General features: G+C 40.7%; 3 protein-coding genes and 1 non-coding gene across 15 annotated transcripts; 2 read left to right on the forward strand and 2 right to left on the reverse strand.

The window, feature by feature from the left end:
• Positions 1–253: 253 nt before the first annotated feature.
• Positions 254–7,565, reverse strand: RBP4 (retinol binding protein 4). Of its 3 annotated transcripts, none has more exons than XM_037047387.1 (6): positions 7,461–7,565; positions 7,194–7,322; positions 6,947–7,083; positions 6,706–6,812; positions 1,991–2,203; positions 254–557 (listed from the first exon to the last, which is right to left on the reverse strand). In XM_037047387.1, the coding sequence occupies exons 2-6, from the start codon at positions 7,302–7,304 to the stop codon at positions 520–522; spliced, it is 606 nt and encodes a 201-aa protein (XP_036903282.1). In that variant the 5' UTR covers positions 7,305–7,322; positions 7,461–7,565; the 3' UTR covers positions 254–519. The 3 variants fall into 3 exon arrangements, with proteins under 3 accessions (XP_036903282.1, XP_036903281.1, XP_036903283.1); XM_037047386.1 differs by having other exon boundaries at positions 7,455–7,560; XM_037047388.1 differs by having other exon boundaries at positions 7,440–7,510.
• On the forward strand, positions 7,017–55,340 carry PDE6C (phosphodiesterase 6C). Of its 8 annotated transcripts, none has more exons than XM_037047380.1 (22): positions 7,017–7,104; positions 22,100–22,252; positions 22,360–22,449; positions 23,390–23,530; positions 25,536–25,610; positions 26,578–26,642; positions 26,745–26,811; positions 28,291–28,338; positions 29,626–29,775; positions 30,274–30,417; positions 31,552–31,620; positions 33,486–33,632; positions 33,860–33,967; positions 34,768–34,877; positions 36,700–36,787; positions 45,587–45,687; positions 49,688–49,795; positions 49,881–49,944; positions 51,177–51,251; positions 51,367–51,450; positions 51,789–51,945; positions 54,156–55,336. In XM_037047380.1, the coding sequence occupies exons 2-22, from the start codon at positions 22,121–22,123 to the stop codon at positions 54,215–54,217; spliced, it is 2,085 nt and encodes a 694-aa protein (XP_036903275.1). In that variant the 5' UTR covers positions 7,017–7,104; positions 22,100–22,120; the 3' UTR covers positions 54,218–55,336. The 8 variants fall into 8 exon arrangements, with proteins under 8 accessions (XP_036903275.1, XP_036903273.1, XP_036903272.1 ...); XM_037047377.1 differs by lacking the exon at positions 7,017–7,104 and adding an exon at positions 13,871–15,725 and having other exon boundaries at positions 54,162–55,340; XM_037047376.1 differs by lacking the exon at positions 7,017–7,104 and adding an exon at positions 13,872–15,725 and having other exon boundaries at positions 54,156–55,339.
• Positions 55,341–64,179: 8,839 nt separating this feature from the next.
• Positions 64,180–98,037, reverse strand: LOC118987996 (protein FRA10AC1). 3 transcript variants are annotated; one of them, XM_037047389.1, is made up of 15 exons: positions 97,934–98,037; positions 97,583–97,652; positions 95,834–95,910; positions 94,478–94,573; positions 94,301–94,346; positions 91,376–91,452; positions 89,983–90,066; positions 89,369–89,453; positions 83,560–83,605; positions 81,191–81,304; positions 79,882–79,924; positions 77,866–77,984; positions 73,572–73,610; positions 66,550–66,628; positions 64,180–64,347 (listed from the first exon to the last, which is right to left on the reverse strand). In XM_037047389.1, the coding sequence occupies exons 3-15, from the start codon at positions 95,908–95,910 to the stop codon at positions 64,305–64,307; spliced, it is 948 nt and encodes a 315-aa protein (XP_036903284.1). In that variant the 5' UTR covers positions 97,583–97,652; positions 97,934–98,037; the 3' UTR covers positions 64,180–64,304. The 3 variants fall into 3 exon arrangements, with proteins under 3 accessions (XP_036903284.1, XP_036903287.1, XP_036903288.1); XM_037047392.1 differs by lacking the exon at positions 97,583–97,652 and having other exon boundaries at positions 97,934–98,017; XM_037047393.1 differs by lacking the exons at positions 73,572–73,610; positions 97,934–98,037 and having other exon boundaries at positions 97,583–97,926.
• LOC118988035 (U6 spliceosomal RNA) lies at positions 75,961–76,067 on the forward strand. Its single transcript, XR_005066698.1, has one exon. It is a non-coding gene; the product is annotated as a U6 spliceosomal RNA (small nuclear RNA).
• Positions 98,038–113,771: the final 15,734 nt, after the last annotated feature.

Consider the following 113,771-nt stretch of genomic DNA (forward strand, 5'->3'; position numbering starts at 1 on the left):
GCCATGGTGCCTCCTCCAGGCTGGCAGTCGAGCCTTCCTGGGTTAATGGGAACATCCTTTTTCAGGAAATTGGGAGATGCCAGAGTCATTGAAGGAGATTAGGCCAAAGGTCATAAAGAACCAGGGAGGGAAGAACACCTCCCGGGATATAAAAGTGCATCCTACCCACCAGTCTGCAGGACTTCTCTCTCTCTCTCTCTTACACACACATGCACAGGCACATGCACACACGCACAAATGAAAACCCAAATCATAGGAAACAGGAGATTATATTTTAATGAATCCAAGTCTGGAATCCTAAGCCTCAAATGATTCCTTAGAAAACACCGGTAAAAATGTACATCCAGCTGAGTGCAAATGGATTCACTTATTCCCACATATATTTTCGGGTGTACTGAAGGTTTTATGTTTCCTGAGGGAAAGGGGAGGAGAGACGGCCAAACTAAACTAAGATAAATAGAGTTGAAGGCTGAGTGAGAACGGGAAGTTTCCAAATGAAACTTGACATCCTCGATGTTGCTACAAAAGGTTTGCTTCTGATTTGCCGTCACAGTAACCTGAAACAGAAAACAAAGGCATTGATGGGCCCAGAGTTCGATGTACATTATGAATGCCACAGCGGCCTCAGGGCTCAGCTTATCCAAGCGCTTCTTGTGCGGTTACACAGCCGGATGGATGGGGCAGTAATTCATAAACATCCTCAAGGCTGTTTCTGTGACCCTCTGACTTTCTCTGGGGGCAGTGGGGACTGCTGTATGAAATAGTGTTCTTTCTATTTGTCTTAAATTTTCCTCACTGCATTTCAAAGGGTTGGGGGTGCATTGGCCTAGTTCAGAAAGTGGGCCCAACCTCAGCCGCTCTTTAAGTTGTTTTATAGAATGTTCACCGAGTCCTGTGCCGCGCATCGCCAGACAGCGCCACTGGGCGCTTCAGCGCCACACGCAAACACAACAGCAACAACAGCCTCAGTTTGCTTCCAACTCGGCCACTCACTACGGATCTGGGGCAACTTTTTTGATGTTTCCCAGCCTCTGTTTTCTCATCGGGTAGATGAGAATGTGGATAGTAAGAGAATCTATTTCATAAGGGGTCTCCGTGGATTAAACGAGATGTAGGCAAAGGGTTTGGCTTGGAGCCTGGCTGTGGTGAAATCCTTTCCTTGCCCGTCATTTAGGCCACTTCAGGGTGAAACATCAAAACCATACTGATTTGTGTTTCTGGTCTGGGCTCTACCTGCTTGGCGTAGCTTTGCTCAGCTGGTTAGAGGACCGGCAGGAAAGCTCGGTGTTGTTCTCTCTGCCTACATTTTCACGTGGCCGTGTTCGGGTTTTGAAGCCCAGTTTCCCATGGGAGTGACTGTCGATTCAAGTAGACAGCACAGTTTTTCTCCAGAATGCTCCTGGCTTTTAAATCAAGATCAGATGCGGGTAGTATCTTTATAAAGACCCAATGATCATTCCAGGGACTCTCAAAATGTGCGAGGCAGATCAGCCAGTCAATTTGGTTTGATTTCTACAGAAGGAGCATTTGCTGAAATCATTGCTCTTATGGACGTGACTTTGTTAAAAACCACGTCTCTAAGTTTTTACTCGTCACTGGGGCCGCTGAACCCCCAACAATGTTAATTCAGTCAAAATGGTTTGCAGGGGCAGTGTAGCCAGGGGCAAGATCATGTGACTACAGACTAGGCTACATTGGCAGGAAAAAAGGAAGACTGTCCCCTGCAGTTTTATTTACTTAAAAGTGCCAGGGTTTTGGAAAAAGGCCTTTGCCCACTCCTTCTGCATCAGCCCCATAATAAGGCTACGGAAAAAATCTGCTCAAGAAGAATCCAGACTTGGGCTCGGAGAGGCTCCCAAAGCTCCCTGTTTTCTCACGCACGCAGGTGAAGCACATCTTTCTGACAGGTGGACCCAAACTCACTGCCCACCAACCCCTCTGGGAGAGCAGGCTGCCAGCCCGGCTCCCGCCCACCAGCCTACCCACCTACCATTGTGCGCAATCTGCCTGTACTGCCGGGCCAGGCACAGCTCCTCCTGCCTCCGCCTCACGATTCTCTGCACTTCCGGAGGCAGGCCGTGGGGGCTTCGGGAAAACACGAAGGAGTAGCTATCAGCGCAGGTGCCGTCGAGGTTCAGGAGGCGGCAGGAGAACTGCACAGCATAGGTGTCGTAGTCCGTGTCGATGATCCAGTGGTCGTCGTCTGCAAACCAGAAAGCCAGAGCCAAGCCCCTCCCTCAGCCAGCTCAGCCAGCAGGGAAACACCGCCCCTGAGAAGCCAGCGACTTCCTGAACCTGGTTTCCCTTTGTTAGGAGTGGGAGGCCACAGAGGATTTGGGCAGCTTTTACAAAACTGGGAAAATGAGGAAGGATTTTGTTTTCCTTCACAGAAAAATGTTCCGAGTTGGGGGAACCTCATTCACTTCACTATCTCTCACCCTGATGATAAATGGGATAGCATCTTTTTAAAGAACGATTGAGAATGTGAGCCCGAACAGGCCTTTCTGTTGTGTCTTCTCCATCTCTCCTCCAGGAAGACCTACGCCTTTGTGGCTGATGTCTGACGGCCACCGACTTATGTTGTCCCCAACGGTCAAGGAGTCTCTTGAGATGCTCTACACCAGCTAGTGTCCAGCCATCTCAGTGGCCGCGCTGCCCTCCCGCCTCCGTCCACTGGAGGACACCACTCTGAGAGGCTGGTTCACGGCTTTCCCGGCTCCACCCTAATTCCTGTTTAGTAACCTTGTCCACTTCTTCCAGCTAGCAAAAAAACAGTAGTTTGTGCTTTGGGGGCACTAGATGCCTACCATCTGTAACCAGAAATTCCTTTTTAGGGCTTGTACTCATCAGGCCTCCCCAACAGAGGCAGAGTTGAGCCTATGAAAAATTTACATTATGTTTATTCCTAAGGCTGGGATGTAAGCCATGAAGAATAAGCGTAAACGAAGGTGGGGAAAATGATGACTCGGGCAGGACAAGAAATAAGAACGTAGGTGAAGACTCTGCCATGGAGAAACTGCGGTGCTCAGGTTTATCCAAATTCCTTGTATTTGGTAAAAAGTGCCACGTCTCTGCCTAATGTAACATTCTTGTGGACAAATAAGCATGAACAGGGCTTTCTGAGCACTTTATCATGTCAGCCATTGTGTAGACACTTCCCATGTCTTCCCGGTTACTCCTCACAGGGCCCCCAAAGCGCATTCTGTTGTTTTACAGACGAGGAGCGTGAAGCACAGAGAAACCGAACAACTCACCCAGGACGCCAAAGAGCAGGGTAGAACTGAGATGTAATCTGGCTTTGCAGCCCACTTGCATAAACTCTACACCATGTGTTCTCCAGGCAATAAGTACATTGGAGGCACAGGGAACAAGACACAGAAAGGCTTTGCACCCCCATCTCACGCCCAAGCCCGTAAGCAAGTGATGGTTCCGCCCTATGTCGTGCTCCACACTGGAGGAACACAGAGGTACTGGATCCCCTAGCATCCGAGGGAGATCGCGAACACTCGCCCTCAGTCAGCTCTGGCCGGGCCTGTGGGCTCTGAGAATCTCTAGAGTGCGCCCCTAACGGGGGTTCAGGACAAACCCAGGCCTTGCAGGAGGGCTGCCCAGGAGGGAGTGGCAGAGGGCCCTCTTCAGTTCACTCCAGGCCCCCCAGGAGGAATGAGCCACTGTGGCGCCTCTCAGGACCCATGGAGAGTATGAGAGGTCAGGTGAGGATGCCCAGACACCCCCTGGGCACTCACTGGCTACTCAGTGGTGGCCATGCGGTTATTCAGCAGGAGGGCCAGGCAAAGAAGCCAAGGGACCCCCTGCTGGGCCCCACCCCAACCACCAGTTCCCCTCACAGGCTCCTGGGCAGTCTTCCTTCTCTGGGAATGAAGTCATTTCTTCACTGGTTATGGGACTCACTGTGTCTGTCAGTCACAGGCGACCCAGCAGCCTACCCCTCAGACACGAAAGCAATCTGCTTTGAAATGTAACCCTGATTCATGATCCAGGCGGCTGTTAGCTCAGCAAGTCTACAACTTAGTTTTTCCCCTCAGAGTTGTTGCCAAATATGAATTCTAACATAGTAACTAAGTAACTTTCAAAGCCCAGTTTCAGGCAAATTGACTACTATTCTTCACTTTTTAAGAAGGCCCAAAATGGGCCCTGGCTGGAGTGGCTCAGTGGATTGAGCACCAGCCTGAGAACCAAAGGGTCCCTGATTCAGTTCCCTGTGCAGGCACATGCCTGGGTTGGGGGTGTGTGAGAGGCAACCAACCGATTGATGTTTCTCTCCCTCCCTTGCCCTCTCTCAAAAACTAAATAAAAAAGTCTTTTTTAAAAAAAGGTCTAAGTTGGTCTGGTGTTATCTCCAGGCTCTTTTTGGCTAAATAATGCAGAGATGAAGACTTAAATTGAAACAGCCTTTTATATTATAACAATCTTTACCCTATTCTCCCTCCTAAGATAAGAGATAAGCGGTCCAAGCCCTGCTGGAAAGAATGAGCTCAGGCTTCAAACCTCCTCACAGTCAGTGGCCTGGCGGCGGGGGGTGGGGGTGGGGGGTAGAGCGGGGTGGGGGGGCCCCTCTGGAGAGTCAGGCACCTCAAACATTTCTGAGTGGCAGCTATCTGCACACAGCAGAACTAGGGAGAATGGAGGCAGTAGCCATATGGCTGCTACTGTCCCTAGAAGTGAGGTTACGCGGCCACTGTGCCTACAATGTACCCACACAGACTGTTACAGGAGTTTTGATTACCAGTCCAAAAAACAAACCAAAACAAAACAAAAAACACCCCCACCAGAACCCCCCTCAGTTAGAAAGAGCCAACCCTGGCTCACCGTGTGGGTCTGGAATGTGCCCCTCCAGCTCCCCCCAGCTGTGTCCTCCAGTCACCTAAAGTGATGAGAAGCCCCCTGCAGTTCTCAGGTCTAACCACCCAGGTGAGCCAGCCAGATGGCGGTGTGATGCTAGTTCTGCTAATCAGCTGAAAAACCCAGCAGGCCCTGTCAGAGTGGAGCTGAAGCCTCGGAACCAGGTGATTGGCTGTGTGCCCCTAGGCTAGTCACTTCTCTGATGTGGGCCTTTTCTAATTTCTTTTTTAAAAATATTTTATTTATTTATTTTTAGAGAGAGGGGAAGGGAAGGAGAAAGAGTGGGAAAGAAACATCAGTGTGTGGTTGCCTCTCATGTGTCCTCCACTGGGGATCTGGCCTGCAACCCAGGCATGTGCCCTGACTGGGAATCAAACTAGTGACCCTTTGCTTCACAGGCCCCTGCTCAATACCAGCCAGGGCTTTTCTGATTTCTTCATTTGTGAAACGAGGGACTCTACCTGATGCTCTTTGCAGTTCCTATCATCCCAGACCCAGACTATGAAGATATTATTTCATGACGGGGGAGAGAACTAAGCAGTAATAATATCATACACTCAGAGAGAACTCACGTCTCAGGAACTAAGTGCTTGCGGCATGTTAACTCATTGCCTCCTCCTAACACAACTCCCTGAGGTAGGTGCTATGGTCACCTCCTTTTACAGGTGAGGAAACTGAGGCACAGAGATGAGGAGCATGTCTAAGGCCCCACGGGTAGTGGGATCAAGTTAGGATTTGAACTCCAGCAGTCAAACTTCAGTGCTGCATGCGTAACTACTGCACCACACAGCTTCTCTGAAACGTAACCTAAGCAGGAATTCATCCTCACACCTTCCATAGCAAAGTTATCTCAATATCACAGCAGTCACTTCCAATGCTTTGATACTTTCTTGTTCTCCAGATGAAAGCCTAGATGGAAACTCAATCTACAAGAGGTAAAAGCAGAACTAATCTGGTTTGGAGGAGGAGGAGGCAAAAGGTGAAAGACAAGAGGCAAAGCCCTGCCTGCTCCTGGGGCCTTCTCTACCCTCCCCAATCTGCGTACCAACCGATTCCTAGTCCTTCAAGGAATGCATCTTAATTTGCCACAGAGCATTATGTGTTTATGCTTTCTAAAAATTAGTAATCTTGTACCCCCAGTATAGCTTTTTGTAATCCATTATCAGAAAAGTATGCATTTCATGCTAATTGATTCACTTGAGGAAATTTTGAGCAGACAGGTGTGTCCTCATTGTTGGGCTAAGTGTCAGGATGCTCTTCTGAGAGTCTTTAATACTCTGCCCTTTGCCATCTGAGTTTCAGTGCGTAGGAGGAAGGGAAGAGGTCGCTGCCCCCAAGGGCACTCTGCCTGGCTCAGAATCTTGGCATTGGCAGGCAGGGCACCAGGTGGCAGTGGGCCAGCCCTATGCATCATGCTCCCCGCATCCTTGGATGAGGGTCCCCCAGCCTCTGGTGGGGTCCGAAGTAGTCAAGCTGTGTCAGGGATTCAGCCCAGAGAGATAGAGGGAATGCAAAGCCCGATGGTGTGGTGATGTGGGCTGGAGCCTGGAGAAGGTGGTATATCCTGCTGCAGGGCAGTGGCAGGACAGGAAAATGGCAGGAAGAGGTCACCTGATAAAACCAAAGATCCTTTGGGCTTGGGCCAGGTTTTTTTGAGCTGGTGGGTCGGGGAGGTGAGAAGGGGGTTAACTACACCCAATCTCATGCCCCTGACCTGAGACAGTGCTGAGGGTTCCTGCCTCTTACAGACCGTTTTCTTCCGCGGGCAGCACCAGAGAAGAAACCCATATGGCCACTTTATGGGTTTTACCCCAAGACAGTTCCACTGAGCTGATTACTCACTTCCTCTCTGGAGAAAGGACGCTACACCCCAGTACTTCATCTTGAACTTGGCAGGGTCCTCGGTGTCTGTGAAGGTGCCCACCATGTCGGCGCACACTTCCCAATTGCTGCAAAAGCCAAGGGGAACCTGAGCCGGGCCGGGCTGAAGGCTTCCTCCCTCCATCCCTCCCGGGTCAGGGGTTGGCTCTCAGCCCGGGGAACCCTGGAGCGCAAAGAGCTCTGCCGCCCAGAGGACACTGACTTCAAAAGAGTGACTCGGCCCTTGGCCGTGGCGCTCATCTGGCCGTTCTCGTCCACGGAGAACTCGGCGATGATGTTGTCCTGCAGAAAGAGGCCCTCAGGGTCCTTCTTGGCCAGGGCGTACCAGGTCCCGGAGAACTGCGAAAGAGATGAGAGCAGGTTTGGCGTCTGCAGAGCACGGCGGGCCGCGGGGCTGGGGCACTCCGGGAGTTGGGGGGCGGTGACCGGGACGCAGCGACGATACCTACTCGAACTTTGTCGAAGTTCTCCTTTACTCGGAAGCTGCTCACCCGGCAGTCGCGCTCCGCCCGAGCGATGCCCAGCGTAGCCAGCAGCACGAGCGCCCACACCCACTCCATCTCGCCCAGGAATCCGCCCTGTGGAGAACGCGCACGGTGAGCGCCCGGCAGCGGAGCCACCCAGCCCGCTACGGCCCGGCCGCGCCACCCGGACCGCGCGAGTCCCCCGCCGGTCCTCCCCCGGGTGCAGCTCACCACCCGGAGACGCACGCAGACCTGACCAGAGCGACCGGGCGCGCAGGGAGACTGGGAGGCGAGCGCGCCGCGGGTGCCACTCGGCCGCTTTATAGCTCTGGGGGGAGGGGGTCGCGCTGTTGCAACCGTGCCGAGTGAAAGGCACGGGGGGAGGCGCGGGGGGCCGGCGGGCCAGCACTTGCATAACTCGCCCTGACTCACCGCCGCCCGCTCTCGGGGAGGGTCCCTTTGGCCAGAGACTCACTCCCAGTGCCGCCCGGAGTTTGCTGGATCCGCCGCGCAGGGTGGCCTCGACGGGGCCCAAACTCTCCAGCGGCCATAAGCCGCGGGAACAAGCCCTGGCCTAGTTACCCAGCACTTGTGCCAGCGGCCGTAGCTGCGGCCTGGGGTGGCCTCGCGGCCCAGTTGCTCTGGCGAGGGGCCCAGGTCGGCCTGGCGGGAAAACTGTGGCCTCCCAGAGCGAGAGGACCTACGGGGATGCTGCCTGGTGCGTCAGTGCCCCGCCTGGCCGTGCCAAACTGGCCCCTCTGCCCTCGGAGGGCCAGTTGCGAAGGGGTTTGGGAATATTTCGTCCAAGTAGTTTTTCATGTTATAAAGGATGTATTTTACTCCCTTTCGGGAGAGTTGCGGTGCCCTCTGGGTCAATATTTGTCCTTTAGTTTCAACATCTTTAGAAGCATTAAAACCCTCCCTGTTAAATATTCTCCAGAAACGCAACACTGGTCAGGACAGGAAATATTTTAGCGACCTCGGTGGTCGCCTACCTGCCGGTGCTTCGCTCGAACCATTTTGAAACTCACCTACCACTTGTTTGTGATACAGCTTTATTTCAAAACCACAGTAGAATTTTGTTTTGTTTTCAAAACAGCTAAGCGAGTTGGCTGAGGAGAGGACAAGACGGAGGTAAACAAAACTCTAGACAAATGTCACTGGTCAATTAAGTCACATGCTGTGACTAGTGTGATTTTGCCTGTGTGATGGCGCATTCACCGACCTTGTTTTTCTCTTTCCACTCAGAGGGAAAGAGTTCTTCTAATCTGATCAAAGCAGCCGGATGGTGGGACTTTGGACTGAATGAGAATTCATGATATGACAAAGAAATACCTTGTTGTAACGTTCCTTCCATACAATGTCAGTTGTGTATCCATGATGAATTTCAATTGTGTCTCCATGGCCCAGATTGGAAAGAACTGAGATGATTTTGGATTATTTTGTTGACACCAACCAAGAGAGGGTAAGGAAGAGGTTGGCTGCCAAACACAGAAATACGGAGTTGGTGGTCCTCCTGTCAGCCCTTACTAAGTTAAAGCATTGGGGTTGCTATTGTTTTTAAGATTTTAATTAATTTATTTTTAGGGAGAAGGGAAAGGAGAGAGAAGGAAAGAAAGAGAAACATTAGCGTGAGAGAGAAATATTTATTGATTGCCTCTCCTACGCTTGCTCCCTGATCAAGACGGAACCCACAACCAAACCTGCAACCCAAGCATGTGCCCTGACTAGGAATCAGACCAGTGACCTTTCACTTTGTAGGCGAACATCCAACCAACGGAGCCATAGCAGTCGGGGCCTTTTGGGGTTACTTTTGATCCTCTGAAAAGACATCTGAGCTCTCCCTCACCTTCCTGTTGAAGGAGACCGAAGTTTTCCCACCCTGAAGCTGCCTGGTGTACTGACTTTCAGATGGTTATTAAGAAACAGAAGTCTCAGAAAATTATCCTTGGCTCTCCCCCTTTTAAGCTGGAGACACTGAGGCAGAAAAACCTGCCTCAGGAAGGGAATCTTAGGATATCGCCTTAGCCTAATTGGAATTAGGTGTGGTAAATAGGAGGCCTTCAGGCAGGGCCCCCCCATACCCCGCTGTCTCTGAGTCGCCTAGGGGGAGTCTCCTGCCGTGTGTGTTCGCTTGTCCTCCACTGCCTACGAAGCACCCTTCTTCACTGTTGAAATCTCAGACCCCTTCCCACCCCCACCTCCTTTTCCCCTTTGTCTGAAATGTCACATACACCCAATGTTGCCTCTCTGTCCTTGGAGTTTTCATGCTTATTTGAATTCCTTGAGTGCATGTCTTAAAGTTATGATTTTCTCTTGTTAATCTCTCTCTGTTAATTTGAGTATTAGCTCAAGGAGAACTAAGAAGGTGGGAGGGAAAGTATTACTATATTTTTAGCTCCCACTCTGTAACTCTTTGGACACCTACCTACCTGTTCTGCTTCCTTTCCACCTTCCCCTCCACTCTGGCTCTCATCTGAGTCCCCAGTGTCTCGGGAGGGTCAGTGATGATGCATTTAACTCCCTACTGCCCCAGAGCTAGGAAAGCCCTGTTTCTGGCCAAATTTTAACTAGAAGGTCTTCTGGTTGGGCCAGCTTTATCACAGGATGCAAAATCCCACCAGCTCAGATAAGGTCTGCTCCAGAGTCAGTCCTGCAGGGACCGTGTGTGTGGTCATACCTGTGGTGGTATCTGTGCATCATAGGTGGGGAAGGGCTTTAGGGCATCTCAATCTCCCGTCCAATGGTTGGATCCCCTCTGACTTTCTGGAGTAGAGAGATCTTCCAGGTTCTCCTCCAATACCTGTGAATTGTTGGGAGTGAGATAGTCCTGCTCTCTATCACAGGAGAGCTCCCAGCTGATCCCGGCTGCCTTTGGAGAGCTATTATGCTAGAAAAGTTCCCCTATACGCCCAGCCCTTTCAACCGTTTCTCCCAGATCATATTCTGGTGGACCTTGCACACACCATCTATTGAATAAATGTAGGGGATTTCAGTGCATTTTTATAGAGGTTGTTTTTACCGCGACATTTTTTCATTCATTTGTTAGATGCTTGTTCCTCCTCCCACTCTATCTCTGTCTTTTAATGATAAATCGTGAGCCTTGGTGTCCCAAATACCAGCAAAGAAAAACAGTTTGCTTTGGCCTTCTCCCTCAAAGCTCTTCATGGTTACGCATATGTGAATACAGGTCAGCTGATGTTTTTAACTTTAGTGCTTCGAAATTTATCTACATAAAATTAAATTTCAAATATGCATGTATAGATAAAATATTGATGGGAAAAGCTTCACAGTGATCACCCCTGTGTGATAGGATTAGGGTGATGTAAAGGGGTGAGGTGTCTTCGTTTTGTTTTTATTTTTTGGATTGGGACCTTTCTTGTAGTTTCCAAACTTTCCTACAATGAAAGTGTTTAATTAGAATATAAAACAAATATTCTCTTTGCAGTTTTTTTCTAGATGTAAAATTATGTTTTCAATGATGTCTTACGAATTGCATACAATATATATATAAAATGTCACTTTCTTGCCGTACTTCATGGAGAGACAGATCATGTTTCATTCATCTTGGTGTCCACCCCCACCAGCTTCTCCATGGGATTTATTAAGAGACCTATGCATAGCAGCTGCTCAATCAATAGATATTGATTTAATTTGTTGTGTTGAAATTAGTCATTTTAGGTAAGCTTTGTAAAATATTTATTTTAAAAAGCCTGGTAAGAGACCATTCTTTCTAAAACATAATTTCTCGGGATCTAGCCATTGTACCAGAGCTGGCTAACCATTCTTCTACCAAAATAATTTGTCCTCTTCTTCCATGATGTAGAATTTGGGGGGAGAGGCTGATCTGTCAAAGGGCACCTCCCCACTTCCTGCATCTCTTTAAGACCACAGGCCTAAGTTTCGGTTAATGGAAAGTGGACTAAGGTGCCGTGTGGCACTCTCAGAGGGGGCTCGTGAAAACTCGTGCCTGTCCCATTGTCCCGGCTCTTTCTCTCTCTCTCTTTGTCTGCCCACTGGCACAGCCTCCATCAGCCTGGGACCCCCACCAGTTTTTAACTTGATGCACCTGAGAAATAAACTTTCACTGGGATAAGCTGCTGAGATTTGTGGATTACCTGCAGTAACAGAAATTACTGTTACCTTAACTAAAGCGTCAACAAACAAGCCACTAACTCCTAGGAAATATTGAAAAATGTTTTGCCACAACTGAAAGAAGATCTGATGCAAGAAATCTATGTCCTTACCATTATAAAAATTAAGCATTTCCAATCAGCTCCCTTTTGTATGAACTGACATTTACACCCACATCTTGACAGAGAGGTCAAGAAAACTGGAACAAGAATAAAAAATGGGTAGCATCCAGAATAAATGGTGGGAAAATGAAAAGATTACTCAGCCAACATGTTCAGGTGCAAAACATCCAAGTAATTTTTTCAATAGGGTTGGGTGTTTTTTTTTCCAGCAGTTACAAAGTCATTGCTGAATTTAATTGATGTAGTTGAAAATAACACGGGTCCTACCATGGATCATCTCTGAGATACCTGGTCATACCCATCCATTAGGGACAGGCAGATACTCTCTCAAGAGCAAACGGGCAAGGTAAGAGGGCCCTTTGCACTTAGCTGCCAGGATGTGTCTGACATCCACGCCTTTAGGGGATGCCTTTTGGTGGTAGATAGCAGGAAGAATGAAAAGTTTTGCTAAGGCAAAGCTGAAGAATGGGTGTAATATGATGATCTGAAATGTATCCAATTCAGGATATTGTTGGTCTTGTGTGAGTGCTTCAACCTGGTGCAAGGTTTGGGCTATTTTATAAGCATTACTTCCAAAAGGAATAGTTAACTGCAGTGGAAAATTCTTAGTAGTATTGGAATTAATTAAACATTATGTGTGTTCATTAATATAGCATACTCCTGAAGAATGTAAACTTATTAAACAGAAAGTTTAAGGAAGTTCCAGCCATTCTTTAGTATATCTGTAGGTTTTTAAAAAGTGTTCCTGGAATTTTTATTTAACTCTTGTATTAGTGTTTGACATTTTATATGATATCTGTCTAGATTTTAAACTCCTTAAAGGAAAGGTCTTTGCATATTCCCCTGTAAGCAGCTAGTATGATGTGTTGTACCCCTCAGGGGTGCACTTTTCCATTTAATCCTATGTAAACTGATGGGTTTGGGGTAGGTCACTATCACTTACTAGCTGTGTGACCTTGAGCAAGCTATTTCATTTCTCTGTGCTCCAATTTCTTACCGGTAAAATACAGGCATTAATGGCACAATAATAGCACAATACCTCATGAGGTTACTGTAGGAATTAAACAGCAGAATACACGTAAGGGCCCTAGAAAAGTGCCTGGCACAGATTATGTATTTCGATGTTAGCCACTCTTATGAGAACTTTTTCATGGTCCTAACCTTGTGGCTTATATTTCTAAAAATAAAAATACCCAGTAAATGAAATGGAGTTTTCATATCAACTTAGTTATTATCTTAGATACACTTTATAAAAACAAATGATTGTTAATGTCTATCACATCTAGGATATTGATCTTTCCCCTCATTTCCCCTACAAGTTAATGCTCTATTAAAAAAAATCTATGTTTAAATCAAGTAGAAATGCTGACATAAAAGTTAAATAGTGATGTTTAACAAAATAAACAATTATTTGGCAGTGTCAAAAATTCATTCTAAGTGGTCTGGTACTTTTATATATTTTTAAATATATTCATTATATAAATATATAATAATACTTATTTATAGATAACAATCATATATAATTGTATTTATATAATACACATAGTAAATATATATAATAACCATAATTATAAACTACATATGATTTAATTACATATAATTAAATTTATTTTATTTTATTTTTTTAAGATTTTATTTATTTATCTTTAGAGGGGAAAGGAAGGAGAGGAGAGAAGTATCAATGTATGGTTGCCTCTTGTGCATCCCCTGCTGGGAACTGGCCTGCAACCCAGGCATGTGCCCTGACTGGGAATCGAACCGCGATCGTGTGGTTCGCAGGCCCGCACTCAATCCACTGAGCTATGCCAGCCAGGGCTAAATTTATTTATTTACATATATATATATATATATTCAATCTTGTCTTTTCAGTGCTAGGGACCGCCCAGTCAATAAGAGACACAGAGGTCTTGTCATCACGGGCTAGAGACTGCCAGGACCACCCTGAGGACAAGGAGCAGTGGCGGAGATGGATGGGATTCAGTCAGAGACGGGAGGGAAGGTACCTGTGTGTGTGCTAAAAGGCAGCTTTCCAATATTTTTCTTTAAAACACTCTTTGTCTTCATAAAATGTTCTTCAGGGCTCAAAGTAGTCACTATCGAGCCCAATTTCTTGCTTCTCTTTCTAGCTAATTGATTGCCCACCCCATCAACTGTTGCCTGGAATGGTGCCTCACATTTGTCCCTTTCTTTTCCGTTCCCAAGCAACCGTACCCATAACCTATGAAAATGGCCTTTAAAACTTTGCTGGGAACTGGCCTGCGACCCAGACATGTGCCCTGACTGGGAATCAAGCCGCTGTCCTTTGGTTCACAGGCCTGCGCTTCATCCACTGAGCTACACCAGCCAGGGCCTTGAAAATGGCCTTAAAAACTTTGTTTGTGAATGAATTTCTTTACTACAGTGGGTCTCTTTTATTTTCTTTTTAATAAGACTATTATCACCATAAAGGTAAAGCTTTAAGTTTAGAGAAGTACGTGAAACCCATAGGCCTGCAGTTTTGAAGTGAACTTAAATGTGGGTATAACAATAACTTTCGGAGTCACTATAACACTCTGTTATGTGTGTTTCCACTCAAAAGAGTTTGTTACATAGTTCGGAGCTTTATAGAAATGTTTAAAAGATCTTGACTAAGGTTGAAATCAGCATTTAAATATTTAAGGAAATTGGTTCCTGAAACGTGTAGTTTGACTTATGAGTTGCATAATAGTGTTTAAATATTTGGGAAAATGTGCTTAATCAATGTAAAAGCTTAATAAATTGAACATTAAACAAAACTAAGTAGTGGTAAGTGTGCTTTCCAGGCCAGAAGTCCCGGAGACATTACAGATCCTAGCAACAGACAAGACAGGTTTTACCCGGTAGATTTAACGGTTGTACTTTGGAACAAAAATGCATGAGATTTGGCTTTTACTATTGAAAACAAAATCCCAACTAGTATGCTTAGCAGGAAAACCCAGTCAGTGGCTGCATGGGTTGCTTCTGGTGGCCATGTCTCTTGGTAAGGGTTATTATTGACGTGGTGGCTTGATTAGGCCTGGGTCACACGCAGGCAAATGTTTCACTTCTCTAGTTGTAAGTCCAAGGGCTGTTCCTTTAAAACACTTCCGAGGTCCAGCTTTCTACAGTGAGGAGGATTGAGAAGTGAGGGGTTTAGAGAAAAAGTAGACCATGCAACCCGGATGATCAAAGGACTTTTAAGAAAAGGAAAAATTAATATTCCATTTTATGTTGTGTTGCTATTAAACCCTTCCATCTCCCCTGGTGTTCATTAAAGCTGCTATATAAACAGACATATCCAAAGTGTGAGTATTTTCACCTCATATCACTGTCTTGAAAGAATAATTCAAGTTGCCCACTGATGGTAACGTAATACAATTCATGGATATGTCGGTGATTCTTTCCAGCTGCAGAATGGGCATTGCTATTTCTGGAACGGTCACTGCGACTTGCCACTTGCCTGGCTCATCGAAGATGCTCCGAAGATTCTCTGAGGATTTATAAGCTAGTAATGCTTAGGGGTTTTGTGTCCTGAAGAGCTCTGTAATCCTATGCTTCCCGAATCCCACTCTAAGCCAGGACCGTCTGTCACACCCCGAGAGTACAGGCAGTTTGAAAGCTCTGGTAAGCAATCATTCTGCTTGACCTTTGGGGTCCCACTGAGGTGCCGCTTAGGATCTCCTCAGTAACCTCAACCAGGATGTAGTTTCTTCTTGGCCCTCAGCCCCAGGGGGTGCCCGGAGGGTCTTTCTTTCCGAACTACAACAGCAAAGCAAGCCAAGTCATGGGTGAGATTAGCCAAGAGGCGGTGGAGAGATACCTAGAGGACCACCCTCGGTTTGCCAAGGAGTTCTTCGACAGGAAGCTGCAGACGGCAGCGCTGGGTGAAGCCTCCGAGCACAGCGGGGTGCAGGGCCCGGCCAATGGGTCGGTCCTGGGGCTGTCGCCAGAGGATGAGGCGGCACTGTGCGTGGAGCTGCTCCAGGCCATGCGGGAGGAGGCGGGCAGCGCAGAAGCGGCGGCGCACAGGGCCCTGCAGAGGCTGGCGCAGCTGCTGCGGGCTGACCGCTGCAGCCTGTTCCTCGGCCGCTCCCGCAACGGCACGCCCGAGGTGGCCTCCAGGCTGTTCGACGTCACTCCGACCTCCAAGTTTGAGGACAACCTGGTGGTCCCTGACGGAGAAGTTGTGTTTCCCTTGGACATCGGGATAGTAGGTTGGGTTGCTCACACAAAGAAAGCCGTTAATGTCCCAGATGTGAAGAAGGTAGGTGGAATCATGACAGTGGGGCGGAGAGGAGCACCTGGCAGCGTCCTGGAGGGACAGTGGGAGGCAGACCTGGGGTCCAGGGGCCATCCTGTGGCATTGGTTTGGCTCTAACCTGGGGAGTGAGGGCAGCGGGGAAGAGGAGCACCTAGGTCCAGGGCTGACAGATTTAGACAAGAAAAAATATAAGATGCCTAGTTCCATTTGAATTCAACTTGCGTGGGCCAGGCACAGCCCACACCTCCTCCCTCACACCTTGCCCGTGCTCTGAGCAGCACCGCAAAGCAGGCCTCCCGCTAGTGAGACGCGGAACTGCACCCCCCCACCCCACCCCCGGCCTCTCACCCACAGCACTCTCTTCTTTGGGGTGGATTGGCTCACAAGTGAATTCTTTCACCTATAGGCTAAATGTGCAAAAAGAAAAGCAATACCATTGAGAGTTCAGATTTAGATGATTACACATGTGACTTTGGGTGACGACGGAGTGCCATTGGCCGTCCCAGCCCCCTGTGACACAGATCCACCGAGAATGAATTCCAGTCTGGCGAGTGGGGCTGCTGGGCCCTCCTGAGGCCGATAGTGCACAGAGGGTTATCTTCTTTTAAAACAGAACATTTGACTCCTCCTCACCACCACAGCGCGTGTTCATTTTAGGAAAGTGACAAAAGGCACATAAAAAGGAGGAAATACAAATCACCCCCAGTCCCTCCCCTCAGCAATAATTATAGGCAACAGCCTGGAGTTTCTCCTGCCAGGCCTTTTTCTACACGTGTCCCATTATTTTGCTTTGCTATTAATATTAAGAAAAGGGGGAAGCTGGATTATGCTGTCACAGAGTTGATGGAAAACCACTCCCGACGTGCTTTCTGTGCGGAGACTTATTGCTGGCGTGGGAGGGGCCAGCTGGAAGGGGAGGATAATCCTCTCCGGGGCCTCCTGGAGCTGCTTAGGGGAGGCGGGCCTCTGGGGTCCAGAAGGCGCAGAGTTGTCAAACATTAGCAACACTCGGCAAACAGCCACCGGCAGCTCTCAGGTGCAAGGGTTGCCGCTGGGCACAGGGAGTCCTCGGTCCTTTTCCAACCCCCTCTGGGGAATTGAGCTGGTTTCCGGAGGTGTGAGGTCCACCAGTGGTGCAGCTTTGGGTGACTAAGCCCAGGTGTGCCCTAGGGCGCAGTTCTCTGGTCACCAGTTAGGAGGCTGTCCCCACATCCCCTGCTGTTTTCTCATGGAAATACGCTTTTAGCCAGTCTCCAACTGAGGCCATCTCCAAAATTACTAAGGCATCAAACTTAAGAAAGTGACATGCAAGATTTTTTTTCTGAAAGTTTTTTTTTTTTACAGAGATGGGTAAAATGACTTCTACTGTAATATTTTATTGATGAACCCAGTTCTCTGTGTTGAGGAGAAAATGACAGAACGGAGCTGGTTAAAAGATCGGGTGGCCTTGGTCTGTTGCTGTCCATGGTGAGCGCCCTCCGTGGACAGGGCGGTAAATGGAGGGGGGTGGGCGTCTTTCCTCTCTGGCCTCCCTTTTCCTGAGGACTCCTGGCGGTTCTGGTGGGACAGAAACATTTTTGCTGAAGACTGACACCCTCCTGAGCTCAGAGGGGAAACACGGGTTTCATTTATTCTCCATGTCTGCTGCTTCTAAGCATGTTTCCCCCCAAGAGGGGTGCTTTTCAACTTTGGACGCACATTAAAATCAAAATGGGAATGCTTTAAAAAACACCGATATCTGAGATTCTCAAAAGACCAGTTGCATAGGCCCAGGGGTTGGGGTGCAGGCACTAGCGTGTTTGGAAAGCTCCCAGGCGGTTCTAATACGCAGCCAGTGTTGGACATCATTCATCTCTCGGGCGAGCAGACGTAAGAGGAGGAAGCGAACTTCAGATCAGCTGTGGGACACTAGATGGAAACGGCCCCTGGAGCTGTCAGTCCAACTCTTTGCTCGGGCAGACAGGAAGCTGGGGGCACGGGAGCCGCATCTCTCCCCCCACCCGTGGTCTGGCAGGTGAGCACGAAGGGCTGATGAGGATGGAGGCCTCCCTCTGCCCAGTGTTCCTTCCACCCTCGTTAAACCCCGAGTCTCTGCTGTATTTCTCCTTTTGTATGTTCTCTTTAATAGTTTTTTAAAAATTCTATTTTTCAGTTACAGTTGACGTTTAGTGTTATTTTGTATTAGTGTCAGGTGTACAGCACAGCGATTAGACAACCGTGTACTTTACAGAGCGATCGCCTCGATATTCCCGGTACCCACCTGGCACCACACACAACTACAGCATTATCTACTGCTTTCCCTAGGCCGCACTTCACTCCCTGTGACTATGTCATGACTACCAATCTACACTTCTTAACCCCTTTATTTTTTGCACCCAGTTCCCCACCCTCATTCCCTCGGCAACCACCAGTCTGTTCTCTGCAGGTTCACATTTCAGTTACTGTGGCAAAATCTGCAAAGAGAAAGCTGCTGAAAACCTATGTTTTAAACAAAGTTTCTATTAATTCTTCACCTTTTCCACTGCACTTGGCAATTTTTAAAGATTTTTTTCATTCTTAATCTCACCTGATGCTGGCAAAGACCCTGTGCAGAAGGCGCTTTTGCACCTTGTCTATGCTAGAATCTTCTCCCGGTCACTTAGCCAGGACGTGGTGGGTCTGGGACCACAGCTCAGGCCTTCGGAGGCCTTCCTCTTTCACCGCCCCGCTGACCACACACGACTTCTCTCTGGTGGCTGTGTGGGCACAGGTGAGGGGAGGACTTCTCACCCCCAGACCAAGGCAGCACTGGATACTCCGGACCTTGGGGGTCCACTCAAGTCGTAACAAGGAAGCCACATGGTGCAGGGTGGCAGCTTCGGGATCAGACACACTGGGTGGACATTCAGGTCCGAGACAAGGTAGCTGTGCGGTGGATTGAGTTTCTGCACCTGAGGAGTACGGGTACCCAAATGTACAGATGAGCTGGATGGGGAGTGCCTGGTTCATAAAGATGATGACATCATCTTTATGCCAAAGAGGGTTGGGAGGGCTGGGTGTGGGTGGACAAAACTCGGCCAATGGTTATTGCTTGTTTTTAAAACAAGGTAAAGGCAGAAAAACTTTGAATAACAGGAAACGGAGAGATAGTCTTTTCAAGTTAATCATTTCTTTTTCTACTGGGAAAGCTGTGGATTAACTATGGATGGGCGGTTCTCGCTCTGACTGTGATTTAAAAAAGAAGCCTCGGAGAAGTCTTAAGTTTCCAATGATTAACAGGACACTTACAGCTCCCTTTTCTCCCTCCTCTCTCATCCTGCTCTCCCTCTTTCTGACTCCTGCTCCCAAAGGATGATGGGATTTAATCAGAACTTAACAATGCTGTGACTGGGTGAGGGACCCAGGCCGCCCGCTATTCTAAACAGTGTTCTCTCTGGTTGCTCTTATCAGCTCCTTTGAAGAAGGACCATCAAAGGGAGTTCGTGCGTTTGAGAAATACAGAGTTTACTCAGACAAACTTCAGTAAGGATCATTTGAGCTAGTGAAAATAAAAAAGCAGAAAGCCACATTCCGCCCCTGCCCCTGCCGCCCCCGTGATTTGATGGATGAGTCTATCCAGGGTTTTCAGATGGGATAATAAGCAGGCATTCTATTTTCAAACTCAAACCAGCCAAATGAATGTGAGCATGCTTTCTTGCGTGCAGAACCTAGAATGAACTAGCATCCAGTATTGAAGCAGCGGAGTGAAGTGTTAGCCGGGAGATGCTGACTCCATCCCATGGGGTGTATGTCTGGCATTTTGCTTATCCCTTCAGTGCCCAGGATGGCTGCGTGAGTGGGGGTGATCGTGATCTGTAGTGAGTGACAGGTTAGGAGGAAAACCGGGTGTGAGCAGGCCTGGGCAAGCTGTGGGTCAAGAGAAAGAACCTAATTCTGAGGATGTCCTGGCCTGAGAGGGCAGATGCTACGGGAGGCAGAGAGAAGTAACAGATGAAGTAGTCAGGAAAGAAATGTGCCTCTGGGGGCGTGGGGCAGAGTGTGGGCCCCCAGAAGGAAGCGTGCTCGCAGGCAAGGAGGCTGACATCAGCTAGGAGTGTCTAATGCCTCAGCGATTAGAAGTGGTTAGGGAAACTAGAACTAGATGCAAAATAGTAATTGTAAAAGAGAACCATTTTTCATCAAGGGAGGCCCACTAAAAATTTCAGGTTTCTCCTCCTCGTATTCTTTGAACACCCACTTTACGTCAAGACAATTTTCTAAGTGCTCAACTGATACCCCTGTCTTCACAGAGGGGATTCTAGACAGTAGGTCATGTCATTATTACCATTTGCAGAACCTTCTTTACCGTTATGCGGTGTTGCCTCCTAAATATATAGCGGTTTTGTGCAGTTCCATGTTGGGAAAGGTAAGGAAAGCACACAGGGGCGGGCGGGTGGTGGAGGCCTGCATCCGCCTCCCTGGACATCTCACGTGTCCTTTGTGAAGGGTCCCACTTCCAGGGATTCTCCACGGGGGTGATTCACCCACTGAAAGTGCAGATTCCTCGGAAGACAGACCCCACTTCCGGAGATTAGGATTACGGGTCTGCTGTGAGCTCTGCAAGCCTGTGTTTATCTGCAGGGGATTTGGAGGCAAAGCCAGAGACAACTGCTCTGAGCCCAGCTGCGGGTTTGGTTGACCAAGCGGCCCGTGTTCCCTGGTGGGAATTCTGGCCCATAAGTTATGCACCAGTGACTCTCACTGTTTTCCGTTGGGAAACTGAACAGAGTCCAGCTTCCGAGGCCCGTGCTGCTCTTAGAAGCACCATGAACATGAGGAAGTGAAAATAATACACCGCGGGAAAGCAATGCCATATTAATTTTGGCCATTCAGTCTCAGAATTAGGCTGAAAGTTCAGCTCTAATTGAAGAAGGCTCAGGTTCAAAGAGGAGATAGTAAGGCCCCCAGAAGGCGGAGCCTATACCCATGAGGAAGCATCCCTCTAAATTACTGCTAGCAAGGTAACAGCCGTCCTTGACCTTCTTCCGAAGCCCTTCGGTTTGCACACCCCTCCAAACTCATCCCTCTGCTCTTCCTGTGGTTAGTATTCGAATCATCTCTTGCACCTGCCACACGAAGTTTGTATCAGGAAAGGTCCACTTCCTCTCTCCTAAAGAGAGAAAACAACTATGAATGAAAGACACTAGCTTGGTAGAACCGTAACAACTGGTTAGAATCTGGTGCTGGTAAGAAGGTCATCCTCTCACATGTGACCAGGGGAAGTAAGAATTCCAACCTTTCATAAAAGTAATCTGTGTAAGTAAAAACTGCACGTACCTGGGGACCCAGCAAAAAGAATTTCTACTTTGGGAAGCCCATCACATCAGCGTAAGAGCAAGAATGAGCAGGGCTGCGTTGTTTGCAGAGGAGAATGCTACAAACAGACTGACCAGTAGAGGACAGTGAGTGGGCCAGGGAGCGCCCACACTGCGGCGGGATGTACGAGACTCTGGGAGGTAAATTCACACCCACAGGCATTGGTCTGGAGGGATGTCCCTACAATGTTGTTACATGATGAAAGTAGTGTACACCATCAGAGAGGAAAATTTTATAAAAACAGAAAAGAAAAGCCTTTGTCCAAGCACAGAGCAAGATGTAGAAGTAGACATACCAAGCAGTTAACACTGATTTCCTCAGGCAACATTGGTAGTTTGGGGGATTACTCACTTTTTCTTTGTTATAATATACTGGTTTTCTAATGTCAACTGCAGATTTTACTTTTGTAATTAGAAATAAGAGTTCCTTGTCTTGGCTGGGTGGCTCCTCAGTTGGTTGGAGCATCATCCTGTACACCAGGAGTTGACAGGTTCCATGCCCCGTCAGGGCACATGCATGGTTGCAGGTTTGATACCCTGTCAGGGTGTGTACAGGAAGCAACCAATCAATGTTTCTCTTTCTCTCTTTCTCTTTCTCTCCCCAGCCCTCCCTCTCTTTCTCTCTCTCCCAACTTCTTTTCTCTCTAAAATCAATAAATGTATTGTCAGATGAAAATTTAAAAAAAATGAGAACTCTTTGAAATATGCCCATAACCCCAGCTATGCTCTCCTGCCCAGCACACACTTTCTGTTCACTGTAACCCTCAGTTTTTTCCTGCCTTTCTCTTAGCACCTTCTTTCCTCCTGGCCCGATCTCAGCCTAACCTAGATAGACCGCAGCTCAGCTGGGAAACACTCACTCTGAAAGGGGCAGTTTCGTTGTGCGCAATCATGGGATGGGGCGGCGGTGGGATGGGGGTATGTTTTCTCAGGACCGCTGCACGGGGGTAGAATTGGGACGAGATGGAAGGACCCGCTGCCATTCCTAGATCTGCGTGCTGTGGTTCTGTGCTGCTTTGGCCAACACGTGAATGTGTTTTTCAGAACAGCCACTTTTCTGACTTCATGGACAAACACACCGGGTATGTCACTAGGAACCTGCTGGCAACCCCAGTCATGATGGGCAAGGAGGTTCTGGCTGTGGTTATGGCAGTTAACAAAGTAAATGCACCTGAGTTTTCCAAACAGGATGAAGAGGTAATGCTAACCCTAGGCGTCCAGTCGGAGGCTTGGGAAATTTATTTGTTATACAATATACCCCCCAAAAGGTGTCACATCTATTTGTTTTTCTCTGTCATCTGCAGGTGTTTTCCCAGTACCTCGCCTTTGTTTCTGTCATCCTAAAGCTTCATCATACCAACTACCTGTACAGCGTTGAATCCCGAAGAAGCCAGGTAAAGGGAAAGTGACATTAATCATTCTGCTCTCACCTGTCCTGACAAAGGGACCCATCGGCAGCAAGACCAGACCCCTCCTTGCCCTCATGGGGGTTTCAGACACATGGAGCAGATCTCCAAACTTCAGTCCCAGCTATCTCTTCACAGTCTGCCCCGACTTTCCATCCCTACCCGCCTGCCTTCCCAGGTGTATGTGCATCTGGTGTGCCTTGCTTCAGTCTCCATCCCAGGCAGTCATGGTTTCTTCATCTATGAGATGACAATGATAATTATAGTACCCACCCCACGTGGGTTTTGTGATGATTAAGTAGTCATTAGGTAAATTAGTTTACATAAAGCTGTTAGCAGTTCCTGGTACATGAAGGTATTACTCTGAGGAGCAACTCATTCCTCTGGAGTCTGTTTCCTCCCCGAGCCAGAGGTATAAAGAACAACATGGGTGGCCAGGATGCCTCAGTCTGAACCAGTCCCTGAGCCTCAGTGTCCTCATTAGTACAATGGTGGGAGGGGGGTTGGATGGAAGGCTTTCAAGGCCCCTTCCCGTTCTAAGTGTCCAGGTAGGGTTACCTCTGACTAGCTCAGGGTGCGGGGAAGGAGGCATGCTGCTTTCTCCCAGTGAGGGTCAGCAGGAGCTCGGGTGCCCAGGGACTGTCTCTGCTGCCAGTTTTAGGTCACTTGCCCTTTGAAGCCAAAACATTTGGACAAAGGAACCAATTGTAGCTTATCCTCTTTCATAAGCCCACAGCCTTGCAAAGGTCTCTTCATCATCCCACGCAGGGAATCAATCGGTCGTTGGTTGGACGTGGACATGTTCAGAAATGGAATTGCATTGCCCAGTGGCACAGCTTCATTTTATCTGACGCACCCCCTGGTGAAGGCTCTATCTTTTCATAGCGTATTTTGTCCCGACAGTTTTCCTTTTAAAACCTACTTTCAGATCCTTATGTGGTCCGCCAACAAAGTGTTCGAAGAGCTCACGGATGTTGAGCGACAGTTCCACAAAGTGCTCTACACAGTCCGGACGTACCTGCACTGTGAGCGCTACTCCATTGGACTGCTGGACGCGACCAAGGAGAAGGTCCTTGTTGTTCCAGACGCTTTTCTGGCTTAAAGTCTCCCGTAGAACACATCTCTCATGAAATGTGATCGATTAAGAAATGGATACACCATGTAAATATTAGTTGTGATAGATCACAAGAACCAATGTCAAGAAAACATGGTACAGAGGTAAAAAGTATGCATTTTGGAGCAAAAAAAAAAAAAAGATCTAGGCAAGAATCTTGGCTTTTCCATTTTCTAGTTTTCTGTGTCTTCAATGAGTGTTTTTAAAATATTAATTAATAGATTTTATTTTTTAAGAGAAATTTTAGGTTCACAAAAGTTCAGCAAGTTCCCATATGTATTCTCTTCCCTTCCCGGCACCCCCCAGTTTTCCCTATTATCTATTTCTCCTAGTATAACATCTTGCATTAATGTGCTGCATTTGTTAGAATTGATGAATCAATACTGATGCAGTATTATTAACTGAAGTTCACACTTCGGGTCCAGCTTCCCTCTTCGTGTTGTACAGTCTTTGGGTTTCGACAGATGCAGTATCATGTATCTGCCATCACGGTGTCACCCAGAATAGGTCACCAAAAATCCTGTGCTGCCAGAATAGGTCACCAAAAATCCTGTGCTCCATCTAGTCTCCCTCCCTCTCCCTGTGCTAAGTCTCTGGCAACCACTGATTTTTTTTTCACTGCCTTTATAGTTACTTTTTTCATGATGCCATAGTTAGAATCATATAGCTTTTCCAGATTGGGTTACTTAACTTAGCAATATGCATTTAAGTTTCCCCCACATCTTTCCATGGCTTGATAGCTCACTTTTTTTTTTTAATGCTGAGTAGTATTTCATTGTCTGGATACACCAGAGTTTATTCATTCATCTACTGGAGGGCATCTTGGTTGCTTCCAAATGTTGGCTATTATAAATAAGGTGTAGTTTTTATGTGGACATGACTTGTCCATGCCTGTGGGTAAGTACCAGGGAGGGCTACTGCTGGGTCATATGCTAAGACTACATTCAGCTTTTAAGAAACTACTAGACTGTCTTCTAAGGTGGCGGTGCCATTTTGCATTTCCACTGGCAATCGATGAGGGTTTCTGTTGGTCCACATCTTTGCTGGCAGTTGGTGATGTCAGTATTTTGGATTTTAGCCATTCCAATGGCCGTGTAGTGGTATCTCATTGTTTTAATTTACAAATCCCTGATGACAAGTGATGGGAAGCTTCTTCTCCTATGCTTACTTGCCAACTGTATGCCTTCCCTGGTGAGACATCTGTTCAGATTTTTTTTGCCCACTTTTTAGCTATAGGTTATTCTTCTTATTCTTCAATTTTAAGAACTCTTTGCATATTCTGAATACAACTCATGGACAATATTGCTTTACAACATCTTGCAAATGTCACTTTCATCACCTTCCATCTGAGGACGCCTTTCCCCAGAAGTCCCCTGGCAGACTTCTCTGTCTTCATTCCCCACGACTGGGCCACATGCCCGCCCTCACAGAAGTCCGAGGCACCTACACAGACCACGTGTGGGCTGTGGTGGGCCCATGACCCCCGAGCAGATTACCACCTGATACCCAAATGAAATCAGGTTCCGTTAGCAAGGAAGAGGGGAGAATGGAACGTTAAGAAAGGCAACCAACACCACTGGCTATTTTTGTGACCTTGGCCCAGCCTCTTAACCTATCCAGACTTAATTTAATTATCAGTAAAGGAGCTGCTCTCTATTGAGTACTAATAACTGCATGTCAGAGTAGGCACTCTGTGTGCATTATTCATTTAGTCCTCACAATGACCCTAGGGTATAAATTCTATTATTATCCCCATTTTACCGATGAGAAAGGTTAAGTGACTTGTTCATAGTCACGGCTTCCTATAAGCAGCATTTCTGGGGATGACAGATCGTTTTCAGTTCTAAAATTCCAGAATCATAAAGTAACATAAAATATGCAAACCATGAAATTCATATAAGACGTGGTCAGTCATAGGACAGTTTCTTTAAAAATAATGTTTAAATGGAATTGCCTCCAGGAATTCTACGATGAATGGCCAATCAAGCTTGGAGAAGTCGAGCCTTACAAAGGTCCAAAGACACCGGACGGCAGAGTGAGTGCAAACCTCTTCCTCGGTGACATCGGTGCCTGGTGCCAGGTGCTAAAGCAGAGGCAGCCACGTGCAGACGAGAGAGCATGGGCCCGAGAACACCCGGGATCTGGTTGCAGCTTTCTGTGGGACCTTGGGGTAGGAGAGAGTACTGCACAGGGAGTCTGAAGCTCCGGGCCCAGCTCTGCCCCAAGCCGGCTGCACGGCCCATGCCTTGATTTGTTGTTTAACTTCTCAGTTTCTTTTTCTGTCAAGCCACAGCTTGGGGCCAGTTGTTGTCAACAGGGAGGGACACATCAGAGCCACTTGCAGAGCTTTTGAAACGTTCTGTGCCCAGATCCTTCCTCTGACACGCTGGACTGGACTTCTAGGGAAGGGTTGGGTTAGGTTGACTTCCCCAGTGACTGGGCGCTTCACAGGGCAGGACTGTGCTCACCACTGTATGCCCAGCACACAGGAAAGGGAAGGAAACAGGCTAGAACCTGTCCAGGTCTCAGGCTCTTTATCTGTCCAAAGAAGAGAGAGGATAGCTCTCAACACATCCACAGAACCCTGTTTCTCAGGCCTCCATTCAGATAAGCCAGTGCTGGAGCGGGGTAGGTGCTCACTGTTCAGGTGGGAAGGGAAAACATTGACCAAGGTTGAGGAATTACATAATTGGTTCCCCTAAAGTCATCAGTCAGATACCTCGGGAAAGTTGAGGAATTAGTTAAGGGAAAAGCAAGTTCCCTCTAAAAGTTGTTTGGGTGAATTCAACTTTTGCAATTTAATTCAACAGACTTGTTCATGTAGATAAATGACTGGTAATATTTCTAGTTTTATTACAGGCTTATATAATCAGAACATGAGCAGTTTGCAATTTATGTTCTGCAGAGAAATGGTTGGGAAATAAGGTCTTATTAGTATAAGGTTATCAATGACAAGTGTTTGGGGGGAAATAAGATTATTGTCATAATTGCTTTCCTCCTAGGAAATCATCTTTTATAAAATTATTGATTACATTTTACATGGAAAAGAAGATATCAAAGTGATTCTGTGAGTATTGTCATAGAGCAGCTCAGGAGTTGCCATCTTATTTTTGTACAAAGTGCATTTCTCTGTATCGGAATGATTTCCTTTCTCCTAATCTTCCTCAAGGACACCTCCCGCGGACCACTGGACTCTCGTTAGCGGGTTGCCAACATATGTTGCTGAAAATGGATTTGTAAGTTATTGAACAAATCTTGAATAATATTGGATGAAACTCATTAGATAAGAGATGTACACAAAAAGGATTTAAGTTTCAATAACCAAATAAAGCAGTAGAACACAAAATAGAAATAGGTATAAAAGAGAAAGGGGAAAAAAAACAAGGGTAGGGATGTAAATTAGAGCCAGGACTGAAGATAATAACAACCTGTTCCCCAATGCCCTCCACACTAATAAAATGAGGCTGCACATTCGCTCTTAGTTTTTCAGCGTCCAGTAAGAAAAGGGAAAACCGATCCATTCATAGTGTTCCTAAGACAGAATCAAATTGTTTAGAATGAAACACAATATATCATGATACAAAGACTAGAAAGACACGTTTTCCTCACTGTCTCCATGAAGTGAGTACCATGCAGTGCAATGAATAACAGCCTCACCTATGTAACACACCTAGTGGCCCCCCGCTTTTAATTCTGCAGCCCCACAGGTTTCAGAGTCCTTTGGGAGTTCATGAGCACAGTTCATGCTGGGTTTAATTTGATCTCAAGTATAGCCCCCTTGAAGCATGGAAGATTACTGGAAAAGAGAAAAAATACATAAAGAGAGAACTTTGCCACTGATTGCAATGCAGAATATAGTGCACTGATAAAGGAAGTGATGATTTTTGCCCTGGTCTGCCAGGTGGGGTCAGGTGGACAGTAGGGCAGGTCTGGCTGAGAGGTCAGACGTAGGAACAAGAGATCTCTGGGAGGTCCCATAGGTCTCAAGGCCAGAGGACAGGGTCACGATAGCTTTCCCATTTTCTTCCCTTCTCATGGCTGACTTTTCTCCCGAGTTGGGCTTCTTGATCTGTGTCATTTTTTTGGGCATCAAAATTCTTCCCTGCAAAAGTGTTTGATGCTTTCAACATTTCTTTATGTTGGCATTTTTATTTCTTCCTCCTTCAGATCCAAGTTTCTGATATATATTCATAGCATTTATTTGCATATTTTTTCTTTAGTGTTGCCCTTGTGTTTTTGGCAGTGTTCATTCATTTAGTTGCTTTGAATTTGGAAGAAGAATCCTTAGAAGCTGGGAAAGTAGGAAGGAGCAGAGATAGTGCTAAATGTCATCCAGTGACTTAATTAATTAGCGGAAGACAAGCTGAGTTCAATGCATTGTTAGCAAATTTGGCCTACCCAAGGTCCAATGCAAATACCGTATTTTGACTTGGTTGGTTAATGCACACCCATGTTTTTTGTGCACATTATACATGGGATTATTATACCCATGGTATATAATTATTATACCTATGTATAATGTGCATCCTTATTTTTCCCACAAAAATAATTGCATTATACACAGCAAAATATGGTAATTCACTTGTGAGCCATTACGACCTATGGAAGAAATAGTCACTCACACCTCATGGGTTTTTTCTTGTTCTTTCTTCATTGTGGGCTTAATGGCTTCATCACATGACATTTCAGAGCCTTTGTCTCCTGTCGCTTTACAGATATGTAACATGCTGAATGCCCCTGCAGATGAATACTTCACATTTCAGGTAACCTTGCCCTCTGCCAGGCCTCGCCTCTCAGTGCTGGGGCGGAGGGGAGCAGCACTGTCCCCACCCCCTCCATCCCCATAGTCTGTGTAAGAGACAAAAAAAATTCTGAAGCATTTGGAAAATACCTAAATGCTAAACTGTATGGTCCAGGCTATAAATGCTGTTGAGATTCTGAAAGAGATAAGTTCCATGTGGGTGAAAAAAGTTAGAGAAGGCTTTGTGGCAGAGGTGGGGCTTACCCTGGACCTCAGAGGATGACCAAATAAACCTATGGGAGGCTGAAGAGCGAACAATGTGGTGTGTTGAGTGCCCAGCTACCTTTGCTTAGCTGCATACTGTGCAGGTGGCACCTCATGGTTCTCAGACTTCATAGGGCATCAGAATCACCCGGCAGCTTATTCAAGATGCATGCCCAGAGATTATGGAACAAGCTAAAAAAAAATCTTGCTTGTGGTCCTTGGGTTACACTTTGAGAAACACTCCTAAGTATTAGTGTCTGCATCCCCACTAGACTGTTGTCATTTTGAGGTTAGGGCCTGGGATTTATCCATTTCTGTTCCCAGCAACTAGCCCAGGTCCTGATACATCACAGGGGCTTGACAGATGTTTACTAGGTAGATTGCGTCACAGAACAAAAGACTACCTTGATGGATCGGCCAGGAAAACAGACCCCACTAGGTGTTTCAACAGAAAGAATGTAATATACAGGATTAGTTAAACAGGTGTTGGAGGACAGAAAAGGTGAACAGGAAACACTGAGATAACACAGAGGTAAGTGCTTCTCTTTATCCTCAGGCTGGGGAGACAAAGAGAAGAGGGTAGGGCTGTTACCAATAGGCACTTGGTTCTAGTACACTTAATCACATGTACAATCCTAGATGTGTTCTGACACAACATGCGAAGTGTGTATCTAACACCCAAAGATTATTCTTTCTTTAAATTGAAAATAACCTCAGTGGGAAGTGGTGGCTACAAAGGGCTGAGGCGAAGGAGCCTCGTGGTGCTGGGTTAGTACCATGTCTTGATTCTAGTGGAGGTTGCACATTATCTGAATGGAGCCACACACATGCACATGCAAAGCTGGTGGAATCTGAGTAAGCTTCATGGACGGCCCCCAGGTCTAGTTCCTGGTTTTGATACTGTACTAGTGACACAAGATATTCCATTGAGAAAACTGGGTGAAGGGTACATGGGACCGTTCTGTACATTTCTTTTGCAACATCCTGTAAGTCTATATATATTTTCAAAATTAAAAAATAAGCCACATGCCTTGCTTGTTTGTAGAAAGGACCTGTAGATGAAACTGGCTGGGTCATCAGAAATGTCTTGTCCCTGCCTATTGTCAACAAGAAAGACGACATTGTGGGAGTAGCCACATTTTACAACAGGAAGGATGGGAAACCTTTTGATGAGTGTGATGAACACATTACTGAGGTAAGTGCAATGGAGGGAAATGAAATTCATGGAATAACAGAGAACACATAATTATTTGTTATTCTGGAATGATATTTTTGAAGGGCAATTAAGATATGAGTGACTCGTGGTTACAGCCAGTGTGTTACTGTGTCATTTCCCTCTTTCCTGACTTCTGTGAACTGCAACACTTTTTACTCAAGTATGAACTTTGGGCTTAATCAAAATTGTCTACAGTACTAGGAAACTGAGAAAGAAGGTTTCTCTTTTCCTTTCTCCCTCTTCTATTGTTGCTCTCACCCCCAGCTGTCTCTCTCTCTCTCTGATTTTCAGGTCATGCTTATTCTACTAGATTTTTATAATTTTTCTCCTCTAATAAAGTATTCAGGGCACATGGTGCTCTTTGGAAATCAAGGGCTTAGTCCACTTTATTGTCTGGGACAATTATTATTATTGTTGTTGCTTTCAAGTCAATTTTCCCTTAATTTTAGAGAATCGAATCACATTCATACATTTCAGACTCTCACACAGTTTCTTGGCTGGTCTCTTTTAAATACGGATACCTATGAGAAAATGAATAAGCTAGAAAATAGAAAGGACATTGCTCAGGAAATGCTCGTGCACCAGACTAAAGCCACTCTGGACGAAATCAAGTCTGTTCTGGTAAGTGGGGAATTTGGTCCTCTGGACATTAGGTGGCATTTAACCAGGGCTTCTGGAATTCACCACATTACCCAGAGGTCTGACTAATGAGAAGAGGTCTAGTCCTGAGCTAAGGAGGAGAGGCAAAGGAGGGGTTAGGGGAAGATTTGGGTGGCCCAGTGTATGTAGACCCTGACTGGACTTCCAGGCTGCTTGGTGGAATAGCACTTTGTTAAAAATAGCTTCTGGGTCTGTAGGTGCTTGAGTAGTAATATCTAGATTCAAGTGTGTTAGCAAGAAAAAAAAAAAACATATTTCCAGGAAAGGAACTCTATCAGTCAGCTATTGCCATGTAATGGTGCATGACAACCGTAACATCTCAGCAGGTTCCAACAATGAACATCTAATTCTCATTAATGCATTTGGGGGTTGACCATCCTTTGATAGATCTTGGTTGGGCTTGGCTTCAAGCTGTGAGTTTGGTTTGCTCTGTCTCTCTCTTTTTTCTTGATCAGCTGCTCCCTGATAGGTGTTCTTCTCATGAACACAACAGAGTGCAACAGAGCGAACCCACTGTGCAAGCACATTTCAAGTCTTTACTTACTGGCCAAACATGGCCAAGACCTACATCATGGATGGTGGGAGAGCAAGGAGATATTTGCTAACAGTGTTCTAATTGCCCAGCTTTTAGAGTGTATGCATAGGTATAGTTTTGCTGAGTGGGTTTTTCTGGGGGGTTGGTTTTGGTTTTGTTGAGTGATTTGAGAGTTAAGAGAATTTGACTGAGAATTTGAGATATTAAAGATAAGAAGTTCTGGGAAGAATAAAGAAAAATTAATTAACAAATTAATAAGATAAATTAAATTAACAAAAACAACACACAAACTACTTCTCTCTCTCTGTCTCTCTCTGTCTCTGTCTCTCCCCTAGTGTTACCTTTTGGGGGAATCGAGAAATCAATTAGATTAGATTATTTCTCAGAGAAAAGTCTTTATAATCAGGTGTATTAGATCTTCTTTGTACCCAGAATGCATCTTTGCCATGAAACTCATCACAGCATGTTTAAAACATATTTTAAGTGATTTTAAGAGCAGAGGAATCAGAAACAAATCTCCTTTACAGCAATTTCACACCTCAATTGCTTTTATCTTGTAGAAATTTCAAGAGAAGTTAAATATAGATGTAATTGAAGACTGTGAAGAAAAACAACTTATCACAATTTTGGTACGTGTTTTACTTCTATTCTTAACACTTTTGGAATAGGACACACTTTCCCATTTTTCAAATAAATATTGAGTTTCTTCTTCCTTGGCAACTTTCAAAATTAAAAAGAAAGCATGTTTCTTCAAAGAATCAACTTCTACTCTTTGCTTATCTTCCTCTTTGTCCCCTACAGTCCAATCAACACGGATACTTTAGAATCACGCTAAACTAGACTATGGCAATAGGCACAGATTCTAGAGATGTCATGGCCTGGTTTATTTGAATAACTGTATTACACCGTGGCCACCCCAGAAGACAGGATCCTTCTAGGCCTAATTATCATGGCCATCACTAGCTTCTTTTCTGGTTCCTGGAGGAATTCAGTTCCTTTTTGATGGTCATCAGGCCATCTCTATTATTTCTGGTTGAAATTAACTTATTTTCCAGTTCATTAATTCTGTATTTTGTTGTATCTACTGTTAAACTCACCCACACTCATTTCCACAGTTTATGGTTAGACTCACCCAATCATTTTTTCACTTCAGAGGTAAGTGTTTTCAGTTCTAGAATGTACATTTAATTTTTTTTAAATACTCCAACTCTATGTTAAAAAGTTTTCATCATTTTGCCCTGACCAGCATGGCTCAGCTGGTTGAGCACAGTTCTGCAGAGCAAAAGGTCGCTGGTTCGATTCCTAGTCAGGGCACATGCCTGGGTTGTGGGCTGGTCCCCAGTTGGGGCACGTGCCAAAGGCAACTGATTAATATTTCTTTCCCTCTCTTTCTCCCCCCTTCCCCTTCTCTAAAAATAAATAATTAAATATTTTAAAAAATAAAATGTTTCATTATTTTATCTGTTTTGCCTATTTTTCCCTCTATTTTCTTGAATTTATTTATCACAGTTATTTAAAAATTTCCACCTCAATACCTGAATCATTTTTAGGTTTGGTTCTACTGTCTAGTTTTGTTGTTGGGTTTCAGTCATTTGATTATTTTAAAGCATGCTTCCTATTTTTTTTAACTGGATACTGTGCATAAAAACTTGTAGGGACTCTGGGTAGTATTATCTTTCTGCAAAGAGGGTTAGATTTTCCTCTGACAAGTGAATAAAGTTGGTTTTAGGTTTTGTCAGGGATGGTTCATTTCAGTTTTGACCTAACTATGTGGGTAGAGCCCTTCTAGGATACCAACTAAAAGCTGAGGCCCCTACACCTTGAATTTTAACAACTTGAAAACAATTTGACTGAAATTGAAATAGTCTCAGATTGATTTCCTTCATTAGCTGCCTCCTCCTGTTGTCCTCTGCCTCTTCACAATCTGTGATGTAAATGTGCTGCTTTCTACACCAAGATGGTACTGAATACCCCACCGTGGGACAGGCACTGCAGGTGCTGGGACACCACAGCAAACGAGAGAGACATGATCCCACAGTCTCGCGGGAAAGCATCTCTGAGCATGTGAAGAAAATATGGTAGAACTGAATTAAACGATCATTTACGGTTTACTGAATATTTCCTGAAGAGAAAAAAAGAGAATTTGAGTACTGAAAATGGGTAAAGCTGCTGCGACCAAACATTTTATTTTACACCATAGAAAGAAAAGAGCTATTAGAGTAAAATTAGAATTGAATGCCACTACTTGAAAATTGGAAATTTTCTGGATATAACTGAGTCTCAGTTTTGCCATCTGTACACTGGGGTAACTGTGCAGGTTTGTCGTGAGGATAATTCATGCAAACTGCAGAACCCAGTGCTGGGCACATGAAGGCCCAGTGGATTGCAACAGTGTCTTTTTATTGCAATTTTTTTCACACCCAATGGTAGATGTGTGAGACTACAGGGGAAACAGAGGAATGCAATCTGACACAGTTTGTCTTTATTTGAACAGAAGGAGGACCTGCCAGACCCAAAGGCATTAGACCTGTATGAATTCTGCTTCAGTGACTTCCCCGTTACAGAGCATGAACTGATTAAGTGCGGACTACGACTGTTTTTTGAAATAAACGTGGTGGAGAAATTCAAAGTACCCGTAGAGGTTAGATGGACTATGTAAAATAATGGGTGATTCTGCAGCTGTTCTTCACCAATGTTTCCTGTGGTTTAAAAGATTAACTTCAGTTTGGATTTTAAATTATTATTAACTTTGTGAATACATCAGCTTAACCTCTGTAAACAAGACCAACCGATAAGATTGTCACAGACCTTCTAAACTTTAGCATTCTGTTCCAAAGTCTGAATGGTGTTATCTTCTTTTGGTGACAGGTTCTTACCAGATGGATGTACACCGTGAGAAAAGGGTACCGTCCCATCACTTACCACAACTGGCGGCACGGGTTCAATGTGGGGCAGACCATGTTCACTTTGCTGATGGTAGGTACAGAGCACTGTCAGTCAGTATAAACCTGCACAGAGAGAACTGGAGATGGCCTATCAGCTTAGATCAGTCATTCTGGAAAGTATGGACACAGTCCCATAAGCCCCGAACTCCCTTATAGATGATACCAGACTCTGTGGGGGCCCCTGGGCACTTGGCTGGATTATCACTTTTAAAGGAAATCTTGAGTTTACTAAGTGAGGACAATCAATTACCTCCTTAAAGGACATTTCAGTTATCTGATGGCTTGTCTTTAAAACAAATTTTCAATTAGAGTGGATATACAATATTATATTAGTTTCAGGTGTACAGCGTAGTGATAAGATATTTATATAACCTACAAAGTGTCACCCCGATAAATCTAGCACCCACTTGTCACCCTACACAGTTATTACAATATTATTGACTATGTTTCCTATGCTATAATTTACCTCCCCAAGACTGCTTTTGTACCTGGCAATTTGTACAACTTAATCCCTTTATTTTTCTCATCCATCCCCTCAACCCCTTCTCATCCTGCTGGGGTTTGTCATTGCCTAGAATGAGCTGTCGCTTGTTCATAGATTGAACAAGTTATCTCTTGTTCAAGTTATGAACAAGAAATAAAAGCAACTTGCTCTAAAAATACAGCAGGTTCCCTCCTTCATTTCAGGCAGGCCTCACAGCACATGCTTTAGAGGTATAGCAATCCAATTAAATATATTTTTATATTATTATATTGTTATTAAATATAACGACAATCCAATTACATATATATTATTATACTATTATTAAGTCTATATTATATATATGTTAGACAGGAAGGCTGAAGAAATACTATACAGATCTTGAAGCCTTTGCCATGCTTGCCGCTGCCTTCTGCCATGACATTGACCACAGAGGCACCAATAACCTGTATCAGATGAAGTAAGTGAACGCACGTGCAGTGTCAACATGTACTTGCGACGTTTGACGGTATTTAAGAGGAGGATAAATGAAAATCACCCTGTGACCAGGTTTAGTTCTCAATACCTTTAATCTCCTTTAACCTGGAATCATTTCTTAACCTTGTCGTCTCTCTCAGGATGTTGATGCTTGTGAAGAGCCTGGGCTAGTCGTTTTGCAGAATACGCCTCAGTCGGGCTTGTCTGATTGTTTCCAGGTTGCCAGACTCAGGGGGGAAGGTTCGAGTAGGAATTCTGTGTGGGTGTTGCGTACTCCTTAGTGCCTCGCATCGACAGACCTGTGATGTTAATTTGCCCCATTATGTATGAGGTGAAGTTAAACTATGTATGAATGTCTAGTTGATCTCTTTATGCAAAAGTACATTTTCTCCTGCATATGAATAAATAATCTTTGAGGTGTTACTTGGAGACTGGGTGGATATCCAGCTCCCGTTGCCTTTTTTGGCTGGTGTTTTTAGACCCAAAGGAATTAAAGATACACTTTTCCATGGAAATTCTGCTTTATTTATTTTTTTAAAAAATCTCCAGTGCGGACGCAGAATAGGCATTTGACTGTGAGTCAGAACTTGATCCCGAAGCAGAGTATTTTGTTTAGCCGACCTGTTAATGATTCCTCCCCTCTGTAAAGTTTCATTCTTTCTGAAATAAAATGAAACTTCTCTATGATGGCTTCCATTCTTAAAAATGTTTATTCCATTTTTCTAAGACAACAGCTCCACATTACTGAGGTAAACCTTTGGCCTTAGCCTCTCTTCATCTTTTCTTCACCTTTTTGTTTTTTGATGTCACTCCCTTTCCTCAAACAGAAAGAACTGAAGAAAGGGTACCGAAGACTGAGGTCCCCACTTACATAAATCTGTGGTCCAAACTTAACAAACAGAAAATTTATTTTATTGTTTTTTATTTTTAGAGAGAGGGAGGGAGGGAGAACGAGAGGGAAACATCGATCTGTTGAGTCTCACAGAAGTCCCAACGGGGGACTGGGCCTGCAACCCAGGCGTGTGCCTTGACCAGAACCAAACAGGCAACCTTTTGCTTTGCAGGATGAAGCTCAACCAACTGAGCTACGCCAGTCGGGCTCAAACAGGAAATTTCAGTTTGAATTTATCTCACTGTCTTTGAGGAGGAAAGAAATGCTACTTTATAGTGATTTTCATTTTGGTTCCTAGAAATTCTTTTTTTCCTCTCTCTTTAAATTTTTAAAAAAAATTTTTCACTTCTAGTTGACATACAGTATTATATTAGTTTCAGGCAGACAATACATGGATTAGACATTTATATAACTCACAAAGTGATCACCCTGATAAGTCTAGTACCCGTATAATACCATACACATAGTTATTACAGTATTACTGACCATATTCCCTATGCTTTATTTATACGAATAGTTTATTCTTTATGAACACTTTCTCTATAAATGATCTCTCGGCTTCAACAGCTTTGCTACATGTTCTGCAAGTCATATTCTACCACCATGAGCTCTGGGGAACAAAGATTTTTGATGCAGGGTATAACTCAAACTTCCAAGTTTAAACAATTCAACCATTTCATGCATTCTACAAGTTAGGGGGGTTTAAAAAGAAGTTGCTTTAAAGAGCATATTCTCATCTTCTAAATCTGAAAAATCTTTTTTTGATATGTAACTTCTGACCATTTCATGGATATTAGGGGAGAAAGAGAGAGAAGAAATGAAAAAAATCCTCAGATAGTAAAGATTCTATATTGTATGGACACATGCATAATCTTTAAACAGCTAAAATCGTGGCCTATTCTTCTCCTTCTAGATCCACATCTCCATTAGCAAAGCTTCACGGATCTTCTATTTTGGAGCGGCACCACCTGGAGTACAGTAAAACTCTACTGAAGGACGAGGTACGTGAGCCTCTCCCTAGGGCAGCTCATAAGCTCTGGGCCAAAATGCTAACCCACGGAAAATGCTTGGAAAGAGGATGGCCTTGAATTATGAAGGCTGACCGCATACACCTCATAAAAGTCAATTGATAGAAATTGCTATATTGCAACAGTTTTTGAACAACCTAGTTGGAAGTCACTGTGATAGGGGACAAAAGGGCCATGGAAAGTCACAGAATCTCTGTGGGTCTGTGGAAAAAGAAGGGAAACTGTATAGGGCATGTGAAAGGGGAGGTATAAATATAAAGAAGAAAAGCAGCACACCTGAAATCAATACAAAATTATACTGAATGTAAATTGCAATTGAAAAATAAAATTTAAAAAGAAAAAGGAAAAATCACTACATAGCCACCGAGTTTCTTTTTCATTCATGGGCACTTCCTGTAGGGCATGGTCTGTACCTTGCAGAAAGTCAAGCTTTGGTAGTGGAGGGAGGCATGAAATAAGCATGTGAGAGAGACGACTACCATCAGTGAGTCACTGAGGGTTACAGAGGGAGGCATCATATTCAGAAATGGGCAGAGCATAGGGGTGAAGAGGGATTGGATCAGGGATAGCTTTATGCAGAAAGTGGCTTTGACCTTGGTATTGAATTCGCTTTGATTTGCACATATGATGTACTACTAAGGGAGGTAGTTGATCTTCACTTTATCAATTTTATTTAAAAAGGAAGAAATATGTTCCCAACTGCCGACCAAAATGGAGGCATAAGTAGATACTTTGCCTCCTCACACAACCAAAAGAAGGACAACAATTTTTTAAAAATAATAACAGAACTGCCAGAAAAATCAAACTCTATGGAAGTCCGACAACCAAAGAGTTATAGAAGAAACATTCATCCAGACTAGGAGGAGGGGCAGAGAGGGGCAGCCACGGCAGAGAGGACTCATGGGAAGGCAAGAGCCGGAGGACCAGGTGGGTGAGGCAGTGCCTGGCGGTCCCACATTTGCATGTGGATAAACCGGGAGGAATACCTGGGGAGTGAGACAGACCATGCAACCCAGAGTTACAGCATTAGGGGGGGAAAAGCATCAAAACCTCTGGCTGTAAAAACCTGTGGGGACTGTGGCAGCAGGAGAAACTTTCAGGCTCACAATAGAGTGCCTTGGAAAGACCCACAGGGTCCTAGATTTACACAAAACCACCCACCTGGGAATCAGCACCAGAAGGGCTCAATTTGCTTGTGGGAAGCAGGGGAAGTGACTGAAAGTGGGATGAGAGCTGAGCAAGTGGCATTGTTCCCTCTCAGACCCCTCCCCTACATACAGTGCCACAACCCAGTGACATGAGTTGCTGTGCCCTGGCAAATACCTAAGGCTCCACCCCTTACAATGTAACAGCTGTGCCAAGACAAAGAAATATGGCCCAAATGAAAGAACATATCAAAACTCTAAAAATAGAACTACGCAAAGAAGAGATAGCCAACCTGTTAGATGCACAATTCAAAACAGTGGAAATCAGGATGCTCACAGAAATGGTTGAATAGGGTTGCGAAATAAAGGAAAAAGTGAAGGTTATGAAAAGTGAAATAAAGGAAAATATACAGGGAACCAATAGTGATGAGAAGGAAACTGGGACTCAAATCAATAGTTCGGAGCAGAAGGAAGAAATAAACATTCAACCAGAGCACAATGAAGAAACAAGAATTCAAAAAAAAAAATGAGGAGAAACTTAGGAACCCCTGGGACAACTTGAAACATTCCAACATCTAAATCATAGAGGTGCCAGAAGGAGAAAAGGAAGAGCAAGAAATTAAAAACTTCCAAAGTTTGAAAAAAAAATGAAGGAGAGCTTCCCCAGTCTGGCAAAGGAAATAATCTTCCAGGAAGTCCAGAAAGCTCAGAGAGTCCCAAAGAACTTGGACCTGAGGAAGCACACACTGTGGCACATCATAATCACATTACCTAACATTAAAGACAAGAAGAGAATCTTAAAAGCAGCAAGAGAAAAGAAGACAGTTACCTGCAAAGGAGTTCCCATAAGACTATCAACTGATTTCTCCAAAAGAAATCTTACAGGTAAGAAGGGGCTGGAAAGAAGTATTCGAAGTCATAAAAGGCAAGGAGCTACAAGCTACATTACTCTATGCAGCAAAGCTATCATTTAGAATGGAAGAGCAGATAAAGTGCTTCTCAGATAAGGTCAAGTTTAAGGAGTTCATTATCACCCATACCTTATTATATGAAATGTTAAAGGGACTTATTTAAGAAAAAGAAGATGATCAAAAATATGAACAGTAAAATGACAGCAAACTCACAACTATCAACAACCAAACCTAAAAACAAAAACAAAAACAAAAACAAACTAAGCAAACAACTAGAACGAGAACAGAATCACAGAAATGGAGATCACATGGAGGGTAATAGTGGTGGGGGGAGGGGGAGAATGGGGGAAAAGGTACAGGAAATAAGAAGCATAAATGGTAGGTACAAAATAGAGAGGGGGAAATTAATAATAGTATAGGAAATGTAGAAGCAAAGAACTTGTATGTACAGGCCGTGGACATGAACTAAGGGTGGGGAATGCTAGTAGGAGGGGGTGCAGGGTGGAGGGGAAGAAAGGGGAGAAAAAAATGGGACAACTGTACTAGCATAATCAATAAAATATACTTTAGAAAATTTTATTTAAGGGGTACATAGGCTTGTGGAAAAGTTATGGATATAATCTAGTTGTAGTTTTAAAAAATCACTTGAGAAATTTCCAAACCAAAAACAATTTACTAGACAGAGGGGAACACTATTTTGTCACGGCAGAGAACTTATTTAGAATTGCAGATGCTCATTACTCGTTTTTCTCAGTTTTTATCATCTTTTATTAAAGGCTCAGGGGAAGGAATACACAGGACTATGTCCCACGTTTTGAGATAACACTACAATTTTGTAGGTAATGAAAAGCCACGTGTGAAGATTTATGAGGCACAGTGACCATGCACAAAAATGGAAAAAAGAAAGAGTGGCGTGTGTTTTTAATAGCCTATGATTGATGCAGCGCCGAGACATGGGGACCTAGACAAGCTGCGTCACAACCATTGATTTAATGGGGCGGGGTGGGCAGGCTGCTGGAAACAGATCCTGGGCTTCTTGTCAAACTCACTCACTGGGCTCCTGAGGTGGGGTCCAGCAGATCTGCATTTTCAACAAAAACTTCAGTAATTCTGATGCATAGCCAGAACCTCTCCCTGCAGTAGGATTTAGACCGTAAAAATGATAGTATCTGTTTTATGAGAACTGAAAGCACAATTAAAAGTGATTCAGAGAGGGAAGAGTAAATTGTTAATTACTCAGTTCATTATGAATTTTTGTTTTACTGGTTAAGACAATCTTATATTTTTGAGTAAGAATTTTCTGTAATTCCGAATGATGATGTGCTAACACAGGCAGATTATGTCAAATATATTCTTATTTTTATTATTTAATTTTACACTTACTTACTAAAGGAAAATATGTTTAAAAACTACAGCCAAATATTTAAATGGTTAACATTGGAAGCCTCCTCCTGTCTCATATATTTTCTCCTTCTGGGACTGAGGAGTTTATAATACAAGTTGTGGTTTTCCGTCTTTTTTTTTTAATGTTATTTGCTCTGCAGTCTGAACTGCTTTCAATGGCTATATACAGGTTTATTATTCTAAAAAGGCATATTGCATCTCGGTATCTTTACCACCTTGGCGAGGACCTGTCTACAATGCTATTCAACTTACTAATTGCAGACTTTTCAGGCCTGTAAATAGAGTTGCTAGGCAATGCAGTCACAGAGCCTTTTATAAGCAGGCAAACTGAATGCTGAAAAAAATAAAATTTTTAGCCTATAATCATCTGTAGACAATACAACTCTTTTATTTACTTACTTTTATATATAAGTATTTATATTAAAAACCTTTATTTTTCTTTTTTTCCAATTTTTTTATTTAATTATTTTTCAAGTACAGTTTTCTGTCTATTACTCCCATCCCATCCCCCCCATGCTCCCCTCTCCCTCCCATTTCCACCCTTCTCAGTTGTTGTCCATGTGTCCTTTATATAGGTTCCTCTAAATCCCTCCTCTATTTCCCCTGAAATTCCCTCCCCTCTCCCCTCTGGTCACTGTCAGCCTGTTCTCTATTTTAGTGTCTTTGGTTATATTTTGCTTGCTTCATTGAAAAACCTTTAGTTTTCTAATAAGGAAAATTCTTAGGATTCATCTAGCATTACAGCATTTTGTAGACACGACTCATGACACTTTGTTTTGCATATTATGAGACTTCAACCTAAAATATCCTGACATCCCAGGAGAGTGGGATTCACAGCTTTGAGAATTAGAACCACCCATAGTCTAACCCAACAGAAACCCACCCTTTAACTTGAGTGAATAGCTGGAAAAACTTAGTCAAATTTGTAAGAATAAACATTTTAATATTACAGCGTACTGCAGAAATGACAAAATAAATTGCTGAGCACAAATAACAGAACCCTTTTGTTACTAAAAAAAACACTTCTTTACAAAGCGTATGATAATTCTATTTATGCTTTTTTATACCACCCCTGCCTTATACAAAGGAGGCACGAAGAAGACAGATCTTGCGCCCGGTCACCAGCGGGCCATGGACATGGCGGCCATCTTCTCCAGCTCGCATACTAGATGTGCCTGCACTTGCTGGGGCTCCTCACCTGGGAGCCCCGTCAGCACGAATGAGAGCCACTTCCACCTGATTTGGTGTACTATGCAGAATTCGCATTTTTATTGCCACTTTAATAGTAAGGGGAGAATAAAAATACACTCTTCAAGTTAGTGGGCCCTTGCTCTAAAGGGTCATAGGCTCTGCCTTTGCTTCCTTTAAAAAAAATTTGCATGTGTGCATATGTGTTTAATCCTCAATTTTTTTCAAAATGATTTAGTGGAGCTTCTAAAAATATTGGGTTGGCCAAAAAATTTGTTTTTTTTTTCTGTAAAGATACATTTTTTATTATCACCAATAACTTTATTGATTTGGATATTTTGAGTATATCAGCTGTCTCCCACTATTGGCTTCTAGTGGGTAGAAACATCTTCCAATGCATAAGACAGCCCCACAGCAAAGAATTATTTGGTCAAAATGTCAATAGTACCAAGAAACTGCAAACCACTTTTGACACATTTGATCAGTCACAGCACCTTCTCCATACACAGCACAAATATTTTGCGTTTCAGTTGCATTTTTACCTTTCTCAAAATAATAAAGCATAATACACTGAAAATGTTGCATATTTTTCTTTATCTCCAATATTAAAATGGCTGTTCAAAAATTCACCAATTTTTTTTTAAAGATTTTATTTATTTATTTATCTTTAGAGGGGAAGGAGAGAGGGAGAGAAACATCAATGTATGGTTGCCTTTTGTGCATCCCCTGCTGGTAGTTGGCCTGCAAGGAACCGGCCTGCAACCCAGGCATGTGCCCTGACTGGGAATCGAACCGCGATTGTCTGGTTCACAGGCCCACACTCAATCCACTGAGCTACACCAGCCAGGGCTAAAAATTCACCAATTTTGATAAGTTTCTTAAAAAATGCACACTGATATGGCAGCTGTCCCAATGCAGTCTAACAAAATTGTTTCAAATGAAGTTAGACAACTAAGCACTACTAGAGCCATCATACAGGAAAAAATGTAATGGACTTTTTGGCCGACCCAATACATTTAACATTAAAGAGAAGGAAAATGAGGGTTAATGGAAAAATAAGATGAAGTATGGTAAATGCCCAAAACATTCCCAATATGTGTATGGTGAGGTATAAACATTTATTAGACATTGGCTTCAAATTTGGACGAGATTTCCAGCAACTAATACAAAACAGAAGCACGACATTTTATTTGAATCTGTATCCATTGCTTAAAAAGAAACTACTGAGAAGCTTTTCTTTTAAGAAACTTAGCTGTGAAAGGAACCAAAGAAAAAACACGAAAGAATATAGAATTAAGAAAGAGTTTTTCAATTAGTATATGTGTACACGTTTTTAGATAAAAGTAAAAACAAATGAGAAAAAAGGAGTGAAATTTAGGTATATTGTGCTATTTAGAAGTCAGTGCTGAAACACTGAATGGACACCCCTTTTATCTAATTATACCAATTTTAAAAGTATGCCACTATTCATCTTTTTTAATCCAATATTGACTTGCTTGGTAAAGCAAAAGACCTTTTGATGATCTGTTAGCTTTAATGCAGCTGCTTTATTATTTCAGAGTGGAAGAAAAGTATGACAAATGGAGTACAGCAGGGTTGGTCATATTTATTTTTGTATTTCTCTTTATACATAGCTTTCTCTCTCACACACACATGTATTTAGCATATAGCAACAGGTATCTAAGTTTACAAATAGAAGCAACATACATTAAAATAATTGGGGCATAAGAACAAATTCTGATTCGGTCCATAGTTAGATGATGGGTTCTGAGCAGTCTGACACTTGGTAGAGAGCGGAAGTTCTAGCCTAAAGGATTATTGATTTAAACTCAGGGGCTTGTTTTGCTTTTCTCCCTTTCCTATTCTGTTTTTCCGTGGCTCTTCTAACTTTTTGTTTGTTTATTTTCATGTTATTTTTTTAATTGCATATATTTGAGGTGTACAACATGATGCTTTGATCATATACGTAGTGAAATAATTACTATAGTCCAGCTAATTAACATATCCATCTCCTCACATATGCGCCTTTGTGTGCATGTATGCTGAGAACTCCTGAGATGGACTCAGCAAATATTCAGGATGCAATGAGTATTAAAATGACTCACGCGCTTTTAATGTTAACTTGTCTAAAAGTTTAGGGCATTTCCGCACACACCCCCACTCTTCCCCCAGTACAGCAATGAAGGATGACTTTAAGTGTTATTGGATCTGCAAATATGTGCAAATAATGTGCAAATATGTCACATAACTTTTGGAGCATAAAAACGTATATCAGTGAACAAATAAAGACAGTGACTCACGGACATAAACAAGCCACTGGGTCACCACGAGTCCAAAGGCCACCGTAGTGCAGGTTGAGTGGGATTAAAGTTACAAAGGCCCCCTTTCCTCTTCCTCCTTCCCGGCCAATCCAGACAAATTGAGGATACCCTGGATCCAGAAGGTTTGGTTCAGAGAGTATGGGTTGATCTGCCCAGGGGGCTGCTGTGAAGTGATTTTGGTCCAGACAAGCTTTCTTTTGTTTATTTTACTTCTTGGAGTATCCAACAGATATTTTTTCATTATATCAATTCAAAAAGACTAACTGTCATTGCTGTTATGAACTCACTATTTTAACAAGAAATACCACAGCTTCCCTTTCTTCTACTTATATCTGTTGTGTAAAATACATTTCATTTTTTGTCCTGGAAGTTGTTATTTAAAAGGATGACTTGAGTGAAGGTTTATAAAACATATAATATAGAAAACTTGAGTTTTGCCCATTTCTTGCTTTCTAATGTTCCAGTCTCCTGGAAGGACGGAGAGCCAGAGTTGGTCTTGGGCTTGCAACTCTATTTTAACCTGAAGCTAGATTCAAAACTTTGTATAACAAGAATAATGAAATGGCCTTTGTAGCAATTTATGGTTTTAAAATGCATTCTCAGTTATCTCACTCTAGTCAACATTCCACAAATGTTCATTGATCACAGACTAAGTGCTGGGCAGTTAGGCAGGGCAGCTGTTATTATCCCGTTTGGGAAAGCAAATACTCACAGATGTTAAGTGACGTGGCCAGGATTGTGCAACTAGCAAGTGGTGAATCTGGGACTGAACCTGGGCTGCTTGCTGAGAGGCAGGGTAGTGCCACACTGCTCTGGTTTAGACTCCAGCTCTGCCGAGTACTTGCTGTTTAACCTCAGCAAGTACTTAGAGTTACTCAACCTCCCTGTGCAATGCTTTGTTGTGAGAGTAAGAGTATCCACAACACATTTAGACCAGTGCCTGGTAAGTGGTAAACACTACGTTGAGTTGTTATCATTATCTGGTGTTTAGACCGGTGTACTCATCTGTGTCATGCTACCTGTGGCCCTACATAGGTCGATAGACTATTTCCTCCTTTATCTCCAGCGGAACTTTTCCTGTATTTCAGAATAGGAAACTCCATTTGCTAAAACCACTGTACATCTGTCCTTTGGCCTACATGTCCAAAACAGTCTGTTAGGAATATCAGAACTTTAAAAAACCACTCCCAACTTTATACTTTGGCTTTCTAGAACACAAAGAAATAAAGCCCATTCCACTAAGAGATTATTAGTGGAAAGCTCTCTGAAGAAAAGCCTAGTTAAATCTTTGTAAAATATAATTGCAAAAAAAAAACATTTTTAAGAACAGCTTGGAGGGATTTCATGATTTTTCCTACATACACATGAATACTAGTGTAATTTGCAGCTTCTGAAAGTTGTGCAACAGTTTCTGTTTATCCCTCTGAAGCTACCTGGTGGATAATTCAACATGTCTAACAATCAAACATCTACCAGATATTTTTTATTAAACCTCTCCAAAATTAACACAAGCAAATTTTAATCTATTATTATTTTTAAGTGGTCCTGAAAGAAAACACTTTTGAATAAACTCATAAATACATGAACATTTACTAATAATATCTATTTTTATAGATAAGTTATCTTATTCAAAGTAGAGAGGTCTACTTAATGCAAGATAGAAAAATTAAAAGCTAAACAGTGAAAGACCTAGTTTTCTTCTCTTTGTAATAGAATAATCTTTATTTTTGTTAGGTATACTTTGTTTTGTTTGTTGAATCCAAGGCAAATTAATGATTTCTATTATGAATTTTCATTTTACAGAGTTTAAACATCTTCCAGAACCTAAACAAACGCCAGTTTGAAACAGTTATTCATTTGTTTGAAGTTGCAATAATAGCAACTGACCTGGCTTTATACTTCAAGTAAGTGCATAACTTCCTTATATCTGTGTGGTTCTGCCTTCCATAAATGATCCATGACATTGAACTTGAAAGGGACTTATTCACACACACATTTATTCATTTTCCTTTTGGATTATTAATAGAACACCTTCAAGATGTCTAGTAAACTTACTAGACATCTGGAAGTAGTTTATTATCTGAAGAAGTTTGAGTTAAAGAATATTCAGCAAGTTTGGTGCTGAATACCATGGCAGAAGAGTGATACCACGAACCTTGTGAGGTGACTTTTTGCCCTGGTGAATCCACCATGGTCCAGAGTCTGACATTTGATCCTGTCAGCGTCAGGGAGATGAACAATCATGGTGATACTGATGCTCACTAGCCAAACTCTCAGTATGCCGAGTTATATACAGCAGAGTGCTAGCTTATTTATGATAATAATTGCCCAGGACCAGATGCTTCTTGTCAATGAATAAAGTTGCTTGTTGAAAATGGAGTAGAACAGTGTGAAAAGTTATAGGATCCAAACATTTATGATGTGGATGGGCAGTATCAAATTGTGCCTCTCTGACCCTTCTTAATTAAAAATTTAATTATTAAAGAGATCATACACAAAGCCAGATACTTAGAATGATATAATTGATATCCAAATATCCATAACTCAGATTCGACAAATGCCAAGATTTGCCACACCTGTCTTAGATCTCTTCTTTTTTAAGTAGGAGGTAAGTGATGGAAGTGAGGCATCCCACCCCACCCCACCCACCAGGGAAGACCCTTCTCTTCACCCTCACAGACATTACCATCCATCCTTCCATCTGTGTTTGTATATGTGATTGTGAAGTGCTTTAAAATTTTCCATAAATGGTACCATACTGTACATACCTTTCTGCACCTTGCTTATTCTATTTTTAAAAATATATTTTATTGATTATGCTTTTAGTTATCTCAATTTCCCCCAATGCCCCTCCTTCCCAGTACCCCCATTCCCTCCAGTAATCCCCCCTTAGTTAATGTCCATGGGTCACACAAATAAGTTCTTTGGTTACTCCATTTCCTATACTGTTCTTAACATACCCCTATTTTATACCTACCAATTTGTACTTCTTAATCCCTGAACCTTTTCTCCTATTCTCCTCCTTTCCCCTCCCAGCTGATAACCCTCCAGATGAGCTCCCTATGATTCTGTTCCTGTTTTGCTTTTTTGCTTAGTTTGTTTTATAGATTCAACTGTTGATAGTTGTGAATTTATTGCCATTTTAATGCTCACAGTTTTGATCTTCCTTTTCTTATATAATTCCCTGTAGCATTTCATATAATAATGGCTTGGTGATGATGAACTCCTTTAGTTTTACCTTTTACTTGCCCTTCAATTCTAAATGATCGCTTTTCTGGATAATCTAGGTTGTTGTAATCTAGGTTCAAGAATCTATAAATGTTGCTTTTCATCACTTTGAATAGTTCTTGCTAATCCCTTCTTACCTGCAGTTTCTTTTGAGAAAATGGCTCAGAGTCTTATGGGAACTTCTCTGTAGGTAACTTTCTGCTTTTCTCCTACTGCTTTTATTCTCTCTTGCCCTGCCTGGTGCAGCTCAGTGGATTGAATGCTGGGCTGCAAACCAAAGGGTCACCAGCTCAGTTCCTAGTCAGGGCATATGCCTGGGTTGCGGGCCCGGTCCTCAGTGGGGGCCACATGAGAGGCAACCACACATTGATGTTTCTTTCCCTCTCTTTCTCCCTCCCTTCCTCTATGTCTAAAAATAAATAAATAAAATCTTTACAAAAAACGATTCTCACTTTATCTTTAACCTTTGGCATTTTAGTTATGATGTGTCTTGGTGTTGTCTTCTTTGGGTCCAACTTGTCTGGGACTCTCTGTGCCTCCTGGACTATTGTATGTCTATTTCCTTCACCAAGTTAAGGAAGGTTTCTTTTATCATTTTTTCAAATAAGTTTTCAATTTCTTGCTCTTCCTCTTCTCCTTCTGGTACCCCTATGGATTTGAATTTTGGTACATTTGAAGATATCCCAGAGGTTCCTAGCCTATCCTCATTTCTTCTTTTTTCTTCTTGCTGTTCTGATTGAATGCTTTTTTTCTTCCTTATGTTCCATATTGTTGATTTGATTCTTGGCTTCATCCCTTCCATTGTTGGTTCCCTGTAGATTTTTCTTTATTTCACTTAATGTAATCTTCATTTCTGCCAGGGTGTTTTTTATGCTATTGAAGTACCCAATATGTTCCTTGTGCATCCTGATAACCAGTGTTTTGAATTCTTCTTCTGGTAGATTGCTTATCTCCATTTCATTTAGTTCTTTTTCTAGAATTTTGTTCTGTTCTTTCAATTGGGCCATATTTCTTTGTCCCCTAATTTTGGCAGCCTCCCTGTGTTTGTTTCTGTGTATTAGGTAGAGCTGCTTTGACTCCCTGTCTTAGTAGCATGGCCTATGTAGAAAAGGCACCTGTAAGTTGTGTGGGGCAGAGCCTTAGGTAATCGCCAGGGTGGAGAAACCTGGGTCACCACTCTGTGGCTCTGTGTGGAGGAGGATGCAGAGAGGGGACAATGCCACTGCTTGACCTCTGGAGTTTTGCCTGGAGGAGGAAGCTGTCTTCTGGCACTTGCTGTGTTGCCAGTCACTTCAGTTTCTCCCTATAAGCCACTGGTACCCTACCAGATGTTGCTGTGGTGCTGAATTCCAGAGTGGGTGGGTCTGTGTGAGTCCTAATTCAGTTGTGAGCCCTTTAAGGGGAATCTCTTGAGAATTCTGCAGTTTCTTCTGCCACCCAACCCTCACTGGTTTTTATAGCCAGAAGTGATGGGAACTTATCTTCCTAGCTCTGGAACCCTTGGCTGAGTGATCTGGTCTGGGGCTGTATCCCTCACTCCCAAGGTATCCTCCTGATTTTTATACACCACACGTGGATGTGGGAGAGCCCATTCTGTGTCTCCGTGCCTCACCACGCCACTCCTCATCTCCATGCTTCTCTGCACCTCTCCACCTTCCCACACCGCTCTACACAGCTCCATATCTCTGCATCTCTGCCCCTCCTATCCATCTGGATGAATGTGGCTTCTTTAAATCATTGGGTGTCAGACTTCCATACAGCTTGATTTTCTGACAACTCTAGGTGATATTTGTTTTGTAATATAGTTATAATTTTTGCTGTACCTGTGCAGGGAGGTGAGGCATGTTTACCTAAGCCTCCATCTTGACTATAAGTCCCAACCTGCTTTTCTCATGCAACATTTTCTTTTAAGGATTTACCTTGGTGCCCTAGCTGGGTGGCTCAGTTGATTGGAGCATCGTCCCATACACCGAAAGGCTGTGGGTTTGATCCCCGGTCAGGGCACATACCTAGATTGCAGATTTGATCCTTGGTCAGGTGGGGGGTGTTCAAGAGGCAACTGATTGATGTTTCTCTCTCATGTGGATGTTTCTCTCTCTTGAAAATCAATAAACATGTCTTTGGGTGAGGATTAAAAATAAAAAATAAAAATAAAGATTTACCTTGGTGGTAAATAGAAATCTGGTTCACTTGTTTTCACTGTATACACAGCTATATGTATATACTATAATTAATTCAGTCATTCTATTCATGGACATTTAGATTATTTTGAATTTTTCAGAACTGCCCACAATACCACATTGCATGTCCTTGCATATATATACATATATAAAAGTTTCCTCTAAACTGTCCCTAGAAATGAGATTGCTATAGGGTTGTTTTCATATCTTCAATTTTATACCACATTGTGTTCACAAAATTTGGTCCAACAGACCTTTCACAGTAAGATAATTTAACTGAATAATACAGTGTGGATAAAGCTTGCTCCAGATAGTCATGCAGATATTATATACTTTTATGCACAGATATATTATGAAATGTAACTTCTTAACTTGGGGTCCATATCTGTAAGTTATTAGATGTATTCAAGAGATCTGAGAAGCATCTTAAAGACACCCTTTTATCTATGGTTTTGTATGTTATATATTTTAAAAGCACAGCTATATCATTTTGTAGGAAGAGAACCATGTTTCAAAAAATTGTTGATGCTTGTGAAAAAATGGAAACTGAAGAAGAGGCCATCAAGTACGTAACCAGTGATCCAACCAAAAAAGAGATTATCATGTGAGTAGTCATCTATTCCTCTTTTGGCAAAAATAACATAGTTTGAATTTCTTTCTATATTAACAAGTTTTGTTTTCTTCCAAAGGGCAATGATGATGACTGCAAGTGACCTGTCAGCTATAACCAAACCCTGGGAGGTGCAAAGTCAGGTGAATAAACTTATGTTTCCTTTTCTGTCACAGGCTCAGGCACTGCCTAAGTCCCATGTAAGAGTGAACATGAGGATATCTGGCAGCCTCAGAGTTTTATTATAGCTATCATTTATATGACTATATATTTTATAAACAATGATCTTTAATTACCCTGGACTTGTTCTTTCAAACGATTAGTTTATAGTTTAGAAAGAAGTAAAGAGGAACTTGAGAAGTTAAGACAAAAATAAAATGTTTCCTGTTAGGTTTCCGCTAATGAAGAAAGACAAATAGCTATCAAGAGCTCACAAATATCAGAAAAACAATAGGTCTTTCGATCAGGCCCCAGAACAAAACAAATAGAAGGGATAGTGGAAAGAAAATGCTTTCTTGAAAGAATTCCTTACCACTGAAGAGGCTGTAAAGAGTTGCTGTGTAATTATTCAGGGGTTATGTGGTTTTCTTTTTAACAGAGACAATAAATCAGGAAAAGGATGAATCACTAGTGCTTTCCAGGGTGGTTTTGCTCTTGCAATCTCTCTTTTCAATGTGCAACCTCCCTCCTTTATTAAACTTTACTTTTGTTCCTCTGATCCACGGTACTTCATATTATTACTTTTATAGCAATAACCACACTGTTAACACGACTGTCTTCATCCATTATACTGTGAGCATCTTAAATAAGAATGTCACATCTTATTCCTCTCAGCAAGCCTGGCTCATGCCAGTGTGAGACAACTAGTGGGTTTTCAATAAACTTGATATTGGGTTTTTTAAAACTATATACATTAACCCTCAAATATCTCTTCACTGTGATCAAGTAAAGCTGTGTTCTATTCTCTGAGTGCACACGTGAGTGCTTCTGTACCCTGCACCTGCAGACAGATGTATGCTAGATGCTGATAGATGGGCAGGGAAGAAGGAGGACTTGGGAGGCTTTAAAGCTTAAAGCATAATGGAATGGAGTTAAACACCTTCCCATCTCCCCTTTTTATTGTTGAGAGATGGTGGCAACAGCAAACAGGAGGCTGGCCCTCCCAGAATGAATCTGGAACTGGTAGGAGGAGAAATTCCCTTTCCCAGTTCAATATAACCTGTAAATGACATCTTTTTAAAATTACAGAGCCTATTGTATAACAATACCACAAACATTAACTATAAACCCTATCTTTAAATGTCATGTCTACTAATACAATGCAAATTCTCCTTTAATAAATGGCTTTCATGAACCGAATCTTTTTCATTTGCAGGTAGCTCTTCTTGTAGCAAGTGAATTTTGGGAACAAGGAGATCTGGAGAGAACAGTGCTGCAGCAACAGCCTATTGTAAAGACCCTGAGATAAACACACACTGCTTATTAAAAATTATCAGTACAAATCAGTACATTTTGTTCACTGAACCTTGGAAAACTATCTTTAAAGGATTTATTTTTTTTCCTAGCCTATGATGGACAGAAACAAAAAAGATGAACTACCTAAACTTCAAGTTGGATTTATTGATTTTGTTTGCACTTTTGTATACAAGGTAAGGAAACAAACTGATTTTTCTGAGTGAAATACATAATCATGTGGATGAGAATTTTTCTTTCAAACTTATTTCTCCACAGTAGTTTGAGGTATTATCCTAATCTCTCATTCAGGAGTGGAATAAGAGGAGAAAGAACTCAGAGGAGAGCAAGTTGAACAGACCGCTTTAGGCCGGCAGCAAAGACAGTGCCTGTCCAGTTCAGTTTCTAAGGCCCCGAATTAAGTCCAATCTAGCAGCTCTGAGCATGGCAACAAGTTCTTACAGCACCTCTGCATATGAAAAGTGCTGAATATCAACCATATAATTTAAGTAGTTCTTGACCTCATTCTCTGTAGGAGTTTTCCCGGTTTCACAAAGAAGTCACACCGATGCTGAATGGCCTTCAGAATAACAGGATGGAATGGAAATCCCTCGCGGATGAATATGATGCAAAGGTGAAGGTAACTGAAGAGCAGGCAGAAAAGCAGGAAGAGGGAAACACAATTGAAAAAGGTTAGATAGAATCTGTTTTTCCTTTTTGTAAGCAGCCAGAAGTCAAGCTGAGCTTAATCTCACAGGACAAAAGCATAAAAAGTAAATTCAAACATTAAACCTGCTTTACCGCACACAGTCTGATGATTTTAAGAAGTTGCTTACTGTTTTTCACTAACCCTTAAAAACAAGACCTTCTGCATAATTCCAGATGGAATTGCCCAGCCCAGTAGAAGGAGGGGTTGGGACTAGGCTTCATCCATTCTAGAAGGTGGCTCCTGAGGTACCTCAGCATGAAAACGAATTTGTAGAAGTAACAACCATAGCTTATGATAGTGAAAACCATAGATAGAATCAGTGGAATCAGGGTCACGTGAGAAAACAATTTTTGTTTCAACACTATGCATTCAGTGTGAGATTTTGAGTAACTTGAACCTCTCTGAGCTTAGTATTCTTCGCTATATAGTGAGGTTTTACAGATCTCAAAGCCCTACATGTCAAGTAAAGCTGGCCAGCTGAATGAGGTGACTTGATGGGTACCCCAAGACTTTGCCTATGGCTCAATGTCTCCATGGAGTGCTATTTTTCCTGATGAGAGTTCTAAGGTTACTTTGTTAGGTTTAACATTGTCAGAAAGCCTGTTAAGATGCTCAGAGTCAACTATTAGTTCATCAGATGTCTCAAAAATGTCACTTTTAAAGTGGAATGCTAATGTGATGACTTATTTTGTGTTGATAGCTCAGCACTCAAAAGTTTTGTTAAGAAGTTCTTATTGTTCCTGGCTGGTATGGCTCAGTGGATTGAGTGCTGGCCTGTGAACCAAAAGGTTGCTGGTTTGATTCCCAGTCAGGGCATGTGCCTGAGTTGCAGGCCAGGTCCACAGCTGTGGGTATGTGAGAGACAACCGCACATTGATGTTTCTCTCCCTCTCTCTCTCCCTTCCCCTCTCTCTAAAACTAAATAAATGAAATATTAAAAAATTTCTTATTGAATTATTTTGAACAAAGAAATCCTCTCTATCTGGAAAGACTTTGCAAAACAAGATATAACATTCCTTTTAGATGGTTCTATTGTGTTTGGTGGTATTTGAAAGCTTCATAGAAGGCAAAAGTATTTTGCTTAGGAGGTTAAGGATGTCTTTCAACAGAGTAAGAATAGGAGTTTCTCACTCCTTGATATCCATTCACTCATGTACTTACTGGCATCTGTTCTGTACAAGGCCCTCTGTTGCACAGGCCCTGGGGAAAGACGAGGCCCTTATCTCACAGAGTTTATCCCTTGGTGAGGGAGCTAGATATTAAAATGGTAAATGAGCAATTAATTATCAGAGGAAGCATGAAGTGTGAACCTGGGGCATCAGGGAAGCCTTTCTGGAAGAAGGATGCTAACGCTAAACTCTCAACACATGAGGCTTTGGCTAAGCAAGAAAGGAGGAGGGGTTGGGCGGGAGGTAAAGAAGAGACTATGTACAAAGGCCTTGATGTGACCTTAAGGGGCTGGAAACTAGAAAGCAACGCAGGCAAAGTACCAGAGGAAGCTGGTACTCATCTGCTAATGCAGGCAGCTCCGCCAGACTGTGTTGCCTTGAAGGCCTTGCTAAGAATCTATCCTCCACAGAGCAATGGGAATTCATTCAAGGACTTGAACAGGAAAGCAGTAAGATCTAATTTTCACTTCAAAAAGATAAACAAAAGTGGTCATTTTCCTGAGCAAATGAGAGCAAAGATATTTCTTAGTATAACTAAATTTAATCTTTCCCTCAAATTTACGATGAACAGGGTATCAGGTCCTTTATGTGGCTCCTGACATTTCCTTTTAGTATTCAGTATATTGGACATGGATCTTCTGTACTTTATGTGCATAAAAAATTACTTCTAAATTTTTTCCAATTACATTGAGAAGTATCTGTGAACTAGGAACATTATTTTGTATCTCCAGGCAACAAGCTTTGTACCTGGTACAAAGCAACAACTCAGATTCCCAGATTGTGTAGTTCAGTGGTTCTCTTGAGAAACAGATGTCATAATTGGCTAATCATTTATTAGATTCTATTTTTAAATGGACAAATTCTGAACATGACTTCAAATTTTTAAATGGGCAAGCCCTTAGTATTTGCTGTAAGTTAAAACTACTAATTAGGCTATAAAGTTGATGCTAATATTAATAGAGTATTAGAATAAAAACACTGTACATCCATAAATTCCCAATAATTCTGCTTTCCTTTTTACTAGCTGCAGAAGATACAGGAGGTGGTGCTGACGACAAAAAGTCCAAAACTTGTCTAATGTTGTAATATGCTCCAACTGGTCTAAATTTCAAATATGGTTTTTACTTCAGAAGAAAAACAGAAAACATTTAAAGGAACTTCAGTGAATTTCATTCAGCAAACCATGAAGTAACATAGAAAGAGGTGCTTCAGAAAACTTACTGTTGTAACTATTAAGAGAAAATACCCTGCCAGCCTGAAAACCCTGAGGGTAAAATAAAGTTCAACAGAAGTGCAAAATAAGATGAAAATAAGTGCATTTTGGGGTGCCAATTTGTTTCAAATTAAAAATATATAACCTGACACTAGTCACCAATTTTTTTTAAGTTCTTATTAAATGTATCCATTTGCTAGGGCTACCATGACAGAATACCACAGAGTGGGTGGCTTAAACAGAGATTTATTTTCTTACCATTCTGGAGGCCAGAGGACCAAGGTCAAGATGTTGGCAGGATTTAGTTTCTTGTGAGGCTTCTCTCTCCTTGGTTTGTAGATGGCCAGGCCCTCCGTGTCTTTACACGGTCTTCCCTCATGTGTGTTTGTGTCCTAATCTCTTCTAAGGACAGTCATTGGATTAGGGCCCACTCACAGACCTCATATTACTTTAATTATCTCTTCACACTATCTCCAAATACAGTCACTCTGAGGTACTGGGTGTTTCTACTTCAACGTCACTTTGAGGGGGAACACAGTTCAGCCCATTGCATTAATAGTTGTGATTTATATACCCAAATCCCTCCCTGAATTAAAAATATCTCATCAATATGTCTTCTTTTAAAAGTAAACATAGTATAGAATGTATAATTTATGTAAATATAACAGAGAAGAAGGATGTCAAATGTTATTACATCTGAATGCTTGTCCACTCTTTTCCTCTACTTTGTACATTTGCTAATTGAATGGTAAAGACCACACCAAGGCAGCTTCTAAACTATGACTTGTCCTGTGCCCATCCTTCTATGCAAGTCTGAAATCATTTATTTCATGTGTAATTAAAAATATTTTATGCCCAGAACTATTATTATTGAAAGAATTATCAATTTATAAGACATTACCTAGAAAATCACAACGCAAGTTAAACCAGATAATAAATATTATACATTATCGGAGCATGTGGTTCGATTATATGAAAACTATACTATCAAAAGCCATTGGGGACTTCCGGCCAAGATGGAGGTGTAGGTGGAAACACTGTGCCCCCCTCCCACAACTAAATTTAAAGACAAAAATGCAAAGAAGTTTTAGAAACAAAAATGCAGCCAAAACAGTGAAAATTGAACTGTTTGGAAGTCCGACAACAATGAACCACTCAGCCAGACAGGTAAAGAGGGGTGGAGTCAGTGGCGGAGCAGAGTCGGGCAGGACAGATCATTCGGTCCTACTGACCCAGGAGTGGAGGCAGCGGCAGTTGGTGGATCCCAGGTGTGGGGTGGTGACGGGTGGATCCAGTGAGGGCACAGCGCGGCTGGCTGACTGCGGTCACACATTCCCCCACAGATAAACCAAGCGAAGGAGTGAACAGTGAGACAGACCACTCAGGCTAGGGAATTAGAGCCTGAAAGCACCAACTGGAAAGACTTTCTCAGGGTCGAGGGGCTGGGAGAGGCTTCCAGGCTCACATAGAGTTCATTGGAGAGACCCACAGGGTCCTGGAGAGTACACAGGCCCACACACCCTGGAACCAGCACCAGAGGGTCCCAATTTGCTTGTGGGAAGCCGCAGAGGGGACAGAAATCTGAGAGAGAGAAAAGCGGAGCAAAGCGCCATTTTTTCCCCCTCTCTGACCCGGCCCCCACATACAGCGACCCAGCAAGTGAGTTGCCCCGCCTTGGCGAACACCTAAGGCTCCGCCCCTCATACATAACGGGTGCAAACAGACCAAACATCATGACTCAAGAACAGCTCAAAGCCCCAGAGCCTATAATTCTAAGTGACCAAGAAATAGCCAGGCTTTCAGATGCACAGTTCAAAACACTGGTGATTATGATGCTCACAGAATTGGTTGATTTTAGTCACAAATTAGAGGAACATATGAAGGCTAAACTGATTGAAATAAAGGGAAATGGACAGGAAACCAATAGTGATGGAAAGGAAACTGGGACTCAAATCAAGGGAGTGGACCAGAAGGAAGAACAACCAAACAGAAAAGAAGGAAGAAACAAGAATTCAAAAAAATGAGGAGAGGCTTAGGAACCTTCAGGACATCTTTAAACATTCCAACATCCGAGTTATAGGGGTACCAGAAGGGGAAGAGGAACAACCATGAGAGGAAGACTTGTTTGACCAAATAATAAAGGAGAACTTCCCCAGTCTGGCAAAGGAAATAGACTGCCAGGAAATCCAGGAAGCTCAGAGAGTCCCAAAGAAGTTGGACCCAAGAAGGAACACAACAAGGCACATCATAATTACATTAGCCAAGATTAAAATGAAGGAGAGAATCCTAGAAGCAGCAAGAGATAAGGGGACAGTCACCTACAAAGGAGTGCCCATCAGACTGTCAGCTCATTTCTCAAAAGAGACCTTACAGGCAAGAAGGGTTTGGAAAGAAGTGTTCCAAGTCATGGAATCCAAAGTCCTACATCCAAGATTGCTCTATCCAGCAAAGCTTTCATTTAGAATGGAAGGAGAGATAAAGTGCTTCTCAGATAAGGTCAAGTTCAAGGAGTTCATCATCGCCAAGCCCTTATTATATGAAATGTTAAAGGGACTTACTTATCTAAGAAAAAGAAGATAAAAAATATGAACAGTGAAAGGACAGCAAACTCACAGTTATTAACAACCACACCTAAAACAAAAGCAAACTAAGAGGACAGCTAGATCAGGAGTGGAACCATAGAAATGGAGATCACATGGAGGGTTAGCAACAGGGGAGTGGGAGGAGGAGAAGGGGGAGAAGGAACAGAGAATAAGTAGCAGAGATGGTAGGTAGAAAATAGATAGGGGGGAGGGCAGGAATACTATGGGAAATACAGAATCTAAAGAACTTATGACACGTGGACATGAATGAAAGGGGGGGAATGGTGGGGGAGGGGTGTGCAGGGTGGAGGAGAGTGAAGGGGGGAATGGGACAACTGTAAAGGCATAATCAATAAAATATATTTTTTTAAAAAGCCATTGGGAAGGACTTCAAGAGAGGTTACTTTTAAAAATGACTGCTAGAACTATATATTGATTCTATGTACTAACTTTTCAAGAGGCACTAAAGATAATCAAATAATTCTATTACCTGGTACATGTGTGGACATCAGAAAAAAATTAAGATTTCTTCCTTTTCTTACCTATAACCATAGGCCAAATTAGAAAACAGACCAAATAATAATAATTACACCACAGATTTTTTTTAAATCAAGAGATATCTAGTTATAATGAATTGAACTGTTGACCTATGAACCTCTAATGTTTTATTATACAGGAGATATTATTGGGTTAGCCAAAAAGCCTGTGTAGTTTTTTTCCATAAAATAAAAGACATATTTTTCATTTTCATCAATCACTTTACTGACATGGATATTTTGAGTACGTTGGCTATCTCATGTGTGATATAATGTTGATTGTTCTCAATTAATGTCTAAATTTGATCGCTATCAACTTCAACCATGTCTACCCAACCATTAAGCATTGTCCTCTAAGAAACCTTCAGCTTGAAACTTTACAAACCACTTTTGACACGTTGAATTCATCATAGTGCCTTCTGCATACACTGCACACAGAACAGGCAGGTCCCATATTTACTTATGGTGGACAAAAATTCGGGAGGGATATCTCTGGTTGAGGAGTCCCAGCCCCACAAAAGGCCCTCCAGCTCAGGGTTCCAGTGCCAAGAAGGTAAGTACCTACAACTTTTGGCTGCAAAAACCAGCATGGATTCAATCGGTTGAAGAAACTACTGGAGCCCCAAGCAGTTCCTCTTAAAGAACCATCACATCGACTCACCTATTCAGACTCACTCCCTCTAAGCTCCAGCACCAGGGTAGCAGCCTGAAGGGCACCAGTGGCACACATGGAGCAACTGAAGTGTCTAGGCAAGAGAGACCATCAGGCAAGCAGAGACCATCGTCCCTTTTCTAAACACTCCCCCCACAGAGCTGGCAAGTTGGTGCCATACCTAGATCTCCATCTACCGGTTTAACACTGTTTGACCCCCCCTTGGAAACCTCCAGAGACTCTGCCCACCCATCTTACAGGCCTACCCAAGCTGTTTTTTATTTTCATATAAATGGCTGGTCTTGGCTCTTGCTCCATAACCTCCTAAGGCTTCTCAAATAAGCAACAGCTGGCCTCAGTGAGCTCCAGGCCCAGCATTAGCAGCAGCCAGCTTTGATTCACAGCTTGGCTTTGCCTGGGAATCTCTAAGTCCAACACAAGTAGCAACCATCTCAGATCGCTTTATAGCTCAGGTAAGGTGGCCCTGGGCAAAACACAGAATGGGGGGCTGACCTTGGCCTGCACGACTTGGGAAATCCCAGGGCCAGCACACCCAGTGGACAGTTCCAGACCACATCAGAACACCACCACCCTGTCCCTGTACAGCTGATCCTCCAGCTAAAGAGTGGAGACTGGTGGTCAGTGGTCACAGCCAACCCTTGCAGCTGACTGACCTGGGTAAATCCCTCCCATAGATCTGCCAACAGCAGTCAAGGCTGAACTACAAGAGGAGGGTGTACTCAGCCCATACAAAGGTGCACCTTGAGTACCCAGCTTGGGTGATACAGGAGGCTATGCCACTGGACCCTACAGGTCACCCACTACATTAGGCCACACTACCGAGACACAGAGACAGCTGCAAGTCAAGACAGCTGCACTTAATACACAGAAACAAACACAGGGAGGATGCCAAATGAGGAGGCAAAGAAACATGGCCCAAATGAAAGGACAGATCAAAACTCCAGAAAAAGAACTAAATGAAATGGATATAAGCAATCTATCAGATGCAGAGTTCAGAACTCTGGTTATAAGGATGCTCAAAGAACTTAGTAAGGACCTCAACAGCATAAAAAGATCCAGTCAGAAACAAAGGATACAGTAATGGAAATAAAGAACAATTTACAGGGAAACAATGGTGGAGTGGATGAAGCTGAGAATCAAACCAATGATATTGAACATAAGGAAGGAAAAAAACTACCAATCAGAACAAGAAAAAAAAGAATTTTAAAAAATGAGGACAGTATAAGCAGCCTGTAAGACAACTTCAAGAGTTCCAACATGTTCCTCATAGGGGTACCAGAAGAGAAAGAGCAAGAAATTGGAAGATTGTTCAAAAAAATAATGAAAGAAAACTTTCCTAATTTGGTGAAGGAAATAGACATGCAAGGCCAGGAAATACAGAGAGTCCTAAACAAGATGGTTGCAAAGTGACCCACTCCAAGATAATTAAAATGCCAAAGGTTAAAGATAAAGAATCTTATAAGCAGCAAAAGAAAATAAGTTAGTTACACAGGGGAGTTCCCATAAGACTGTCAGTTGATTTCTCAAAGCAAACTTTGCAGGCAAGAAGGGATTGGAAAGAAATATCCAAAGTCATGAAAAGCAGGTACCTACAGCCAAGATTGCTCTACCCAGAAAAGATATCACTTAGAGTTGAAGGGCAGATAAAGAGCTTCCCAGACAAGAAAAAAACTAAAGGAGTTTATCATCACCAAACCATTATTATATGAAATGTTAAAGGATCAAAACCATGAAATCTAAATAGCAAAAAATACAAATCTACCAACAATTAAGTCTAAAAAACAAACTGAACAAGAATCATGGACATAGAGAGCATTTTGATGGTTGCCAGGTGGGAGGGGAATGTGGGGAAATGGGTGAAGAGGTGAGGGGATTAAGAAGTACAAAGAGGCAGTTATAGAATAGCCACGGGGATGTAAACTATAGGAAATGGAGCAGCCAAAGAACTTATACCCATGACCCATGGACATGAACAATGGGTCATGTCCATCAATGGGGAACTGTCTGAGGAAGCAGGGGAGTGCTGGGTGAAGAGGTGGCAAAGGGGGAAAAATCAGGACAACTACAATAGCATATTCAATAAACTATAAATAAATAAATACTTAAAACATTAAAATATAGGGTAAGGTCCATGAGATGAAAATTTTTGTCTGTTTTAGTCTGTTTTGTTCATAGCTCTATCCAGGCACCTAGGGAAGTACCTGGTATTAAGGTAGGTGCTTAGTAAATATGGGTATTTCTAATCTCATCATACAGGTTTATAAATGAGGAGAACCTGTAAATAAAATTATTTGGGGGGAGAAAAAAAACTCAATGCATACAACCAAATGAGTATTGTCTACTTAAGTCATCGCTTTGGGTAAGGAGATCTTGTACATCTTATTTCTACTGCTTAAACTAATTTTGAAACTACACTTCCAGGATTATTTTAGAAACTGCATAGAAAAATTTTTCTTTACCTTTATGTAATTTTGGATCTTAAAGTATCAGTCAGCTCAACACAACTTACCCTTCTCAGTCAGTAGAAAGCAAATTGTGGGGAACCAATGTCACAGCAGTGAAGGTCTGCAAAAATTGGAACATCAGGTCCTGGCCAGGCACCTCAGTCGGTCAGAGTGTCAGCCCTATAGGCCAAGGTTACAGGTTCAATCTCCAGTTAGGGCACATACAAGAATCAACCAAATAAATGCATAAATAAGTAGAACACTATTTTACTTTCTCCATTCCTCTAAAAACTTTTTTCTTTCTTTTTCTCTTTCATCTTTACTTTCTAATACACTGATTTGGTATATGTTAATATCTATAATTGGAACAAACAATGTTGACCTGTCTGGTTCCGGCATCAATTCATTGGGTAATATAAAGTTTTAGGAATACAGTCGTATCAGAGACCCAGAAATGAGAGATAAGTCCAGTAATAGAGTTTACAGTATAGAATTAGAGGGTTCTCATTAATTAATTTTGGGAACAAGTCAATAGTAATTACTCATTAGAAAGCTCTAGTATACAGTATTCTAAGTTACCAAGTAGATGGTTAAGTATTGAAAAAAGACACAAAATAATAAAATTCCTGATAAACAAAGAGATGTCACTTGTATTTTCATCACCTATAAAAACATTAACATTTTAGTATGTAGTTCTCCCCACTTTTGTCTATGCTATGTACTCGTTTTTATAAAATATGGGCTACTGTGGCTCAGTTGGTTGGGTGATGTCCCACAAAGCTAAGGGTGGCCAGTCTGATTCCCAGTCAGGGGACATGCCGGGTTGCAGGCTCAGTCCAGTTGCAGGGTTTGTGTGAGGCAGACTGATGTTTCTCTCCCTCCCTCTCCCACCCTTCCCCTCTCTCTCAGGCACGATGGTTCTCAGCCATTATGCGTGATTCCCTGAGAGGGACTTAGCCGAGTGGCTTGTCACCACCAGGCCAGCAGCTGGGAAATGAGTGCCTTGGTCCCGCAGTGGGGAAACTGCCACACACATCACAGCATCCACTACACCTTGTCCTATTACTTTTTCATTAAAAGAAGCAACCTAGGTGCCCGTCAGTAAATGAATGGATCAAAAAACTATGGTACATATACACAATGGAATTTTATGCTGCAGAAAGAAAGAAGGAGCTCCTACCTTTTGCAACAACATGGATGGAACTGGAAAGCATTTTGCTGAGTGAAATAAGCCAGGTGTTGAAGGACAAATACCATATGATCTCACCTCTAACAGGAAGCTAAACAACAAAGCAAACAAGCAAGCAAAATATAACCAAAGACACTGAAATAGAGAACAGGCTGACAGTGACCAGAGGGGAGAGGGGAGGGAATTTCAGGGGAAATAAGGGAGGGATTTAGAGGAACCTATATAAAGGATACATGGACAACAACTGAGAAGGGTGGAAATGGGAGGGAGGGGGGAGGATGGGGGGTGGGAGGGATGGGACGGGATGGGAGTAATAGACAGAAAACTGTACTTGAAAAATAATTAAATAAAAAAATTGAAAAAAAAAAGTTCTTCTTTAAAAACCTAATGAACAAAATAAACTAACAAGCAAAAGAGAACAAAATGCATGGAAACATGGGACGGGCTGACAGCACCCAGAGAGGAGGGGGGAGGAGGATAATGGTGGGAAGAAGGGAAAGGGATCAGTCAAAGAACGTGTATGAATGACCCACAGACGTGGACAAGAGTGTGGGGACTCACTGTGGGAGCGGGGGGCGGGATGGGTGGAGGAAGGCAAAGGGGACAAAGTTGGGACGACTGTAATAGAATAACAATAAAATTTTAAAAATCTATTGATGGGATTCTGGTTTCTAAAAATTTCTGATCACCCAGACTCTTTGGACCTCTGGGTTTTGCTCTTCTCCTTTCTTGAAGGAGAGCAAATGATTTTATGAGGAAAGGTATCTTCTCTGCAACGTGTCCACTTCTGTGAACACAGAGAGCCAAGCAGAAGAACATTTATGAAAATATAGCGAACTTGACAATTGGGAATAGAAGGTATCCCTGGAAGCTCTCAGAATTTTTGAGACAGTCCCATCTCCTTTCACATGGAAGTTAGTTGGCCACTTAAAGATAATCAGACAGGTAAGACAGAAAATGTGACAGCCTGTATGGCAGTTGCGTGTTGCTTCCAAAAGCTGAGAAGCAACTCCCAACCCTGTCACTTCCTAGCTGTGTATTCAGAGCAAATTACTCATGCTTTGTCTGCACTTCAGATTCTCCACTAATAAGCCAGCAGCGTGATTCCTGCCCCAGGTTTTGCAGCTGTGTCTAAAGCTGTGTTAAAACCTCAGACTCTCTGAACACATAGGGAATCAACCTTATTTTATCACACAAATATTTAGCTACATATATTCCATTATTATCAGTTTTGCTGCTGAACATTCAAATACTTGTTCCTCAGAAATCAAGATTCCTCTTTATTCACTATTAAGTAGTTAGATGAAAAAAGACAAACTTAAGAAATGAGAGGACTTTAAAAAATGCTTAACATTAATAAATCAACACTGAATTTATGAATGACAACTATTTAGTGAAAAGAAAATCACTGATACTAACCATTTAAAAATAAGACACTAAATTATTTTGCAGTTTAATGCCAATCATTCCACATTTAAATGTCATTGAAAATAGTATATCTGGATTCAACAAAATAATTGGAATGCTAGTCATTTGCTGTATGTCCTCACTCTTATTATCTATCACTCATCTTCTCCTCTATCTACCAATTTGCTCCTTATAAAAATGGGACTTAACTTTTAAAAATATCAATGAATCCTTTTGAAAACTGATGAAACTGGACCCTTTCCTACCACAAAAACCCACATCAACACAGAAGTTCCCACAGACTCTAGGGGTGCTTAGTTTTCCCGAAGCACATTCGTGGCTCTTGCGGGTATTGACCCCCAGTTAAGAAGTGACATTTTATACTATATCTGTGCATACAAGTATATCCATAGGCAAGTTTTGTGAACACTGTATAATTCAGTTAAATTAGCTTACTGGGTAAGCTTGTTTGAGAGTGAACTTTTGTGAACACATGTTTTAGACCACTGGTACCTCATTTGGCTTCCCATGGTACTAATTTACTTTCTAAGCAATTACCCACACACTGGAAAGTCAAATTTGATTACGACTAACTCACTCCAGTGGTAGAAGGTAAGAAGGAAGCATGAGAAAGGTAAGCCAAAAAAAAAAAAGGCAACTAGAAACAGGTGGTAATAGGAAGCAGGTGCTCAAAAGAGAAATGCCCGTGTACCAAATGAAGCTAGCTGAAATATACTTAATCTACTTTATGATTTTTGTGAGATTCCAATAACCCAAAGAATTTTAACTAATTGAGGCAAGGGAATATAAATATGAATAAATGAAAAAGAAACTTTTTGTTCCCCACAAAATTGAGGAACAATGGAATCTCTATGCGGTGTGCTAGCTCCATCCTCTGGGAGCTACAGATGAACAGAGGTGTAGACAAGCAACTCAGGAGGTCACACGAAAGGTGGAGCAAGTGTCTCCAACACAAGTAATGAACTTCCAAAGCCTTTGACATCTTGAGAGTAGCTGAATTTTTATTTCTAGAGACAAATCACTCAAACTGCAACTTGCGGATAAACCTTTTTGGAATCATTTCAAAGTGTATTTTTATATTAAGGAATGTAGGATTCTCTCTTCCATCTCACAGAAACAAATCTTGAAAATATTCATCAAATTCTTCTTCCCTATTTAAAAAAAGTATACACATTGATTAAGATAAGCAATTAGAGAAAAAACATTACTAGGTGACACATGAGATCAATGAAATACTTTAATTCAATATTTGCTGATTTTTCTACCTATCAATATATTTCATGATTCATCTATTAAATAATTTTTAGCTTCTAAATAACTAAAACTATACCCAGACTGATTGAAATTAAAATGTTTTATATGTTGGTACCTCTCCCTAAATGTATTTACTACCTAAGATTTTACTTTGAAGTACTTCGAAAAATGGTATTTCTTAATTTTTTTGGTTCACTTTATAACTTTTCTGTTCATTCTCATATTAAATTATAGTCTGATCAAGAAATGAGTAAAAAAGAAACTTTTTAAAGAAAACATACAAGTGTTACTCCTAGCCAATTTGGAAAATACGCTTAGGCTTCAAGTTTTCTTACTGGAAGAGTAAAACAGTAAATGTACCAGTAGATTACCTCTAAAACAAAGATCAGAACTCTGGAAGGAGATATTAAACATGTGTTACTGTGTTAAAAATACTATGAAAATTATAAAGTACTAGTAAGAATTAAGGCCAGGAGCCAGAGCTGTGCTGTGGAAACAGCGTGTGTTCAAGTCCAAGAGCATCCAAGTCCCAGCTCTGTCACCTCCTGGAAGGTGAGCAAGTCAGTTAAACTCTCTGGGCTGCTTCCTGGTCGGTAAAGTGGGAACATTACATTTCCTCGGAGAGCTGCTGTAAGGGTTAAATGTATGCAAAGTTGCTTTTCCTCCTTCTGGGAATGGGGAAATCAAGCTGAATAGTCAAATTTCAGTGTACCAGTCTTTAGAAAATGCCCTTTAAACTGGAGATTCACAACAGTACTCTATCATTTTGGTTTTAAATAACTGTAACTGCATCAAGCCATCACAACTATGTCAAAATTGAAAAAAAATGTACAAAATCAGATGAAGTTGATTTAAAAATGATCTGCAACTTGGTATTCCCCGTGCTCCTGTTCCTTTCCCCTAGCATGATGGAAAAATGCGGAATTCTACAAATAGTAAGAACTTAAGTAAAATTAGCTGAATCTCTGTGAGAACTCAGATGTTTAGTACTTTTTATCAATGCCAAGTTTTTACAGAGCCACAGAGTTTGGGATTACAAAAGCCTTAAGATTTACTTATAGATCTTTATTGCTAAAAAGGTAAGTTGACTCTAAGACATATTCCATCATTTTCAGCTGTGAAGCCATTCAAGGGGAAAGTGTGTGGTTGAAAGTTTAGTCAAAAATTTAACTAAGATAGCAATATTTTATTTATACCAGTAACTTTTAAATAATGTGATGTATAATGACCACACATGTAAAAATTCTTTGGCTAAAAAGAAATAAAACAAAAAGGTCAAAGGCTACAGAAAAAAATAATCTTATTAAAAAAAACCTTTTTACAGCAAACCCGAGAACACACAATTAGCATAATCAGCAAGATATTTTACAATCAACTTAAACCACCAAATTATGGCTAATTTAACAGGTCTCTCTATCATGAACCACATACGCTTCGGGACAAACAAAATGAGACTACACTTGATTGAGGAGTTACCATATTTGTAGGTATTGTACCATGTGCCTTACATTTTTTATTTCATTAAACTTTAATAATAAACTCTATACACTAGGTACTATTTTATCCTCTTTTAACAGATAAAGTTCAAATGGTGAACACCCCAGCATACAACAAAAACTGCCACTATCCCAGCCCATATCCAGACAGCTCTTCCACCCAGAGCAGAGATAAACGCAGGCAATGAGTTCTCTGTGTGGGTAAAGGGATGCTGGCAAGTAAACTTTTACACCCATATATGTCTTCGAGTAGCGCCCTCTCCTGTACAGATTCATGATAATCAGAATGGACTGCTGATTATCGTGCATGGACTGCTCTGGAGCTAGTAAACAACCATTCTCTTAAGGAATCTAAGCAAAAACCTGGTCATCTATTAGAGGTGAGGAAAGATTTACTCACCAAGATAAACAAGTTGGTTCTTTATAGCCACGAACAATGGCTCAGAAAAATCTCTGATCTTACCAGGGTAGGAGGTCCCTGGCATTAAACAGACTTTCATGATGATAAGTTTTCATTAACTGTTGTCAAGAACGGCTGTGGTCATAGCTTCCTTAACTGATAAAAAGGGTATTATTGTATTACCTATTTACGTAAGAACTTACTGTGATTTTTCATCAGTTTCTGGTAGGGGGCCCTTCCAAAGTTCAGATTCTGAGGTACTTTCTTCCTCATCAGAGCTTCCTGTTCATTTAAAAGAGATTTTTTTAAAGACGAGAGTATTATAATTAAAACACATTTTGAACTGCCCACCAATGCAATTAAATTAACTTCAGATTTAATTGCAGTTTAGCTTCAACTTTTATGGCTCTGGAAATTTAATTCACTCTTCCAGACCAATAAATTCTTTCTAAAAATAAATAAATAAGCTGATATATACCAAAGAGTCTCAGTAAAAAGACCAAGGAGTTAAAAGCTCATGGAAAACTTAAGTTACAAAAAGTAGCGATTCCAATATTAACGCTAATAAAGGAATTATCTCTTGTAATATACTTGGTTGTCTTTGATTTACTTTCTTATTTTTATTGGTAATACAAAAGACATGCACGTTAAGATTTTTATAGAGAGTATATAGTTACTTTAGGATCAAGACCTCAAAAACTTAACTAGTTATGTAGGACTAAGCTAAATTATGAAAGAAAAGTCAGATATTTTTTAAATTAATGTTGATTATATTAATTAGAAGAGGCCTGTTATAGTGAAGAAATAGAAATTCTCATATGTTAGAAGTAAAATTTCTGTAAACTTTTTCTTGAGGAAAATCTAGTAATACAGATTAGTTTAGAATGTACATACCCTTTGACCAGCAATGCTGGGTTTTGGAATTTAATTATTTACTTAAAATAAGCACCTCAGATATACATACAAAGATGTTCATTGTATGATGATAACAACAGAAGTAAACAACCTAAATCCCCACTAATTAGGGATTAAAGATTGGTTGAATAGCCCTGGCTGGTGTAGCTCAGTGGATTGAGCGCAGGCCTGCGAATCGCACGATCACGGTTCGATTCCCAGTCAGGGCACATGCCTGGGTTGCAGGCCAGTTCCCAGTGGGAGACTCACGAGAGGCAACCATACATTGATACTTCTCTCTTTCCCTTCCTCTTTAAAAATAAATAAATAAAAAATCTTTTAAAAAAAAAGATTGGTTGAATAAATACTAAACAGCTATTAAAGAGATCTCAGCATATCTATATGTATCACCATGGGAAAATGTCTGTGATATGTTAAATTTTTTAAGTTACAGAAAGCATGCATGATGTAATCCAATTTATATTTAAAACTTTATACAAATATCTACATATAGATATATAGAGAGAATTATATTTGCGTTATGTATATATGTATTGTAAGTTTATAAGGACCACACAGACTCTAACAGTGACTATATTACCTGTGGGCCTGGGGTACTTTCACTTTCTACTTTAAGCATTTTCAATTTTTTTGTATTTTAAATAATCATGCACTACCTTTGAAGTAACTAAAAATAAGATACACGTAGTTTTGAATTATGACAAAATATGTTTCAAATCAATCGCCTTATATCAGTCAACTAAAAATTATCAAGCACTAAAAAATTATTATGAGGCAATAAAATTATATGCCACAACGTAATTACAGTAGTAAATAATTCCTCTCCAATAATGACCACTAGTCTAAAAAAGAACTGACACAAATTTGGCCCAGCACTACAGACGTCAAACAGCATGTCCCTTAGTCAAACACAAGACAAACATACAACAGCACTGATTTGCCACGGTGGTTTTAGCCTTTCACCTGTTGGACTCTGCTCCTTGAATCACTATGTGTATCTGAACTTTGGTCCCAACTGAATCTATTCTGGCCCAAATTCTAACAAAAATGGATCAAAAACAGAGGGATGTATCTCTAATGATCTACATCCAAGGATGATAAAAGTATAACGCCTTTGGAACAAGACTTCCACTCAATGACAGCCAGTGTCCCAAACTGAATTATGCAGTAAGAATTAAGAGTATTCCACTTTTATTTTTATGGGGGAAAAAAGCACAAAAAAACTATGTAGGCTTAATAAAGTTATCCCTATGGTGTAACCCTATTGATGGCATAAGAGAACAAATTTACAATGCCTTTGAAAGTGGACAGCGAATTGCAAAAGGCCTTACAACCACCTGCTCTCATAGTCCCGCTCAAAAGTACTTCCCACATGCCAGCTTTCCTACACAAGTTCTCTGATGCCAGACGATCAAGGTTTCCTTAAAAAATCAAATCAGTTTAGATAACTCTCTGATAGAGCACCTGCTGAAAAACTGATGAAATACCTTTTGAGAAGTGAATCTACAATATCAGACTACATGACTTTTAAGGTCCCTTGTAACTAACTCCATGAATCTAGCATCTCCTGTTTCCCTGAGGGTGACAGTAACTACAAACCATTCCAAAGATAACTGCTGTAACCTGCCAGAGGTGGGAGGGGTGTTGTTTTTTAAAGAAATAAAAATTAGTATGGTGGACAATACAAAATGATCCTCCTGCATCAGCATCAAACCTATGCAAATCTGTTCGCAAGTAGGGATCAAAATTTAAACCTCTGACTCTGCGTTGGAAGGGGATTGTAGAGGTCTTTAATCCAACCCTTATCCAATGAGTGAACCTTTTATTGTACCATCTCTGATAACAAGTGGCCATCCAATCGACGCCTGAACATCTCACTACTTCCTGAAGCAGCACAGTCCCCCATTCTTTTCTTCAGCTAGTTCTGACAAGTTTTTCCTTGAAATAAGGCAAAACTCTGTCCCCAGCAATTTTTATCCACAGCCTCTAGTTCTGCCAATCGTTCACCTATGGAAACCCAAGGCAGGCAGCCCCCAAATATTTCACAATGGCATATTGATTATTTTCAGTTAAAATTACTTAGGAAACTGCTAGTAAAAAAACCACTCTGATCTCTCTGTTCCTAAAAGCAGGGATTAAATCTCCCAGGGAAAAGGTATCCTCCCTCCCCGCACCTGGGGACCAAGAATTCCTTTACTAGAATTAAAGGACCCAGAGCCAAAGAATCTGTGGAAACAAACCTGGTTGCCTCTTTTCTAATTCACTATCCAACCCCTCATTTTGTTTAGATGCCTCACTAACGAGTACCCAAACCTTGCTTACATTCCTTTCTGACGAGCACTTTCCCTTTTGTTCTGCCAATTTCTTCACTGATTTATTGTTTCTTTGTCTAAGAACTATAAAAGATGCCTGGTTCGATCATTTCTTTGAGCCTCACTTTATGACGTGAACATCATATGATGACCTCTCATGTGCCTATGTTTTTCTCCTGTTCATCTAATCTTACGTCGATTTTATTATTAGGCCAGCCATTCAGAATCTAAGAGTGCAGAGGGTGGGGGTAAATCTCCCCTGTCCCCCCACACACCAAATATTAGTCTCCCACATAGCAGTGGTTTTGCCAATATCTCGTTTCCACGTCTCCCTCCCTACCTCTTTCCCCCATTCCTGCATCTTCCTCCAAGCTAAACATGCAGTTCCCTCAACCTGCTTCCCACGACACAGCTTCAAGTCGTGTCAGTGCCGTGGGTCCTGTTCTTGACTGCTTTAAGTTTTCAATGTTCCCTGTAGAAAATGATGCAAACTGCACAGTTCTCCTCATACTTTGAATAATAAAAGCGGGTCTATCATTTTGATTTTCCTGGTTATTATATGATCCCTGAATATCTTGACCTACTGAAGAAGTGGCAAATCTCCAATTATGACAAATCAACAGATCAGACTTTTACAGACTTAATTACAGACTTATCAATTTTTAATAATTGATCTGATCAATTTTAGAGAATACAGAATGTTTAATGTTTGGTATTTTTCTCTTATATTGTAACAATTATAGCTACAGGTTATCAAAGACCTACTTTGTACCAGACACACGCTTTACTCAAATGTTATCTCATTAGACTGATAATAATCCAACAAAGTCTCTTTATGCCCATTTTACAGATAGAACTGAGACACAGAATATATCATCTAATGTGGATTTGTATAAAGTATCTGCCAAAATGTACTGAATAGATTTACATTTGACTCACTGATGAAGTTATTAATCACATAGGTAAGAGGTCGTAGACTCAGAAACCTGTGTTTATTCCCAGTTCTGCCATTAACCAATTACTTGATCCTAGGCAATTTATATACATGCATACCTCGTTGCTTTTCTTTATTGTGCTTCACAGATGTTGGTTTTTTTAAAAAAATAAACTGAAGACAAGATCCTCCACAAACAAAAAGATTATGACTCACTTTATAGCAACACTGGCTTTACTGTGTGGTGCTAGGAAACTGAACCTGTAATATCTCTGAGATATGCCTGTAAATTCTCTGGGCCTCAATCCTCTAGTCTGCCAAATGGGATATTAAATACCCATTATTAATATTAAATGAGATAATACAACTAAACCACTTGCTGTTGTGGCTGACAAAGCAGACACTCGACAAATGCAAGTTACAATTCTTTTCCCCCACAGAAATTAGGTTTTTCCTCATAGATTTGGTTTTAATAATCCTCATGTCCAAGAGGCATAAAAGGGTAACTGAATAGTATCTACATGTAAATGAGAAATAGGATTAGTAAGACTTGAGTTCTGAAATCATGCCACGGCCATCTACGACAGACTGCTGACGACCTGAGAGGACGCCTGGGTTCGGCACACTGAACACAACAAGGCAGATGTCTCCTACTCAATACACTAAGTGGCTTTCTGCCTGCCAAGTGGAGAGCAGGTCACCTTGAAGTGGATAACGTGTTTCTTCAAGAACCAAACTACACTAGAGGTTCTTCATACTGGGTACAATATTCTCTCCACTACANAAGATTTGAGTTCTGAAATCATGCCACAGCCATCTACGACAGACTGCTGACGACCTGAGAGGACGCCTGGGTTCGGCACACTGAACACAACAAGGCAGATGTCTCCTACTCAATACACTAAGTGGCTTTCTGCCTGCCAAGTGGAGAGCAGGTCACCTTGAAGTGGATAACGTGTTTCTTCAAGAACCAAACTACACTAGAGGTTCTTCATACTGGGTACAATATTCTCTCCACTACAGAAGTCTGACCTAGCCGAGAGGTAAAGAGACTTAAGGCTATTTCTGGAAGATGGGGGGGATCACAGGGGCTAAAGGGAGGACTGTGGGGTTAGAAAGAGTAAATAAAAGAATGAAAATAAATGAGTAAGTCAAGAACTTGTAATAATGAAAAATGAATAGGAAACAGGCAGTGTTTTTTTTTTCTACATTAAATAGGCCTTCATACCTCTCATTGCAATGGACTGCTGGAAATGGATAAAAACTAAAATAAAATTTCTTATTTTATCCTGTGTGTGTTTTTTAAAAACACACATATTTACTACTCCGTCCTCAGACAGCGTAAGTCTGTCAGTTTCATGCCTGGCTGTGTCCTAGGAGCTGTCACTGCACTTCACCCGGGTCAGATGAAAGAGCTGCTGATAGAGCAGGAGTCACGTGGGGAGAAAGAATCAGTTCTTCAAACACTTCAAATACGCTGAGAACTAAGGTGGTATGAACAAAAGAATTTCTAAGGCATATGTGTATTAGAGAAATGCCTCCACCGATAATACTTTCTTCATTACATTTTTAAACACTAGATGTTTTTAAAAATATTATATTTATATATTTTTAGAGAGAGGGGGAGGGAGAAAGAGAGGGAGAGAATGTCAATGTGTGGTTGTGTCTCGTGCTCCCCCACCCAGGGACCTGGCCCACAACCCAGGAATGTGCCCTGACTGGGAATCCTTAGTTTGCAGGTCGGCACTTGATACACTGAGCCAAACCAGCCAAGGGAGTAAACACTAAATCTTTTCAACTAAATTTCTATTTTACTCTTTTCTCAGTGCAAAATTTTGATTACTAAATACTTAAAAATTCTCGTTAAGAATTATAAATGCTAATAATGTTTATATTTGAATGGTGGGATTTGAAGTATTTACTAATTCTTTTCCTGAGTCTGCCACAGTAAACACATTATTACTTTAAAATTAGAAAAAATTAATTCTTCAGTTTATAAATTTCCAAGTAAGCCTAGAAGTCTCAAATATCTGAATTTCTATAAAATAAGTCTAGATATTATAAAATGAATTAGATATGCTATTGATAATACTCTATTGTTAGGCCCAAAGGCTACTGCAAAGTGTTTAAGAAATTGAACATTGTATCACTGTTGAGACGCAAGGGTGCTGCTTGTTGTACCACAAATGGATGCCCCCTTCATAAACCCACAGGAGGTTCTGTTCTCAAAACTCTGCCTGAAAAAAGCTAAACATCCTTCAAGTTCTCTTTATCATCATATGGGTACAATTAATCCTTCTACTGGTGGTTTTCTACTTTGGTTTGGTTTTTAGGAAAAACAGTAACAGATCTGTGATCTACCTTTGCAATTCTGCAAAACTTTTTGGTAAACATTTTTCTGTATTAATTTCACCTCTAGCTTTATTTTGCTATTCTATATTATTTTTCCATTTTTTATGTCTTTAAATTTTTATTGTATATATTTTTGTAAGTCATTGTGAATACTTTGTGGAAAGCTACAGGGAAAAAATATAATAAAATTTGTAGCACATATTTGATCAAATCCAACCTGGTTTGATCCAATCTTGTGAAAACCTTACAATTAAAAAACTAACCAGTAGCAATCAGATGCAAACATTTGCTTTCCATGCACAAATGACACACTTCACTTGATCAATCAAAATCACCAAATGACAGAGATAACTCAGTCCTGTGCAATATAAGCAACATTTCTTGAATCTTAACACACACACCCCAATCTTTTTCCAATGCAACCCCATCCCTCCATTTCTCTTTATACTTCATAATATAAAATTTAAATGTGTATATATTGTATTCCTAGAGAAAAATCTTATGCTCTTCTATACATAAAATAAGAAACTTTTAAATGTTCTAAATGGGGGGAGAAATCATACATAATTGGTCTTTTTCTGTGATTTTTCTCACATAGTACAAAAATAAAAAATAATTTAAATCAGAGCAGGTCACAATTTATGGGAAACCCAAATTGCAAATATCTTGAATCTACATATTTTTACTAAATGAAGAGATAATTGATACTTACTGTTTACAGAATCTTCTGATTTCTTTGAGGATGAATGTCCTGAAAAGGAAACAGCATTGTTTTGTTAAGAACCAGCTTGCAGAGGTGAAACAGCTGTTGCTGTAGCCAGAATCCTTCCCAACAATCTAGTTTACTGTACAATCTTACAGAAAAGCGCTTCATGGTCTTCCAATCTTTCACGTTCCTTAGACTTATCTTCCTAATTAAAATGTTAGATTCTCTGGAGTAATTTTTATGCCCTCATATGAAATGGAATACCTAGCGCAAAGCTTAAAAAACATGTTACTAAAAAAATCAACCCACAGATTAACTACAATAGAACCAATACTTTATATATAGATATTTAACATCTGAAAGCCATTTACAAATACTCATTTTTCACAATATTTTTTCAAGGATCATAGAGGTGAGAATTAACCAAAAGTTCTCAGTGACTGAAAATCACATATACAATTGTTATAAAACTAAATCATTCAATTCTACAATGGTTATCCAATGATTTCTTCCAAAGGAAAAGTGCAGGGTGCTTCTGAAACGTCTAACAGGAACCTAACCTTGCCTGGTACAGCGGACTGAAGGGTGTCAGGAAAGGCCTTTCCAAGGAACAGCTTGGGGATGGGGTGGTGGTAGGAGGGTTAAGACTCTGGAGTTTCTGTCAAGACATTTTACCTAAGTACTTTGTCCATACCTACAAAGCAGACTGGTCTTCAAGGTCAAGCTACTGATCTATCTTTCTTAAACTTCCTCTCCATTCATTCAGCCATCTAGCCATTTAATTATCCATCCATCCATCCAACCATCCATCCACCCACCCATCCACTGATAGATAACCCAGAGCTATGAGAATAGATGGGATCACACGGGAAGTGGGGGGTGGGAGGGAAAGAAAGAAGGGAAATTACATAACAATCTGAGCAACTCCAACATTAAGGGTAAGTAAGACTGAGGAGGAATTCTAGTCAAAAAAGGTGAGGAGAGGCCAGAAAAATAGAGGAAAATCAAGCAAGTACATTGTTTTGAGAAGGGGTGTCAACAGTCCAAACACAGCTATTAAGCATTTATTAATTACAATTTAAATTTGGGCCAAATTAAGGTGGTCTAGCAAGAAAGTAGCACATCAAGATCAATCTCCATACAAGAAGATATTAAAGAGTTTCACATGGTTTTCCTACATGCTTGCTAAAAGGTTATCACTTTCTACTTTATATCATGTAAGCTGAAAAAAAAACATATCCTGTACTCCGCTATCAAAGTTGCTCTGAAGAATAAGTAAAGGATAAATAAGATGTTTCAATTCCAGTGTACTTTGATTTCCTATCTCTGAAGTTGCCTGAAACAATCTTTAAATTTAGTCTTTAATTTTCTCATTGTTTATTACCTACACCTAACATGTGCTAATGGGTGCTGAGGATATATCAATGAGCACAGCAGAGAGCACTGCTGCCCTCCTTGGGCTTTCATGTAATTGTCACATATGCCATGAAGGAAAAGTTCCAGGGCTGTGATACAATCACAATGGGAGCCCTGATTTATTAATAGATCCATGGTCAGGGATGGAGTCAGGAAAGGATCCCAGAGGAAGTGACATTTAAGCTCAGACCTGACGGATGAGTTAGGATGGGACTGGGCGCTTTAGGAAGAGAGGAAATAGTATCTGTGTAGTCCCTAAATTAAAAGAAGTTTCAAATTTCCAGAAACTGAAAGGCTATTTGGGTAAAGTGTGAAAGTGAAGTAGAGAGTGATAGGTAAAAGGCCTAGTATGCCAGATCATATGAATATAAAGCTTTTGGGCTTTGTGCAGGGTTTTGGTTATTATCCTAAGAACAACAGGATATCATTGCTCTATGGCAAACAGAGTAAGAGGAGGGAAGGTGGGAAGTCAAGACAGTACAGGACACAATGGGGAGAACATAGCAGTAGTCCAGAAGGAAAAACACAGTGGTCTGAACCAGGGTGGAGAGAACTTGAGAAATACATACCCTGGGGTAAAACTGATAGAATTTTGTGACAAGTTTAACATAAATAATGAGAAAAAAGAAAGCATCAAGGATAATGTCCAGATTTCTGATACTCCTCTTTATGTTGACAGAGATGTCATCTACTAAAAGGGAAACCAAAGGAAGAATATTTATAAGGAGGATCACAGGTATGTATAATCTGAGAGGTCCAACCATCCCTGGCCCCAAGTAGCTAGCTACCTAATTATCTGTTTTGAAGGTACTGAATAAATTTTAACAAGGGATTAGTTCATCTTTAATTTGGACTATGCAACAATTAATATGGTATCATACTATGATATGAATGCAATAATATTATGTAATACAATAATGAATGCAACAAATTTTTCAAATATTTTACTAGTACATCAGGGTAAATAAAAAAAATTTTAGTGCTCGCTTCGGCAGCACATATACTAAAATTGGAACGATACAGAGAAGATTAGCATGTCCCCTGCGCAAGGATGACATGCAAATTCGTGAAGCGTTCCATATTTTTTTTGCCCTGGCTGGCGCAGCTCAGTGGATTGAGCGCAGGCCTGCGAACCACATGATTGCAGTTCTATTCCCAGTCAGGGCACATGCCTGGGTTGCAGGCCAGTCCCCAGCAGGGGACTCACGAGAGGCAACCATACATTGATATTTCTCTCCTTCCCTTCCCCTCTAAAGATAAATAAAAATAAAATATTAAAAAAAATAAAATAAAATTTGTAAATATTTAAAAAAAATTTAAACTCAAATAAAATTAAAATTTATTTTGGGGTTAGTTGATGATTAAGAAAGAGACAAAAAGGCATTCTCTTTCAAATACCATTTCTCAATAAACAATAGTATTTTCCTCTCACCATCTATCAATTTTACCGAGTCTAAAACTTGGCAGTACTATATGCTTAAACATATTATAATATGCAAGCAGAAAAAATATGCATGTAAGAATGTAACTTAGCTGAAGATCTTCACAAGTGGAGCAAGGGAGCCCTTTCCCTCCAAGGTAACATTGGAATGAATCTAATTCAACCTACCATTACCTACTTAATTTAAGTCTGATTCACTCTAAGTTACAGCCAATCTGACTCTATAAGGGGCTGAAAAAGCAACTCACAGTAACCTTTTTTTTTTAAGATTTTATTTACTGCCCTGGCTGGTGTAGCTCAGTGGATTGAGCGCGGGCCTGCGAACCAGAGGATCGCGGTTCGATTCCCAGCCAGGGCACATGCCTGGGTTGCAGGCCGGTTCCCTGCAGGCCAACTTCCAGCAGGAAACGCACGAAAGGCAACCATACATTGATGTTTCTCTCCCTCTCTCCTTCCCCTCCAAAGATACATAAGTAAATAAAATCTTTTTTTTTAAAAGATTTTATTTATTTATCTTCAGAGAGATAAATAAATTTCTGCCAATCTCCCCTGCTGGGAGTTGGCCTGCAGGGAACCAGCCTGCAACCCAGGCATGTGCCCTGGCTGGGAATCGAACCGCGATCCTCTGGTTCGCAGGCCCGCGCTCAATCCACTGAGCTACACCAGCCAGGGCTCACAGTAACCTTTATAATAGCTAATTGTGGCAAGTACAAAGCAAACTACTTGCATATATATATTATTGCAACTTCTAAATAATTCCATAAGGTGATTACTATATTATTATCATGACCATTTTACACAGGAAGAAATGAAGGCTTACAAAGCTTAAGGATTGCTAGGAAAGAAGTGGCTGACTAATGAATTTGAATTTAATAATTATTTACCCAGTATATGTGCACACCACCATGCTAGGTTCTGATGACATATATATCAATTTCTATCATTTCAAGAAGCTCATAAGCTAGTGAGAAAATCACAGACCGGAACAACTGAAATCATAGAGTTATAATTTTATACTGACCTATCGATTATGTACTGTTTTAGTGTTCAAAGTGCCTTTTACATTCTTGATTCTCGACAATAAGTTCAAGCAGTACAGAGGCCAAGAATCCACATCACCCCTACTTACATGAGGAAAGTAAAACTCAAGAAGTTCAGTAACTTGCTCAAAGTAACAAATCTTCAAGTGACAAATCTAGCAATCAGAAGGCTATTTGCAATATTATACCTTCTGCCAAAAATGAATCAAAACCAACCTTGTTCTTGAAACTCCTGTAAGTTACTATAAATCCATATTGGAATTCTCCAACCAGATTCCTTTCAACTTCTATAAAACAGAATTCTAAACGCATTCACCAATTTAATTCTACATTTGAAACATATGGATGATTGCACTTCATGTTAAAAAATGTGAGTAGATACCACATCCTAATTCCCCTTTACCTTTATCCTTTTTCTTAGAGGTCTCTTCTGCAGAAGATAATCTGGATTTTTTATGTGATGACTCTTCACAATCTTTGTTGATTTTATCCTTCCTTTTTTGGGACTTGACTTCTTTTCTCCTTTATGTTGAACAACATAAAATTAAAGTTAACTTTTCAACTGACCTTTACAAAAATTATAACCAATGAGCAAAAAAAAAAAATCAAAGTTCTTATTTTTATAATGTAATTTACATAATAAGGAACCCTTAAATGAGTCTGTAAATATTTTAGGTTAGTATATTATTTAAGACAAGTCTGTAAGATAGTAAAGCCTGAAAACTCTGAGACAAAAAATTATCTTTTATAAGTTCTCTATACAAACCTGAGAAAACATAAATCATATTTTTACTTATTTCCTTTTTTTATATTCTATTACTTAGCCATTTAAAGGAAAATTACAAAACAATTTCCTATCCCTCTACATAATTCATAGCTGCCTACACTTTGAAAAAAACACATACAACAAATAGAAACCAAGGTGATAGTTCTATACTACCAGTAAACAGAAAGTTCTTTTCTTAAGAATAAAATAATATACTGGGTGGTGCAAAGTAGGTTTACAGTTGTTTGTATGGAAAAGAATGCAATGATCAATAAGTAATATTACAAAAATAAACTCTGTTTCACAAACTCGCAACTGTGAACCTACTTCTGCCACAACCTTTAGTAAAAGTATTATAGAATGAAGGTGTATTGTTAACTCATATGTCTACTTTAGACTATTTATCCTTTTACTGCAGTAGCTTTATTTCTTCTAGGCCAGGTTTCCAAGGTTCGCAGTGCCATGGTTGGCAAGCAATTTATTTTAATTGGTTAAGAAAAGAAATACTTTATAGAAAAATATGATAATGCTGAAATTCAGACAAGGAAAGGAAGATGATGAGACAACAGAGAGGTTTAAAAAATTATAGGTTTTCCAAAAATTAAGGTACTTGTGCCAAATATTATAATACTATTTAAGACAGTAACCATTTTTTACCTCTTAAGAAGCATTTCAAGTTTGAAATGAAGCTTGAAAGTCAAGATCAAATAAACATCTTGGATACCACTCAGTATCATTGATACAGAGGGAAAATAACGATTTAGGCTATTCGAGTAACCTAAAGATTTCTGATAATTTTAAAAATTAAAATATTATTAAGTATTTAATATCTATTTTTAACAGCTGAAATATTAGGGTACATTTACAACATAGCTGATTTTAAAATTAATAGACTAATTTATATATGTTATAAAGTTGCAGAATCTTAGACTTCCAACTGTCATTCAGAACATGAAACCTGACCTCCGCGATCCCGACAGGCCACACAGACTTTGTCTGAACATCTTCAGTACTAAGGACTCCACTTTGTTTGACTTACCATATATATGCGAGGCTCTGTGCCAAGCACTTTATATACATTTTCATCTAATCCCCAACATAGCCTTAGTACCCTCATTTTAGAGATGATAAAACTTGAGTCTCACAGAGGTTAAGCAGCTTGCCCACAAAGATGACTAGTAAGTGGAGTAGCGGAGAGGAATACACAGGGGACTAATTTCAAAGCCCATGCTCTTACGCATACTGCAGATTACAGAACACTGATGCCCCTCCCCCACTCAGTATGCAGACATATCCTGACAAACTCTACTTAAAAGTGTAAATGAGACATGAAAATTCCATTATGACAATCTGCTTTATAATATAGCTTCTAAGAATATTACAGTATCTGAACATTGACTCCAAACTAAAAATTCTATGATCTATCTACCACCCTGCGCAGGCTTTCACATTTAAAACTGCTTGGCTAGAGTAAGGCCTGGCAACCTTCCACTTCCCTCATCTACGTGGTCATAAAGTGATGCTAGATATTCTGTCTAACCAACTAATTAAACCATCAGCCACTCACATCTACATTTAGACATACAGTGCAGGTAAATGACTACACCCAAGACTATGAAACATTAACAACAGCATTTTAAAAGATAATATTACCTGTGATGAAAATTTAATTTAAAGGAACATTCTTGGCATAATCCTAAAAAAAAAAAAAGTTACACAGCTGAATGTGAATAACTGCACTGATACTGTACCTTCACTATCATAAATTATCATTTTTCTCATATCTTTTATAAGAAACAATCTAAAGAAAACAATCCAATTCTCCCCACCTAAAAAATGCATGTATATAATAAATATGAGAATGCTTGAAGAACTGACATCCTAACATTACTTTAGAAAAATGTGCTGTCAATTTATTCTAAAAGCAATAGGGAGCCTCATATCAAAGGCATCTAATAACAGTGTGGATACAGTTGTTTCCTCTGAAGTGCTCTACAAGTTTTCAAATGGAAGAGCTTCTCAAAACTCCACAATTGTGGCGTCTTCTTTTGCCTTAATCTCAGTTCACACTAGTTGGCTTTTCCTCATGAGCACTTCCATGAGGAACTCAGAAAGCAGTCTGTGTCGGTGCGTATTAAGCAGCATATGGGGAAATGCATGACTTCTTTCTGGAGCAGGCAGAACACTCTGAAGGCACTTTTATTTAAGACTCAGAGAAGGCTGTTAACGTAATGGAGAGAAGATGCTGACATATCGGCTTAGGGGGAAAAATGAATGAATGACAGAATCTAAAACATGCATATTAAGAGAAACTACTATGTTCTGGGGTATAACCCTAAGTTTTAAGATTGATATCAAGAACAATTATACCCTCCTAAAATTTTTTTCTTTATTGACGCAGTCAAAGAGAGTGTATTTACTTATTATCCCTACCACAACAGTATGGCTATCAGCTAATGTGAGATTTTACAATGCCTTTTCTGATACTATACATCTCAGTTTACATTGGTGACATGCTCAAGTTAATGACAGGAGATCTTCGCTTTACAAATGGAATTACATTTGGCATTAGAACTGTTTCACCTAAAGGTCGCCATAATGCTGAGAATATAAAACTTTTAGGCTCAAGCATTGTTTATGACTTTGGGAAGCTCTGAGAAAAAGAGCACTTACAGGAAGATACATTAAAAATTTTTAATTGAAACTTAAATTAGTCTCTCTATATATTTTTTTCATGTAGCAATATTTTTTTGTTCAAGTACAGTTTTCTGCCTTTTCCCCCCAACCCCAGTCTGATACCTCAGCCCTCCCCACCTCCGTCCTGTTTCCACACCCCCCCCTTGTTATTGTCCATGTGTCCTACATAGTTGTTCCTGCAAAAAATTAGTATATATATTTTAAAATCTAAATTATTAGATAAACTTTGAAGAAACCAATCATATCCAACCTTGAGTCAACTTACTTAATTTAACAAGTGCATTTCTCTTTTCTCCATGCTCAATATAACCAAAATTAACTTCCCAACTCTTTAAGTTATCTTTTTCGTCACAATATTTATTTCCACAGAAGAACTGGCCTGCAAAAAAGAAAGGAATTATTAGCTATAATAGGTGGCGATAATATTTATCTATATAACCTGGTATCTGAAATGTACTCTTAACACATGTAAATTTTTAGTTCTATAAAGTCAGCATTAATAAACAACTGATCATAATAATTATAAATGCTCAACAAATGTATATACAAGTATCAAATTAAAGAGCTGAATAAACTGCTTAAAAAAATCAGTCACAGAATTTTTGCTCAATAGGTAAGTCAACTATATTTACATAGAGAGTTTTAGTGACTCCCGGTTAGGGAATCTTACACTTTGGAAAATGGTTACACTAAAAGTGTATTCACTAACCCCCTAAAAGAATAAATGTATTTTCCAAAGTACATGCATATACACCTAGGTGAATCCTTTTCAATATTTAATAGTAATATCAAAATTGATATTTTTAGGTATAACATAATGGTATTTAAGTATCAGCATAAAATGGCATTTAAAGCACATTTTAAAATGCTAGCACTTTGAGATAAGTAGAATAAGTAGAACAATCAAACCCAATGCTCTAAATTTTAGAATCACTTGACATAAAATCAATACCACATTATCATGTCAACTGTACATTAAATAACTTTTGCAAAAAATGAATTAATACTGATGATCCAAGAGGGTAAAAAAAGCAGCACAATTATTAACTCTGACAGAAAAAAAATCAAACTTTTATTTGTACAAATAAAAAATTTGTATCTCAATAATTTGCACTAACAGAAACCTGAATTTTTTTTCACAAAAAAAATTATCAAAATAAATTTTAAAAATTATTATTCCAAGAGGTAATAACTTTTCTAAGCAGGCACTTTTTATTTATTCCAAATGAATACTTTATTAAATCTTTGTACTTTATTAGCAATGGCTTGATTGCTAAAACAGCAACAAAACTGTAACTTTATAAATCATAGCAACAGCATTTTCTCCCCTTCCCAACTAATCCTTTCTTCAGTAACATGAATTTAGAGAATGTCCATCAATTTTTTTAAAAGGCAGCACTGTTTACCATCATCTGAAAATTCCATTCGACAAAAGTATAAAATTTTAAAGTTGGGATAGACATTTTAATATATCTCACTGGTTTAGGTAAAAACAAACTAAAATGTAATCTTAAGAAAAGTTTAAAAAGTTTTACATTTATTATTTTCCTTGTCCTCTAAAGTAGCTCCAGGGCTGATAATAATTACATAAAGAAAAAAATTCCTACTGTTTAATTGCATAAACAATTTCACACCTGAAATAGATATCCAAGTTGTGGAAGATGTATATATGAACCACAGTGATGTTATAAATGTTTAATCATTTTTTAAATGTAACCTTTACTTTCAGTTAAAGATTTTTTAAGTTATTAGTTTAAAATTATTTCCTGCCCTGGCTGGTGTGGCTCAGTGGATTGAGTGCACAATCTGCCTTTTGAGTGCACAAACTGTGAACCAAAAGGCTGCCAGTTCAATTCCCAGTCAGGCACATGCCTGGGTTGTGAGGCAGGTCCCCTGTTGGCGGTGTGCAAGAGGCAACTATGTATCTCTCACACATTAATGTTTCTCCTTCTCTTTTTCTCCCTCCCTTTTACTCTCTCTAAAAAAGTAGATAAAATCATTAAAAAATTATTTCCTAAATGCTCCTCTGTAGTTTTCAGAACATTACTTGTTACTGCAATGAAAAATGCAATTATCAATAGGGAATTTTACAGCACAATACAGTATAGAGATATTAAGTATTCAGAAAAAATTTATGAATAGATTACAACAATGCATAGAAAAAGCACTTACTGATCGCCCAACAAATATCTGGCTTCTGTTGTAAGACTAAATATTTGGGCTCAATCTCAGTGACTCGCCCAAAATTCTTTTAGGTTCAAAGTGATATTTAACTTCTACTTTCAAAATATGGATTTGACTGGAAGACAGTAATACTTTACTGTTATTAAAAAAAACTGATAAAGAGAAAAACTCAAGCATTCATCCATTCATAGTTAACTTGCTATAAAATCTTTAAACATTTTCTACTTATCCTCAACTGAATGTTCTAAAAGCAAAAATTCTAAGTTAAAATCTAAAGCATTATATTATTTTGACCTCTGCTAGTAATATATCCTGAATACACCTTTTCTAATTTTACTTTTGCAGATAATCACTCACTGTATACCTTAGGAATACTCTTACCCAATGACTTCAATTAAATAATGTAACAAAATAACCTTTGCTTATTAAAAAGTAAAATTAAAAAATTACCTTTTCCTGAAATTACTTCTTTTTCTACTCTCCACCTAAATCCAAACTGACAAGAAAAAAATCACAATTATGCCAGAGTATCTATATATATAAATCTAAACATAGAGCCCACAAGTGACATAATTACATTTATTGACCTAAAAATAAATCTAATTCCCATTATGATAGCTTTTTCTCTCCTTATAGGATTCCAGGTTCTTAACAATACATTTGAACAATGACCAACTTATTTGTTAAGAAATAATTTTCTTTACTTTTAAAAGTTAAGATGCCAAGCTACAACACATCTCAATTAATAAAAAAAAAAGTATAACCTGTTATTTATAACACTGACAAAAAATAGAAAAAGAGGCCATGGTACAGTAACGAGGCAGTATTCTCAGTGCAAGAGTGCACAGCCTTTGGAGTCAGACTACTTGGGTTTACTTCTCGGCTCTACCACTTAACAGCTATGTAATACTGAAGACGCCATTTAATCTACTTGTTCCTGTCTCCTCACATGTAGAGTGATACAAGTACCTACCTCTTTTGGTTAAGACGTTTAAATAGGATAATACATATCAAGTATTTAGAACAGTACCTGGTGCATAGTATACCACTGGTTAGCAAGCTACCGCCCACAGGCCAGCTGCCTGTTTTTATCAAGTTTTACTGAAACACAACCGCACACACTCATGCAGGGGTGGCTCTTTTCCCACAACAAGAGAATAGTCATGAGCAGGAAACCGTAATGGTACCAGTCTGGAGCCCTAAGGCACAGTTGTAAAACTCCTCTTCAGATTCTTAAAAACAACGTTGTTTTTTTTTTTGGCTAAAAATTATTTTCTCCACTGCCTTTTAAGATCTTTCACATTCATATGCTAATTTACCATATTTCTAGTTAGTAGTGTAGTTTTCTTTTCAGTTTACTTTTATAATGTTATAAAAGCTCAGCTCCAATAAATGGTGATGGAAGGAGACTTGACTTGCGGTGGTGAACACAAAATATAATATACAGACGATGTATTATACCACTGTACCCCTAAACCTATAAAATTTTATTAACCAATGTTACCCCAATAAATTCAATTTAAAAAAATAGCTAAGCTCCACAATTATACAGACCCAAAGCAAGCTCTACCATTCGTTAACTGGTTCTATGGCCTTGGGAAAGGTACATAACCTCTCAATCTATTTCCTTATTATAAGAATCCTAATCTCATAGGTTGCTGTATTAAGAGAGAATTCAGATGAAGTGCTCAATGCCTGGTTAACTTTGTCATTTTTATTTTTTAAATCACTTATTACTTGAATTATGCAATCTTGTATTTTAAATGCAAATGAGGGCACAAAATATTTCAAAATATTCTAATTAAAACCCAAAGAAAACAGCCCTGTCTGGGTAACTGATTTGATTAGAACATCATCCCAAAAAACAAAACACCAAGATTGGGGGTTCAATGCCTAGTCAGAACACAACAAGAATCAATACTGGCCAGATGGCTCAATTGGTTGGAGCACTGTCCTGAACACCAAAAGGTTGTGGGTTCGATCTCTGGCCAGGGCACATACATAAATTACAGGTTCAGTCCCAGGTCAGGGTGCATGCAGGAGGCAACCATCAATGTTTCTCTGTCACATCAGTATTTCTCTCTTTCTCTCTCCCTTCCTCTCTCTCTAAATTCAATGAAAAACATACCCTCTGGTGAAGAAAAAAAAAGGTTCAACTAATGAATGCATAATAAGTGGAACAACAAATCAATATTTTTCTAATAAAAAAACAAGGAAATAATATCTTCCCAGTCTAGAAAAAATGAAACAAAAAATTCAAAATAATTGCTTTCCATCCAGCTTATGTTGGGATGTCCATTAAAACACAAATGTGTTAACGTTAACAGTTTCCAAACTTTTCTTTCATTCATTAATCTGCTCAACAAATAACTATTAAGCAACTCCTTATTGGGCTAGGCACTCTGCTGAGGATAAAGGGTGATTATTAAAATAGTGTCTGTCACCATGAACATTTTAACCTTATAGGGAGATAAGAAATGTCACAAGAAACTGCAATACGTCTTACTGGTAAAGATTATGGAGGTTTTGCCTCAGTATGCTTTTATATTCTTTCCTGAAGATATACATTTTCCTGCTGATAGGCTGGATTAAAAACTGGAGTTACTCAGGGCTTGGTGCTGAGCCTCTTCTTCTTACTCTACCTTCTAGCACAAAGAGCTCACATATGGAAGCAATGAGCGAGGAGGATTCTAAGTTCCTGACAACACAAGGTTCCATGCCACCTACTTGAACTTTTAAGTAAAAGAAAAGCAAACTTCTAGCTCATTTAAGTCAATGTTCTTTGGGAGTGCGGCTGTTCCCTGCAGCTGAATCTAATCTTATTGGGAGCCAAACAAATTCTCAATAATGAAAGAAAACAAGGAAATGGAGGAGGTGTGGGTCAAAGGTTGGAATTCACTAAAAATGCCTAAGTATATGCTATATATAGTAGGCACTGAGCTAGGAGCTGGTTAATTAAAAAAAGGATAAAACACTGCCTTTGGGTAAATAAAGCTGTGAGAAAATGCATTCTTGCAAGGAAATCAAAGGCACCACTCTGTCTGCAACACCTCAAACAATGTGCACCAAAAGGCAATCATCACCTTTCCCCTCGTGTTGGGTAAGGGGTAGATGGGAAATCTCTGCATCTTCCCCTCAATTTTGCTGTGAACTTAAAATTGCTCTAAAAATAACAAAGTCTTAATTTTTTACAAAAGATCCTCCTCTCTCCATATTTTATATTTCTCTAGTATTCAAAACCTGAGAGTCATATTGACTTCTTGCACTAACCCTCACATCTGACTATTCATCATGTTCTAATAGGAAAATATAACCTGTTTGAAGAGTATCCTCTTTAAAGTATGATTTCTAGTAATATCCTGTGTACTTTCAAATGGAGAATACAAATATTTACTTATTTACTATGTACACATTTTCCCCTTAACTGTTTTTTTTTTAAGAGCAGACACCAAGTGTTAATCCATGACACTCAGCCCAGGCCTCAATACTGAAAAGCAATCAACACATGAGGTGCGGTTGAAAAGCCCACTTTATCACGTGCTCTTAGAAGGACCTATTTTTCGCACTCAACTTGCAGTGTAGCAACTTCAATCAACTCCAACTGCTCTTGTGCTCTTTAGATTCAATATGGTGGTAACTAGTACAGCTATGAGAGCTAGTCCGTAAGAAACTGAGGAAGTCTTTGGGATACACCGAGTGCATGGGTTTGTAAACAGGGTTATAAAAAAACAGACACTAATACTATCTAATAGAATGCTGTAAAGCAACCCACATATTAAAGGCACTAATGAAAAATTAAAGCAACCATGGTTCTGAGATTTCACAATTTAAATAAAAACAAAATCCTTATGATAAATAAACAGGTTGTCTTTCTTAATATAAATGTACATTATCCAAACATAGATTTATGCATCATTCCCTCCTCTCTCATTTCAAACTGAGATCATATGTTCTTGGGTCACCTTCTCTAGCTATAAATGTGAAATTTGAGATAGGAATAAAAATCCCTTTAATATTAACTAAAGTAAGATGTAAAGTGAGAATGAAAATCTGCTCTTATAATTAGCACTGATTAGAGTTAATTTTACTAGAATAGACATTTACATAACAAAAGATGTACATCTGCCTCTTTATAAATGGTAATCAATTTGGAAAATACAGCCTATCAATTTCATCTGTGAAACAAGACATCATTCTGCCATGTCAAATCATTTATTATAATCACTAGTGGTCGTAGATTAGACTCATGATGAATTAGGATCCAGTAGCCACTTGTGTTTAATTTTAGACTTTTTTGCCTCAGCTCACAAAGAAGCAGCCTTAACTGAGGGGCCCTTTATAAATTCCACAGCTGCAGAGGTTAAAATGGTCCAAATGATACTTCAAAGAAACAGGGCAATTTAGACTAGAATAGCATCCTCAAAAAAATAATGTGGGGCATGACAATATAATAAAAAGAAAAAAAAGGACTTCCGCCAAGATGGAGGCATAGGTGGAAACACTGTGCCTTCTTCCACAACCAAGTTTGAATACAACAAAGGTTTGGAGAACAAAGACACAGCCAAAGAATAGAAAATTGAATTATACGGAAGTCCAACTACAACTAACCGGTTCAACCGGGATGGTAAGAGGGGCAGAGCCAGCAGCAGAGCAAGGTCGGGCAGGACAGATCCCCCGACCTAGGCGTGCAGGCAGCCCAGAACCAGTCGGGGTGCGGGACAAACTGACCGCAGTCGCACATTTGCGCACAGTGAGACGGACCACGCAGGCCCCAGGGGGCGAGGGCTGACGGCGGTGGCACACTCGAGTGCAGTGGGATGAAACTCGTGGGCCTGGTGACAGTGGCAGCTGCCGCACCTGTGGGGGCCATGGTGGGAGGTGGCAGACGGGACGCCATTGCTCCTCTTTGACCCCACCTCCACATACAGCGTCACAACCCAGCGACTTAGTTGCCCTGCTCTGGTGAACACCTAGGGCTCCGATCCTGCTATGTAACAGGCACGAACAGCCCAAAAGATAGCGCAAGAAGAACTCAAAGTCCCAGAGCCAATAACTCTCAGCGACCGAGAAATTGCCAGCCTCTCAGAAGCACAATTCAAGACACTGTTTATCAGGATGCTAACAGAACTGGTTGATTATAGTCACAAATTAGAGGAATATATGAAGGCTAAACTAATTAAAATGAAGGGAGATGCACAGGAAACCAATAGCGATGGAAAGGAAACTGGGACTCAAATCAAGGGAGTGGACCAGAAGGAAGAAAACCAAACAGAAAAGAAGGAAGAAACAAGAATTCAAAAAAATGAGAGGCTTAGGAACCTTCAGGACATCTTTAAACGTTCCAACACCCGAATTATGGGGGTACCAGAAGGGGAAGAGGAACAGCCATGAGTGGAAGACTTGTTTGACCAAATAATAAAGGAGAACTTCCCCAGTCTGGCAAAGGAAATAGACTGCCAGGAAATCCAGGAAGCTCACAGAGTCCCAAAGAAGTTGGACCCAAGAAGGAACACACCAAGGCATAATTACATTAGCCAAGATTAAAATGAAGGAGAGGATCCTAGAAGCAGCAAGGGATAAGGGGACAGTCACCTACAAAGGAGTTCCCATCAGACTGTCAGCTGATTTCTCAAAAGAGACCTTACAGGCAAGAAGGAGCTGGAAAGAGGTATTGCAAGTCACGAAATCCGAAGACCTACATCCAAGATTGCTCTATCCAGCAAAGCTTTCATTTAGAATGGAAGGGCAGATAAAGTGCTTTGCAGATAAGGTCAAATTCAAGGAGTTCATCATCACCAAGCCCTTATTATATGAAATGTTAAAGGGACTTATCTAAGAAAAAGAAGATAAAAAATATGAACAGTGAAAGGACAGCAAACTCACAGTTATTAACAACCACACCTAAAACAAAAGCAAACCAAGAGGACAGCTAGATCAGGAGTGGAACCATAGAAATGAAGAACACATGGAGGGTTAGCAACAGGGGAGTGGGAGGAGGAGAAGGGGGGAGAAGGCACAGAAAATAGCATAGACAGTAGGTAGAAAACAGATAGGCGGGAGGGCAAGAATAGTAGGGGAAATATAGAATCTAAAGAACTTGAGACAAGTGGTCATAAACTGAAGGGGGGAAGGGTGAGGGAGTGGGTGTGCGGGTGGAGGGGAATAGAACAGTAATGGTATAATCAATAAAATATATTTAAAAAAAAGAAAAAATACACTTGTATAAGAACCTTCTTTAATAAACATTTGGAAGGCATACCTTGTTTTCTTTGTATCTACTGAGATCTGCTATGCAGTATTCCTTGAATAATTTATCATAGTATTTCTTTGCAAGTCTCTTCTCCCTAGATTTATAAAAAATACAAATCTGCATTTAGAAATCCAATCATAGATTGCTACTTGGAAGCAACATCAAATAAATAACACATGATATAACAATTACTGTTTTAAAAGAGGTCTATTACTTACATGTACATAGAATATCTGAATATTAACTATTACAGTTGTTCTTTCCAGGAGAAGATCTGGAAGACTTACAGTCAGACATGAGAAAGAGTCTTACTCTTCACTTTTTACCCTTTGTAATGTATGGATTTTTTAGAACCATTTTCAGGTATTACTTTTTCCCAAAATATTTTAAAAATTTAAAAAGAATCATATTATAGGACAACAAACAATATTTTTAAAGTGTGTTTTAAAGACAAAGTCAAGTAATAAGAAGTCGGTTAAAACTGCTAAAAATTACCAAAAGGACCAAGCTAGATTCAGTAATCTGAGGAATGGTTTATGTCCTCAATTCAGAACTGTTTTGTGCAGGGTAGGGGAGACAGGAAGAACGCTTTCGATGCATTATGCACTGATGTCTAAAATTACCAGTTCATGTCCATTTCATCCTCCTCATTCCACAGGAATCTGTGATTTTCTCGTATAACATCCATGTCTGTCTTGTCATTTTCCCTGGAAGATAGAATCATTTTAATTTAATGTAAACACAGAATTAGTCAAATTTAGGAGGCCAAACAGTTCTGTGATATTTTTGAACACCTGAGTAAAAAATAATACAAAAAGATAAAGACAGTTTTATTTGTATGTATATATGTACATACATTTGTAAAAACTATTTCAGTACTTTTTCAAAAGGCACTGTGAAGAGTGTTATACAGAAACAACTTAAATGGACAAGAAATCCATCCATTTCTGGCACCGGTTTTGGCTATACACATGGTGCTAAAAAATCAAAATTAGGATAAGAAATCTGAATAAACATTAAATGGAAGAAAAAATGTATGACTAAGTTTCAGAAGCTAAAAAAAGCACCACTACCCTATTGATGTTTAATTAAAAAAATAATTAAGTTTTCCATACTTCATTTTTCTATAGCTTCCAAGGAAGACTGAGTAAGGAAAAGGGTTGAAGGGTATGATTTTCCTAGATACTCAGGGTAGAACAGACTCAGGGTAGAACAAGGGATTGTTGGGAAGTATAGGCCACACCAAGAGGGAGATTAGTCTGGGATAGATGACGGTATAAAGTTTTTTAGGGATGACGGTATAAAGTGTTTTAGGGCTCTCCCAATTCAGAAAAGTGTTAAGTCAGGGAAAAAACACACACAACCAAGAGGCTCTGCTGAGAAAAGCCTTAAACATAGGAAGCAATTTCACGTTTGAGAAGTATTAGAGTGAGGTTTCTTATGTGCCATAACTTTATCTTTTTATTGTCACCGGGTGACATGCTTGTTGATTTTAGAGATAGGGAAAGGGAGAAAGAGAGGGACAGAAACATTGATGTGGGAGAGAAACACTGATCAGTTGCCTTTCTCAAGCACCCCGACTGGGGACTGAACCCACAACCCAGACATGTGCCCTGACCAGGAACGGAACGTGGGACCTTTTGGTTTATGGGATGATGATGCAACCAACTGAGCCACACCAGCCAGGGCTGCCCTACCTTTTAAAAGGCAATCCCTAACACTGAGGTTTAAAAAGTTCATCCTCACAAAACAAAACAAAACACCCAAAGCTGTATAGTCAGGGACATGTGTATTCCTCACATAATTGTTATTGACAGGGGCTACCTACTGCCAGAAGAATGGGGTCAATGGGAAGCTACTTGGATGGATGCTATGGATGGTCTCTCCACCCCATGATATAACAAGGAAATCAGAACGGAAGCAGAGAAGACCACAGATTCAGAAGACACAGTAGCGGTGGGTCTTTGAAAGATCTCCACAGACACCTCCAATCCTGTATAAACTCATGACACTTACCCTGATCGCCTGAAATCTTCTTTTCTGCCACCATAGTATAAAATGTAGTCATTTACAAACTTTGTATGCCTTTGATACTGAAATGCAAAAAATTAAGGATTTTTACTTGCTCAACAGTTGAGCTACATCTAAGATATATTACTGAATAGGGATAAAAAGCATAGTATGAGTCTACTTAGTTTTTTAATATGCAAATATACACTATACATGCCTATAAATTCAAAGGTAGAAAAGGTAAATGTTACAGTATTAAGAATGAACATTATAGAGTAATGGGATTTTTTTATAAGCGATATAAATGTTTATATTGCTTTAAACATTTTCCAAGCATATACTACTTATGATAAAATATGTATCTGGGGAGAAATTTTCCTCTTCTATTGCTGAACTACATATGGCCTCATACCACCATTCATTTTAATCATCACAATACGAGAAATTATAATTTCTGAAGTTAAAGGCAAAGAGTAGAGTTTACCTTTCACTGTTATAAAATATAATTTGGCTATGCCAGTAATAATAAAGCCTTTAAAAATATAAGATGTAACTTTTATAATACTAAATCCTAACAATAGGCTTTCAAAAAAGTAAATATAAGAAATCAGATGTTATTTTTGTAAATTTTCTTTTAATATTCAAAGATCCACAGTCATGTTTATTTTCAGTTAAGTATAATAAGATGCATGAGGTTAAAACTTTTTCTTTTGAAAAGCTTAACGGTGCTCTCCCTACCAGCGAACAGGCACACTCTAGAACTGACCTTCTCTGCAGTACTGTCTGTGGCCGTGACCACATCCTACTGCATTACAGATGGTGACTTCATTGGTCACAATACATTCTGACAGAGTCTCAAATCTGAATACACTTCCCAAAGTGGGAACAAAACAGTTAACATCTCAGAAAAAAGAGAAGAGCCAAATATCTGGACATATGGGTTCTACCTCTTCGCCTATCACTAACTGGTCACGTGACCATAGCAGGTCACTTAAATCTTTTAGAACTGGGGTCAGCAAACTTTTTCTGCAAATAGTAAACATGCAGGCCACATGGTCTCTGCTACAACTGCTCAGCTCTGCCATTTTAGTATGAAAGTAGGTACAGATAACACCTAAATGAATGAGCATAGCTGTGGCTCCAAAAACACTTATTTCTAAAACAGGTGTTGGATGGAACTTTGCTCCCGGGAAGACGGAGTAGACAAAGATGTACTGCTCCCTATTCCTCCCACTAAGAATGGCCAAATCCCTTGGAAATTACATGAGTTTAACTTAAAGAAACATAAGAGGACTCTGAAAGGTAGAGAGAAAGAATTATCAGCTACAGACCTCAGAACCTATGGTAAACGTGGTGGTGAATTACCCTTCCTAAATTTTTTTTAGAGGGAGGGGAAATGGGAGTGAGAAAGAATCATCAATGTGTGGTTGCCTCTCACTCGCCCCCTACTGGGGACCTGGCCCACAACCCGGGCATGTGCCCTGACTGGGAATCAAACCAGCGACCCTTTGGCTTGCAGACCAGCACTCAATTCACTGAGCCACACCAGCCAGGCCTCTTTTTGCCTTTTTTCTTTCTTTTTTTTTTTTTTAGCAATTGTTATAATAATTTATTAGAGGATGTTTAAGTATATTTAAAATGAAAATGTTTGAACAATACCATATAAATTATATTTGTATTAAAGGAGACTTTAAAGCAAAAACCATTACTAGAAAGATATAGGCACACTTCAAAATGACAAAAGTTTAAGTTCTTTAGTAAAAGATAATAATTCTACTATTTTAAAAAATAGTTTTTGTATTGTTGTTCAAGTACAGTTGCCTTTTTGCCTTTTAAATCCCAGGTTTGGAGGTGAAGAAAGCTGGCAATCTGGAAATACCAAAAAGCACAAACAAAACAGAAAAAAGTTCCAAAAGCCTTCTCTAACTGAATATCTAAGAGAGAGGCAGTCTAACAAGATAGGTAACTTTTAGACAATAACCACACTATTCCAGCCAAATACTCCAGAGAAAAACTGTCACACCTCTGCTCATGCCAGAGAAGCAGACCTAGACTCTCACCCTCACCAGGCTTTTAGATGCCCCAACACCTCGAACGATCAGAGAAGGCAGAGAAGATGTTGAAATGCTGGAGGAACAAGGGGCAGATATAAGCAACTTGGTTAACAGATTAGAGGAATAAATAAATGACAAGAAAACATCTATAACTCAAAGTATCAGAAACAGTAACAGAGTTAAACAGATTATTACAGGTGGGAGGGAGTGTATCTAATTGACACTGTCTCCTTCTCCCAATCCTGACCCTTAAGGAATACATACCTAGAAACACTTCAGGTCTTGCCTGGCCTCTCTCTTTCTCCAATATTCAGTAACACGGAAGGCCAGTGGTAGTAGTATCTGTAATGAGCCACAGTCTTACCAAAAAGTTGAGCTGAGATATGCCTATAGCAGGGAAGCAGGGTATGGTATGTAGCTTAGAGAGCCCAACTCATGCCTGAGAGCTGAAGCCAGAGCAGATAGAACAGTCCATAGACAGACCTACATTTAATACAAGTCTTACAAAGTCTTCAGCAAAAAACCAGGTAGAAAGAGAATAAGAGTTAAAATGAGACAGAAGATAATAGTACAAAAATGAGAAATGTTGAGAGCTTGGTAAAAACAGTTTGGAAAAAATACTGGCAAGTTCATGGACTTTGTAAACCTATTTACTAAACATTTGGAATGTTTTACTATTTTTTGTCTCTAAATCTTTTTTTATGTATTAGTAAAAGAGAACTACTCAAAAGTATAAGTGGCAAAATTCCACATCAATAAAGACTTATATTTAAAAATAAAACATCAATCTATATGACTTTACAAGATTTCATAAAATAAAAAAGTAAAATTTAAAAGTCTATTAGTTATTAAAAATATAGAAGTATAAAAAGGATACAGCATCCATAGCTATGAGATGAAACCTTCTATTTCTTGCTTCTTCCCTGTTAAGGCAAATTTCATGTTAAGCAAATTAAATACCTATATTCTAATTAATATAATCAAACCCCTAAGTCTCTGAGTTTACAAAAACACCTTAAACCAAAAAAAAGTAAAGTACATTGAAATACCATACCTATCCAGCAACTCTGCTGCAACCGTTTTATGGACCACCTTTCCATGTTTTTCTTTCTGAAATGGCTTTTGGAGCAGTAAATCATCTTCATCTGTCCTGGTTTATTAAGAAGAAAAGCTATTAAACGAGTTTAATTTTCTCAAAGAGTTTCCCATTTTTTTATATTTTCACAACTGGAACATGTTTTAAACATTTAAGTCTTAAAAAGGAATCACTGATCTTTAGTGAGACATCTTACATCTCCTTAAATTGCTTAATTAGTATCTTAATTTTATTTTCATACCTACAAAATGGAGAGGATGAAAATGACAAATGTTCAAATCTTGGTGTCTGACCACCTAGGTTCCTGGGTTCAAATTCTGGTTGTCATTCACTATCTTACTTTTTTCACCATCTTAATCTTAAATAAAATTAAGTTACTTAAGTTCTTTGTGCCACAACCTCCCTGTTTGCAAAGATAATGACGCTTTTGGTTACTGATAGTATGGAACAAGAAGGGCAGAGTCTAGATAACATAGACTATAGATGACTAGCCCTAGTTACATAGATATATATAACCCTAGAGCAGAGAAGCCTGTCCAACTAGATTTGCTCAAATTCTATTCTTACAAAGTAATATTTTTGAATAAAAAATGTTGAAAATGTAAAGGATCATAATTTGTTATAATTATTTCTATTCTATTGGTTATCCATGAAGACTGAACACCCAACAAAAATGTTGAGTCTCAATTATTATGCCCAATATATTGCTCTCAGTGTAAAATAATAAACCAGTTCTTATAAGTTTGATTAATCAATCAATCAACCATTCCTAAGTTAATAGATAAAAGCAAGGCTCTAAGTACTAAAAGCTGAAAACCTCGCCCTTAAAGACAGCAACTCCACCAAAATGGAGTAGCCTCATTATAAGGCCCAGAATATATCTGTTGTCAGATCTTGTCCCTTCCAATAAAAACTTCATGAGCCCCCTCCCTTGATCATTTAGCCTGCTCATTCACAAAACCATAAGAATTGAGCCATATCACAATCTCACACTCCACATTAACCTCATTTTGAAGCCAAATCCTAGCAAAGGGACCACCAAACTATCTGTCGTAGCTAAAGCAATATTTAGCTAGGACATCTGCAAGTAAAAAGTCCTTCTCCACTTCCTGCATCTGTAAATTCCTCCACAGCATAAACATTTCTTATTTTTCACATAAAGGTTCTCAAATTTTTGAGTCAATTCATTACAATTCAATGAAGTGAAATCCCTTCACATCGTTGCTTCACAAACACAATCCAAAAACTTTCAATATTAGTTATAACTCATCTCAATCTAGAAAGGGTTTGAAGCACAGATCAATAAAAAATTACCCTTTTTTCCTTTTGCTTGATTCTCCACAGTGTTCATCATCACTAAAATCAGAGTCATAGCCTCCATGACCGTGCATCTGTAAAGTATAAAGTCAGTTACTTAGCACCTAAGTTGCCCATTGTTCAGGAAACAGAATAGTTCAAAAGGAAGTTATATTTAAAAGTCAAATAGTTTTAAAGGATAGTAGTGGGTATGTCACTGTCCCTGGACCATCCACACATCCAAAACTTTCATTCACTTTGAAATAACAGACTTAACCTCCAGAAAATGAATAAACATTTTTTACCATTACACCAACACATTAGTCTTTGACCTTCTTCCATTGAGAACTAGGTCTAGAAGCGGCCAGGTGACTGCAAAGTCAGCAGTGCTTCACTTTAACTCTGAGCAGTAGTAACACTGGTGTGTATTTATCAACTTTGTTCCAGGCATTACGCGAGGTCCTTTACAAACACTGCTTCTATTTCTGCAATTTAGAAACTATTATCTCCATTTTAGAGATGAAGAAACCAAGGGCAAATGAAGTTAAGTAAATCAATGACATAGAGCAAATAGGTGGCTAAGCTGATTTACTTGATTCTTAGGCCCATGATTTCAACTACTCCAAACTGCCTCTCTGGAATTTGCTAATATTTTGATTATTACATTCCATTAGACTTACTGCATTTGTGAACAGTACATTATTAATTGATGAAAATGTACCTCTTTTTTTCAACATGTGTGATTTCCTTTCTCTTTTAAAGGTTTTTTTTCCTGGGTAAATCACCTTGTCCTTTGGCCTAGTCAACCTTATTTTTTTTTTATTGAAATTCTCAGAAATACTGAAAGACCTTAACTGTCACCAAGCTGTGTTGGAAGCAGCTCCTGGTTTCAGCATTATGTTGAATTTGGGACCCACATTAATAGGGGATGGATAGGTTATTTGTATATTTAAGTATGTCATTGGGTAGGTCATAAATACCCAATTCACATGGGCGCAAGAAATCGGTGCAAGCCAAATGATATATACAATTTTTAAACTTTAATATTCACAGCAACAAGCACAGTGGAAAAAAGAGGAAAGAACCCCCTAAACTTCAATGCCCTAGATCTAAGACAAAAGATGTTTCACCTCTCCTGCCCCACAGAAACCTAGAGGAAGGCCCAGCCAAGGTTGAAAGTGAAGGTTATTAAGGCTACAGCTCCAACTCCACCCTCGCTTACATGTCTTCACCTTGCAGGTACACCTGGATCTCACACCCTCCATCACATCAATTCCTTGCTCCACTAACACATCTGTTCAAGCCATACGAGCCCCTCACTCCTCGTCTTACGACCTCACTTGCACATCTTGATGGGGGACAACCGCTGGGTGCTGCTTAGAGGTATGTTCTGGGATCAGTCTTGCAGAATGCAAATTCTGACCCTTCACATTTAATTTCTCTTTCTTTGCGCAGGTTCTACAACCTGTGAGCCTTAGTCGCCCCCTCTCCAAAAGGAGGCTAGAGAAGAGTACCAGTCTCGCAGGACTGGAAATTGAATTACCACATACAAAGGGTTTTAGAACAGTGTCTGGCACAGTAAAACCCCGTAAACGTTAACTCTTCGTACCATCATCATCTCGTTACCACACACCACGACACCACCTCTTCCCCGTCCCCTCTCTCCCATTTCTCTCTTTTTCCTCTGGCGGCTTCATGCATCCCATACCCATTCCCATACCCATACCCATCTCCACTTAGTGGTTGCACTAACATGCTCTCACTCACTTCTGGTTATGAATAAACTGACAGGGGCCGAGAAAAATTAGAGAAAGGAGACGCCGACTGTCTCCAGAATCTATAAAAATAAAATTTAAAAAAAGATAATCAAGAAGTAGCATATGAGATACAAGTCCTTCTATCCGACATCAAATACGCTCACGGCCCTTCTCAAACACCCCTTCCCCGCCTCCTCGAGCTTTGCCAAGCTCGCCCGCAGAGTAGCCTTTTTCTGTTTTCTTGGCGGCTGCAACGACGACCGACGGCCTGAACGAGCCGCTGCAGGGCCGCCCCGGTCCGCCGGTCCGCCGAGGCCGTGCAGCCCCACCACAGCCGGAGCAGCCACCGCCCGCTCCCCACCTCTCCCTACGGGTCCTGACAAGGCGCTACTTCCGGCTGGGCTCGGCCGCGCGTCACACTTAAATGGTACCGTTCCCAGGCGTCCCGAATTTGTGCTACAGCCAGAACATTCCCGGGAAACAAAAGCGGCGGAGGATCAAGGCCGGAAGGGGAGGCAGAGACTGCCTGCTTTCTTCGAAGTAGCTACCCTCACGCAGTTTTTTTTCTTTGGGCCTTTTCCCCTTCCCTTTGCGGGAGCCCGGTATCTAATATTGTGTGGCACTGCCCTAAGTCCATGCCCCCATTTGAAAAAAAAAAACCTCTTGCTTGAGAATCACCTGCCGCCCTCTTTCTAGTAACCTTAGTAACGCCTCCTCGGAGCATCTCCCCTGAACCGCTCACTCTCTAATCTGCTTTTCTTTGTTCTTCTCCGCCTCCCGTCCGCCCCCCAAACCTAACCTCCCGCGCTCAATAAAACCGTTCTCATAATTAGAGCAAAAATAACTTTCTTTCGTTTTACCACCCACACAATAGATAGCGTTCCAAACGCAGTGCTGGTGGCAGAGGAGCTAATCAAAAATGTAAGGAAAGGAAGACTAGGAAATAGGGGCGATTTCACGGGGTTGCGGATTCTCTGCAGACAAGCGACCTGGCATGTGTTAGAAGAGAGCCAAAACAGTTACAAAAGAGAGAGAGAAAAGAAAAGAAGGAAGAAACGCAGGAAAGAAAAATTACGTCCCACCAGATTATCACTGTGTTTTACTTTTTCTACATTACAGTGCTTCGTTCTGCTTTGAAGCCTAGTGACTGGGTTAATAATCTCTTGTCTCCCTCTGGCTGATGCTTGGTATTCATCTTTGCTTCCTCCTCAGTACCAAACACGGTTCCTTGGAAACCATAAGCACTAATTAAATATGTGTTGAATTGAACTGGCACACCACTGACTTTAGAGAAAAATCTTGGCACTTAAGGCAAACCCGTCATTTTACATCTTTTACACTGCACAGTAGATAACAATATCCTCATTGGTTCAAGTTCCCCTTCTGCCTGACAGTAAATTATAGCTATCTCCTGCTTAACCCAATGCAGTGACCATAGACTTAAAAATCTGTACGTTAAATTACTGTAAATTCAATGACTTCAAAATGCAATCTGATTATACATCAATTAAAAGCGTTTATTCACAAACTTTAAAGCATCAGGAACCTCAACACTTAACAATATACTATATTGAATTATTTTGTCAAGCAGTTCCCTTTTTAGTAATTATCTAAAAGTATATATTTAGTTCTTTTACTTATCATCGATAAAATCAAACACACCTGTACCTTGTATGTATTCAATTTACTTTCTAACAACATTTGACGTTTAATAGCATTTTTCTTCCAGTCTTAGTGTATTTTTGTCTGTTGCTTCATTTAACTATTATGACAAGCCTGTGCTGCTGTGTTATGAGCCCCGTTTTGCTTTTGAGAAATAGAGGCATAGAATGGAAAACCACACACCTGGTGAGGGTCTAGAAACAGAAGTACTTCTCGGTTTACAAGACCCAGTGTGCTTGCTCTCTCTGTCTCTCTTTGTGTAAATTTCAGTCTTTCTTTGTAACTCACAGATTGTGCGGGAAGTAGGTTCTGGTTCTAACATTTTAAGAGTTTCAGATCTGTTGCTACCAGACCATTCAGCTACAATTTTCATTCTTCCCTTTGAGGCAGCAGTTATTGCAAGTGAGAAAATAATTGTTAAAGATCACATGATCTGAACTAAAAACAATTAATACAGGATAGAAAACCTACCTGTTCAGGAAACCTCAAGGTAGCAAGTGCAGCTCAACAACTATGAAGAACACAAATATTGATCTTTACTAAGTGCCTCTTTTAGGCAGAGCAGTGTCCTTCGTCTTCAGGGTTGCAAACATGTAAAAGCCACTCCTTACTTGTGAAAGTCGACTCGTAAAAAAGAAAAATTATATAGAATAATAACAACAATTCAGCCTATCATATGCCAACTGCCTAGTAAATGGCACAAACCTGTGGTTCCCAATCTGTGAAATGTATGATTTCAATTAATATGAAAACTTAAATGTACACAAAGGCTGTGTGTGTGGTGGAGGTGACAGAAGTTGGGCCCCATTGCTCTCCATCGCTCTCCCCTCTTCACATTTTTATTGCTTTCCCCACCATAAAAAGCTGCTCTAGGAAACAGTATGTGAAGAGACACACTTCAAAGTCAGCAAGACCTGCATTTAAATCAGGTCTGATACCGTCTAGGAGATTTGGGGGAAGTTATCTAATTCTCTGAGTCTTAATTTCCTTACCTCTGAAATGGAGATAATAGTAGTATCTATCTAACCAGGGGGTTGAAGAGGTTTAAAATGAAATGATGCAGCTAAAATGCTTAGCATGATGCCTAGTTCATGATAAATGTGTAATAAATGCTACTTGAGGAAAGAATCTGATTACAGGCATTCTTTCTTAAGAATAACTTAAACAATTAATGCTTCTTGAATATGGTCCAGAAATGGATCCATACATATATAATCCCATGACTAATGGCACAGGTTTAAGTATAAACTTTTCAATACATAGTTCTGGGTCAATAGAATAATATGGTAAAAAAACAATCTCTATCCCTACCTCACACCATACACAACAGTTAATTTCAAAGAAAACATCTTTATAATATTTCATGATATTTTCTTGAGGGTGGGAAAGTGTTTTAGAAAAGAAAAACAAGTAGCTAAATATCAAGGAAAAAATTAAATTAAGGACTTGTTCATTTAAAGGGCCTGATTAAGAAAGTGAAAGTTAAGTCACAGGATGGGAGAAAATATTGTATTATGCACATTCAACACATTATCAGAATATAAAAATAACTTTAAAAATTATTAGATGAAAGGAAGAAACCCAATAAAAAATTACCAAAACACTTAAACAGACAATTCAAGAAAAAAAGGATATAAAAATGGCCAATGTACATGTATACTAGTTAACAGAGAAAAGCAAATTAGGAACACAATACACATTAGCTATATGGAATACACAATAGAGAATAGCTAAATGGAAAAGAAAGATCTGGTGCTGATGAAGATGTGATAACTCTTACATGCTGCTGGTGCAAGTGTAAACTGGTACAACCACCTTGGAAAAGGGGTTTGGTAGTACCTACTGATGCTGAATGTATATATTTTATGTCTCATATATTCCAATCCTCAGTGTATTTCAACAGAAAAGTGTACATATGGCCATCAGAAGACATGTACTAGAAAGCACTAGTTATAAATGACAGCAATATTTATAACTAAAAAACTGGAAGCAATGCAAATGTCCATCAGTATTAGGATTGTTAAATGAACTGTAGTTTATTCACACAATGGAATACTATACAGAAATAAAAATGAAGTACAATGATATGGAACAACATGGATAAATATCAGTAATACAGTGCTGAGCTAAAGAAGCATTATTTTGCATTATATGCAAAATAATACATACAGCATGACCCCATTGATATAAAAGACAAAAGCAAAAGTTACCTGTTACAAGTCAGAGTAGTGGTTCTCCTGGTGGGTATAGGGGAGGCAGTGGTGGCTGTGGCAGGAGGGGAGGATGCTTTAGGGACATGGTAATGTTCTATTTCTTGATCCCGGCATTCATTACATGAGTGGTCCATTTATACCTATGATCTGTGCATTTTATGTATATGTTATATTGCAACAAAAAAATTACATTAAAAAATTTAACTTTTCCTAGAGATTTTTTAAAATTTAACTCCGGTTGGTAAATGGATGTGTTAGTGACTGGAGTAATTTCAGGTGTGACGGAATAGGTTGGGGAGTGCTTCGGTGGGATTTCTTGGGGCTTCGGAAATTATTCCATATAAATGCTTACACAGCCAAAAACAAATTTCCTGTTGGCACTGAGACAGAGGCAGACCAGGGTCTTTGTAAGTGTTGAGAAAGCCTCTAGTCAGCACCCAAAGGACTGAAAGCGCCCTGGCCTCTACTTCCTGTACATTTATGAGCCAGAATCTGGCAGAAGGCAGCTAGCTTCACCACCTCGGTAGTAAAGCTCAGTCCATGAATAGAGATACCATCTAATAGCTATATTTTGCAAGCTGGTCAAAGGTCAGTTACTTGCTTGCGTAAGTGCCAGGAGGAGGCTGCTGGAGTGTGAATACCGAGGTTGGATGTACACTGTGAAGCTGAGTGGAAAGACAGCAATATACCAATTAGCCAAATGAACTAATTGTCATTGTTAAGCCTGCTCCCAGGAGGCAAGAACAAAAACAGGGTGTTTATAATTCCCCTCTCTGAGTCAATCGTGGATAAAGAGCTTTGTGATTAAGCGATAGGGTGACACTTACCCGGTCAGATGAGGCGAGAAGCAGAGACCAGGAACACTACATATCACCGGAAAACTGATGCCCTTATTTTTTGTCATATAATATCCTTGGGTTTAAGGATTTCACTCTTCACTCAGAAATGGGCAAGAGGAGGCACTCGCTGCATTAATGGACGTTGCGAGGTGTTGTACCTCTAGGTCCTTCCCCAAGGGCTGGCTAGGCCTCGGCCTACAATCATGGGAAAGATATAACCCCTTCCCCCATATCAAGGTTCAATTCCCAGGTAGGACACAGACACAGAAATAGGTCATTACAGTACAGTGCTGTGGGCAGCAATAGGAATCGTCCCAGGAGGCTGTGGAAGCACCAGGGCAGGGCCCTTAGCTCTGAGAGAAGGAAAACAGGAAACTGTTGGGAGACAGAGGGCTTCATATCCATGTTCAAAATGCCTCAACCATAGTTTTAACTCTGTGCTATGAATTGCACTGACTTTGCATCCAAAGGAAAGGGAGGTATCGCCTCCCGGACCTTCCATCTTCACCAATGATTCCAAGAGCCTCTCTCTCTTATTAGATGTCAGCGAGCACCAAGTAAGTGTTGGCCATGTCACATGATTTTAAAATTCATGGACGCAGTTGACCATGTGGAGAGCGTGCCAGTGTAGTTGAGGGGAATGTCCAGTGAGGAGGGTCTGCTACACGTCTAAGGACACACGTCATCATTATTATGTGGTCAGACAGCTCGATGTAAATAGTAAGCAATTTTCCTAAATGATGCCCTAATTAACATATTCTCTGAAAGTAAAAGCTCTTGGATTAGTTGCCCTAGTACTGAAGGTGATAACTGGTGGTAGGAGATGGGCATATGTAAATAGAGGTGGATAATAGAATGACTGAATAGGTTCAGAGGAACAGGAGATGGGGAGTTCAAGTCTTTCTTACTCTGGCTATATCAAAGCAAGAGCACCCAAAGTAATACTTGGATCCATAAATAGAACTTTTCCAGTAACTTTTTTGTAACCCCCTTGTTTCTGTGTCCTGGAAAACAGCTTACTGCAAACAGCCACTATTTCCCACATGACTTAGATCAGACTCAGCTGTCCCCTATTTAACCATTGAGAAAGTTAGACACAGACCTTCCAAATTCCTATTCTTTGCCTCATAAATGATGAGCTGCACTACTCATCCCCACTGATGAATTGGAACAAGATGCTTGTTAACCAAACTTTGACTAAGCTTCTTTCCTTCCTCCCAGCCCCTGAACTTGGCCCACCCTCAGCCACAGTCAACCTACAGCCCCTCCTGTGAATACACTGGCCTCAGCATAAACTATTCTGTGATCTACTATCTGATCACACTCTCACACATGGTTCTCTCTAGCCTTATCCACATATCTCTATAGAAGAAAGCCTTTATTTGCTTGACCCTTGGGACACTCGCAGGTTCTCCCAGCTGCAACAGTCCTCCTCCTCATTGCAATAGTCCCTTTCTCCCTTGCAATAACCTTTTTGAATAAAAGTCTCTCCTAGGATGTTGCTTTTTATTTGACAATGTCCTTCTGCATCCTATACCATCTGGAAGAATTTTTCTGACAATAAAGTATGTTGTTGAAAATGTTCTGCTTATGACCAGAAGTATTACTCTTACTGGACAGTGCCATCTCACATGGCAAGAGTTAAGCAGCAACTGAAGTGACCCCAAGTCACTGGACAATGAATTGCTAGACATCAGGAGTAAGGTCACTTGTCTATCATGGCTCCCGCGACACCACACTTAGGTTTCTCTCTTCTGCAAAGTCTGTGCCTTCTCAGGCTCCTGGTGCTCTGCAGGGCTGGGGCCAGGTGTTCTTCTCTACCTACACTCTCAGTCATCCCCAGGACTCAGAGGATGGTCCACGTGCTGATGTGTCCCCATTTGCATTCTTTTAATGGCTGAGCAACACTCATTGTACATATAGACCACATTTAGTTTATCGTGTCATCCGTGGGTAGACACTTGGGTTGTTTCTACCTTTTGGCTAGTGTGAATAATGCTGCTGTGAACACAGGTGGACAGTATCTGTTGGAGTCCTTGGTTTCAATTCTTTTGATACTTACCTAGCAGTACAATCACTGGGTCATATGAGAATGTTATGCTTAATCTTTTGAGAAATCATCGAGTTGTTTTTACAGCAGCTACCATTTTTCATTCCTACCTTCTCCACCTCCTCACCAACACTCGTTATTTTCTGTTCTTTGGTTTTTCTTAAAAATTTGTTACAGCCATTCTCGTACAAAGCGATGTCTCATTGTAGTTTTGACTAGATTTCTCCCATGACTCATGTAGTGAGCATCTCTTCATGTGCTTATTCACTGTTTTTATATCTTTTTTGGAGGACTATGTAGTTAAGTCCTTCTGCTTTAGAATTGGATTCCTTGTTTTTTTTTTGTAGTTGCATTTTGGTTCTTCATAGATTCTAGGTGTATAATTTGCAGATATTTTCTCCCACTCTGTAGGTTGTTTTTTCACTTTCTTTTTTTTTAAAGATTTTATTTTTATTTATTTATCTTTGGCGGGGAAGGGAAAGAGAGAAGGAGAGAAACATCAATGTATGGTTGCCTCCCCTGAGTCCCCCGCTGGGAACCAGCCGCAACCCAGGCATGTGCCCTGGCTGGGAATTGAACCGCGATCTTGTGGTTCGCAGGCCCGCGCTCAATCCACTGAGCCACACCAGCCAGGCTGTTTTTTCACTTTCTTGATAGTATCCTCTGATGCACAAAAGTTCTTAATTTTGATTAAAAGTCCAATTGAAAGAGATAATTTTTAAAGGTCTAAAATCATGGTTCTTGTACAAATATAAAATTAACACACATCAGAGATTTTATTTAACTCATTCATGAGGAAACAAGAGAGATGTTACCACCAGTTCAAAGGAGAATTAAAAAAATACACACATATAGACAACTAGGTATTCTAAAATGAATTTATAAATAGTTTCAAAACTGGTCAATAGCCACAGGGCAATAATCAACTGTACCTGTACAGATAAAATTGATTGTCATCTTTATTGACAATAATCATTTGTACTGTTATCAGTTTTATATAACTTAAAAAGTTGTAAAACAGCTCAAGACAATGAAATTTTCAATAACTCAATAGGGTGCTATACAGGACTCCTAACAATCATTGTTGCCTAGTTCAAAGTCTTTCATAATTTTTTCTGATGCTTCCCACTCAACCCTATTGCAGCAGGAGGCGAACCAGCTGCTCTGCAATTGCCTCAAGTCTTTCAGCACTGAGATTGCTATTAGGGACAGTTAATTCAGCTCAAAGACTATTTATTAAGTGCCAGGTGGTGGAGGGGCAGCTATAGCTATTTCTGCTACAAATGCTTAACATCTACTAGAAGCATTATGCTACAAGAACAATGTGGATCATTGCAGAGTGGCTTCATCCTTTTAAGCCTTACTGTCCGAATGGGGACAGGAAGGATAAGTAAATAAACAAATAAGGAATCACAAACTGTGAAAAGTAGTAAAGGAAAACAGCTGCCAGCACCAAAAGAAGCCTAGGTAAGCAGGGTGGTCAGGACTGGCCGCTTGGGAGAGAACATTTAAGTTGAGACTTGAAAGACAAAGAGAAGCCAGCCATTCCTCATGTGTGGGGTGGCAGGAAGCCAGTGAGCAGCCAACCCCACAGTCTGTCCTCGCCCTCTTGCTTCTGGGGACAGGTCCACAGCAGCTACGGTTATTCCTTATCCCTGCCCATAGTGTGCAAGAGACAAGTACAGCCAAGTCCTGCCCTCCTATTGATGCTGGCTGCTTTTGAGTTGAAGCTTCAAAGAATTTCAAGGGGAAGACAAGGGTCCCTCTTAAAACAGCTCATCCTCTTTCCTCTTCAGCATCAGTTTCCCTCTAAACTCCCCCATCTGCTAAGTGAAGCCTGAAATGTCTTCAACACAGGAACATTGGTTGAACCCACAAAAAGAAATAAAAGCCTTTGAAAATGCAAATGAGTGGGAGAGTTAACACATTAGTGTAACTGTGTAAAATGATCAGCTCTTCCTGAACTGATTTCATTAGAAAGCCTCAAAGCACAAGGACCTTATTAACAGAAGGAAAGACCAAGGGTGTTGTGGGGCGAGGGGCACCAGGATCAATGTCACCTGCCTCACAGTTTTGTCCAGGGCCTGGGGTGTAATTCATCACTGTTCCAAAAGCACTTCATGCTGCTCTGTGACTCTCCCCAGGAAGCTGGCACCAGAAGGGCAAGGTTGGGAACCATCTGCCCAAGTTGGAGTGCTGCAAGTGGATGAACTCATGGGGATAGACCGCAGAGGGAGGAGGTCAAGGACAGAGTCTGGGGCATTGACACAGCAGGAGAGGGAGAAGAGGGAGAACAACAGACTGAGAAAGCCCACAGAACCAGGGGGAAAAAGTTGTATCATAGCAACCGAAGGAAGTGTTTAAAGAAAGGAAGTGGCCAATTATGTCAACACAGAGGGACTGTTTCTTAAGATGTGTGTGGCTCTGGGAACAACCGCATCAGAATCACTCAGAGGGGATGTTAAGTATTCAGATTCCTTGGCCTTGGCCACACCTGGTTTGGTACTTCTGGCATTAGAACCAGGAATTGGTATTTCAACAGGTGGTCAGGGATTTTCATGTATGTTCTGGAATTGTGTCTAAACACGTGAAATGTGGAATCAGAGCCAGGTTCAATTTTGGTTCCTTCATTTGAGTTATTGGGCAAATTATTTAACTTCTCTGAGCCTAGGTTGTTTTTTTAATGTGTAAAATAACACGTACCACATACAGGTGACATAAAGATAGTATTCACATGAGCTTCTGTTTATATATACATAAACTATATATGCAGTGCTTAACACAATACATGGAACACAGTTAAAGTCAATGAATATTGACTTCTCTAATTACATAAGAAACAAGGCTATGGAATTTGGGAAGAAAGTGGGAACTTTAAACTTCCTAGATAGTTTCAATAGAGCAGCCCTGGAAATTCCTGGGAATTAAAAAGGGAAAACATGGATAGGAAGTAGGAGCAGCAAGTGGAAATCACAAGTTAAAGTTCAGTTAAAATTTGCAGGAGGAAAGACATTTGGGTCAGTAGTTAGAACTGGGTAATGTTGGTAAAAGAAAGGTTATTATTAATTTAGCTGTGATGAAAGGATGCTTCCAATGGCATAGATATTGAAGTGCTAGAATAAAATAGGCAGGAGGAGTAGGAGTTTCGTCCCAGAGAACATGGAAAAGGGGTTCAGAGGATCGATATTGAGGTGGGTATGGATCAGAGAGGCCATACTGTTTCGTCTGAAATCGGAGGAAAGAATGAGAGCAGGAGTTCACCGAGCATGAACCCTGGTCCAATAGCATCAGCACCACCAGAAACTTGTTAGAAATGCCAATTTCCCAGCTCCAACCCGGACCTATTGCATCAGAAACTGTGGGGGTGAGCCCAGCAATTTGTTTTTATCAAGGCCTCTGGGCGATTCCAATGCACCTGCAGTTTGAGAACCACTGAATTAGGGAAGAGTTAGAGAGGCAGGATCTTTGGGACTAAGCTGTGAATGCCCTAGGGAAGGCCATTAGCCCAGTGTGAGAGGACAGGGAGAGGAAGCGGAGGCCAAAGCAGTGGAGAAGGAGTCTGGGACAACGGTTGTGGATAAGGGCTAAAAAGTCAGCAAGAGGTGCATTCAAGGACTGACAGACGACGGGATGCCATGAGAAAGTTTAGATGCCATGAGAAAGTTTGTCTTATAACAACATGTCTGAGTCACTAGGGAAATGATACAAAAGATGCAAAAAGTTATATGCACTGAGATTCATAATACTGGAATACTAATTAGTTAAATTGTCCAACATTAGGGGGAGAGTCAATACAGTTCCAAGGCATTCAGTAAGACTTTGTGAAGACTATGAGACAATGAAAGAAAACATCTACGATACATTGCTGAATGAAGGAAAAAAAGCCTACAATAGTTATGTATGTATACTGACAATTGTTTACCTAAATAAGTGCTGGTGGAGGAATGATTGGAATTTTAAATAGATGGATTGCCAAAGGCCACAGGGGTCAAAGACGTGGCTATTGAACTTGTCACCACGGAAGGAATGCCTGTTGTTAGTCAGTGAGGACTTCTGGATAAAAGGACTTTAATCGGGCAGTTGACAGCCCTGGGCTGGTATGGGGACCAGGAACTGATTTCCATCGGGGCAGTGGCTCAGAGCCAGAGCAGATAACATGGAAGCATTTAGGTTTGTTCAGAGCCACTGAGGCCCCTGACTTGTCTAGAGTAGAGAAACACCATAGAGAATAACAAGAGGTGGCCTCGGAAAGCTGGGGGGATGATGTTTTAAAAACTAAAACTTGGGACGCAAGGCCTACCAAGTGTATAGATGCTATTGGAAGCGTGGGCCAGCCTATTTGAATCCAAATGCTCCTGAGACATGTGAGACCAGGGTGGTCGCATTTCCTCAGCAGTTCTAGAAGATCCTTCACAGCTGGAGACCTCAGCTCCCAGGCAGTTTATAGACAAGGAATATGAAGGCAAGGGACGTTTAACAACTCGTCCAAAGCCACCAGCTTTAAAGCTGCAAAGGCCAAGGTTAGAGCTAGACCTCCTATTTCTAATAACAATGCTTCTTGGATGCAAGACCCAAAAGCCTATGCTAAAGAGCTGAGATGAGATGTGACAGGTAACAGGGACTCGTGATAAATCACTGCCTAGGGAAGCAAGGTGGTCAGTCTGGTGTTTGTGGAAGGACAATAATGTGTGAACCAGAAAAGCAGAGCGTGAAGGGAGGGGCTCACCGGGGACCAGCAGCAATCCATGGCCATGTGGTTAATTAGGGCCTGGGCCAGGTTGCTGGCTGTGAAATTAGACAGGAAAGAACCATGGAGAGACATGGCATTCTTCGTTCTCACTCCACACTTGCCTCAATTTCCTCCTGTCTGTTCCTTAGAATTCACTGCATTTATCTCCAAGGCTTATTTGTGGACCTAGCTCTGCACAAACTTTAGCCAGCTTGCAGCTCTATTAGATATTTTCTTCGCTAAGGCATGCTTTACATTTTTCAGTGCCAGTGCTATACCCACTGGGAATGAAAAGGAATCAGACCCATTACAAACTGTGAGTGGCTCTGAACTTAATGTTTTTTTTTAAAAGGGGATATGTTCTTTAAATAGGAAGCTCAGAAACAGAGGGGCCTGAGAATATGTCACTGAAATTCCACTCTTTCTTTTCCACTCTGGCACCTCTGACACTCCCTCAAGCCTCCTGTTCCCTTTGCTCCTAGGTGACAGCTGCTGGATTCATTCAGCACAAGATGGGAGACAAGCCCATTCAGACCATTAGGGCTGAATGGAGCCTTGGGAGTCACCCAAACTAAGTCCTCCGGGACCTGGGAACATATGTGGCTAAAGGTGAAAACAAGACCAGAACCCAGGTTTCCTCAAGAACTCTCTGAACTACAACCTCTCTCTCTTTCCCCTCTCCTTAAATGCAACCTGAAATAAAGTTCTGAAATTTAAAAAACAATTTTTTTCAGTTTAAAACTGTGCTAAACACACACACACAGATTAGAGTCAAAAGAAGATAAAAGTATGGCAAATGCCTAAAAATTCAAATTTTACCTTAAATATAGTAATTGAATAGCATCCTCTCAGTCGCATTACTTTAAGAAGGGGGGAAATAAGGAACTCTTTCCTTTATGTTAAATCTGCCATCAGCAGAGAGTGGTCCACACTCGATTTTCTTTAGTGTATTACTGTTCCTTCTCTCAAAACTGCCTATATTATTCCTTGTACTTCTCTCACTTTCCTTGCAGACCAAACTGGCTGAAAGAAAGAGGCCGTATCTTATCTCTGTATGCCTCATGGTTCTTTGTATTGTTCTTGGCACATTGTTTGTTCTTCATAATCTTTTGGCATGGTGTTTACTCTTCATAAACATTTGCAGAATGACAGTGCAGAAAATAACTTGCACCTTACATTTAAAAAAAAATGTTTATGTATTGACTTTAAAGGGAGAGAGGAAGAGAGGGACAGAGGGGAGAGGAGAAGGACAGAGAGAAAGAGAGAGACAGAGGGAGAGATCAATTTGTTGTTCCCCTTAATTTATGCATTCACTGGTTGATTCTCGCATGCGCCTACTGGAGATCAAAACTGCAACCCTGGCCTATTGGGACAATGCTCTAACGGACTGAACTACCAGACCACGGCTTGCATTCTACATTTTTGCAACTTTTCCCTTCACTTAAAGGAGGAAAGTCAAACAGCAAAATGACTGTACTATATCAACTGGAGACTTTAACAACCCGTGTTTTAAAAGAAAACACCTCAGGAAGCAGTGGGCTCAGACATACAGAGATCCAAACCACACAGGTGAGTCTGAACAATTGAACCAAGTCTTTTGAAACAAGTTAAAAATTTAACCCATGGCAATTTTGGAAGAATCAAATAAAAGATCAAATTGCATGTAAGCCAATTTCTCTTTCTATAATAAATGAATTGTTTTGAGTAAAAAAAAAGAAAAGAAACACATCAGGTATGGGTTTGCTGACAATATTTGTAAGAAACTGCCTGTTCGGTTTTCTGTAAAAGTGTGAGGGGCAGAGCAGTTTCCCAGACTCTTCTCAGAGGCTTTGACTAAAAAGCTAAGTGAGCACTGGTGCCAATACTTGAAGACGAGGAGAATAACGCTGAGCCCTTGGCACCAGCTGCAGCAATTAAGTAAGCACCTGCTTTATGCTTCATCAGCCAGCAGCGCCCATCCCCCATCCCCCACCCCACCCCACCCCACCCCCGCTTCACTTAGGCTAGTGCCTGGAGGTCTTTTGAGAATAAATGCACCCAATTGCACGAACATACAAACCCACTCTTTCTTTCTTTCTTTTTTCTTCTTGCCCCATGAACTGGGGCAAACTGAGTGGCATGAAGATCCTGACAAGGACAGGGTAGTAAAGGCATGTCGAGAATCTAGAGTTTTAGAGAATACCGAGGGCAAATGTAACCATAGCAATCAGCTCTGGTATGAGAGTGCTGATGTATGGGGGTTGGAGGGAGCCAAAAACAACCAAAATTATCTTCTGAAGGGCACGCCCCTTGTATTACAGGCTTCCCCCGCTAGGTGAGTGTTCTAGGAACCCATCCGTAGCAATGTACAAGCTACTGTTGTTGTGCCAGGCTGCGTTGGGCTTCAGTGAATTTTTTTTGAAGACTCTTTCAATGTATTTGCCAATTTCCTGATGGGTGGTTTATGAGGGCACCTGTCCACGTGGCTAAGCGTTCAGCAGTTTTTCACCCAAACCAGCACGACTTCTGTGCCTCACCCTTCCTATTCACTCAATCTCACCCCAAGCAGCACTTTTTTTTTGTTTCCCCAGATGAAAAAAGTTCTCAAAGGGGAATATTTTGCTGATGTGGAAGAGGCGAAGCAAAAAACAGCAGAAACACTAAAATGCATCAAAATCAACGAGGGCAAAAAACTGTTTTGAGAAGTAGAAAAAAACATTCCAGTAAGCGTATTGCATCAACTGGAGAGTACTTTGAAGGTGACTGACATTTAAACATGTTCAAATGAATGCCCAATTTTTTATAATCAACTCTGGTTTTTCTTGAGTCCCTCCTCAGGTGTATGGTGCTTGTACTAAGCAAGAGATTTCGCCATCCCAGGGAGACCTGCAGATGATGTGGGTTAGATTTTGAAAGGCAAGATTTCAATCGGCTTCATCCTGAACTTCAACTGTGTAATAAAAGCAAGTTCCTCTGAAGAGATTTAGGTTCAAAAAAAGGTGCCATCAAATAGTTCTAGAATGTTATCAGCACAAGACTAGCCTAAGCATCAAATGAGATATGAAAGAGGTGACTGTGAGTTGAAAACTTGAAAGAATTATGCAAATGTAAGCAGGTAATAATGTAAAGAATGTTAATTGAAATCCATTCAGTGGAAACCAGAGAGTAAGCATATTTGTCCCTTGGAAGTGAATTAGCATTTTTCTGAGCCCTGAGCTATCATTTCCTCTCTCCCCTTTTATCTGTCTGTAATAGCTGGCTAATGATGCCTCTTACATCAGAGGCACTTGGGCAGCTTAAATGAGAGTAAATGAGATAATGTATGTGAAGCACCTTGCTCCATGCCTTGTACATAATAGACACACAATAAATGTGGATTTATTTCAAGAAGAAAATCACACACATTATCCTGAGAATTCTTCCTGCTTGTAGCCCATCAATAGATGCTTCACATTAAATTACACATTTTCAAGGGAGAAAAATGGAAAGATCACCCTCGATCGGACATAATCAGTGAAGCTGACTGCTTCTCACATGGAGAAAACAGACATGAAACAAAGACATCTGTCCTTCAACCTGCTGGTGTCAAAGGAGCAATTGCTTTCTTCCCACGCTGATTACCACCACTCTCTTCTCCTGGGGAAATGTTTAAGCTGCTTCCAAAATCCCTCTAACAGAGCTAGCTGACTCCAGCAGGAGAGATTCTAAGAATGCAGCAAGAACGTTCCAGCACAGACAAGAAGTTCTGTGAGGGCAGTGACTCCTCTGTCTTGTTCCTGAGAGATTACCCTGGTTCTACCACTCACCTGCTACGTGCTACTAGGCAAGTTACTTCCCCTGTCCAGCACTCAGTTTCATCTGTAAAATAACGGTGGTAAGAAGTTGTTATATCAGAAACAATGTGCTCACCAAACCCTGTTTCCTTTTCCACATAGTCATATACCTCATGGACATTTCCCAGACTCCCTTGCTGTTAGGTGGGACCGTATGGCTGAGTTCTGGCCCATGGAATATTGACAGAAGTGACGTGTTGTACATCCAGGCTTAGACTGTAGGAAACCCCCCATGGGATCCTACCTAAATGCACTCTCTCTCTCTCTCCCCGCCTCTGTTGGGAGGATGCAGAGTCCAGTGGAAGACTCCAAGGTCCTGGGGAAGGTGGGAGCATGAGTAAGCAATCAGCCTCTACCATACCAAGTCACTGAGATTTGGGGGTCGCTTGTGATGGCAGTTAGCCTACCCTGACTAATACAGCAATGGTGAGGATCAAATAAGATGACTGATTTATAAGCACCATGTCAGGAATGCAGTAAATGTTTAATGAGTAACAGCTATTCATTGTTATGTGATATCTGTCTTGCTTTAGGTATGCAGACTTCTCCCTTCCCATTTTCCCAATGCTAGTTCTTTCCCTCGATCCAGTGACCATGGTGTCTCTGGATGTCTAGCTCTGCTTTCTCTCTAAGCCTGATCACAATATTAATGCAATGCTCCTCTCTGGACCTTGCTTTATTAATAGCACTTCCTTTCAAAAACATATAGGGGTGGAGGGGATGCTTCTACTGACATGATAATGGTTGTGAAATGAGTCAGAAGCATGAGGCAGTGACTCCAATTGGCACCACTCATCACAGCTCCATTTTTGCTTTCCCTGCTTTTCTGCATGAAAACTACACAGCTGAGAGTTCAATTGGTTTGAGAACTGACCCAAATGAGCAGCACAATCT

The sequence above is a fragment of the Sturnira hondurensis genome, unplaced genomic scaffold (genome assembly GCF_014824575.4).
Source record: "Sturnira hondurensis isolate 20B ecotype Veracruz unplaced genomic scaffold, ASM1482457v3 Scaffold0005563, whole genome shotgun sequence".
In the NCBI taxonomy this organism is placed as follows: domain Eukaryota; kingdom Metazoa; phylum Chordata; class Mammalia; order Chiroptera; family Phyllostomidae; genus Sturnira; species Sturnira hondurensis.

Coding starts and splice junctions, on each gene's coding strand:
- RBP4 (XM_037047387.1), bottom strand. CDS start 7,304: ATGGAGTGGGTGTGGGCGCTCGTGCTGCTGGCTACGCTGGGCATCGCT. Junction 7,084..7,193: donor AGAACTTCGACAAAGTTCGA/GTAGGTATCGTC, acceptor TCTCTTTCGCAG/TTCTCCGGGACCTGGTACGC. Junction 558..1,990: donor CAGGCAGATTGCGCACAATG/GTAGGTGGGTAG, acceptor TTTCTGTTTCAG/GTTACTGTGACGGCAAATCA.
- PDE6C (XM_037047376.1), top strand. CDS start 15,246: ATGGGTGAGATTAGCCAAGAGGCGGTGGAGAGATACCTAGAGGACCAC. Junction 15,726..22,099: donor ATGTCCCAGATGTGAAGAAG/GTAGGTGGAATC, acceptor TGTGTTTTTCAG/AACAGCCACTTTTCTGACTT. Junction 33,633..33,859: donor AATTCAAAGTACCCGTAGAG/GTTAGATGGACT, acceptor TTTTGGTGACAG/GTTCTTACCAGATGGATGTA.
- LOC118987996 (XM_037047389.1), bottom strand. CDS start 95,910: ATGCACGGTCATGGAGGCTATGACTCTGATTTTAGTGATGATGAACAC. Junction 94,347..94,477: donor GCAGCAGAGTTGCTGGATAG/GTATGGTATTTC, acceptor TTGCCTTAACAG/GGAAGAAGCAAGAAATAGAA. Junction 91,453..94,300: donor ATCTCATAGCTATGGATGCT/GTATCCTTTTTA, acceptor TTTGCATTTCAG/TATCAAAGGCATACAAAGTT.